This window comes from Cryptomeria japonica, chromosome 9 (genome assembly GCF_030272615.1).
Source record: "Cryptomeria japonica chromosome 9, Sugi_1.0, whole genome shotgun sequence".
Taxonomy (NCBI): Eukaryota; Viridiplantae; Streptophyta; class Pinopsida; order Cupressales; family Cupressaceae; genus Cryptomeria; species Cryptomeria japonica.
In genome coordinates this window covers 58,311,612-58,455,790 of record NC_081413.1, presented here as the reverse complement: position 1 = coordinate 58,455,790, position 144,179 = coordinate 58,311,612, and the positions used below count along the sequence as shown (strand labels likewise).

The window sequence follows — 144,179 nt, the reverse complement described above, 5'->3', positions numbered from 1 at the left end:
GTTTGTGCTTCTGTGGGTGAATACATTATTAGCTATTTGGTTTGCATGTTTGTTAACCGGTTTGTCTGTTAAACTGTTTTACCGATTTACTGCTAATGTTGCAAAGTGTTTAAATGCAAGGATTTTTGGCATACTAATTCACCCCCCCCTCTTAGTATTCATCATATATATATATATATATATATATTGTCCAATCAATCAAAAATGTCACTAGCACCCATTCAAGTTTACCCTCACCTACATTGGATATTGCCTCTTGGCAAAACTAGTTCTATAGTATGGTCATTCCATTATTTGGGTGTTAAATTCATAATGCATGACACCATAATTATAACCTAGCCTAACTCTTTCAGATTAATGTATGCTTCTTTGATTATTTCTTCTTCTTCTTCTATGAAAGGCAATGTTCCAACATAAATACATGAATATCAACTCATAATCTACAAGCAATAACAAGTTATTGTAAGAATATTGATACCAGTTTGAGATTTTATACAGAAAAATAGTTATGTTGAAAAATACTTCAAACTGTGAAATTAGTTAGCATTTATGACCTTTATATTTATTAAACAAGTTATTGTGCCTTCATAAATTTGTGCACACTTTTCCAGTATATTATAGGGAAAAATCATAACACCATGTTTCCCTTGTGCCTCGAAGGTGATAAGTTCATTGATCATGGAATTTACCACAATCTTACCGTAGTATCTCAATAGCATCCTTCTATTTTAAGCTTGATGTTCACTAATTAATTCTTTGACAAAATCCATAAAATGAGGTTGGACATCATAATTCATTTCATTTTCATGCTCTATTCAATTGCTAGTAACTTTTGCACCAATATCTAGATGTGATACCAAAGTTAAATCTATTTCATATAAGCAATGATAAAAATTAGATCCTTCTAAGTATAACTAAGGTTTTCACATGTCTTACAGTTCCCTAAAAATAATTTCAATTAATTAATTTGAACCCTTTCTAAGTGCCATAATAAATACTTTTCACCAACATTTCAGCATACTTTTCTCAATGATATTTGGTAATGTAACTAGAACTTGTATCAAAAGGAGGTGCAATCTTTAGGTCAATAGTAAAAAATAATTTGACTAATGTCACAATCTTCTTGATCTTTTATGGACTAGCTAGGACTGAAACAAAAGACCTTCTTGATCTTTTATGGGCTAGCTCATCTTTGGTCCAAGTTTGTCTTATTGCCAACATCATATAGAACTAGACTAGAGATCTTTGGTCTAAGTTTGACTTATTATCAATACATTGACATAAAGTTAATAAATTATAGATACAAAATACAAAATACAAAATAAAATATATTTTATCTCATATTCTAACAATATAGAATGAAACAATAGACATGCTAGTGAGAACAAGACTATTTGATTTGTCAAAGAAATAGAGTTTACATGAGCTTGTATAAAATATACACTTCCAAGTAACCCCCACTCAACCCCAAATGCATAGAAAATGGCGTTCATTCAACTCAAGAATTTCATTGTTTTTATATCTTCCAAGGAGTTCCAATGGTTTCTAGAATGCCAACTAAATACTGAAGTTGTCGCCCAAAAAATTTTGAAGTTGTAATAAGAAAGCTAACCGCAAAATTCAAAGGTATTGTATGGGTGATGATTGAAGTGTCATATGTATTGATATCTTCATAACTCCATGCAATAAAATCAGGGAAGTATCTCATGTTCCTCAGTATTCCTTCTTTCTCTTGCGGGGTGCAAGATTTGCCTATGAATACATTCTTGATTTGTTCTTCATTACCCAAGTTAATGGCCTCACAAGCATTTCCTTCCACATTGTGAATTTTGATTGCTTGTAATTTATCTAGGTCAAATATTCTTTCCAACTCTATCATACCCTTTGGAATAGTGTTTGTTTTCAAATTCAGGATTCCTTCTGGATCAAACTTAGCACCTTGCGCATCTTCTTCGTCAATGATTTGGGTTAAGAAGACATTTGTATTGGTCAAAAAGTCCAATATATGATTGTCCTCTTCAAATAATTGAAAATTTGTAATATTATATGGAACTAAAGGTATTGGGGTCAGTTCTACTATAAAACTTATTCAATCCTTCCATTGCAAGTGAAGCTAATGAGCTGGCAACTTGAGCAAGGGAATTACCTACTTGATTCTGGTATCTGTACACTGATTTGATGTTGAAAGCATCAAATCTCTCTATAAGATCCCACACTTGATTGTGGTATCTTATTAACCTCTTATCATGACACACATATTGTTTCTTTATTTGCCTTATGACAATTTTTGAATCTCCAAACACATGTAATATTCTTGATTTCTTCTTGATAGTGAGCAATAACCCGTGAATCAATGACTCATATTTGGCAACATTATTTGTACAGGAAAATTGCAATCTATGGGCAGCCAAATATGTTTCTCCTGAGGCATTGATTCTCTCAAAACCAACTCCGGATCCTTGTTTTGATTTTGAACCATCAAATCTCAAAGTCCATGCTTGATCTTAATCTTTCTTTTCTTCTTCTTTTTGTGAAAGTGGAATTTCATTATTGCTCTCCTTTGATCAGTTGGATGCAATGTCTTCTTCGGATGAACTATCAATCTCTGGAATTCCAATCTATTCTAATGTTGTAGCCGCAGGAATCTTTTTGTAAACTTTCTCCAATGCAATTTTGCACATGGCACGTGAAAGTTCTGAATGGAAGGCATTATGTATCCTACACCAATTCGGCAATAGAAGATCTTGGATGCAAGTGGAACCTCCAAACTCGATTCCTTGTTGAATGTTCTTCTGGACAAAGCTTCTAAAATTCTTGAACATCCCTTCATTATTTGTATCAGGATCACTTTCAACAATGGCCTTAGTTGACTCTGTGATTTCTTGTGCATTATATTCTTCTTCAGGACCTTGTAGCATTAGGACTTCTTCAACTTTGGGCTTGTATATTCCTAGATCTGTCTCAAGGAATAAAATTTCATTGTCTTCACCATATTTTGTTATCATCAAATTCAATCTAGGAGTACTATAAATTTTGATTTGGTTGGGAACTCCTCTCCATGGTAGCCACATGTGAGAAAAATTTGTTGATACATAGCAATTCAATTTGCAGGACCAATCTCTACTTAGGAGAATTATGTAGGTATCAGGGATCTCCACTACTGAAATATCAATGAAATGTTGGACTCTAGGGTTTGCTTCCAAATGCATGTGGATATTATTGAGCTCTCCTACTACTGCAACTTTTGTTTTGTCTAGTTGGGTCACCTTTTTTAGTAGTAGGCATAGGGGTTATACCAATCTTCTGGAAAATAGCCAATGGCATTGCATTGCTTGATGCTCCCGAATCATACAAACAATTATGTAGGAGTTTCCCAAAAATTCTTATTGAAAGCAAGAATGGTGTTGGCTCATCTTTCCCTTGGTATAAAACTATGGATTTTTCTTTCTACTCTTGTTGACTTATATCTCACTCATGTCAAGATTGTTGTTCCCTTTTGAACTCCCTTCTTCAACAATGTTTTATTGCTTTGATGTTTTTTCTTTATTTGAATTCTTTTTGGTAGTAGTTTCTTTCCTTGGGATAGTCTCATTCGAAGAAGGCTTTTCTTCTACTTACAGGGTCTCTGAATTCCTCTTATTGTCTCTTTTGAGCAAAGTCTTTCCTTCTAACATATCTTCTTTATTTGGCAAGAAGGATGAAACTTGAACCATGCATTCTTCAGTATCTGGTTGTTTGTCTTCATTTACTTCTTCTTGAATTACATTTATATTGGCTTGGGGAGCATTGGTTGTTCCTCTTCAAGTATTGGAAGTATTCTGACTATTTGATCTTGTTGTTGTGGCATCACTCAAGCTATTGATCAACGTTTCCCTAATTTTTGGAACCTTCATCAACTCAAATAGTGACAAGATAACTTTGACCTTTGTGAACTCCTCAAGCACGTATAAGTTGGGTTTCTTTATTTCATCATTGGGAGGAGAAGGAATGTTCCCCTATCTATATTGTGGTGCATCTTGTGGATAGCTTGGAATATTGTTGGTACTAGGATCTGGTGAAGTTGAGAAATTGTTCAGAGGAATCGATGTTGTCAGTGGATCTTGATTTTTATGATTCCTCTAATATACTTTTGTTTCTGTATTGCACGATGATTGTTGTAATGTATGCACTTCTTTTATGCCTTCAACTAGGACATTGTTTAGAGGTAGGAAGATATATTATGATTCTTCAATAGGTCCATTTGCAGAAGCAGGCAGAAATGGAGAACCTGGTGATGCCATTGGAGCTTTGGGATATTGATTGTCTGAGCATGTTGATATAGGCTTATAGATTTCAACAACTAAGGCTTCATCATATCGTGTTGTAGGAACTATTTCATATCTAGTTGTTGGAGGATTTTCAAGTGATGTGTGTTGTGAATTTCTTGTTGAAATATTTCTGCGGTTATCTTGAATTAAAGGCATTGGAGCTCCGAGTGTTGATTTGTATTATGCAATATACACCAAGTAGATAATGTTTCCTCTGCCAAGAACACTTTATCAGTTGGACAATTGTCTTAATTTTTCAAGCTAGGTGGATTATCGAGTAGTGAAACTACATTACCATTGTTAGGATTTGTATTACATGTTCTTCTTTGATATCCTTGATTGTTGCTTCGAAAACCTTGATTGTTCCCTCCTTGTTGACTTGGATTATTTAGTTAATAACTTTGATTACTTCTTTTCATTCTCTGCAATTGATTATTTTGATTTCTAAAATAGGTTACTTCAGTTGACAACTTCTTAACTTGTTCAATCAGTTTCTTCATTTCATCTTTTTCCTCCTGTCTTTTAGTGGATGTTGATGCATTTTGCACATAAACTGGATGCATTGGTGGAGCTTAAGAAAGTGAAACTCCTAGGTGACTTGTACCAATTGATTGGACGATTGCATGCTAGGGTACATTGCTTGTGGAATTGGATTCAGGACTAGAGTTTGATGCATCTAGGCCTGACCTATAGATTGTATTTGATTAGGTATCGTAGTAGGTCCCACATGAAGTAATGGTCTAGTGATGTTTTTCCCCATGTTCTTGCTCACTTCGATAGCTTTTGTATATGTTGCATTCAAATCGTTTGTGTAGGGAAGATTCTCATGAACATGGAAGTCAAATGATCTAAGGCACCATAATAAATTTCCCTTGTATCTGTGATGAGATATGGATGTCGTAACATCGTGTAACCTCTGTGGAACTGATTGTTAAAAGAAGTGATAGGCTCATGTTCTCTCATTTTGATCTCCATAAATTGTCTATACAACTCAGCAAGTGTTATTGGAATGCCAAACTTCACAATGAATGTGTCCTTCTCATGTCCCATGTTCTAATTGATCTTGTAGGTAGGTGTATGAACCATAAGTGCTTCCTCTCCTAGTGAATATGGAAAGAGTCTACAGGCTACATCTCCATATTCAATTTTCATGTTGCGTAGGAGGTCTTCAAACATCTTGATGTGATATTTTGTTGTATGATTGAACTAATTTGCATTGAACTTAGGGCATAAGTTTTCCAGATTTTTCAGCATCTCATGATACACTGCAAATTCCAGTGGGGATAGATTGTTGAGAAACCACATGAAGAGGAGGAGGTTTCTTGACATCTTACTCCCTACTCCTTGTGAACTTGATTGGGTAGATGACTGAGAGCTTGCTTGTGATGTTTATTAGGAGCTTGATGAAGTGGAATGAGAACTTGTTGAGGTAGAACTTGCTTGACTTACTGATTATGTGACTGCTTGAATACTTCTTTGAATTGAAACTGGGACTTTCTCCTAGGGTGATGGAGTTTGAGATGAATTGGTCTAATCAGTTGAACTAATTTGATCTTGTATTCTCAATATATGTTCCCTTGATGTTTCCCCTTTCTTCACGCGTTTTGGTCTTGAAGTAAACTGCAATTCGGTTGGCTCCTTCTCTCTTGGGGTTGACCTTAATATCCTTTGATGCTTCTCGGATGAGAAAGATCCTATGTGCTCCAGCGTGAAGTGATTGTTGTTTCAAACTCATTGTGGGTTTTGTTAATTGAAAAGTGCCCTTGTTGTAGCTCTTTGAATTCTTTCAGCCTTTGCTTCTTCTCTATCTAATAAGATTCAAATTCTAGTGTATTCTTCTTCACTCCATCTGACTCTCCAAGCTAGGTCATTCAATCCCGAGAGAATGTCTTCTTGTACATTACCTAATTCCAAATCTGGTTGTACTACTACATCCAATCCTCTATGTGGCCATACCATTGAAAATGATGACCCCTAAATTGATCTTGTTCTTGAATGACTTATCTGGGAGCAACTCGATCTTGCAATCTTTGGGCTACCAATTCTCTCTCAATTTGAGTGTCGATTATGTTTGTTATCTCCTCTTATTCATCCAACACAAAAGTGACTCCAATGTATTGTGGTGCACTTGTTTTCACTTCCCAATCAAGATTATTTAAATTGGATATGATATATTTTTCATCTCCTAAGCCTGGTTGCTTGAATTCTCCTTCTCTAACAGGTTTACCTCTTCTAGTAGGAGCAAGAAGCACCATTTTGATTCATATTCAAGCCACCAAATTTTGATTTGATTTTAATTTCTTCTTTGTTGATTGGTATCTACTGGATTCTCGATATTTCTTGTTCTAGGAATGATGATGACTGGAGGCAAATTTCCTTGTTTCTCTTCTTTATCAATTACTTCTCTCACTTGTCAGAATTCAGCGTGACTTATTTGGTTTCTCCAAGCAAGAGTGTTCAAATGTGAGATGATATCTTGTTGTTCACCTAAAATGAGATACTCTTTAGGCAATACCATACTGCATCATGATTTACAAGAAATATTTTCCCTTTAACAGAGTGAGCCCTCCTTCTAGTGCCATTTTTTTTTATATGTTGCTCAGGCATACCATGAGTATCTTATCCTCTCTTGAACAAAATCTCTTGGATGTTGAAGATTTATCTTAAGGATCACCCAAAAAGAATCCAAGGTTCATATATGTAGGATCACTATGTGTGGATAAGCTTAGTTGGTTGTTGTGATTGTTGTTTCATCAAGGGGCATTTATGGTTTGAAAAGATCTCATGAAGTGATTGGCAGATGGAATGCAATGGTATTTTCTCCTAAAACTACTAAATAATTACCCAAAAAAAAAAGCAAAAGGATGAGGGTTAAGAGATATTCTAAGCTATTCTAAAATGAATGGATGAAGAAATAACACTAGTGAAACTCAACTAGTTATAGCTTCGCCATACACAAACAACTTTACTAGAACTAGTGAAATCTTCTAAGGATGTTTAGACATTTTCAAATCACTGCTAACCATAGACACAATCAATTGAATGCATGTCAATGATTAAGCAATAATCAAACTTAACACTTTCAAATGTTCCAATTGACCACCCAAGGCTCGCTTACAATCAGCAAGAAAGCTCGTGGTATGGAGAACGAACTTCACAATATATCAAATGCAACATTCCATCATCTAATCTAACCACTAAAACTAACATAAAAGATTGAATTGAGATAAAAAAAGAACCATGCAATAAGCTTCATATATTGAGCAAAAACACCATAACTTCAATGTTTCATTGATCCAAAATCCAAACAATAACAATTCTTTGAATCTTTCTCTTGTCAATATTATAGCACTATTACCCTCTCTTCTACTCTATTGATATTACTACTACTATCATTACTTATTCTTATTATTAACCATTACAAATGAAATGAGTGGAGCTTATATAGGAATCCCAATTACAATGAAGGACCGAGATCGAATGAAGATCAAGGGCCAGGATCTTGCCACCTAAACCCTAATTTTGGTTTAATACAAATGAAAACCCTGTTAAGATAATCATCACCATGAATCAACCAATAAGAAGACGTGCTAACATGGAAATCAAGGAAGCATCCTCCAATAGGAAAATGAAATGCCAAGTGGACTCATAACAAACTTTCTTCTAGGATTTTATTTCCTTTCTCCTTTTCCTTTTTGACATATTCAATGAATTTGGATGTCATGCTTTCAACTTCAGAAATTGGAATGTCAGGTATATTCTTCATATGTTCTTCCAGGTGGATTACTTCATCAAAGGCTACTAGAAGTATGACCTCCCATCCATGCTCAAGCTCTTTTGTCTTATCAATAAGGAACATAGTGGCATGCATAAGATCTAACTATTTTTCTATAATCGATCCACCTTCTCCCTGAAAGATAACTTTTATCCTTCCCTTCGATTCATGAATGTCCACATCTGTTTCAATTTTTCGCCCTTTTGTCAAGAATGATGCATATCACCTCTATTATCTTGTCATGACTAGGATGAATAGTATCTTCGACTTGACTACATTTGTTACTCACATCTTCAAAAAGGAGTTTCTTCATTTGAATCAAGGTCGACCATTGTAACATATTAGGAGTTGATTATTTTCTAATTACCCCTTCTTGTGTCAGTATCTGTCTAGGTGCTTTTCTTATTGCTTGCAATACTGGAATGGTGGCGTCCTTAGTATGAGTGAAGGCATCAACTGTCACCATGAGGTTATGAACTATTTTAAGGACTAAAATGGCTCTACCAAGTATTTTCATCATATTTCTTACAAACTCATTAGCCATTGTGAAGGATTTGTTGATCCATGCCTCTAGAAGTTATGTTGAGTTCTTCATTTTCTCCATGTGATCAGCTGACTCTGTGCGAAGCAAGGGAGGTGGTGTGGTTGTCATACTTTGATGTGTCAATGGTTGATGAAATTATTGAACATAGTTCCTCCATGCATTCACCTCCTTTTCTAGCCTTTTGTTCTTCTTTATTTCGACTTTTAGCTTCTCATTGACTGCCTTGGCTGAGTCGGTTACTTCCTCCATGGCTTCCTCGGAAGTGAGTGGACCTAAGTCAAATATCTCCAAATTATATTCTTCTACCATAATTTCATCTTCATATTTATCTACCGTTGGAGTGGCAATCTGTATCTTTCTGGATCCTGCATCATCTCTTATTATTTTAGACATCTTTGGAGCTTTCCTTCTCTCGATGACTTCTTGAGGTCCATTTAGAAGACTTTCTAAATCAAATGCTTGTTCTTCTTCTTCCTCAATGACTTCTTCGTTAAGCCTCTCTTTGAGCCATTTAGGGATAGAAGATCTTCCTTCTATTACTTGTACTTCTTCGAGCAATAGTTCATTCTTGGGAGGGTAAGTTGCTTCATTATTATCTCCTTGTTCCTCATCATCACAAATCTGAATATGAAGGGCTAGATTTGATGATTCTTGCGGCATTTTTCCTTGATGTTGCCTATCATTCTTGTCATTTTTTATTGTAGACTCTATTGATTCATCTACTTAGTGGACCATGCCTTCATCTATCCTTTGATCTTTACCTGGATTTTCCTTTTCATGTCTAGAAGAAGCACTAGGAGGTTGATTAGAATTTATCTTTTGTTTCTTCTTGGAAGTCTCCTTCTTTCTATCTTCATTCTTTCTTTGAACTTTTGGAGTGATATGTGTTCTCACTGATACTTTCCCTTTCTTCTTCTTATGTCCTTGTCTCCAAATTTAATGTCATTGTCACATCTCGCTCCTTCAATTTCTGATGTTGAATATCTACCCATCTTCTTGTGCAAGTTAAAACTTGATTCATCAATTCTCTCAAACCTATGACTTCCTTCTCATTCCAATCAATCTTTACTTATTTATGTTCATTCTCATAGGTAGATTGAATATATCGGCCACTATCATGTGCTTGATCAGCCACTCTATAGATCTTGCATTTCCTGATGAGGTCAAGAGGCAGTCGGGAGTGCATCTTCTTCTTTATCTCGAAGTCATCTTTTGCATTCATCCAAAAATCTTCTAATTGAAACACATGATTATGCTTTCTTCCATCCATTTCTTCTACATTTCCATAGGGATCAAAGTTATCTCTAGATGCAAATGGTGTAAACAAAAAGAGAGATAACTCTAGCTCGGGACTTTCAGCTATTAGAAAGGAAGGGCAAACTTTGATTGAATTCTCAAGTAAAATGGAATTAGTGATAACAGCTTGGTTGGCATTGATTTGTCATTGATGTCAACTAGTATTGCAGGAAGGCTATCGGTAGAGGTATGTCATCCGGTATAAAGAAGAATGTACCAGTATGGTGGAAGATAAGTAGTTATTGAGACTATAATTGACTTCACCAGTATGAGGTGGGATACATGTGTGTGATAACAAGTTGAGTGATAATCGGTAGAACTTGAACCGGTTTGGAGGATTGGGTGCTTGTTTATGATGAAGAGGCAGAATGTTAAAATGATCACAAACCACCAGAGGTGAAGATGTTCTACCGGTGTAGCATGCACTACTAGTTAATAGGAGGTGAAGGTCTCACTGGTAAAGGTTGGTGCCGATATGAGTTGTTGGATTTTCAAGTGTAAACTGACCTTGAGTCAATGAGCTGAGTGTATGACCGTTGTGATGTCATATGGAGCTGAGGTGGCAAGCATGCAGAGGTCAGTGAAGTTTCTATCGACATGGTTATTGAAACAGCTAAGTCAACATTAATGAAACAGCCACAAATCACGAGATGGTAACTGACTAATGCAGCTCGAGGAAGAAAGAATGACAGAGAAAATTAGGGAATAGTTGGCGTCTGGATCGAAGCAAAGAAAGTAAACTGCAAGATGACCTCGAGAAGGAAACAGCTAGACTATAAATGTGTCGACAGATTTCAAGGCAATCATGGACAAGATTTCTATCTATAGCAAGTATGCATTAGATTTTGGAAAACGTGTACAGATGCATTCTTCGAGTATAGGTGATTGATCCAAGGAAGATTGGATCGGATCTCATGTAGATTTAGTCGAGTGAAGGAAACCCTAACTGCCGTAGGTTTGAATTGATTCTTGGCGGGAAAGCTGAAGTTTAAATATGATGACTTGAGACTGTGATTGTTGTTGTTGCAGAGTGAAGGCAAGTGTGAAATTTTTGTCTGAGAGCCGAAGATAACAACACTTGAAGTGTTTATGAGTGAAGATTGTATCGGTAAGGAGAAGCAGGGTAAACCGGTGTAAGGAACAAACCGATGGAATGAGCATAGAACATAGAGGTGACAAGTTAGAAAAAGTGGTATCTGATAAAGAGTGATCAAGTGGGAGTTGGGGAGTGAAGACATTGTGAGAAGGGACTTAGAAAAGTGATCAGCAAAGCCAATTTGCAGAGTGGGTGGAGAGAATACAGACCATTAAGGTTGAAACCGGCAGAGCAGAATATTGTAAGGTTGCAAAACTTCATTTGCAATAGTGATTTCATTTGTATAGCTGAGTTTTATATTGTTTTTAGTAAGTTGGAGCTTAGTGCAGGGATTGTATCTCCTTTAGGTTGTAGACTATAATTGTGCAGGGGTTGGTGCTCCTTTGAGTTGGTGCTCATTAATCAGGGGTTGGTGCTCATTGGGTTGGTGCCCTAAATATTGTAATCACGGATTCCTTGTGAGGTTGGATTGGAGCAGAAGATCTCCAACAACTATTCTCACTAAGGTTTTTCCCACTTTGGGTTTTCATCGTATATATCTAGTGTTCTGTGATGCTTTCTTGTGCATGTGTTATGTTAATATTTTAGCAAGTTCTTTCTTACACCCTGTTCACACTGTTTGAGCTATCGGTTAGCACTCAGTTTGTTTTATATATATTACTAGTTCTCCCAGTTGAAGAAAAAGTATTTAAATCACTGATTCACCCCCCTCTCAATGATCCATTGTGTCCAACAATTGGTATAAAAACTAGGTTACCCTATTTAGTCAAAAGTGTTCTCTAGCTTGGGTAGATCCTGTCAAGCGTTCACAATGGCAAGAAATGAATCTGCCTCCTCAAAAGCCCCTATGTTTGACAGTGTCAACTATGCATTTTGGAGTAGAAAAATGGAAACCTATTTGTCCTCTCTAGGTTGTGATGTATGAATGTCGGTTCTGAATGAGTATACAGCCCCTAATAATCCTCTATTGATCCAGAGGCTAAGAAGGAATATGAGAACAATGCTAAAACTAAAAATGCCATTCTTAGTGGGATGTCTGATAATTAATTTGTTAAAGTTATGCACTGCTCTTCTACCAAGGAAACTTGGGATAAGTTGCAGAAGATATTTGAAGGTGATGTTAAAGTCAAGGAAGCCAAGTTGCAAACATTAAGAGCACAGCTTGAGGGTTTGAAGATGAGAGATGGAGAGAAGATTGTTGACTATCTCCAAAGGGTTGATGAAACAACAAACATCATTAGAGGGATTGGAGAAGAAATAAAAGATGAAGTGGTAGTGAAGAAAGTACTTAGATCTCTTGCATCTAAGTATGTATGATACAAAGGTCTCAGCAATAGAAGAAGCAAAAGATCTGAAAGTCTTTAAAATAGATGAGTTGTATGGCTCCCTAACTGCTTATGAGATGAGGACTGTCAGTATTGATGTTGTAAAGAAAGAGGCTACATTCAAGACATCAAGAAAAGGAAAAGAAGAATCTTCTCATGATGTAACTGGTGAAGATTCTAATGACATCATGGAAAACTTTGTCAAAAGACTCAAGACAATTTCAGGTAAATGCAAAGGCAAGTTGCCTTTGAAATATTTCAACTGTGGAAAGATTGGACATTTTGCTATTGAATGTCCTTATGCTGATAAGAATGAAGATGATCAATCAAGTGGTAGCAGATCATATAGTAAGGATAGGAAGAAGAATGTCTACCAGAATGGTAGAAGAGGCTATCGGAAGCAGAGCAGACTTTACACACATGAGAATGATACCACAGATGAGGAAAGTGTCTTAGATTATTGTTGCAATGGAGATGAAGTCAGAGAAAACCATTTCATGGCTCAAGAGGTTTTGGTACCTGAAGAAGCAAAAGAGGAAGAGAAAGAAGGAGAAGTGGATCTTGAAGCAGAGCTCATTAATGCCTTAGATGAGCTAAAGAAAACATGAAGAGATTTGAAGAAGGTAAAAAGGGTTGCAGCTGAAGAACAAGAGCTGTTGGAGAAATCTCTTAAAGAGTCCAAGAAAACTATTGCAGATCTAAAACTTCAGTTAGAAGAGGCCAAGAGGATATGTGAAGTTACTAGTACTGGTCTAAGTGAAAAGGAAAAGGAACATCAGAATCTGGAAGCAAAAATAGTGAAACTCCAGAAAGACTTACAGAAAAGTCAAGAAGAAATAGAAAATGAGAAGCAAATATGAAGGCAGCATTGAATCCCTGGACAAGATGTTGAGAAAATAGAAGCAATCCAAAGATATCGGTGGTTTGGGTTTTCAAGAAGGTCAAAGTTCAAACAACAAAGACACGTCTGATAAGGAGATACATTTCATTTCTTCAAATGAGAGTGAACAAAAGAAGACATTCATGGTAAACAAGGATACCGGCAAGAAGACATATGCAGATGCTGCTAGAAACCGCCATACAAACCAGTATACTCAATCAATAAACTAGAGACCATACTCAATGTACCCATATGAAGATCCAAGGAGAAATGCAAGTATTGATCATGAAGGATTCACAAGAGTTGGCAGCATGAAAGCAAGACCCTCAGTGAGGCAGTCGTTTGCAGGTTCAAGACAACCTAACCGTTATGTTCCAAATTTTCATGGTTATTGTCACCGGTGTAATAAGTTTGGTCATAGAATGGAAGATTGTAGGAAAATGAATGTCAACCCTAGTTTTGAGAGTAGAAACTTATTTGCTGCATTACAAAGTAAAAATGTCACATGCTATAACTGCAATGAGCTTGGTCACAAGAGTTATGAATGTAGGAATAATATGCAAATGTCATAAAAGAAAGCTCTGAGTACATCCTACAATACTAATGTGAAATGTTCTGTGTCAAAATTTTGGTCACATAGCAAGGTATTGTCAGCTAAGAACTGACAAGAAAAATAAAAGTGTACCGGATGAGAAGTTAGAAACAAAACCGGGACACAAAGTGACAAAAGAGGAAAAGAAAGAATAGAAATCGGTTTGGGTAGAGAAAGAGAAAAACAAGACAAAGTCCAACCTGATCGTGCAGACTACCCTACATGCTGAAAGAAGGAATTTATGGGTAGTTGATAGTGGTTTCTCAAATCACATGATCGAAGATAAGAAAAAGTTTATCAATTTTGATGATTGGAATGGTGGTTCAGTCCGGTTTGGTGACAACTCCTTCATCAAGATCAAAGGTCGAGGTACACTAAATATTGATGGCAAGCTCAAGGCTCATGATGTGTACTATGTGGAAGGACTGAAGCATAACCTACTGAGTGTAAGTCAGATGTGTGACAAAGGGTATAATTTTTCATTTGATTCTACCAGTTGTCAAATAAGAAAGAAGAGTACCAATCAGGTGGTATTAGAAGGAAAGAGAACAGAGCGTAATGTCTACAATCTGAAGAAATGCTATGAGTCCCAATGCATGATGGGATAGGTTGATGAAAGCTAGTTGTGGTACCAGAGATTGGGCCATTTGAATTTTGATAATATGGTTAAGATAATCAAGAATCGGTGTGTGAAAAACATACCTTAGATCATAAAACCAGCAAGCACATTTTGTGATGAATGTGTCAGAGGTAAGCAGGCAAAGGTCATCTTTAAAACAAAAGAATATAACACCTCAAGACCTTTGGAGTTGATACATACAGACTTATGTGGGCCAACAAGGACAAGAGAATTGGTCGGAGAAAGGTATTTCATGTTATTCATAGATGACTACTCAAGAATGACTTGGGTAACCTTCCTGCATGATAACTCTCAAGCATTTGAGAGATTCAAGATTTTCAGGAAGATGGTAGAAAATGAAAGTGGATATCAGTTAAAATGCTTAAGATCAGACCGAGGTAGAGAATTTTCCTCAAATGAGTTTGTTGACTACTATGAAAGACATGGAATCTAAAGACAGTATTCAACTACAAGGACACCTCATCAAAATGGGGTGGTAGAGAGGAAAATGGGACAATGAAGGAGATTGCCAGGATTATGTTGAATGAGGCCAATATATCAGACATGTATTGGAAAGAAACAGTTCATACTACTATCTACACATTAAACCGGGTACAGTGAAGAGTGAACAGTAGAATGACTCCAGTTATGGTGTGGAAGGAAACCATCACTCAAGCATTTCAGAGTGTTTGAAAGTAAGTGTTTCATCGGGAGAGATGTTGTTGTATTAGGAAATTTTGATTCTCAGAGTGATGAAGGAATCTTCTTGGGATACTCAACCAACAGTAAAGCCTATAAATGCTACAGAAAGAGATTGAGAAGGGTGGTTGAGAGTGTAAATGTGAGAATAGATGAAGACTCACATAGAGGAAAATCTGCACCAGCACCTTACATTGATGAATCTGATATTGAATATGAAAAACAATATAACAATGGACCGGTAGAAGATGCACCAAACAAGATCCCCAACTGGTATGTGCAAAAGAATCATCTAGAAGAATAGATCATAGGAGATAGGAATGAAGGTATGCAGACCAGAAAGAGATTAGCCAAGGAAAGTGAGCAGGTAAATTTCTATCTCATGACTGAAGTAGAGCCCAAAACTTTTGATGATGCTTGCAAAAGTGAGAAGTGGGTAGATGCCATGGATGAAGAATTGGAACAAATTGAGAAGAATCAGACTTGGGAACTTTTTCCTAGACCAACAAACAACAATGTCATAGGTACCAAGTGGGTCTACCAGAACAAGATTAATGAAGAAGGTAAGATAGTCTGGCATAAAGCAAGGTTAGTTTGCAAAGGGTATGCTCAACTGGAAGGTATTGATTTTGAATAAATATTTGCACCGGTTGCTAGGTTACAAGCAATAAGAATGTTTTTAGCTTTCACGGCCTACAAGGGATATAAAGTGTATCAGATGGATGTAAAATCTGTTTTTCTCAATGGTAATCTTGAAGAAGAGTTGTATATGGAATAGCTGGAAGGGTACTTGTTGCATGAAGATGAGAGTTTTGTATGGCTATTAAAGAAAGCCTTGTATGGTTTGAAGCAGGCTCCCAGAGCATGGTATTCCCGGTTAGACAAATATTTGAAGGAGCAAGGATTCCAGAAAGGGAATGCAGACAGCAACTTGCAAGTCAACGTAAATGGAGATCATATGATTATAGTTGTTGTATATGTGGATGATATTATCTTTGGTGGAGACAAGGACATCATGTGCAAATAATTTAGAGATCAGATGAAGACAAAATTTGAGATGTCCATGTTGGGTGAGTTGTCCTATTTTCTTGGTTTGCAGATCTCACGGCAAGAGAAAGGAATTTTCATCTCCCAAACCAAGTATGCTAAAGACATATTGAATAAATTTCAAATGGAGGACAGCAAACCGGTAAGTACTCCCATGGTAATCGGTTGTAAGTTGAGCAAACTAGATGAGTCACCGAAAGTTGAGAAATACTTGTATAGGTCTATGATCGGTAGTTTGTTATATTTAACGGCATCTAGACTGGATATTGTATGAGTTGTTTTCATGGTAGAAAGATTCCAAGCTGATCCTAAATAGTCTCACCTAAATGCAGTCAGAAGGATCTTCAGATACCTAGAAGGAACTATCAGCTATGGCCTATGGTATCCAAAGAAAGGAGACTTTGCTTTGCAAGCTTATACTAATGTAGATTGCACAGGAAGTATAGATGACCGGAAAACTACAAGTGCAGGTGCTTTCTACTTAGAAGACAGGTTAGTATCATGGCACAATAAGAAGCAAGATGCAGTGCCATTGTCTACTGCTGAGGCAGAGTATATAATAGCTACTACATGTTGTTCACAGGTTCTATGGATGAAGCAGACATTGAAAGACATACAGGTTGAGATCATGGATCCTATTCCAATCCAGTGTGATAACTAAAGTGCAATCAACATCTCCAAGAATCCAGTAATGCACTCAAGAACAAAACACATTGCAATTAAGTATCACTTCTTGAGGGAGAAGGTAACAAAGAAAGAGGTCATAGTAGAATATGATCCCACATGAGAGAAGATTGCTGACATATTTACCAAGCCACTTCCTTTGGGCACATTTGAGTACCTGAGACAAAAGATAGGAGTTGTCCCACCATCTGGCAGCACTTAAATGCATAATAGGATGCATGATTTAGGGGGAATCAACCATTGTTACAATCTTATAACTCTTGAATCATGAAACATGGACACAGGGGGAGAGTGTGTCTTAACCGGATGCAATCATGGAGAGTTTATTGGTGTCAGACTATGGTGCCCTTTGCCATTGTTGTCAAAGGGGGAGAGAAACCGGAAAATAAAATGTTGACTTCAATGCCAAAGGGGGAGATTGTTGGCATCAAGTTGTCATTGATGTTAACCAATATTGCAGTCAAGCTAGCGGTAGAGGTATGTCATCCGGTATAAAGAAGAATATACTGGTATGGTCGAAGACAAGTAGTTATTGAGACTATCATTGACTTCACCGGTCTGAGGTGAGATGCATGTGTTTGATAACAAGTTGAGTGATAATCGGTAGAGCTTGAACCGGTTTGGAGGATTGGCTACCTGTTTATGATGAAGAGGCAGAATGTTAAAATGATCACAAACTACCAAAGGTGAAGATGTGCTACCGGTGCAGCATGCACTACCGGTTAGCAAGAGGTGAAGGTCTCACCGATAAAGGCTTGTGCCGGTATGAGTGTGTTGGATTTTCAAGTGTAAACCAACCTTGTGTCGATGAGCTAAGTGTATGAGCATTGTGATGCCATATGGAGCTAAGGTGGCAAGCATGCAGAGGTCGGTGAAGTTTCCATCGACATGGTTATCGAAACAGCTAAGTCGACATTAATGAAACAGCCACAAATCACATGATGGTAACTGACGGATGCGGCTTGAGGAAGAAAGAATGATAGAGAAAAATTAGGGAATAGTTGGCCCCTGGATCAAAGCAAAGAAAGTAAACTGCAAGCTGACCTCGAGAAGGAAACAGCTAGACTATAAATGTGTCGACAGATTTCAAGGCAGAAAATCATGGACAAGATTACTATCTATAGAAAGTATGCATTGGATTTTAGAAAATACGTACAGATGCAGTCCTTGAGTACAGTTGATTGTTCCAAGGTAGATTGGATCGGATCTCATGCAAATTTGGTTGAGTGAAGGAAACCCTAACCGCCCTAGGTTTGAATTGATTCTTGGCGGGAAAGTTGAAGTTTAAATATGATGACTTGAGACTATGATTGTTGTTGTTGCAGAGTGAAGGCAAGTGTGAAATTGTTGTCTGAGAGCCGAAGAAAAAAACACTTGAAGTGTTAATGAGTGAAGACTATACCACTAAGGAGAAGTGGGGTAAACCGATGTAAGGAAAAAACTGGTGGAGTTAGCATAGAATACAGAGGTGACAAGCCAACAAAAGCGATATCTGATAAAGAGTGATCAAGTGTGAGTTGAGGAGTGAAGATATTGTGAGGGGACTTAGAAAAGTGATCAGCAAAGCCAAGTTGCAGAGTGGGTGGAGAGAATACAAACCAGTAAAGTTGAAACCGGCAGAGTAAAATATTGTAAGGTTGCAAAACTACATTTGCAATAGTGATTTCCTTTGTGTAACTGAGTTTTATATTGTTTTTACTAAGCTAGAGATTAGTGCAGGCATTGTATCTCCTTTAGGTTGTAGCCTATAAATTATGTAGGGGTTGGTGCTCCTTTGAGTTGGTGCTCATAAATCAGGGGTTGGTGCTCCTTGGGTTGGTGCCCTAAATATTGTAATCACAGATTGCTTGTGAGGCTAGATTAGAGTAGAAGATCTCCAGCAGCTATTCTCACCGAGGTTTTTCCCACTTTAGGTTTTCCTTGTATATATATGGTGTTGTGTGATTCTTTCTTGTGCATTTGTTATGTTAATGCTTTAGCAAGTTCTTTCTTACACCTAGTTCGCACTGTTTGAGCTATCGGTTAGCACTTAGTTTGTTTTATATATATTACCGGTATCTCTTAGTTGAAGAAAAAGTGTTTATATCACTGATCACCCCCCTCTCAGTGATCCATTATGTCCAACAAGCTCCATGTTTTTACCTCAAGGATCTAGTACATGCTAGCAATTGTCTTGCCACTTCGAGAAGTACCATCTTGTCTGTGGGATAACGTGCCAACATATAACGAGGAGAAGGATATCCTTGAATCCTTATATATGTGAATTTGGTAAATTGAATAAACCATGCACCATATTGTTTGACAAGTTATTGTGCCTCTAGAGACAATCTTTGATGGATCCCACCTTGTAGAGTCCTAGTGATGTGCCTCATGAAAGTATTATTTATCCATTGTGTGGGTGGTTCAATATTTCATAAGAATCAAAAACCCTTATCTCTCTGGGCCCTTTTCCAACTCAGCCTCAATGTGGTAGCCTGACATATTCATATCTCATTGCTAGAGAATATATGATGTATGAGCTCATGTGGAATGACTTGGTGGGAATCAACCTTCTCAATTGTATATTTAGGCAATTACTAATGATTCTTGACCAATTAATCATCCCTTTCCCTTGAATAATTATTTGAATGAAAAATAACATCCATTTGTCAAAACAAAAGGCTTGAGGGGCACCTACAACTCAGCCAAGCAAGGTGATTAAATCCATAAACTCTTCTTGAAAGTCAATCCTGTGTGGCCCATTAAGTATCTTGTTCAAGCAAGGTCTACTCTTTTGCAACTAATCCCTATTGATGATTGATAGGAATGCATCAAGATCAACTTTATAAATCGATTTGGCTCCTTCTAGGATTCTATAGATCATATCCCTATGTTCCGGTAGATGGAAGGCTTAACTTATGTCCATTTCTGATAAGTAGGCAAGGATGGTTCCATCCTCGGCCATAATTGTTCTTGATTGTGAATCATAGAGCTTAGCGCACTCGATCATCAATTCATGACATCTAACTGCAGGAGGGAAGTCGGTTGCCTTGATGATGCCACTCTCTATTATCCTCTTGGATATAGGTGATGTTTTTCCAATGTATGGTGCCTCACAAAACATCTTCACATTGAAATTCCCAAGGTTTGTGTCTCCAATGTTGCTCCACCGAGACGTAATATTGGTCTCCAAGTCATCACTCTTTTGATCTTCTTTGATGAGGGTCTTCCTTGAGGATGATACATTTGTCTTAGGCGCTACCATGGTTTACCTATGAGAGATGCTTAAGTTAGAGTCTTGGTGAATTATTAATGCATTGAAAGTTAAGAATTAAACCTTGCATCTAAAATATAAAATCAATTACTATATGCATTAAGAGGGTCTAATTGGCTTTAACAATATCGTTACAAATCCTAAACCAAACCTTCTCTTGACCTTATATTTGTCTAAATGATGAACTTACCTCTTATTTGAGAACTTTAACCTCAAAATGTGATTAATGGTGTGACTGCTAATGCTCAAGAATTTGTTGTCTCTTTAGTTTTTACTGCTCAACTTAATTTTGCTTTCCAAAATGCTTGAATTCACCCTTGATGTTGTTGCTTCTTTGGTGAAATCGCCTTACTAATGATTGAATTATTCTTCTCCAATATACTTCATTGTCTTGAACTTGAAATTCACTGACAGTTGGAGAAGTTTCCTTAACCTGCTTACAAAATTCACTAATGGCAAAAAGACAATGTTTTGTTTTGATGTTAAAATGATCTTATGAGCTCCTTTATATATGTGGCCTAGGGTAGATACATGTCTTTTAGGATACAAGGCCAACTTGATTAAGTGAAACTAAAAATGTAAATTGTTTTTTTTCATGTTGGTCGACTTGGTAAAGCTTACTCTCCCTTTCATCAATTCAATTTTTTGATTTACTTTGGGCACCAAAATGTTTTCCTTGTGTAATTTTGCTTTGAACTTTATGCAAGGTACATTTAATTCGGTCTAGATGTAATGATTTCACTCTATGTCCTTGCTAGGGACAAGACCTATATGTCAAATTCGCTCTTTGTCCTTCCCAAGGACAAGAGCTAAAATAAAGTTCTCTCATCGTCCTATGAGAGGACAAGACTCCTAAGATGAAATTCATCCTTTGTCCTTTGAGAGTACAAGATATAAATGAAATTTTCTCTCTCTGCCCTTTCCAAGGACAGGGCCTATGTGAAAATTCACTTGTTGACCTTTGCAAGGTACGCTCTTACCAATTCACTTTGTGTCTTTTAGGATACAAGGTCAAGACTGTTAATCCTATGACGATCCGGTTAATACTAAGAGGAGGGTGAATCAGTATTAAGACCAATTGTTAATTTAAACCCAAAATCAAACTATTCTCATATCTGAACCCTTTTAATAGATATCTCAACTTCTTTAATCATATTTGCTTAGCACATTAATCAAATCATTTATCTCAACAATCAATACTTTCACCACTAAAGCAATAATATCAACTTGATCATTTAGCAACTCATTAACCTAATCAATCAAATCAAATACTTTCTCAAAGAAATTCTTATCAGTATCGGTAACCTCTGATAAACTTCTGATAAAACATCATAACCGTTGTCTCAGAAATAATGCTTGAAATGAAACTTAACCAAGAACATCACATGAAAAACATTCCACACATGAACACCATAATTTTTGGACGTGGAAACCCAAATAGGGAAAAACCACAGTGAGATTTGGTACCTACAAGTATTTGTACTATTTATAAGTATTCCTTGTTAGGAGCTTACAATACGCCCAGTTAGGAGCAGGCCCTGTTAGGAGTCACCCGGTTAGGGGATTTGCCTAGTATCTCGGTTAGGAGCTTGATGACCTGTTAGGATCAAGCTCGTGAGAGGATTTAATACTTTTTTGAAAGCTTCCCTATTAGGGGACTTAAATGTTTAATTCTTGTTAGGACCTACCCGATTAAGGGATTTAACCTCCTACAACTATTAGGGAACAACAGTAAGAAAATGATATGTTTACTTGCACTTCTATGCTTGCTTGATCAAATCTAGTTATACACAACACTCTGAAACTCTCAGAAAGATCTCACATTTCACTTGGATGGCTTAACAATTTCTCTAAGACTACCGACACAATAAACATCAACTGTGTCATCCTAAATAGCCATCTCAACTAGGTCGGCCACAAAACCCTAATTACATCATGAATTTACAATTCAAATCATAAGAGATCATCACATATCGATATACAAATTATTAAAACAAATTACAATGCAATATCAACCATTGATTGATTGTAACCCATCACAAAAATCCAATCTGTACCAAAGTCAAACCCTCAAAACACTCTACTAAGTATTTCATTGATTCCCAAGAAATTCTTCCTTGAATCATGCCAAAACAATAATTAAATCTTTCATGTGGATTGTGTCATGTTACAAAATTCATGAAGACTCACCATCAATCACCGTCATAATAGAAATCATTACCGGTTTGATGATTTCTTCACCAGTCCTTAAACCCTACTAAAACCTTAGCAAAACTTCATCAGAAATTTCAAACATGTCTTTCGGTAATCATCACAAGTTTCGGTTCCAGTCAGATACACCTTTCCATGATACAAGTTTACTATCCAAACCAAAAATCACCAATCATCACCGACCGTCTGATACAATCAAAACAATTCAGCTTTGCCAGTTAAAGTCCTATTTCACAGACTTTAAGTCTCTGGTAGTAAACCCTGTCATCCGGTAAACCAAATAACTTAGATGAAAAACCAAACATCAGGAACATTATTTTTCCATCAATGACAACACAAATAACTGTTCATGTCATCTATTCATAGAATCTCAATCTCTTCATCACAAATAGAACTCTATCCTTTACTGGTGCAATCATCCAACTTCAACTGCATCACCTCATTTTTATCAGTTATGCCAAATACCAACAAAGACAAGTAGTTCACTCCATGTCCTTTCCAAGGACAAGCCCTTTAATGATCAAATTCACTCCATGACCGTCTTAAGGACAAGATTCATATGGCAGTTCGCTATGTGTCCTTGGCAAGGACAAGACCTATGTTGTAAATTTCACTCTCTAACCTCCCTAAGGACAAGCTCAAAATGATCAAGTTTGCTCTATGATATATTAAACGACAAGGCGTTAGACAAAGTTCACTTTTAAACTCATATTCTCGTTTGCTCAACCATCAGCAAAGACAAGGCATGCAATTCTCTCTAGAACCTCAACAAGGACAAGACTATAAATAATTTCACCCAATGTCCTTTGGATGGACAGGACCTATGAAGTAGTTTTCTCTCTAAGACCTCGCTAAGGACAAGCTTCAAAAGGTTAATTCGCTCTATGTCCTTGATGAGGACAAGCCCTAAAACAAATCGATCCAAGACACATTCTAAGGACAAGGTCTAAAAGATGCATTCATTCCAAGTTGATACAAGATTCATGATTAAGTGAAAAAGCTCGCTCCATGTCCTTGATGAGGATTTTGCTCTATGTCCTTAGTAAGGGCAAGCTCCAAATGATCAAGTTTTCTCATCGTTCTTTCCAAGGACAAGGCCAAGATGTGAGAATTTCGTTCACTGTCCCTGGTAAGGACAAGGTCAAAATATGAAAAAATCGCTCATTGTCCCCTCCAAGGACAGGACCTATATGACAAGATTTGGCAGTTCGCCTTATGACTTTTTCAAGGACATGAAACTCACCATTTCCTTTCGCATCATCTTAGATTTTCCAACCTCTCCATATGAAAGCATCATCAATTCAGTCCCCTAAGAACATCTCTATAAGAAATTTGCTCTGTAACCTTTGGAAGGATGGGACCTAAAACAAAAGTCTCACTCTAGGGCCTAAGTAAGGTACGGTTCAAGGCGTTTAAGTGAATTTCGGTTCAATGACAACTTTTGATGAAAGGTTGGTTCTCAAATTGGGGAAATTTAGGTGACCTTATGACTAACTCTTGACTTGACTCTTTCACCTAACTTTGCATTACTTTCTCAATCTTCTAATCCTGATGTTTGAGAATCTATTCTACTCCAATCACTAGAAAAGAGCATAGAGAGAGACTACTCCTAGAGAAGGCGAGACCTAAAAAAAAGGGGGGGTCCCCATCTTGATGGAGCAATGTGTGATGTGGTCACAACAAGATGCAGAGGATATTGTTTAACAATGTATTGTTCACCCTCTTTACACTACATGTGTAACTCAGACTTGTGTTTGCAATCCTAATGAATTACTTTTCCAGTATAGAATGGGGAAAAGAATTGAAGAAGTGAAAGAAAGAATTGTAGACACCTAAAATGGGCACAACTAATTAAATGGATTTTATTCATTTTATCATCATTAAATCGGCTATTTATTAAATTAAGATTTAATTAATATCCATATTCTTCTAATCGCCTATTAATTAAGATTTAATTAATATACCCTTGTTCTATCTAAGCCATTTAATTAAATACCCCCCCCCCCCCTCTAGCCATTTTAATTAAAATTCACATTTAATTATAAAAATCAATTTATTCCCTTTCCCATTTTAATTAAATCTACATTTAATTAAAATCTCCTTTACATCTAAAATAAATTGAAATTTGTTTGTAAATCCCCCCCCACTTGCAAAATCCTACAAATGCAAGTTGCATCCTCTTTTGGCTAAACTAAATCTTTTTAATTTACTAAAATTCCTATTTTCCCTCACCCACTTGCCAAATCCTACATTTCCCACTTGCCCTCCTAATTTCTTCTAGAATGTCTCTAATTCTCCATTAATTAGCCTAATTCTCCTCATCATGTCCAATCCCTAAATTTGGGGAGTCACTTCCCCAAATTTGGAGAAAGTCTTCAAAATGCATTTAAGACCTCCTTTCAACAAGGTAACTTCTTGAATACCCCCAAATTTGTAAGGCTCTTGCAAATTTGTCCCCTAGACCACTAGTGGTTTTCTTCTTGAAGCAAGTTAGCCTCAAAATTCTTCAAAAGGAATTTAATGCCTCTTACAAGCCCACACCCCTAGCCCATGATGGTTGTCCACTTGACCATCTTTTATCCTTGCACAAGAGTTTACCTCTTGGACAATAGCCTGCTTCCTTGGATAAAAGAATTATCCAATGATGTCACCCTTGAAACCTTCCCTAGATGCTCAATTAGCATCTAATGTTTTCTTAGCATCTCTCAATCCCTCTCAAGATGACATTTGTCAACTTGGGACTGGATTGAATCCCTCACATGGATTGATAACTTTCAATCCTAGCCCTTGTTGAGATTACTCAATCTCAACCATCCATTTCTCTATTTTCTCTATAAATAGAACTCATTTCTTCAATCTAAGGATCCATCCACTTCTATTGCATACAATCTGTAGTCTAATTGTGTTGTGCAGGTTATCAAGGAGCTAAATCCCCATCACCAAACATGTAGGCCATTTTAATTGCATTATAGCTTAGTTTTTTTAAATACATGTTAGAATATCTTGCTAGCTTAATTCATATCATTTTCATAGCATTCTCATATCACATCCTCATATTAGCCTAATTAGTTCACTTAATCTTTCAATTTGGAACTCATTTCATATCTTCATATTGCATCTTGCATCTTTATCCATCATCTCATCTTAGCTAGGATCTTAGTTGTAGTCATTTTGATCCTAGAATCATCATTCATAACTCATTCTCTAGGTTGTCATCTTGAGGATCAAGTGCTCTTCCAAGTGAGGGCCACCTTGAATCTTAGATATCTTTAGAGATAGAGGAGTGTGGGATGGGCTTAGCAATCTTGAGATTTCTTGGACTAACAATTAGATTAGTTTGCATTTTCGATTTCTTGATTTCACTAACTTAATGTCTCATGTGTGTGTGTGATTTGTGTTTTCTTGTAGGTTCATGCATCACCCACATTTTAACCACACATTAATTGGCGCCCACCGTGGGGCAAGACCCCTAAAATCCAATCTTTCTAACAATTTTCCGCAGGTTCACGTAAGTGCATACGAGGGTTCCTGTTTTTTCGTACATGAACTTATCATTTGTTGTATGGGCCTGTGAAGAAACTCGTACAATTTTATGGTGAAAACAAAGAGTTGTTTTCTGTTTCATTTTGTCTTCTGTCTCCTTTCTAAACTTGTACGAGCTAATATTTGATCTCGCACGAGCTAACTTTTTTCTCATACGAGTAAAAAATTTTGTCGTATGGGATTATAGGAATTGTCATACGAGTAGGTGAGAAACCTCGTACGAGTTTATGCTTTAACAAAGGATATTTGTACCCGAGATTTGAAATTAGGCTTGAAGAAGCCTACCATCTGATTTTTTATTTTTCTAACATGTTTTCTGGCAGGTCTAACAATTTGATGCAAGATTGAAGGAGTTAAAGTAGGATTTAAATTTAATTTTTCTAGATTTTTCAAAGTTGGCTAAAATTAACTCATTTTCTTTTCAAGCTAAAAATAATCTCATTATGTTTCAATTGGTGAAAGAATCTAATATTTCAATTTAGGGGTTTAAAAGGAATCAAAATTGCAAGGTTAAAAAGAACAACTTCATATTTTCTTCTTGCAAGTTAGGTTCGCACTTCAATTTTGGGGTTATAAAAAGAACAACAACAATCTTTATTTTCTTGCAAAGGCTAAAAAATTCACAATCAATACTTGTTTGCAAGATTAAAAAGAACAATCCACATTTCGTTTTGCAAAGCGATTTCCATCTCAAAGCAACGTGCATTATTTTAAGTTGACCGGGATTTTATTTCCTATATTAAACAAACAAATTGCTTTGTGGGACTAAAAATAACACCATTCTTGTTGGAGCAACATCTCCAAAATAGGTCTTAGTCAATCATTGATTTGAAAGGATAAAAAGAACATTGCTTGTCTTGTCTCGAAAGTGGAAGGTATATGCTCTCCCCTTATTTGGGTGACCAAAAACCCAAACCACTCTTTTATGCTTTCTTTTACTTCAAGCAATTAAATTCTATAGAAGGTTTTCCCTCCCGAGTTTCTATTAAGGTCGATGAGAGGGGAACAACCTAAGTGGGAAACGGATTGATCGCCAAGTGTTCCAACACACTAGAATCAAATGTGGAGGCTAATGAAAATCCCCTCCAACAGTTTTTCTCAATGATTAGCCTTCCCTTAGTATCTTTAAGATACGTAAAGCCTTTGTTCTAAAGGTTGGGAGGCCTCCTGGGGGAGTTTATCACTAAAGACCGAACGGAAGCATGATTACAAACCATAGCAATAGAGACTTTGAGTCGAGTCAGATGCCAAACATTGGCAATATCATAGTGCAAGGGTGGGGAAGAATTTGCCTCCAAGATTACTCACCATATATCTCCCAAGATAACTACTCAATTGTGAAGCAATTCACTTTAGGTTAACTTTTGGCAAAAGGAAAAAAAACGAGCGGCATCTAGGGGGTGACAAGGTTGTTTGAGCTAATGGAGTATCAAGACTAGTGGGCTATGATATTGTCAATGACCTTTGAATAAAGAGTCTATCGGATGTGTCTCTTGTTGTAAATCAAACCAGTGCAAACATTGGGGATTTAAAAACATCCTCACAAAAACATACACTCAATGTTTAGCATAGGGATAATCATTGTTTTCATGTGTGCTATTTCTTCTTGTCACAAATGTTAAAGCATCTTGCAAATCAACCAATACAACAATCAGTTCAAAACAAACAGCAAAGAGAAACCTTAGAGAAAAGAGAATTTCCAACTCCAACTAAGCACCTTTAGAAAGAGGTATCAAATCTTCAACTATCTTGAGATAAGATTTCATCCAACAAAATTAAAGAATATCCAATAGAGTGATCAAGATTTCCATCATCCAACGATCTTATCAACATCAATACCTAGTTAGGTTCTCAAATTGTCAAATTAAGTTTCTATATCAAGAAACTTGACTCATATCATTTGACACACTTTGTCATAGAGGCGAATCAAAACTAAACCTCTACTTGACAAGTAAACTTGAGTTTCCAAAACAAAGTATCCATATCCAACATCAACATCAACATTGATCATTTTGTATGACCACTCCCCATATTTTGAGAAGAAGAAGTCTTCATCAAAAGACTAAGTTGAAGAAGAGACAACCTAGTTCTAAGGCACTTATCAAGAGGAATAAATGTCTCTATATCAACAGTCAACTCTTGAAATCACATTGTGCATTCTTGCATCATATGTGGTTGTATATCCAAGAAAAAACGAATGAATTTGACAAAGAGCCTTTGAGAAGTTGGGCTTACATTCAGAAAGCAGCATTCAACCAACGCCTTAATAGTGGAGGAAGGATTAACCCTGCTTTGTTTCCAAAGTTTCTTATCACTTACAATGAGGCTCGACCTGAGACACCAACTCCACCAAGAACGCCAATAGAAGAAGAATAATTCACTACGGTATAGATATATTAATGTTCTCTATCACTCGATCTCTGAAAAATAAAAAGAAGGAATCACAACTTGAATCAAGTATGAGTCGTAGACTGTCCAATCCTTTTGATGAATATGCAAATATGGGAGAAACAGATATCACCGACAAACTTCTCCAAGAATGTCAAGAGAACGTGGCTTTCTAAAAACTTGTAGAAAAACTTATAGAAGCAGATAAGGAAAAATATCTACTCATGCTAACTAGCAAAGGAGTCAATATTCTTGAGGATTTCGACAGAGAAAACTTAAGGAATATAGATGAAAGAATTTCAAGAACAAGAGCGACAAACTATTCTTTTCAAGAACAACGGAGATAAGAAGAGACACGTGATCAAGAAAACATACGCAACCAAGATCACACCCATGAACAAGACAACACTCACGAACAAGACAATACCCGCAATTGGGACAATCTTAATGAATGAGGGGAAGCTCCCCATCGAAGGACAAATGCACCCATAGCTTCTCTTACACAACAACTCCAAACACTTCAAAGACAAATGCAGGACATGCAACAAGGAACCACGGTACGATATTCATTAGACGAAATTTGTCATTATCCTTTTGATAGGAGATTGAACATGGTACCTTTTCCCCCAAATTAAGATATACCAAAGTATGACAAGTACGATGGTAAGAGTGATCCCCGTGATCACATTCAGGAATTTTGTACCATGAGCTTAACATTTTCTCACAATGACACATACTTAATGAGGTTATTCCCAAGAATTTTGGGAGGGCAAACAATGGAGTGGTTGTCAAAACTCACACCTCCCATCAGATCATTTGATGAGTTAGTGAGCAAGTTCATAACACAATATTCCTATAACATCCAACATGCAAACACCATGTTGGATGTGTGTAACACGAAACAAAATAATGATGAAACATTCATGGTGTTTCTACAACGATGGAGGTGCATGGCCTCAAGGTACCCATGAGATGTGCCTAAAAAAGAAAAGATGGAAATCTTCATAGACAATATAAATAGTGAGATGAGTTATCAACTCAAACTACAATGTATACCATCTTTTGCAAAATTAATAGAAAATGGTATCCAAGTAGAGGAAGCTTCCATCAAGAAAGGAACATTGAAGTTCTTTAAGGAAGGTGTTGATTCATCAAACAATAACACCTTTAACAGTCAAAACAATAACACCTTTAACAATCAAAACAATAGAAACAATTCAGACAAGTCCAAATTTTGGACAAGGAACAAAAATATTGTTAATGATGGGGAAATCGATGCCAACAATGTATAGTCTAAACAAACAGTGTTGACTTTATCAAGCAACCCACCATCCAATAATGATCAAAAAAGTGTTAATCAAGGCACTAACACTTATCAACGAAATACCAACCAAGGAGCTTCAACATCAAACAACAACAAGAATTACCAAGGCGACAACAACAACAACAAGGGAAAAACACAAACCAAAGAGGCAACACTAATACTTTCTCCTATCAATGAATATACACGCCATTAGGACAAACCTTGGAATCAACAGTTTGAGAGTTATTGGCAAATAACATCATCATATTGCCAGCCACAAGAAACTTTGAGCCCCAAGTCAAACCACTATGGTGGAATGACTCACATTGTTGTGATTATGATCGAATCAAGGGGCATAATACAAATGATTGCATGAGTTTGAAGAACATAGTTCAAGATATGATAGACAAGGGCGCCTTAACGGTCGATGATCATAAAACCAATGGTGACCATGAAGCTTTCAAAATCCTCTTCCCAATTACGACAAGAGAGGAGCGTCAACATCCAACAATACCAAAGGGGCTGGTATTAATCACATATAAGAAACCTCCATCAATCACATATTGGCATATGACAGTCAAGTGAATGCATAAAAATAAAAGATAAACAAGAATATGTGTCGATAAATGTGACAACAAGAGCGCAGAAATATGTTTTGAAAGGGAACACATCAACATCAACAACTCTCCCCAAGACCCAATATAACTTGGTTGACCAACTACAGAGAACACCGGCTCAGATATCTATACTTGAGTTACTCAAACTTTCACCAAAACACAAGGATATTTTGGAGAAAGCTCTTATCGAAACAAGCGTTCCAAATAATCTAGATATTAATCGATTCCAAGCCATGGTGGCCCATATGACGGTACTACACGATATCTTTTTCTGAACATGATTATGTCTCCTTGAATCATCCGCTAATACCCCACTACATATCGAGGTCTTAGTCTATAAACATCGAGTAAAAAGAGTATTAATAGATGGAGGAGTTGCTCTCAATATCTATACTCTAAAACTTATTCGTGCATTGGGCTTCTCTGAGAAGGCTATTGATCCCAAAAATAAAATCACTATCAAAGCCTATGATGATGAAGAGAATTCATCTGAAGGAACTATAATACTATCGATTCAAGTAGGTCTTGTACAAAGAGATACCATGTGCCAAGTCTTGGACATAGACTTGACATACATTATACTATTGGGTCGTCTATGGCTCCATGAAATGCAAGCGGTGCCTTCCATGTACCATCAATGTATCAAGTTCCCCTACAATGGATAGGAAATTTCAATATCTGTAGATAATAACCCTTTTCAGTATTGCAACGCTATGGCAGCAGCTCAAGATAGCCTAGTTCCACACAACAAGGAGGCCCAAGATTCCTCAGCATCCAACCATCAAGAAGAACTCAAGTCCCTATCCATGAACTTCAAGCAAAAGATGAAAATAAAGGACCAATGCATTAGGGAATACTCTTTTGAAGCCTTGTGTCTATCTAAATTGAAAACGTCGCCAAGGTCTTATGGACAACCTTCCACATCAAGACATTAGGAAACACAACCCCTCACAAAATTTGATGGTAAATTTATCCAAATGGACACACTGGCTAAAGAATCAGAAGATAAAGACATCCTTAGTTGGCTATATGGAGATGAGGAAGAAATCAGAGATGCTACCATAGAAGTGGTCATACCAACAGAACAATATGGCAATGGGCTCCGGATCATGCAACGAATAGGATACAAAGGAAAAGGACCTATTGGCAAGTGTCAAGAAGGCATCACAGAACCCATACAACCCCGTTCACAATTTGCAAAAGACAAAACAGGACTTGGATATGGCCAACATATTCCGCCTATGTAGAAACAAACTCATCATCAAAAACCTCAGTGGAGAGAAAAGAAAAAATATAATGAAAACTCATGGCAAAAAGCACTACACCAAGAAGCAGAAAAGACAAGGAAGGAGTAAAAGCATCAAGAAGACGAGAAACGACAAGAAGAATTCACTATCGAAAGGGAGGAAGCTTCTTATAAGAAAATACATCATGTACAAGAACCTGATCAAACCAAGGTTGAGACACAACCTAAAGAAATTGATATTCACAGAAAGGAAACAGTATATGAACAAATTCAAAGATTACAAGCAAGCACTGATCCCGAATCAAAACAAGCTACTAAAATTGTGTCAATTATCAATGATCTTTTCTCACCATACAATATACCTGTTAGATTCAACGAGATAACCTGGGACAGTGATTCTGAAACTGATTTCAATGAATATGAGTGAAATAGTTCTTCTGATGTTACTGAAGATATTGAGGTGGATACAATCCACGCATACACACCCATTTCTTACGAGGGACAAGGCTCAAGATCTCGATCGTTTAAATTCAGACCATAACATATCTACGAGGCTAGTGAGAACGAGCAGCGACAATGCAAACAAGGCAATATCGAGGAAAGTATCATTGAAGACCTCGAGAATATCGTAGAACTCATCGATATCCCAAACACCTATGACAATGTCTCCTTCATGACACTTACAGCAGCTGATCTTAACCCACCAAATGACTCCCTACCGCTCATATATCCCGATCTCATAGAGTGGGAAGAACTCGAACATCATGATATACCAATATTCCCAAATGATGAATCAATTGTCTAATACATGTGCTCACTCAGCCCAGAAACATGCTCCACGAGTGAACAACATAATGATATCTGCAATCAGGAGAGTGCCAAGTCTCTCAATCACAAAAATGAAATAAAAGATGGATCTAATGGTGAAACCCATTTAATGGCAGTATTAGATAGCAAAAAAAATAAAAATAAAGGACGTATCTGAAAGTGAAAACCTTTTTGAAGCACCTAAAGATGGGAGAATTGACACTCTTCCCGAACATTATCAGGAAAGGTCACCAATCTTGATTGAGCCAACTCAATGAAAAAATATCAGCACCGAAGCAACAGTCAAAACCATAGATCTGGCAGAATCACTCACAGAAAAAGAACAACCAGATTTGATCAAATTCTTCAAGGAGAAGCAAATCATTTTTTCTTGGTCTTATGCAGTCATGTCAGGGGTAGATCCGAATCTAATCATGCATCACTTATCCATCGCTCATAGAGCTAAACCTGTCAAGCAGAAATTAAGGAAGATGAATCCACATGTGGCATTATTGGTCAAAGCATAACTAAAGAGGTTATTAGATGTCAGATTCATCCGACCTATAGACTATGTTGAGTGGATTTCAAACATTGTACCAATTTCTAAACCCGACAAAAGTATCAGAATATGCAAAGACTTAGGGATGTCAACAAAGCATGTCTGAAGGATGACTTTCCTTTGCCAAGCATCAACGCTATTGTGGATCTAACAGCGGGGAACACAATGTTATCATTAATGGATGGCTTCTTTGGCTATAACCAAATCAAGAGAGCCCCAACGGATCAAGATAAAACTCCATTCACCTATCCATGGAGAACACATTGTTGGAATGTCATGCCTTTTGGCTTGAAAAATGTTGGTGCAGCTTATCAAAGAGTCGTGACAACAATATTCCACGACATAATGCATACTTTCATGGAGGATTATGTGGACGATTTGTTGGCTAAATCATTCACCTGAGAAGAACACCTAGGCAGACTAGATAAAATCTTTCAACGACTGGAGCAATTCACAGTCAGATTAAACCCTAAGAAGTGTCTTTAGGATCACATCTGACAAACCATTAGGCTACATTGTATCAGAAAAGGGCATCGAAGTAGATCCATCAAAGGTTTAGGCTATCATGGAGATGCCACCTCCTAAAAACATTAGCCAGCTACGATCTCTGCAGAGCAGGTTACAATTCATCAGACAATTCATCGCTGAGTTGGCAGATAAATGTCTTCCATTCAATCATCTGCTTCATAAGAATATACCCTTCAGATGGCAAGACTATTAGGATTCCCAAAGATACTAAGAGGGGGGGTGAATTAGTATCTTGTCAGTTTACAGATTTTCTGATCTTATTTAACAAATTGCATTCTAAAACAGTGTACCGGTAAGCAAGAATTAATGCAGTAAATATGAACAATAAGCACAACATAAAAAGCACACCATAACACAAGATTTTTAATGAGGAAACCCGGTGTGGGAAAAAACTCAGTGGGATTTGTGACCCACAATATTCACTCACTGGCCAATGAATGGATATTACTTACAATAGGGGCCTGCACATGCAGGAAGGCCAACTGCCTAAAGCTCACTGCTTAATTACAAAAGGAAGTCCCACTAACTTACAAAATGGATTATGCAAATCTAATATAATGTACTGCTTTGGTTCAGCATCTGCTATGTCAGTTTCAATACTAGTTTAAGCTCATACAATAACCATAAACCTTACTCCAAAATCTGCCTTAATATTCGCATATTACTTCTGCAATAATCTTCCCATGTCCACATCTATAATGATCTACAAGATCTCATACTTATATATGAGTCTTATTACAATTCGCCTTGTCGGCTTACAAAAGATATTACAAATAAATACAAAATGCAATAAACAAAATCTTGTCGGCCAGGGTGTCGGTAATCATCTTTGTCGTTGTCAGTAAACTATCTGTCGGTGTAGAGTCTGTCATAGGATTGCAAGGTTGCCATCAATGACAATACCTACAATTTCTCATTGGAGTGTGCAGTGCCAACAATCTCCCACTTTGGCATTGATGGCAACACCCATGAGAAAAATCCAAAACTATGTGCTCCCCCTGAGCAGATGATCTCTTTTGTCCATTATTTTTCTCATCTCTACTACTCCCCCTTTGGCATCAATGACAAAGTTTGTCAAAAATGTCAATTGAGTGTAGTTCTCAGCTAGAACCCTGTAACCGGTTGGTTACAATCTGAAAAAGTTTTGCTAGTACAAAATTTAGGCTCTCAGTGAACCTTTCACTATCCTTCAATGTTGCTTCAATCCTTTGTATTGTACCGATGAGTATGTGCATTTGTTCTTCCGATGTCTTTAGTCCTGGAACAAGTGCCTCTGAAATATCTTTTCTCAAAGAGATGAGGATGTCAAGTTTCGGACCAAGTCTGCATTTCAGTTCCTTAGCCTTGAACTTTATTCTTTCCTTCTCTTTTTCAATTTTTTCAATTTTCTCCTCAAAACCTACTATCTCCTATTCTATAATCAATATGGGTTATGATGAACCGATGGTGTGCAGAATCATTCAACCAGTTCAAACAATATATGATGAATCCACTAGTTTTGGTACCACCAATAGCGGGCAAGCCACTCACTCTCTATATGTCAACAACAAAAGTATCATTGAAGGCACTGCTAGTACAAGAAGATCCATAGCATGCAAAGAAAGTGTTGTCTATTAAATCAGCAGTACTTTGAATGGATATGAAATCAATTATACATTCATCGAAAAGGCTTTCTTAGCAGTGGTGTTTGCCTCTCAAAAGTCCCGCCACTATATGTTAGCCCACACAATTAAGCTGGTAGAAAAAATTGATCCACTCAAGTATCTACTCAGCAAGACAGCTCTCACATGAAAATTAGCTAAATGGGTCATGATTTGAAGTGAGTTTGATATTCAATACACAGAACGACGAGCTATCAAAGGATAGGTAATTGCAGATCAACTGGCAAAAGCACCATTACCAGACCAACACCCAATACAAGTGGAATTTCCAGATATGGATGTGCTCACTATCACACCCAAGCAATGAACCCTATACTTTGATGGATCCTATACACAACATGGATCGGGTGTCGGCATCATGTCTGTCACTCCAGCGAGGCACACAATTCCAAGATCTTATAGACTAATGTTTTCATGCACCAATAACATTACTGAATATGAAGCTCTAATTACCGGAATCAAGGTGGTTGTAGAATGCAGAATCACAGAATTATATGTTTATGGGGATTCTCAATTAGTTATCAACCAGATCGATGATCACTATTAGACGAAAGATGATAAGCTAATGCCTTACAAATGAATGGTGGATGACTTCAAAAAATACTTTGTGCACATCACCTTTGAGTAGATTCCAAGATTGGACAACAAAGTTGTTGATGCAATGGCCACTATTGCCTCACTTCTACAAATTCCAGATAAACAAAATCGGTATGAATTCATGGTGGAGCAATTATTTTCCCCAGCTTATGACAATTTTGCATCCCAAGTCATCTATGCCCTAACCAGTTCTGATTCCCCTCTATACGGGAAGACTTATGACTATCTCATTAACAATACTCTCCCACCCGACTTATCTCGCAACCAAAAACGAAGCTTCATCCGACAAGCCACCCGCTATACCTTAACTGCTAACACACTTTACAGCCGAGGTCTAGATGGTACTCTTCTTCGATGCCTCGATCGTAACGAATCTGACTCTACCTTACATGAGCTTCACGAAGGTATTTGTGGTAAGAATTCAAGTGGTCCTAATCTCTCCAAAAAACTTCTAAAAATGGGATATTATTGGCTGACAATGGAAAGAGAGTCCTATCAATTTGCTAAGAAATGTCCTAAATGTCAAATTCATGGTAACCTCATACATGCACCAGCACAAGAGCTACAACCATTCACCACATCTTGGCCTTTCTGTCAATGGGGACTTGATCTGGTAGCAAAGGTTCATCCTTCCTCTTCAAATGGGCATAAGTTCATTATCACCGTCACAGAGTACTTCACCAAGTGGATCATGACCACCATGACTAGAAAGCAGATCTCATCATTCATCCTCAACTCTCATTTGCAGATATGGCATTCTCAATTCCATCATCACAGATAACAGACGTCCTTTCAAGAATCAAGATGTACGAGAGTTATGTGAATGATTCAAAATCCAACGTCGCTTTTCCACACCATACTACCCATAGTGGAATGGCCAAACAAAATCATCAAACAAAACAATCCTGAAAATTCTCAAGAAAACAATAAATGATGTTGGCAAGGATTGGCATGTACAACTCAATCTGGCACTTTGGGCCTAAAGAACGAGTATCCACACACCTACAGGGGCTACACCATATTCATTGGTGTATGGTTCAGAGCAATCCTACCTCTTAAGGTAGAAATCTCATCTCTCCAAGTATCTTTAAAGGGTCTCATTCCAGATGAGGAATATCAAGTAAACAGGTTGCATGAACTAGAGCTTCTTGATGAAAAATGACGTGCCTATGACCATCTCAAGGCATATCAGCAAAGAATGTGTAGAATTAGTAATCACAAAGTCATCCCAAAGGGCTTTCAAAGTTGGTGATATCGTCCTAAAAGAAAATCCTAGAAATTAACAAGATCGAGAAAAGAAGGGGAAGTTTGAACCTAATTGGTTGGGACCCTTTGTTATCATATCAGCCTATGGATCAGGCTCATGTCAGTTATCAAATTCAGAAGGGGATGTGCTCGACGAACCAACCAACATCATCCATCTGAAGAAATTCTACACTTGAATCGTCCAATGCACGGATCAAGCAAAAAAATCAAAAAAGTATCAAAAAACGTCACTAGGGTGAAAACCTAGCAATCAGACACCTTGTGACAAAAAAAAAATACAAAAAATATGAAAAAATCAAAAGTACAATAAGAACAAATGGTGAAAACTTGGCAACAAACGCCACTTGTGAGAGAACAACTCTTCTATCTATTAATACTTGCATCCTATCTTTGATCCATCTTATTTAAACCAATAGCCATCGCAAAACACTTATACACACAGTATCAATCCCGAACATACTTAGCATAGTCACTATCCTTGATCATTTGATCAGTTATCTGCGTCACATCCCAACATGGCTTGGTGATCAATTCTACATATCCATATCGAGTAGTATCTAGAGTGGGGGCAAGTTTGTGACCTCGCTAGGGGCATTTCGCCTTAAGGGTTTTTTCGACATCAAAACAAACACGTAACAAAACAACTAGGATCAGAACAACCAACAATTGACAACAGTAGTGCAAGAAGGCTAGATATCATGGAATAAAACTGATTGGAATTGAATAGATCTATTTGCAAGATGTTTTACTTCACAAGAATACATTTCCAATAGCATACATGCTTACTTATCATTGTTAATTTTTGCTTATCATATCTCCTAAGTGACTCAAAGATGTCTCAACGACTAGAGAAGCAAGGAAGGAATGTGATGTTTTATTTGTTTGCTATCTGTGAGTGAAATCTTTTACCATGCAAATTTGTCCTACGAAGCAATCAGGTGGCATATCGTTGAGGACATTTCGGATTTGTATGGGACAAAGGTTAACTCTTGTTTGTTTACGCAAGAAAAACTCAGGTTATCTTGGTTCAGTTATACCTCGACACTTGTATCATCTTGCAATATCAAAACTCATGTAAGTTATACTCGGGTCATTATGGTTCAAGTATACCATGATGCTTGTATCAACTTTCAACAAATCAAGGCCCGATGATGAAAACAAAGGAAGCACTGGCACTTTGATCACAACAGATGGCAACATTTAGAACGAGAATGCATATTAAGCTTTGCACTAGTTGCATTATCATATCATGTTAAAGATTGCATTAGGTGCATTAACATTATCATTTTAATATGCATTTAGATTGCATTATCATATCATTGCATTTAATTGCATATCATTAATCATGGCAATTAGTTGCATAACTTCATCATCTAGTCACATTCATCATTGCATCCATCACATGCATATCTATCGCATCATCATGGAAACTTTCTTCACTTTCATATCTTCATCATTCTTCTAAAAATCATTTCTTATATAGGATGTATCTTTCTTGAGACCAGACAATTTGATCATGTCTTATACAAGATATATCATTCCTGAAACCAAACGTTTTGATCATCTTTGTCTTATACAGAAGTTGTTATCCCTAAAACCAAACTTGATCTCAATTTTATCAATCCATTACATCTGATCCATTCTATCATGTCTTTATACAGGATGCATCTTTCTTGAAATCAGACGTTTTGGTCAAGTCTTATATAGGATATGTCGTTCCTGAAACCAGACGCTTTGATCATCTTTGTCTTATACAGGAGGTGTCATTCCTAAAACCATACTTGACTTCAATCTTATCAAATATGATCAATCATATCATTATCCCCATACATGAGCATATCATATTGACAACATGTAGAATGTTAGATCACATTATTAGAAACATCTGCATTCATCAAATCCAACCATCATTTGCATATCACCTTCTAAACATATAGTATCATTACAAACATCATATAAGCATATAAATCAATCCAAGTTCCATATCAAAAATCAATCAATCCAAGTTCCATATCGAAAATCAATCAATCCAAATTTCATATCAAAAACCAATCAATCCAAGTTTCATATTGAAATCAATCAATCCAAGTTCCATATCGAAAATCAGTCAATCGGGACCCATATCGAATCAAAACCCATATCAAATCAGAACTCATATCGACAATCAAGTTTGACCCATATCGACCTTTGGAACATATCAACACTTGAACCATATTGACAATCAGGATTCATAACAATGCGACCTCGGCGGACGTGTGGGGCATGTACGCGCTATGCCCACATTAGTCTTCCTCATTTATTCAATATTCCTTTTAAAATTTATCACCAGATAAATATCAAAAAAATCAACAATTCAAATCATCCAACTTTCGAAAATCGTCCTACATCACGCCACTGCCCCAAAAATCATAATTTTTTTCAATTTATCTCCCAAAGGGACATATCAACATCAATTCTTCATATCTGAGGCATCATGTCGACAATTATGACAACAGCATCATATCGTAAAATTTTAGCAAAAATTAAACGTTTTCTTTGAATCAACATGTGGTCACACTTTAACTCAAAGAAGGGCAAAATGTAGACATCTAAAACTGGCACAATTAATTAAATAGATTTTATTCATTTAATCATCATTAAATCACCTATTATTCAAATTAAGATTTAATTAATATCCCTATCTTCTAATCGCCTATTAATTAAATTAAGATTTAATTAATATACCCTTCTTCTATCTAAGCCATCTTGATCCTAGAATTATCATTCATAACTCGTTCTCTCGGTTGCCATCTTGAAGATCAAATGCTCTTCCAAGTGAAGGCCACCTTGAATCTTAGAGATCTTTAGAGATAGAGGAACATGGGACGGACTTAGCAATCTTAAGATTTTTAGGACTAACAATTAGATTATTTTACATTTTCGATTTCTTGATTTCACTAAGGTAATGTCTCGTGTGTGTGATTTGTGTTTTCTTGCAGGTGGAGGCATCACCCACAGTTTAACCACACAAGAATAAAATCCATTACGGAAGATGGAGAGTAGCTCAAGCTTTTCCGTGATTTAGTGTCGTCTCACTCTCAAGTACAGCCATCAAGCATTGCAGCGGGGAGAGAAGCGTGGAAGGGAGAAATAGTGTTCTGCCTATCTATTCACACCCTGTGGCCATTGAGCCCAAGCTTCAAAATCTCATATCCTTGAGCCAACTGCCCCAGTTATTGTTGTGGTGGGTATGGGCGGATCAGGAAAGACGTATCTTCTCCAACACGTTTTTGACAGAATCAAACAAACGTACGAGCATTCAATCTGGCTTTCCAAATCATAGTCGTATTCTGTTGAGAAATTACAAGCAGTTTTGGCGTCGCATATGGGAACTCTAAGGAATGATGTAAAAGATTTAATGAAAAAGCGGGCGGCGGAGATGATCCATGACAGCTTAAAAGGAAGAAAGTCGCTCATCGTGCTGGATGACGTCTGGAGGGCAGCCAAAGAAGATAAGATCATTGAGAAGCTTGGTCTTCCAATAGGCAATGATGGCCAATATAAAGTTGTGGTTACAACCAGAAACAAAGAGGTTGGCCAAAATCTTAAAGCTCGCATATATGAAATGGAGCTTTTATCCATGCAAGAGAGTTGGCAGCTGTTTTGTGCTTATGCCTTACCAGATTATGACAAAAATCTCCCGCCGTATCACCTTGAAGAGATAGCTCTTCAAGTTGAAAAGCGATGCGCGAGATTACCATTGGCTCTAAAGACAACAGGAGCTTCTCTCTCCGGTTGCACAGATATCAGAAAGTAGAGCTCTAGATCGCATCAACTAAAAGAGTCAGAGCTGAACCGACAGAAAGAGGTAGCCAGCTATCCCGACTATCGCATCTTAGAGATTCTTAGACTGAGTTATGACTGCTTGCCTGCAGCTCTTAAGCCCTGTTTTTCGTATTTCTCCTTCTTTCCTGAGGATGAGTTAATAGATTGCGGCTATCTCATAAATCTTTGGATAGCGGAAGGATTCATTCCCCAAGGAGAAGACCAGTGGAATGTTGCTTGGGATTATTTATATCAGTTGGCAAATTAGTGGAATGTTGCTTGGGATTATTTATATCAGTTGGCAAATTTGTGCTTACTTGAAATTCAGGATTTGACAATTGATATTCACTTCAAATATTGCAACCATGACTTGCTTCTTGATTTGGCCATAGATATATCTAAAGAAAATGGATGTATATATGCTATTGAAGATGTTTCCACATCTGTCGAAAGAATCTTACTGGCCAAAAATAGGATAGATGATACAGTCATCGCAAAGAGTAAGTCTTCTTGTCCCAGATCTCTTCGCACTCTATCATTGTATAAAAATCCCATTTAAAAAATTTAGGCAAACTTAGCCTTGTGAGATTCTTAAGGGTACTCGACTTGAGCCAAACTGAGATTTCTACATTGCCCTAATCTGTTGGAAAACTAAAACTACTACAACTTTTAAATTTATCACGGACAAATATTAAGGAGGTACCTATCTGTGTGAGACGTCTTAAGAGTCTTCTCTGGCTCGATCTATCCTCATGCCGACATCTGCAAAGATTGCCTGAGTGGATAAATGAATTGAAATGTCTCCAGCACCTCAATATAAAGGATTGCTATTATGAGTTGCGTAGTAGCTTGCAGAAGAGAATATCAGAGCTAGAGCGTCTGCAGGTACTCAGATCAAATGAGTTGAGGCTCTCTGTTGAAGAGGATGGTTTGTTAAAGTTGGATGATGTCACCAAATTAATCCACCTCGAAGAATTAAGCTTGATTATTAACCACAAAAAAGAGTTGAAGAGTATCCAAGATGGGGCTCTGGCTCCAAAACTGTACGAAACCTTTCGTACAGCGTGTTAGCGACAGGTTAGTCAATCACAGCCGTTAAATGCAAAATCGACAGTGTAAAACGTGTGTTAGTCAATCCGTACTGTCGTTTTGGAGCCAGAATAGACTCGTCCTCGAAGATGGAGTCCTTGCTCAACTACAAAAAATGTGTCATCTATAAATAAAAACTGATTTCTCTACACAATGTTATCTACCACAGATTATTACTGCCCTGCAGGATATGCAAACACTCAAAGCAGGGAAATTTGCCGTGCCGAGTTGGGTATGTATATCGAGAAATCTGAGGACACTCACGTTAGGGCATTCTGAATGTAGCAGTTATCCAGCATTAAAAACAATGCCTAACTTGGTAGAGTTGACACTAGTGACTAATAAGAGTTGCAGACAAGTACCAAAGGCATTTGGAAAATCATCCGGGTTTCATATGCTGCGCTATCTAGTTATATCGGACTTCCCTCTTTTGGAGGAGTGGCCGGATTTGGAGGATGGGTCGATGATCTTGCTGGAGTTATCTATTTTAGAGTGGTGTCCCAAATTGAAGAAAATTCCAGAAGGATTGGAACGGTTGGGAAGGCTAAGAGAGTTCAGCTACGTAGGGACAGGAAACGATGATGAATTTAGACAGAAATTGAGGTAAGGCAGGGAGGTTTGGAATAAAATCAAAGCTGAAAATCTGCATGTGCGCATCATTGACCCTATTGTTTAGTTATTAGTACAAAGTCCATGGTTATTAATTCTATTTCATTGTGTTCTGCAAACTATAACCACCGTAAATATTTCTTCCTCTGACTCATGTACGACGTGTCTTTGGTCTTCTCCATTATTTTCATCTCTCAACTCCTCCATTAAAGACCAGCGCCAGAAAGGCAACGGCGTGTTGTGTGCTGCCCAGAGTTTTCGTTCTTTGATTAACGCAAACACAAAGTTTCAAGATAAGACTTCGAATTCTAATGTTTTAAGTTGTTTTAAAAGATTCTCAAGCAGCTTCGGTCTGGTTTAGTTGGGCTACTTATCTCCACTCTCACTATTAGTAATAAAGGATTAAAGATGGCAGGTGCAGTGGCACAAGGTGTATACAATTAAATGAAATTATAAAATAGAAATCGAAATGTTTATTTTGTATTCTTTTAAGATTTTTGTGTTGTAGTTTGTTTGAAATTTTTAGTTTAAAAAAATAAAAAATAAAAATTTGCTCAAAAGAGTCATACATATAATCATGAACAAAAGAAATTTAACTAGATATTCTATTGGAGAGCCTTAGAAAACCTTACATGATATATTGTATTATGTTTAAATTCTATTTATACATGCTTACATAAATCTTCTAAACAAACTTCTTTTTATACATCCTAATATAGTAGCAATATCTATTCTATGTATGTTAATTGTACCTTATATCTATAAACTGTAACTTAAGAGATGTGACATAGGTTAGATATGATCTTGAGATTAATGTCTCCCAATGTCTTTTACGTAGATATATTTAAGATATCTATGCTAGCAAATATTGGATTATCTGCCAGTACTTAGATATCTATTCCACTATATATTGTCCTAGAGTAGACTCTCCTGTCACCAAAAGGAGCAGTAGTCTAACACAATTTAATCAAATACAACCATTCCAACAAAACATGTCGCCTTCATAAAAGTTTTTGCCTGCACAGAAAGGTAATTGTCAATATGACACTGAATCCACACAAAATGTAAGAATGTCATAAACAACGCAATCGTTGTCATTCTGCCAGACTCCAACATTCTTATATGTGCTGCAAATCATCCCCAAGAAAATTCATCTTTCCTAACTTTACACAAGTAAAACTAAATACAAGGGCAATCTTCACAAATATTTTGCATGGCGAGAAAAAGACATGGAGAAAAGCATGAATTGTCTCCATATGATACCTTGATACCTTGCAATCAAGTCCAAACCGAATCAACTTCCTCTAGAAGGAAGGAAAAAGGTGAAAATGCAAAAATAACTATGTAAGGAATAGCTCTCCCAATAGTGTATGAAAGCCACATCCTTTTCACTGCAGACTATTTGCACAAGCAAATGATGCTATTGTACTTTCCTAGATTCATTCTTGTCTTTGGATTTACCAATAAGCTTTGAAGTTCTGAAAACTGCATCATCTTTGATAAAACTCCACCAAATGTATGTCAAGGGAACAGTGGTAGCATGCCATGCAGCATGAGCATCAATATATCCCCATACCGGGGGGAAATCATAAATCTCAAGAAGCATAGCCAGTCCTCCCACAATGACTACTGTCAACACCTTATACCGTGCCCGGTGGGAAGAAACAGATGCCCAGATTGCCCACATCAGAAGTTGCAGCACCCCCATTATGACACAGACTTTCATGTTCAAACCTGCAAAATACAAAAATAGAAAGTAAACAAGCATTGACCCAAACTATGCTTCATCTATTTGTGCAATCCATTTTTACATTCATATTGACAACTAAAACAAGCCAGCAAGCATCAGAGTAAACATAAGTGCACATATCGTATTGAACAAAATTATCAGGCTTCCGATCTTATATTTTGATGGCTTAGATGGATCTTTTCCATCAAAACTTTACTCTTAGACAACAAACTCATATAGCTCTTTTTTTCATTGAAAATTTTGATGTTATCGAAATGGCTGATGGAGATTACTTGAGTCTCTCCTGCTGTGACCTGAATATTTGTTTTGCTCTGAGCTAAAAGAAAATGACAAAAAATCATGAGGTGAAATGACAAAAAATCATGAGGTGATAAGGGAATCCTTACACATGCATTGTTTAAAAACTCATGACTGCAAAATCTCCGCAGACCCAAATTTGACTGAGAGTTAGCAACTTGGCAAAGACTTGCCAAAACTTAGCAAAATTTCTGAACAAAATTATAATAAGAAATATGCATAAAGCTGAATTTAGGGAGCTGATGATGTTTCTCAATTATTCATAAATACAAAAGGTAAGTCAATAAACATTTTTGTGTCATATGATCATAAATTAAAAATCCAGATTAATATTTTTTACAAAAAGTAAGTAAAACAGTCATGCCCCCTCTATGATATTACAATCACCATCGAACAAAATCTGGAAATTATTTTACAATTAGTAAGACTTCTCAATTTCCTCTTTCCCCGACGCTAATCATGATGCAGCACCAATCCGTGATTCCTACAACAGGCCGCATTGAATAAAGACTTCTAAATATGTTTATCGAATTACAATTACCTATACAGATTGTCCCTCTTCCTTTGTGTACAACGATCACATACTTAGTGAAAACAGTAAGTTAATGCATAATTAATATTATTAAAAAGACCAGTTGGTTGGCATAAGACAAAGGGATGGGACATCAAGGTTAAGGAAACTCAAAAGATAAGTGATTAGTTATAAAGAGCAGCAAAAAACAAGGGTCGTACCTCCAACAAACAGTTGCAACCGAAGGAAGAGACATGACTTCTCATCACCAAGGGAGAAATACAAATAGCCATTCCAGCATCCAAGAAGAAGACCAAATGAATCAGATTTGGCTTTACATAAGATATTGAAATAGCCAGCAGTTTGATCCAATACTGTAGTGTGGTATGAGTTCTCTATATATGGCATAGTGAACATATATATATATATATATATATGCACACTGTCATTAATAATGCATTGCTGTTTAGATTAACATAGCATAGTAAATTTTAATTGTAGCTGTTCATTACTGTTTCGTGATATGCTGTGGTATTTGTCTGTTTATTATATGTAGAATACATGCATAATACTGGAATTCTTTATATGTTCTAAATGATTATTAAAGTCACCCATGGTAGAGGAAATGAGGGATTACAAGAGGGGTATGGCAATGGGGTGCTCTTCTAGGCGCACCACCTCATGGTGGTGACCAAATAGTCCCATGAGGCCAAGGGGGTACAAAGGGTACTGCCTTTGGGCTTTAGAAGAGATGGGCTTCCAGGGCACCCTGTTGTGAATACATCTCATCCCTCTATCATGATAATTAACACACCAAGTAGTTTAATCATAGGAAGTGGGAAATAGATGGCATGATGAGGGAGAGTGGTTGTGGGACACCTCAATGGCTACACCACCTCCTATGGATGGCATGGGCCACATAAGGCCAAGAGGGATGGTATATCTGTTCTTGAGCACAGGGTAGAGGATCCAGGACACCCTATCTAAGTCACCTTATCCTAGCTCTCCTATAGTTGAGCTTCCCCAAACATACTTAAGATATCTTATGATTAAATTTATATTTCTGCTATATGCTTAATGATTCCTAATTAAGAACTGTTTTATGAATTATTAATGTTGATGTGTCTTTCGTACATGACCAAACACAGAATAAAATACCTAAAGGTACCTTATCCTCTCTTGAACAAAGTTCCCGACTGCTCAAGATCTCGCTGAAGGATCAATCAGGGTAACTCCAAGGTTTTGTTATGTAGGATCTCTACGTGTGGATAAGCTCTCTGTGGTATGATGTGATTTTGCTGGAATCACAAGGGGACTTACACTTGATGACTGAACGTCTAATTTGCTTTGAATATTGCTGGAACACAGGATTTCACTAGTCTAGATTTTGAAAAAAAAGGAAAAGGATCTAATTCTGACACTAAAAATGTAGGAGCAATGAATAACCTTTGATGAAATTCTAACTAAGTCTTGTTTTGACATACCAGGACCATCTCCACAAGGTTATGCGATCTTCGGAGGAAAGCTTTATGATGTTCATATCATCGCTACAGGCATAGACACCATCAGGCTGATGCATATCAGTGAAGAAGCGACAATTGAAGTTAAGCTTAAGCTGAATGATTCTAGTTGACTACACAAGGCAAGTTTGCAATCAACAAACTGCTAGTAGTATGGATATACGAATTTCACCATCAATCAAACACATTTCTTCCACTCATCTAATAACATGAAATCAAATCTGAGAAGTATAGAGACCATGCAAATTGTTGAATCGACCCATAGATTTCACCATTTCTTCAATGAAGTTTTACAAGTCTTTTACAACAACATCTTGGCAACAATCTTTGCCTTCTCTTCCTATTCTACTCTAACTGTTATTCTATTTGCTATTAATCATTAGCTATTCTAACCTCTATGAACTAACTATTAACCTTCTAACTACTGACTAACTATCAGCCTTTACAAATGAGGAGCCAGGACTTATATAGCGCCCACAATACAATTCAATGGCTCAGATCAATTTGAAATCAATGGCCGAGATCTTACAATGAAAACCCTAATTAGGGTTTGTTACAACAAACTCAATTCTGGCCAATGAAATAATTGCATTATTTGGACACATGTCTTCTTTGGAATATTCGACCAATGGATAACCGAGGTAGGTACATCGAAGTTTGTGCCATCTTTGATGAGTCAGGTACATTGAATCTGGACATGCTGAGGTGGACCAATCCGACTGGAGGAGTGACGACTGGGATGCCACCTTGTCTGACACTTGCAACTTGGTAGATATTCAATCTGAAACTGTCTGCCTCTTCAACGAAACCCTTGCTTTAACCTCCTTTGTCTTCAATGTGCAGGATGGATGGTGTACCTTTCCTTGGAACGTTGGACTGGAAGATGTCATCCTTGATGATGCTGGACTGGAGAAGGTCGTCCTTGTTGATGCTGGACTGGAGAAGGTCGTCCTTGTCTTGGCCTGGTCTTCTTTCAACTACAAGACAAACCAAAATATGATTAAGGACACATAATAAATTCATTTCAACATAGTATTTTACACCTTAAATCATCAACAAGAAGACATCAAAATGAAGTTTGTTCAAGATTCATTCCAGGGACAGGCTCTATAAGAATTTCGCTCTGGACCCTCTGGAAGGGTCAAGAGCGAAATTAGCATTCCTGGCTCAAATTGTTCTCACTTTGCAACCGTACTTGCTTAGATACATGCCCAAGGATGCCCTCATTCTCAACCAACACCAATCTTGATGCAAATTTGGGGCAAAACAGAGGTTTTTAAGAATTTCGCTTTGGACCCTTTGGAAGGGTCAGGAGCGAAATTCACCTTTTAGGACAAAATCTATCATGTTTCCACTCCAAAATACCTTCCAAGGCAAGCACACACTAGTTTTCCTTCCTCCAGAGCCCAGGGATCCACGCCTTGACCTCTATCATGAGCAATTTGAGTGAAATTGGGAATTTCGCTCTGGACCCTCTGGAAGGGTCAAGAGCGAAATTCCTGTTTTAGGCTTATTCCTCCATCTTCTTCACTTTCAATTTATCTAGCAAGGCTTAAATAACCTCCCTCCAGTCTTTTCATGCCTTAGGAATCAAAATCCTATCTTGACACAAAGGGGAAATAGTGATTTTGATGAATTTCGCTCTAGACCCTTTGGGTCTTTTCATGCCTTAGGAATCAAAATCCTATCTTGACACAAAGGGGAAATAGTGATTTTGATGAATTTCGCTCTAGACCCTTTGGAAGGGTCAGGAGCGAAATTCACTTTTTGCTTGCCCATTCACACCCAATTTGACTTTCTTCACTTCATTTCATCTGGATTCCCTCACATGGAATCCACTTCCCAACTTGGCAACATTGGTTTGATCTCCACAAGGCCCAAAAAGTCAAATTCGCTCAAAAAACTAGCCAGGGACAGGACCTATCTAGAATTTCGCTCTGGACCCTTTGGAAGGGTCAGGAGCGAAATTCCAATTTTAGCTCAAAACTTGCATCTTTGGTGATCAAACATCTTTCCAAGGCATTCCAAATAGCTTCTCTTACCCTAGTCTAAGCCTGACTTAGCACAAAATTTGGAGAAAAGGATGGTTTTAGTGTTTTTCGCTCTAGACCCTTTGGAAGGGTCAAGAGCGAATTTCTTGTTTTGAGCTCATTTCCTCATATTTGATGACTTCAATTCACCTCCAAGACTAAGGACACATTGCCTCACTCCTATCTAGGCCATAAAAAATCAAAATTTTAATTTGTCTTGCAAAGAAAGTAGGTGATCCTAGGATTTTCGCTCTGGACCCTTTGGAAGGGTCAGGAGCGAAATCCTTGGTTTGGGCTAATTTCCATCATTTTTCAATATCAAATAACTTCAAAAGGCAAGAACATGTCTCCTCGCACCCATCCAAGCCATGAAAACCTAACATTTGACTAGACTTGCAAGGAAAAAAGGTGATTTTAAGATTGTCGCTCTGGACCCTCTGGAAGGGTCAAGAGCGAATTTCTTCCTCTAGCCCAAAATCATCATTTTCGGAGACAAAAATCCATTCAAGGGCAATCTCAAGGGCTTCTATCATCTTTGTCTAGGCCTGGCTTGGCACAAATGTGAGAGGAATAGGTGGATTTTAGAATTTCGCTCTGGACCCTCTGGAAGGGTCAGGAGCGAATTTCTTAATTTAGACTTATTCTTCCATCATTTCAAGTTGAATTCACCTCAAAAGGCTAGAAACCACTTCCCCTCTCACATCCAACCCAAGTTTGACCTGATTTTGCAAGGGAAAATAGGTGGCTGAAGAATTTTCGCCCTGGACCCTTTGGAAGGGTCAGGAGCGATTTTCATCATTTGGCTCAATTCCTTCAATCTTGATAATCATTGGCAATTTGGAGTCATTCCTAAGGCCTTCTTTAATCATGATCCACACTAGTTTTGGCATGAAACTAAGGAAAAAGATAGGTTTTGCACAATTTCGCCCTGGACCCTCTGGAAGGGTCAGGAGCGAATTTCCCTTTCTAGCCCAAAATCATAATTTTTTGAGACAACAATCAATTCAAGGACAATCTCAAGGGCATCCCTCACCTTGGTCTAGGCATGGCTTGGTACAAATTTTGGAGAAAATGATGGGTTTTAGGATTTTCGCTCTGGACCCTTTAGAAGGGTCAAGAGCGAAAATCTTGTTTTAGGCTTATTCCTCCATCATTTCAACTTGAATCCACCTTAAAAGGCAAGAAAACACTTCTCCTCACCCATCCAAGCTACAAAAACCCAATTTTGACTTGACTTTGCTAGGAAAATAAGGGATTTTAGGGATTTCGCTCTGGACCCTTTGGAAGGGTCAAGAGCGAATTTCCTATTTTGAGCTTGTTTTGACTACTCCATTACCTCAATCCAATATTCAAAGGCAAGAACGCATCAAAATCCTTCTAACCACGCCATAAAACTCAAGAATTTGACCATCTCCAAGAAGAAAATATGAGTTTCCAAGAATTTCGCTCTGGACCCTTTGGAAGGGTCAGGAGCGAAATTCACCCTCTTGGCTAAAATCCTTCATTTTTCAATGCTTTCAAACATTTCCAAAGGCCAAACATGTCCATTCTTCCTTTCAAGATACCTTGTAAATCAAAATTTGGTCAAACAAGGAAGGGAATGAGGTCTAAGAAGATTTTCGCTCTGGACCCTTTGGAAGGGTCAGGAGCGAAAATCATGATTTGGGCTTGTTTGTTCAATTTTCAAACTTTCAATCTCATTTGGGAGCAAACATAGATCATTCTTCATCTAAGGAGCAAGGTTTCAAGCTAAAACAAGGGAGCAAATGAAGTATATAATGAATTTCGCTCTGGACCCTTTGGAAGGGTCAAGAGTGAAATTCATCTCCTAGGCAAAAACTTGATTTTCTAAAGCATCCCACTCCCTCTCAGGGCAAGAACATACTAATTCCTCCTTCATCATGCCAACGCCTAGCCAAAACAAGGAAGAAAACAAGAGATATAAGGATTTTCGCTCTGGACCCTTTGGAAGGGTCAGGAGCGAAAATCATGTTTTGACCTTGATTCTTGATTTTTCAAACTCTAATCTTCCTTGGGAGGCAATCATAGACTACTTTCCTTTCATTTCCACCTTGGTCCTGACTTTGGCTAAAAGAAAAATGAGTGATTTCAAGAATTTCGCTCTAGACCCTTTGGAAGGGTCAGGAGCGAAATTCCTAATCTTGGCCAAAATCCCTCACATTTTCACATCCCATCACCTCAAAACTAGAACGTTGGTCTAAACAAGGGAAAAAATGAGGTTTTCAAGAATTTCGCTCTGGACCCTTTGGAAGGGTCAGGAGCGAAATTCGCTTTGGACCCTTTGGAAGGGTCAGGAGCGAATTTTGACATTTTGGTCTCTCCGTCAGGATCATTTTATGGAATATAACATTTAAGTATAAGAAAGAAGAAAGACTTATACTTTAAGTTATATTCCATATATACTGTCAGGATGTTTGAGAGTGGTTTCAGACCTCCAGGAGTTATATTGCAAAATCTAGTTTTAAGAGGATTCTTCAGTTTTCCAGACAGCCAAATTTCAGGATCAGGACATTCCAGACTTAGCCAAATTTCAGGGCATTTGAAGATCTGGATGACATTCCAGACTTCATCCCTCACCAACTTGACCTAGCTTGGACCTTCAAGAATGATACTCACTCACCAAGCAAGACACAATTAGCAACAAGATCAAAACCAGGCCCTAAGGAAGACTTTCAAAGAAACCTTAATTCTGGGGCCCCAAAGACTCAACCTAGCTCAAGCAAAGCCTGCTATCCAGGTGATCCCCCTAGCGACACTCGAAAAGCAAAGGCTAACAGACAAAACTCTAAAACCTAGAAAGCAAAACCCCACAAAGCGAAAAAAGTAGGGGTCCCCATTTGCAATGGGACAATGTGTGAATACGTCACAACAGTACACCACCTCCTATGGATGGCACGGGCCACATAAGGCCAAGAGGGATGGTATATCTGCTCTTGGGCCCAGGGTAGAGGATCCAGGACACCCTATCTAAGTCACCTTATCCTAGCTCTCCTATAGTTGAGCTTCCCCAAACATACTTAAGATATCTTATGATTAAATTGATATTTCTGCTATATGCTTAATGATTCCTAATTAAGAACTGTTTTATGAATTATTGTTGTAAATGGTTCCTAACCTGTTCTGCAGTGTTTCAATCAGGTGAAAGATATCCCTAACCCTGCTCTTGCTCATTTAGGAATTGTTATTTAGGGCTAAATTAGGGCATTCACAAATAGGGGCATTACAATAACTTCTACACGACTTTGCAGGTGCCCTCCAAGTGGATGGTAATGATTCTATTTGAGAAAGAATATCTTCCTTAGGCATACTATGGAGTATGGACATCTGTATCCAATGAAGCCCAAGCTGACACCTTGACCTTGCCTTCATCCTCTTCATCTACCACACATTCTGCTGCTTGTCTCTCAATATCAGCAATCCCATCCACAGAAAGAGGGGCTACACACCTTCAGTGATCCAGAAGGAAATGTGAAAAATGAAGTGATTTGATGCATTTCTGGCCATGGACTGTTACTGTGAATCAGCTAGGTGAGTTTTTTAGTCAAATGTGATGTCCCCTTTCAGGATTTACCATAATTCAGCCCTGGGACATCAATTTTAAACTGAAATAAGAATTGTAATATACTAATTAACATAACTTAATTCAAACTTAATATATTTCATTATAATGTTGAATTTAAAATTTAAGAATAATTTAGAGAGTACAACTTATCTTGGTAGATTCCTTTAGTTTGTGCTGATCCTAAATATGGTAATATGTCAACTCAAAATCCAATCATAAATGTGGCTATGACTTCTCCAACCTTTTTGCTCTACAGCATTGTGTCGTATATTCTTCCCTTACGAGTTGTGACACTATAATCAGTAATGAAGTATTGTGTCTTTTCCTAAATTTCACCATCTTATATAAACATTAACATAATCACATCTCTGACTAATCGTGGCTTTTTAGTAAAGGTAAGAGACTTGTATTAGTTTGATAAACTGAATCTCTTTACTATCAGTAACACTATTTCTGCTATATCTGATATTAGTTGTGCTAGGTGATCTGGATATTCAATCTGACGCTGGCCTTCATCAGATTTAATATTAGAGAATATGCTGTGAATGTCTTTCTATCGCCTGGAGTGATTTATTGTTATTTCTGATTTACACTTGAGTATGACCAAGTATATATGTATGATGCTAATTTCTCCCAACGATGAATTCTTGTTTTCCCATGTCCAGTTCTATATCCACTTTCTGATGTATACAATTTGCCTAGTTATATCTTGCTGGGTGAAAGGTTTGCAACATTTGGATACGGAAGAGACATATCCCTTCCAACCACTCCTCTTCATAACAAAGATCTAACTTAATCGCATCCTTTCTTTGGTTAACGAGATAGTTGGTTTACGTCATTTTTCACAATTATCCCCTCAAGTTGTTCTGAATCTTTTTACTGCTATAGATATTAATTGTTCCTTCTTTAGATAGATCGAGGCTAGTTACACCTTGTCTTTGCATTGAATGATTCTCTATTCCATATTTTCAAAGGGCTCATGGTGTGGTTCGTATTTCAATTTAAACAACGTTCCACAGGGACGCGTCCCCCCCTTTTTGGCCACATCTCAAGGGGACAGGGACGCAACGTCTCCCGCCGTCCCACCACCACCACCAAAGCGCCATCGAAGACGAGGAAATGTCTCCGCATCTTCCAAGGAGACATGGAGACGTCCTCAAGTCACCTTGGGAGACGTCTCCAGAAGACGTGCAAGTGTTTCTCTAGGGGGCAGGGAAACGCCCAGACATCTCCCATCGCCCCACACCAGATGCAGATTTTAAAATTAAAATTTAGAAAAAATAAAGTTACATTTTTGGAGGTTTGGGGATAACCCTAATACAACGTGGGCCCCACCCTTTCCCCCAAAACAACACAAAACCATGTTTTTTGTTGATTTCACTCTCATTTTGAAAGACTGATTTTTTTTCCAACAACTAAAGAGGAGGAAAAACTTGTAGAAGACTGATTAAAGGAGTGAGAAAAGTGATTGCAAGTGTGATAGGAGTGAGAAGAAGCAAGAAGAAAAAGAGGAAGAAGATTCTACTGCATTTTGGAGAGATTTTTCAAGCACAATGTAAGGTTTTTCTAGTTTTTTTTGGTTTTATTTTCTAATTTTCAATGTCATTTTTGGTTCTTTGTTTGTTGAGCTTTAAACTAAGCTGATTTTATTTTTATTTTTTATTTTGTCAAATGCAGTGTCAATTTCACAATGAGCTCCCAAGGCATGAATGAGGATGAGATGGAAATCCATTCTCATGGTGAGAATGATTCAAAATTTGAACCTGAAAATGAGGAGGGTGACCATGGGGCTGATCCTAGAGCCCAATCTAGTTCTATGGCGAATGCACCAGACAATTACAGGTTGCCCTTTAGAGTTGTTGGCACCATATGCTAGGGGTCATTTTGATCCTAAGTCTCCTCTCAAACAGTTTGCTTCAAGAATATCAGTACAAGGCACATCACATTCAGGTGTGGAAACAAGGAAGTGGAAGTGCAACATTTGTGACACTGAATAGTTTGGTAGCATCAGTAGGGTGAATGCACACTTTCTTTTTTGACAAGAAAAGATGTGAGACATTGTAAGTTTTTGGAGGAAGCTAAAAATATAAAGTACAGAATTGAGTTTAACAGGCTTTGGGGGGTTCCAGATGACACAAATATTTCAATGCCTACTCTTTGTCTGCTAGGGCAGCCCTTCAACACAACCAGAATCCGCCACATACTTCTCATGCTTCGTAGACGAGAGGAATGATGTTTGGATCTCCATCCACTTCCACTTCTAGTGCCGCTAGGGCAGGGAAACATAGGTTGCAGACACCACAGAGTAACCCCATTGCTGATATGTTTAATGTGCAGCTATGAGATGAGATAGATGAATCCATTGGCAAGTTCTTCTTTGACAATGGCATTCCATTTCATGTTACACGGTCTCCTTATTATAGAGAGATGATATATTTCTACTTATGAATGTTTTGTGTTTGATTGCAATGTTCTCCTGAGATCAATTGTTTTGTATGATTAAGTTCTCGCGTTTGTGGTTTCAGTACCGAACCCATCTTTACATAGTTAAATATGTTAGTTTTTAGCAATCAGATTAGCAGTATAGAACAGAAAACCAAACTAAAAATAAAGCACACACATAACACGCTTATACCCTGGGAAAACCTCCCTCTTGGAGGTGAAAAACCCAGCTACAATATCTCAGATCTTAATATTAACAAGGGTAGAAAATTGGTTACAACTTAGCCCAGCTAGGGCACGAATCTGAATATCAAATAAGCACACTTATCTGATGTCCTGATCAGATCTGAATATGACTGAATCCTTCAGAATATTATGTGCAGATCCTGAGTGAAGTTTGCTCAAGAAGACATTTGTTGATCATGTAGACAAGTTCGCCACTTCAAGGAGATATTCGTTGATCATGTAGCAGAGAGATATATTGATTGATGTGTAGGTTCTATTTGTGACTTCAAGTCACTTCTTATTTATATGCCTCAAACTCCTTTACCACCTAGGTCGGCCTTGGCACCAAATTGCATTTACAATTTACATATTAAATGGGTCATGCCCCATAACACTTACATGACACATAAGTTGTACGCCGAAATAGGGCCAGATAAATATAAAGCCGAATTGCTAAGGCCAAAGGCCAAAGGCCACTTAGCAATTAAGTGAACTAGGTCAGCCCAAGCAAGGGATCCGACCTAGCTATAAATCAACAAAATAGTTGCAACACTAAAGTATGTACGTAAAAGATGTATGTATGTATATTATAGTTAAGCCACCAGCCACAGCACCCCCACCATCCCCATATTTTGTTCCACACTCCCCCCATCCTCAAAACCCATCCCCCCATTCCAAAACATTATGGAACGTTTAACCTCTAAACTCCATGTAGAGGTCCTCCATGACTACACAATCCTCTAGCACCACCATTTGAGTTGATTGAGAGTGTCAAAACCCACTTCTTGCACCTTAGTATCACCCCCACTATCAGCTGTCAACTTCATTTAGTTCCTAAACACTTTTGCAGCCTCTACTGCACCCCTCTAATGCATCATCCTACCTTCTTGCAATGTCCTTTTGGGCAGTGTTGTGACCTTTTCACACATCGCCCCATTGCAAATGGGGAACCCCACTTTTGCTTTTTAGGATAGATGTTTTGTCTAGGTTATCTTACTTTGGCAGTAGTTTCCTAGTTTTAGCCTTTGCTAGTGAGGGAGAAATGCCATGTCAAAATGCAAAAGGTTGCTGAAGTCGCAAGGAAGTGGTCTTAAGTGTCAAGTCGCTTTAACGTGTCAACTTGTCCTCTTGAGGTCAATTTTCCACTTTGCCTTACAAATTTTGAGCAAAAATGATGAAAATGTTGCGGATTAATGTGAGTTTTGTGTGAAAAAACTAGAAGTCCCTATCGAAGTGATTTTTCCACTCCTAGGAGGTGAAATGAACCCAAAAATGCACACAGTCCCAATGGAATTCAATTTTCCACCCTTGAAAACATACGAAAATTCATGAAGTCCCGATGGAAATAGAATTTCCACTGCATAAATTAGCGAAATTGGGTAAGTGTGAACTTAAAAAGCATGAAAATCCATTAGTACCGCTGGAGGTTGTTTTTCCCTTCCATTTAAAGCACCAAGTTACCTATTTTGAGTTTGGGACATGTGTTTGGAATGTTTAGTCCTGATGAGGATCGTGTTTCCACTTGGAAAGAAAAGTTTATAAGGCAAAAAAAAATACATTAGTGCTGATGACCCATGTTTTTCCACTCCTGGGACTTAGTTAATAAAAGAATGAAGGTGCCCAAGTGGAAAGTCTCGATGACCCTAGATTTTCCACTCAAAACAGAGCAATGAGTTTATAAGGACAAAGAGTCTCAATGGAGGTCAGATTTCCACTCCAGAGACTTAGCTTACAAGCAGGTAAAGTGAATGGAATGTAGAGAGTTCCGATGACCTTGGATTTTCCACCTTAAAGGCAAAAGTCCCTATGGACTTCAATTTTCCACTTAAGGCAATGTTTTGTCCCACGTGCATCACAATGTTGTAGGAAGTGGATGAAAAGTGAATAAAGTTGCAAGTGGGTGAATGAGCAAAGGTAATACAAGTGCATATTAGTCCCTATGGCCACCAAATCTCCACTTAGGGACAAATCAAGCAAATTTCCAAGGACTGAATTAGTCCCTACAAGGATCAATTTTGCACTTGGAGAGAGTAAATGATTAAGACGATGCAAAAAAAGATAGCGAAGTGGAGTCCTAATGACTATCGATTTTCCACTGAACATAAATCAAGTGAATTTTATAGGAAATAAAAAATCCTAATGGGGTTCGAATCTCCACCACGAGGCAAACTGCAAATTTTAACAAGGACAAGGTATACTAATGGTAGTCAATTTTCCACTACGTCAAAATGTGATTAAATAAACATGAAATGTCAAGGAATATCAGTCCCAATGAGGGTCGAATCTCCACCCAATGGACTTAGCTTGCAAAGGAAATAAAAAGTGATGAAACAATCAATTCCTATAAGTTTCAAATCTCCCCTTTGGGTGAAATTACAAGGTAAGGACTAAATTCGTTGAGGAAAAGAGTACCTATGGGCGACAATTTTCCACCATAGCATTTGGTGGATAAAAACAAAGGCAACCAATTCAGAAAGAATGTCAAAACAGTCCCAGTGCAAATCAATTTTCCACCAAGTGACATTTCAAGGGACTTTTGTCCCACATGCATTCTCGAGTGGGTCATGATAGAGGAAATGAGAATAAGTGCAAATGAAATAAATGAAACAAAACATAAGTTTAAGCAAGTTTGACAAGTCGGCTGGAAATGGAGAAGAAAAGCCACCTTTGGAGAGACAGCTCATCGACATATAAATAGAAGAAGATAAAACATGACCAGCACCTCAACTCAAACGCGATTCAGGCAGCGATAATTACCAGCAGAGGAACAGCAAAGAAATCGGAGCTCCAAATCGTACTAAAGGCTGATCCAAGATCAAAGCCTTCACTGCCTTGCTAAGCGAATTTCCAGCTGAGAACATCCAGATTTGGAACAATTGCTATCCACGATTTGGTCATGATCTCAAACTAGCATCATCATTTCCAGACTTAGATATTCATTTCCAGATTTAGGAGGACTCTAAAACTTGTTTGATGAGGTGTTGATATTGTTTTTATTTATATTTTTATGCTTCTTGATTCCAAATGTTTCGTTTTTTAGGTTCAATGCAAGAATGAAAGGTGAAAGGAGGACTTAACCTCATAAAGTAATCAAGCAGATCCAAGGAAGGAATTCATCAGGCCAAGGGAGTCCCACAATGAGGACTTCTGAGACATCAGATCTAGAGCGAATGGGGGATCCAAAAACTCATTCTCATCATCAACTTAGGCTCATTCACAGAAATTTATGGGACAGACCTGGGAAACACCATTTGACAGACAGATATACGATTTATATCAGATTTTTGAAATAAATCATATGCAGAACTAGAAGAGCTTGAGAATCTGATTTCAAAATCGGATTGAACAAATTGGTGGATTTGACTTAAGGGAAGGGTTTTCTAACACTAAGGGGTGCATTTCCAGAAAATGTATCATTCCCAGACTTGGAAGGTTTAATGCAAGGAATGAAAGAACAATGAAGAGTAAAGAGGTGAAACAAAAAAAATTCCTGTCTAGAGATCAATGTATGACTCAAGGTGGAATACTGCACAAGAACGAAATTACCAAGTATGAGATAAAATGCGAACTTGATCTGGGAAGAAAGATAGTTTTAAAAGAGTTGATCAAATCTACAATACAAGCTGAGATGGTATCCCAGTCACCATTCATCCAATCAAAAGGATACCAAGTCAGCATTCATTCAAGGATGGAATGAATGCATTGACATCAATGAAAGAGCAAAGTCTAGTAAAGTCTCACCAAGTCATTCGCTACTTCTTACATTCTTAGGATTAGACTAGCTTCCTAAACCCTTCCTCCTTTTGTCCTTTGTTTTTTCAATTCAAGTTAGTTTAGGAGAGAAAGCATCACAAGATTGCAATATCAGATAATCAAGTTCCAGCAACGTCCAAGTATCCAAGCATTCATGTGCAACGTAAGTCCCACTTGTGATTCCAGCAATATCACATCAAAGCATTGAGCTTATCCATACATCAATCTGACATTTCAGAACCTTCGAGTCTTACAATTTATCATAGTTTAGCATTTGGGAAGATTTTGTTCAAAAAAGGATAAGATAGCTTGGTATTTTATCTTCTCAAGTCTAAAATCTCACATTGCACATGTAATATCCATCATTTCCTAATTTTGTAAAGCAGAAGACTTAAATAAATTTCCAAAATGAAATGAAAGTTGGTGCCCAGGAAACCTTGAGGGCCATAAGTAAAGTGTACCACCAAGCATGCAGCCAATCAGATGTAATCAAGAAATCGCTTGGCCAAAGAATCCAAGGAAAAGAATGATTTTGGAGACAATCAAGAAAGCTACCTGTTGATGTGTTTTTTACGCACATGCAAACACAAAATAAAATACCATAAGTATCTTATCCTCTCTTGAACAAAATCTCTCGGATGCTGAAGATTAGCTTAAGGATCATTCAAGACGACTCCAAGGTTCATGAATGTAGGGTCACTACGTGTGGATAAGCTTAGTTGGTTTGAATGCCTAAATGCTTGATTTGTTGGAACTTGATGATCTGATATTTCAATTGGGCGATGCTCTTTGTCCTAGACTAACTTGAATTGAAAAAATGGCAAAAGACGAAGGGTTGAGAGAATCTATTATAATCCTAAGAATGTAAGAAATGAGTGAATGATTAGATGGACTCCTACAGAGCGAGGTCTCACCATCAAAATGAACAATTTGACACAAGCTCAGTGCAATCTTCTAAGGACGCTTCAAAGATGTTTGAATCAATACCATCAAACATTGATCACCATTCAAGTTAATGCATAAACGAGTGTAGAACGATTCGAAGTTAAGCTTATATCATTCCAGTTGACCACACAAGGCACGCTCACAATCAGTAAGAGGCTAGTGGTATAGACTAAAGGATTCCACACAAGTACAGTCAACAAATTCCTTCATTCAGTCTAACTATTTACCATTTAACATGAAGATCCAACAAGAGACCATGCATATTGCAAGAAACAACACATTTCACCATAACTTCATTGAAAAATGAAGTTTATTTACAATTTTGGGCAACAATCTTTTGCCTTCTCCTCCTACTCTACTCTAATTGCTATTTTATTCACTATTCTTTTGCTACTGACTATTCTACTAACTACTAACTATTGACTATTGCTATTAGCTATTCACTATTAACTATTAACTATTAGCTATCAACTATTCCTCCTTTACAAATGAAGAGCTTGAGCCTTTTATAGTGCTCTTAATACAATTCAACGGCTCAGATCAATTTTGAGATCAATGGCCGAGATTTCACAATGAAAACCCTAATTAGGGTTTGTTACAACAAACTAAATTCAGCCAATAAAATAATTACATTCAAAAAAAGTGGACCAATAGAAATCAAGGGTAGGTATCTCGGAGTTTGTGCCATCACTTGGGTGAGTCTGGTACATTGAACTTGGATGTGTTGATGTGGACTTCATTGATTGGAGGAATGGTGATTGGAACGCCATCTGGGATGCCACTTCACTCTTGACTTTTTATACTTGAGTTAATTCACCATGAAGTAATATCTCTTGATACTCAACATTATCTAGCTTCAGCGATGATGACGATGATCTTTTAACTTTGATTAACTCTTCTAAAACTATCTGCTCTTGAAGTTCCTAGAATGAACTTTTGATGTCATCTTTGCATCTCTCCTTCGGAATTCCTTCTCTTGTGACTTTCTTTCATGTTGATAATGTTGTAGATCATGTCTTCGCGCAAGTGAATGCTTCTTGTTTGATCCCCTTATTTCGTTCTTCATTTCCTGCAAAACAAACAAGCAAGTATCAAATACACTTGATATATAAGCTTAATAAGAGCATATAAAGAGAATTCGCCCTCATGAAGGGACACTTGAAGTTGCTTTTTGCTCGTGAAGAGGAGCTCTTGGAGTGTACTCTCAAGCCTCCGCTCATCAAGTTTGCCTTGCTTCTCATAAAATGATCTTTGAATTCTCATCTTTCATCCTTTCAACTTAAAATGATTCTTTGCAAACTTCAAAGGTAGTAATCATGTAATGAATCTTGAACCTTCGCCTTCAACTAAGTGTTGAAATTATAGCTAACTTCAGATTACATGTAATTATAGCTTGCTATGAATATTGGGCAAGACCTATATAATGTAACTTGTGGATAGGGCAAGACCTATATAATGTAACTTGTGGATAGGACAAGACCTATTGAATGTAACTTGTATTAAAACGTGTTGGAGCTGACCTATATTAAAATCACTTGTAACGTGAGGGCTATTTCAGTTTTGGCGCCAACCTTAAAGCATTGAATTGTAATTAAATATGTTCTTCATGCAAGCCGACTTGGGAGAATTAAAAGGCTAAGTCTCCTATATATACAAGGCTATCAATCATTGTATGATACAACACACTCAAGCGAATTACTTCTCTAATCTGCAAGTCATCCAAGTATTCAGTGAATCCTTCTAAGAGATCAGCGATTTCTTCTTGAAGACAGCAACCATCATCTAGAAGACAGTGAACACCACTGAGTAACTGCGAACTGGTTTCAAGTGGCAGCAGTCATCATTTGAAGATCAGCGAACTATTCTTGAAGGCTGTGAACACCATTCCAGGATCAGCAAACTTCATCCCTGGGACAACAACTTTTGTATTGCAGAAAAGTTCATCATTTCAGCATGCCCTAGGTTAGAAGTATAACTGTGATTAGGTTGCTGTTAAAGAGTGAAGCTCATTGTAAATTAAATTGGTGTTGCCCAATAAAGATCTGAGATTAGTGGCTGGGTTTTTCACCTCCAAGAGGAAGGTTTTCCCAAGGTATCTGTGTATTTTGTGTTTGTTCTTCATTGCAGTCTGATTTTTGTTGTTTATTGTTTAATCTGATTGCTAAAATCAACACTAAGAACACATGAAGTGGAGTTCACTTACTTGAATTTTTCTTTTGAGACTCAATTTGTGGAATTCACTCATCTTTCAAATTGTGAAGTTTGCTCTTGTCTTAATTCTTGAAGTTCATTTATATCCCAATATCCCTTGATTTGTAAAGTTGGAATTTTCCATTGAAGCCCCCCTAGGAAGCTTGCTTGTCTCAAACATGAAGTTAAAATTTGCTCATGAAGCTTGATTCATGAAGTTGACATTCGGTCTCCTTCTTGATCTCATGAAGTTCATTATTAGTGGTTCGCTCCATTTTGCTCAAACATGAAGTAAAGAATTTCATTTGAAACTTGCTGCTGTTGAAGTTATCAACTTCGCTCGTCAACACCAATTCATGAAGTGTAGCAACTTTGCTCTCCTTGCTCAATACATGAAGTTATAAGATTGCTCGAAATCAGTAGCTTGTGAAATGAAAACTTCGTTCTAAATCATGAGTGTGTGAAGTAACAACTTCGCTCCAAATTGGTGAAACATGAAGTTGATTTGATTATCTCTTCTATTTATATCCAACTTCATTCACAAATCACTCTACTTAACAAGATCATGAACTTCGCTCCTCTTCCTAAACACATGAAGTAGCAATTTCGCTCCAAACTTTCAACTCATGAAGTTACTATGTCGCTCTTAGTTGCTTGAACCCAAAGTTCACTCCTTTCTTCTTAAAGTTGAAGTTGTAAGATCGTTCTATTTCGCTCCTCAATGGAATCATGAAGTTCATTTGATATTATATCTTCATTAGGCGATTATCTTTTCTTATTCAATGTTGCTCATGCTTATGGAATTCGCTCTCCTTAGTGAAAACATGAAGTTCGCTCATCTTTCCTCCAACATGAAGTTAAAACTTCGCTTACTTCTTTCAACTCATGAACTTTGTACTTCGCTCTCTCTCTTTGTGCATGAATTATTTCGCTCACCTCTTCTAATGCATGAAGTAAGTATTTCACTCACCTCTTCTAATGCATGAAGTAAGCATTTCGCTCATATTCTTTCATACACGAAGTTGGTGAAATCACTCACCTTCTCTTGACCATGAAGTTGGAAATTTCGCTCCAAAATGTAAACTTGTAAAGAGGGCAACTTCGCTCCACATAGGTGAAACATGAAGTTCGCTCCTATAGGCTCAAAGGTGAAGTTTGCTCCAAAGTGCTCAAAGGTGAAGTTCACTTCAAAGTCCTTCAACATGAAGTTCGCTCCTAAGTGCCCCAACATGAAGTTCGCTCCAAAATGCTCAAAGGTGAAGTTCGCTACAAAGTGCTTGAACATGAAGTTCGCTCCAAAGTCCTTCAACATGAAAATCGCTCCTAAGTGCCCCAACATGAAGTTCGCTCCAAAGTGCTCAAAGGTGAAGTTTGCTCCAAACTCTCAACTCATGAAGTTCGCTCTTCTCCTCTTGAAGTCGAAGTTCGCTCTTCTCCTCTTGAAGTCAAAGTTCGCTCCTCTCCTCTCCAACATGAAGTTGTTTGACAAGTTAGTCTCTCCGTCAGGATTCATATATGGAATATAACATTTAAGTATAAGTTCTTATACTTTAAGTTATATTCCATAAATATTGTCAGGATGTTTGAGAGTGGTTTCGGACCTCCAGGAGTTATAATGCAAAATCTAGTTTTTGGAGGATTCTTCAATTTTCTAGACTTGGTCAAATTTCAAGACATTTCAAGATCAGGATGACATTCCAAACTTAGCCAAATTTCAGGACATTTGAGGATCAGGATTAGGATAACATTCCAAACTTCTTAAGGCAAATTCGCTCTGACCTTGATGTTAGGGATGGGACCTAGGACATTATGCATTCAACCAAGGTTTGATTTAGCAACTTGAAGCATGACCAAGTAGTACACAAAAACCCTAGGAATGATCTAAATAACCCCTAATCACTCAATTGACCTAACCTCTTGAGGAGATCCACCTGGCTTGATGACCTTTGAGAAACTCAATCCCTTCAATGTAAAGGCTAAGACACTAAAATGACCAACAACAAAACTAGAAGAGCTAACCCTAGAAAGCAAAAAGTGGGGGTCCCCATTTGCAATGGGGCGATGTGTGAATACCTCACAACACCACCCAGATCACCAATCAATCCTAAGGGATAGAGTGGGTAAGGCCTTATAAAATCCTAGAAAGATGAGAACTAAAGGTTGAGAGAGCAAAGAAATTCTATATGGGAGATTTGTGCTAAAAGTGAGCCGAGAAAAGCAAGTTCATGGAAGGAATTGCCAAGATATGCTAGCAAGCAAGATATATTGTGTTCCTAAAATTGGTGACATGCCTAAATCTATTTGTTGTCTGGTTAAATTATGTTAAGAGTCATTGTGTCTAGTGTGCATGGTCATGTGTATGTATGAATATATTATGTTCCTAGAATTGGTGGCATACCTAAATCTATTTGTAGTCTGGTTAAATTATGTTAAGAGTCATTGTGTCTAGTGTGCATGGTCAAGCGTATGTAAGGACTAGTAATTTGTGGTGTCAAGACCATGACATGAATTGTGTGTGTTGAACTAGCATAATATCCTCTATATGTTGGCCTAGTGCCATGTTCATATATTATATGGTTTAAATGTGTGAATTGATGGAGCCTTTGAGAAGGAAGACTCTATGGTGAAAGGTGTTTATCGATCAAGAGGCCTTGATGGGAATGGTTTAGCTGACCATAATGGAGAGCCAAGTTATACAACTACTTGTAATGCAGTTGGATGAAGTCATCTACGGTTTAGCCAAAAGGGACCACTTATGGTGTAGCCAAGGGAGGTGTCATGCTATGAACCATAGTTACAAGCCTCAGACTCGGCAAGCTGATTTTTTACTCGAACTCAGCCTCAGTGCCCAGACTCGGCTGAGACTGGACAAATGAAAAACCCAAGAAATTCAAAGATTTTTAACAATTTTAAACTTCTTTCATGCATTTTTTAATAAATTAACATTAAAGACAATAATCTCATCAAATAGAAGCATATACACAAGTTTACATTGATCACATAAGTATAAATGCAAATTTTAGGCTTGCGTTGAAAGAAATAAGCTAAACTAAATAACACATTAGAAATATAGATAGTGTCAAATGTCTACAATATACATAGAATATGAAATCTGTTAATGCATTAGTAGCTTCTGCAAGATAAGACTTCTCTAACCCGTTAATCTCCTTTATTCTGTTATGGTTTATTCATCTATGCTATTAAATTATCTGATTTATGCTTTCCGAACTGTTTATCAGATTGTAACATTGATCATGATTATGATATTGGCATTGGATAAAGATGGATTAGATCGACGACTTGCTTAACATAGTTAAGCATCGATCTAAATGCTATCAGGCTAATAACCCAATAGCATATTAATGTCGATTCATTTATTCATCTATGCTATTAAATTATCTGATTTATGCTTTCCGAACTGTTTATCAGATTGTAACATTGATCATGATTATGATATTGGCATTGGATAAAGATGGATTAGATCGACGACTTGCTTAACATAGTTAAGCGTCGATCTAAATGCTATCAGGCTAATAACCCAATAGCATATTAATGTCGATTCATTTATGAATCGGCATTAATATGCTATCGAGGTATTAACCCGATAGCATATGTAATGCTATTTGTTATCGGGTTTAGTTCATACCAATAAACATTTATAATCGGGCCATTAACAAAGCATCATAACTAACACCGTTTCAACCGAGTGTTTAAGTATTAAATGTTAGTTACCAAACATAACCGAAATCGGGATGTGCAATATGGAAAGACACCGATCAATAGGTGCCTTGATCGGTCATGTCTGACCGGTCAAGACATCTATTGACCGGTCTTCTAAAACATATAAAGCCCGACATGAATCATTTGGAGAAGACATATAAAAAATATTAATGATCTCTCTCCTTCAGCCTGCAACAAAACAATCAGATTATCAGACAATATAATCATATAAAATTCTCACATATATAATTTCTTCTTTTATTGCAATTGAATAAATCTTTACATGGTATCAGAGCCAGGTTAATCGAATCTGAGGCTATTCAATTTCTGAATAATTCAAGAATAATATTATATATTACATCACATTTCCAAAATGGCCAGCGCTATTAGATTCGAAGATAGACTCGGAGGTAGCGATGATTTCTCAGCTTGGAAGTTTAGAATCAAAATGATTTTGAGAGAAAACAAAGTTGATTCATATGTTCAAACTGAAAGTGCAGCACCCGAGAATGAACCCGACAAAACAACATGGATTGAGGGAAATGAAAAGGCTATTAAAATAATAGTTGATGGGGTAAGAAACAACATAATGCCCATCATAAAGGGAAGATGACTTCGAGAACTATGTCCTCTACTCAACACTCACAAGCCATACAACAAACAAGTCTAACTCATGGGTGATCGACAGTGGTTCATCCAGACACATTACCGGTTTTAGAGAAGTGCTAGACTCCATGATAGAGGAGAATGATGAGGAAGTGACCATCGGAGATGATTCCTCACATCCAGTCAGAGGAATTGGAACCTGCATCATCAAATTAAAGACAGGCATGTCATTGCAACTTGAACGAGTACTATATGTCCTCGGCATCAAAAGAAATCTAGTCTCCATATCAGCACTAGAGGATAATGGATACAGAGTGACCTTCATGGAAAACAAGGTGTTGGCTTGGCCAAGAAATTCTACCATCAAGAAAGCTAAAGTCATTGGACAAAGACAAAGCTATTTGTATGAGCTATGCACAAAGCCCAACTTAGCATTAATTCATGAAGCCACAAATGCAAATGAGGTGTGGCATAAAAGACTAGGCCACCTGAATTATAGGGCTTTATCATCTATGGGAAATCTTGTCACAGGTCTACCTAAGTTGAAGCAATATCATTCAGAGGCGTGCAAGGGATGTGCCCTAGGTAAAAATACCAAGGGTGCCTTCCAAAATAGTACTAGGAAGACAAGCAAAATATTAGAATTAGTTCATTCTGATGTATGTGGACCTATGTCCGAACCCTCTCTAGGGGGATTTTTGTATTATGTAATATTTGTTGATGACTACTCTAGGAAAACTTGGATCTACTTTCTGAAATGTAAAGAATCAGAAGAGATCCTTAATTGGATAAACATTTATAATCGGGCCATTAACAAAGCATCATAACTAACACCGTTTCAATCGAGTGTTTAAGTATTAAATGTTAGTTACCAAACATAACCGAAATCGGGATGTGCAATATGGAAAGACATCGATCAATAGGTGCCTTGATCGGTCATGTCTAAAAGAGACCGATCAAGACATCTATTGACCGGTCTTCTAAAACATATAAAGCCCGACATGAATCATTTGGAGAAGACATATAAAAAATATTAATGATCTCTCTCCTTCAGCCTGCAACAAAACAATCAGATTATCAGACAATATAATCATATAAAATTCTCACATACATAATTTGTTCTTTTATTGCAATTGAATAAATCTTTACAAAATCCATGTTATCAAAAGTTCAAAACATATATCAACATAAAAGCTAGAGCCTAGAGGCTAGAAGTCTAAAGCTTAGAGGAGCCAATATCAGTGATCGCTCGACTCCATAATTCGAGGCCCAATGCTCACATGCACACTACCACAGACCACTACTTCCAGATCCAGGAAATGGAGGCCGAGAATTTGAAGAAGCCTCTCCACCAATGGCTGCCATTGCTTCCATTTGCTTCCTTTTTAATTCTTTTTTCTCTTTAAATTCCTCTAATTGAGCTTTGCACTTCATGTATAGGCTCAAGGGGTGTTTTTTTGCATGGGTTTGCATAATGGCATTCTATTTCTGCAATGTGATATTTCAACCGTTTAATACCTCCCCCATTATATTTTGTTTTGCAATAAATACATGTTACTTCTCCACTTTTTGATATGGGTATGCCATGTTTCCAAGCCTTATCTTGTCTAACTGGGACACCACTTCCACTACCGATAGGCTGAGACATTATGCTGCAATATATCATAAATGAAAACAATCAGTATAATGTCTCTTATTCTTAAAACCTAAAAATAAATAATAGAAAGAGAAAACAAAACTAGGGTTTCAACTTTCATATTTTTTCCATCAATAAAAAATATAATAAAAACAAAAAAAATGGAAATATGAAAGTAAGAAAATCAAAAAAATAACCAAAAAAATGGCACTTACCCCTATAAATTTGCTTGAAAACCTCTTCCAAATCCTTCTTTAACACCTTCAAATGCTTGAATGCAAGCTACAAACTTGCACAACCAATCAACAATCCTTGTGTCCTCTTCAATCTATATGTTGGTCTTCTCTTCAATGCCTCGATTTTTTGCTCAAAACTCTCTTTCTCTCTCCTCCTTGTGCTTGCAAACAACAAAAATGACTTTTTAGGGTGTGGAAGAAAACATATTACCCTTTTATTTCATTTAAAACTATGACATTTTTTTTTGACTTATTTTTTTTAACTGGGCAGCAAAGTCTGACCCACGGGACTCGGCAAGTCTGTCGAGTTTGACAGACACGGCGAGTCTACCAAAACTCAACCAGACTCGACCGAGGCCGAGTCCAAAGGCTGCGGGCCTCGGCGAGGACGACTAACCTTTGGACTCTTCGAGTCTTGTAACTCTACTATGAACAAAAAGAAGCTTCCTTGGTCATGAGAGCTTGGGCCCATTAGCGAGTGTAGCCTCCCGAATTGTTAAAGTGCACTTGAGTTTGGATGTGTCTTATGTATGCATGTGTGTGAATATTATGTGTGCACCTAGTTAAGTTGAGGCTTGATCTCATGTAATTGGAATTGCTTCCATTAGACTTGGATTGGCAAAAGAACACACATTAGCCAAGGGGACCCACTATAGAAAAGGAGAAAAGGAGTAAAGGAGTGCCAATGGCCCATTATAGTTATATAGAGGGCTGATGCAGTCCTCTCCCCTACCAATATAGCCCCTGCTATCAAACCTCTTGAATTCCTCAAGCCACCTAGCATCTCATCAATACTATGAGGGGACCCCATTATGAAGGTGACCAAGTGGAAAGTAGACTTGAGACTTGGGGTTGGCCTCCAAGCAAAATCCTCTCCATTTTGGAGTAAAATGCATACTACTTGTTGTTGCAATCTAAGAGTTATATTTAACTCCAGTTGTGATAAAAATAGAAGATTATATCTACGAATTTATGGCATTGAAAATGAATATGTATAGTACATGAATAAGCTCTTTCTTACTATGGGTTAGTATGATTGTGCATGAAAAGAAGAGAAATGTTGAAACTCTACTAGTGTCATAAAAGATGCACAACAAAAAGTGATGTAATTTTGTGGTTCAAGAAGAATGATTTTCAAATTCTTGTTCAATTGCAAAAGGCAATAGCAAAAGCTCTCATAATGAACAAGTTTTTAAAAATCATGTCAATTGATGTGATGTTTAGACCATGAGAGTCTTGATTGGTCCAAGTTCAATTCATTGAATAAAGTTTGTCATTAGAATTAAGATCACATGTGAGATAACAATGGACATGGAATTGATTCCAATTCCTTGTGTACTATTAGATTACATGTCTTATTTATGACTCAACTGTTTAATGGATATTGGCAAAGATAATGCTCATCGCTCCATGTTTTGGTATCCCTGATCTAGAGTGAACGATGTTCATTAAGTGCTAAGTTAATAATACTACTTGTTTGGAACTTGATTTAGAGTATATGAGCAATATCTTAAGCCTAAAGAACTAATCTAGGATCTTGAAACGCTAAGGCCATGCAAATTTGAGAATTTCCCTAAGATCTACAACCTCATGAATTGGGACTGAAGCTTGAATCATATTTAAACTTGAATATCTTACTCAAGTTGTCATGTCTAGGAACCAATCGAATCTTTTACCTATTAAGTGATTCTCATGTCCTTTCACAAGGAAGTAACCTAACTAATTGTGCCTTGAAACTGATTTCCCTCTAAGCACTTGATGTTGCTTCTATTTAATCACGAAGTCAAGGACCTAGCCTTCAATATGTCTCTTGACATCGGATCTTTTAGACTAATTTCGCCCATTGAAGGCAACAACTAAGCCTCTATCCCTTTTCTAATTGATTCTCACCTTTGCATCCTTGTTCCCAACCCCATGACAAATTCCATGACCTAGTGCTCGATATTTCATGTTTTGAGTTCCTTGTTTATGTTTTTAAGTTTGCAAGACTTGATATTGGCAAGGAGAGTTGTGGCCATTGATTTCATTTTGATCCAATGGCTTGCACATTCACAAACCTTGTTAGTGCCCTCTAGCAGTCTTAGTGTGTGCTAGCCATCCAATTTCCACTTAATCCTACGGTTTACACAACTCCCAAGAAATCCCTCCAAATATGTCAAAGCTCTCATGTGCCATTGTCAGCTAAGTCCCACTTGAAACTATGGTGGCCTCCTTCTCTTGTTTGTTCACTATGCATGCACATTAGCACTACCCCATCAGCAAAGGCTACTATTTACCCATGAAACCTTTGACTACATATTGGACTCATCAATTGTATGTCAACATAGTTACATGAAGTCCTTTTCTTATCATCGTAGAGGTAAATCTCTCGAGTTACTTTTGATTCAAAACCTATGGCAAGTAACTTGCCGGAAAAACTTGCTGGTAGTAAACTGCACATTTCCAAATAAATGTAGACTGAAATAAGGAAATTTTTTATGTAATAACTTTTTATTAATAGTGAAACCTGATGTTCATATAAACTTATAGGTTGAACTCATTTTTTGGTCTATGATATGTATTAAACTCTGATTTTGATTTATATTACATATGATGAAAATTAGTAATATGTTCTACAAAATTGGTACGTGTCTCTTTGAAGAATATTTTATTTTATTCATGTATTTTCAAATGTTCAATAAATTTGCCGAGTTATTGCCACAGTTTACCCTAAGTTTTGACCTGATCCTAAGTTATTAAATATTTTGGGCCTGCCGAGCGATTGCTGAATCCCAAGTGGTGGCAGGACCTCATCTTTTTGTTCTATTAAGTATTGACTTCTAGAGAATCAAGGATGATAATTTAAAGTAAGCCTAGAGCTACATTGTTTTGTGATACATGTTGCAGGCTAAATTCCGAGCCATGAGCTATGGTTAAGGATGTTAACTGCTGAAAGTTGAGGAGCGAACTTATGGCCCTATGCTTCTAGAAAGTTTCAATGCAACAACCACAATGGATTTTGAAAGGACACTCAAATGTATGAGCTCAAACATCTTGAAGTTAATGATTAAGAACCAAACCCATGGGTTCTTAATTTGATTTACCAAATTAATCGTGTAGCAAAGCTTAATGTATCATGGTTGAGCTCACTACTTATATGATGTGATGACCTTATAAGAGAATCAAGGATGATAATTTAAAGTAAGCCTAGAGCTACATTGTTTTGTGATACATGTTGCAGGCTAAATTCCGAGCCATGAGCTATGGTTAAGGATGTTAACTGCTGAAAGTTGAGGAGCGAACTTATGGCCCTATGCTTCTAGCAAGTTTCAATGCAACAACCACAATGGATTTTGAAAGGACACTCAAATGTATGAGCTCAAACATCTTGAAAATAATGATTAAGAACCAAACCCATGGGTTCTTAATTTGATTTACCAAATTAATCGTGTAGCAAAGCTTAATGTATCATGGTTGAGCTCACTACTTATATGATGTGATGACCTTATATGTTGCAAAAATGTTTGAGAGTCGTTGATGAGATCTTTGCCAAATAACCTTCACACCTCTCATGAGACTGTTTGTTTGTATGAGATCAATGTACTCAGTGTTTGCTATCTTGAGTGTCTGAACCACTCAAAAGTTAATATGAATAGAAAAGAGCTCTTGTGTTAATATCTAAGCATCACAGTAAAGAGTTAAATTTACTTGTAGTTATGGAAAGGGAATCAATAGCTTTCAGTAACTTACCCAACATGTAAAAGAGAAAGGAAGAAAGTAGAGTTGTTCATTCCAAATGTCGAAAGCAAAAGGGGAAACAAGGGCAAATAACCATAAACAAACCTTTAAGCTGTAAACAGGGCATGTAGGTAGATACTAGATAGTTGTGTGTGGGTGGGTAATCAGCAGAAAACTACTATTGGATTTATTTTAATGTTTTTGTCTCAGTTGGAACCAGTAATTTCTCAGGCAACTCATATTTTTCTTTTATACAATCTAGAAATATTATTTAGAATAGTGATGAAGTTCTGCATCGACATTTTATTTAACTTTGGTATTGGCTCAGATTTGTTCACGTGCAATAAATCCTTTCCAGTAAATTTCAGCATTTTAAAATTTACAGGAGAATCTAAAAGACACATAATCAAAGTCCAGATGTAGTCAGATTCACCTCTGGAATTTAACTCTAATGGCATATTTTGAGACATAGATGTTAAGAATTACACTAGAGTCCACTGAATAGATCTCACTACATAGATTCTGATTTCAGCTTTTCTAATTTAGTTTTCTCTCCATAGATTCTGTATCCAAAAGTTGAATTTCTGAAAGTTTTTTTCAAAATTCAGCTGCAAATCTCAAAATATTAGTAGTTTCCACTTTTGGGTCCATAACATCTTTTTGAAAATGAAAGACAATATACTTAAAAATGCCAAGAAAATGGTATAAAAGATCTAGACTGAATGAAAAAAGGAGTATGGTAGATCTAAACTGAAGGAAGTGAGCTCACCATAATCAAGTTCATAAAAGTTAAGGTATAAGATGTGAGTGGTGACAAAGGCTATCAATGGAGCAGCCACCATGACTCGAGCAGCCTCATCCTTAACATCAAAGGTTCGAAGAATTGCAACAATAAGTGAAAAGCCCATTAGAGCCACAGCTGACGAGTAGTCAAGTTTTTCTGTCAGCTCCACATCCCTGATTCAAATGAAATAAATGTGTACATTAAGGTTATATTTTCAGAAAAATAGTTAAAATAAAAGCCAATTACTAACAAAGCATTATATATCATACTATACCAATGAAGCTCACAGAATACCTTTAAAGGAATGTTTGTAATAAAGACCAAAAACTAGCCTTATTGCTTTAACTGATTTCAGAGTGATACCAACAAACAAAATAAACTTTTTGATTTACCTGCTGTGAAAAACAGCACTCCAAAACCATGCATTCATGGATAAAATGCCATATATATTCCACAGTCCTGTAAACTCATAGTATGTACTTCTGTTATGAGGCCTCAACGGTAGTTTATAATATACAAGGATCACAAATGAAAGCCATCCATGAAACTGCACTGCAAGATTAAGAGCAGAAAATGCCACTGACACAGGTTCCTGCACAGATTAAAAGTTGATTGATTACATCTACAATCAATTCACTTTTGATTATATAATTATAAGTTAGTTCATATGATAACACACATTTGAGTCAGATACTCTGAAGGGTAATCCCACCACAGAAACCAATTCCTCCAGAGGTAAAATGCAGTCTATATCCAATCAGTTAATAGAGATTAAAAATGTGTATCTTCTCATAGAATACAGTATTCTGTCTAAATGTTTCAATTCATACATCTTCATCACCAAAATTGCAAGTACATTTCAGAGGCCAAAGAACTCATACTGCCTACTTCTGTTTTGAGACTCCAAAGGTGGTTTCTACTACACAACGATCAAGAATGAAAGTCATCAATGAATCTAAATTGCGAGATTAAATGAATAAATTGTCAATATCACAAGTTGTTGCACAAAAAAATAAGTTTACGTCCAACTAGATCTAGTTTATTCTTTTATAGTAACCACTGGAATCATATTTTTGCCACAAAATCACACTACAAAAAGCAATTTATCCACAAATGAATCAGTCCACATTTGATCAGCTAATAGTGAAAAATGTATGCATAACTTTGCTAAGATTACAATATTCTACTACAAGTTTCAAATCACGTATTTGGATTACACATACCTGAAAGCCAAATACTCGCTTGAAGGGCCATTTTCCATGATATTTTACAGGTTTCTGTCCAAGAATATCCCTTTCCGACTCCCTTTTAACCATGCAATGGTAGCGACAGTCAATCCTACAGTCCCATTCTTTCCAACGCAAGTAAAGGGGTTCTTGCATAAACCAGGCACCTTCTATTGATGCACCATTCACAGGAAGCTTGCATGATGAAAAGCAGGTTTCTTCAACACAACCATTCTTTTCACAGTTCTCAACACATGTCCTGCAGTTGTCAAACCAAGAATGTAATAAAGAAATGGGAAAAGCACATAAACTTTAAATATTGAAAAGAAGGGCATAGGTAAAACTTGAAGACCAAGGAAATTTCAACCCTAAGCAGCATAGACCGACATATTTCAATGCGTGCAAAAATATTTAAATATTTGTTGATCCAATGTAAAAGTAGGCTTGTGAGTGCGTTGTGTCCATTTAGTGCTAAAATATAAGGTGCCATATAACTTTTCAAATTTTTTAATTCATTAAAACCGATTTTAAGAAAAGGGCACTTTGAAGACCTAGTAAAAATGAACAGATGCAAAAAATCCAAATGAAAAGTTAAAACCACTATATGCATCAACCTCACCATTCATTTCCTCAATCTTGTGGTTCATTAAAAAACTTCTTGCTGCATGTCTCTTCCGGCACATATGTTTTCTTCCCTGATCTCAGAGTGCATGTTTAAATTATCACCATCATATTTACACCTTTAAGATTTCTAAACGTAAACATTTTGACATGCATATGGGAGTCAATGATACTTTATTATCCTTTATTTCCAATGTTTTTTGGCCTACCTTCCAGACCACTCTTCAAGGATTTAGAACAAGGGATGGTTATGTAGTTTGCTCTCTATTTTAGTAAATACTAATAACTATTAGAATATTAAAATAATGTTAATTTTAGTATTAATGCTCAATAGTGTATATTCTATTTTAGAAAGATCTTCTACGATCTTCTCAGGAGTTTCTTATTAGAAACTTGCTATTCTTGTAAATACTCTTGTATTATTTATGAGCGTCTTGCTCATTCTGTAAATCAATCAATTCTTTGAAATCCATTGCGTGTCTCGCACTGTTTTATGGTATCAGAGCCTAAATAAAGAATTTGTGAATTCTTTTCCAAGATTTTTCGGGCCTCTTAGTTTTGCTGCAGATTTTCGAAAAAAACATTTCAAAAGTCCGTTTTGGACTGTCTTTATGCCGTGTAACGGGATTCTTCGTGTTTGCGTCTGTCTGGCGAGGGTTTTCAGCATTTTTCGGCGCGGTACAGACCCGCCATTTTTTCTGCAACCTGCAACTTGGTCAAACCCGCGTTTTTTGACTTTCGGCTAGGGTTTTGATCCTCCAGATTCAGTCGAAAAAAATTTCTGAGTATAGATTCGTGGTGGGTTTTTCGAGATCTCAACTGGGTCGTCATCAGAATTTTTGGGTGCCTCGATTTTCGAGCCAGCAGATCCAGATTCCTTTTGGGTTTTTCGCAAGGATTTCTGGGTTGTCTTTGGATTTTTCTAGGTCAGCCGGAAATTTTTTCTTGAAATTCGTGCCAGCCGTACTTCATTTTTTGAAGTCTGTACCTGCATCTACCTCTGTTTCTGCAGTGGGATTCAAAAATTTTAGATTCTGTGCCGACGCCTCTTCTCAGTTTTTTTTTTTCGTTTTCAGTGCATTGTGAAACGTGCAAATGGCTTCTCTAACCAACCTGATGTTAGAAGGCAGTCAACACTTTAATGGCAACAATTACAACATCTGGAAACAGCGTATGTTGATCATTTTCGAATATAGGCATCTTGACCAGCTTGTTTTGGGAAAAGAGCTCAATCCTGGTACACCTGGTGCAGATCAAGATAAGTTTGATGAACGCAATCGGGAGGCAGTTATGCATCTCAAACTCTCTGTGACTGATGATCAGTTACCACAAATTCCTTCCGGCAAGACAGCTTCCGACATCTGGAAGCATCTAAAGGAATTGCATGAGACATCCGACAAGAGCCGAGCATTCTTTCTGAAGAATCAGCTGTTCTCCATCATGATGGACGAACGCATGTCCTTACAGGAACGCTTCACAAGGATCAAGGACATTCGAGATCAGCTCGAAGCTATTGATCGGACTATGGAGGAAGAAGACATGGTAGTAATCACTCTGAAAAGTCCTCCAAAATCGTATGAACACTTCATTGAGACCCTCAATATTACTTCAACTAATGTTGACCTGAAGTTTTCAGAATTGTGCACCAAACTTCTGCAGCAGGATCGCTGGAAACAACAGTTTGGTAGTAGTACTACGTCAGCCTCCTCGGAAAATGCCTTTACAACCAAATCCTTTCACAAGGATAAAGGCAAATTTCAGTCCTCTCAGCCTTTTCAGCAGAAAGGCTCTTGTCAGGCACAGGATGATGCTAAGAAGAAGAATGTGCAGTGCAATTACTGTCACAAGTACGGCCACATGAAGAAAGATTGCCGTCAGAGGCTCGCTTCTGAACAAAAGAAGCAGGGAGGGTCACACTAGAAGGCGCATGTTGTTGAATATTCCGAGCAGAAGGAGTCTGCCTTTTATGCCTTTATGGCTAAGAGGTCTTCAAATCATGCCAGGTCTTCTGCTTGGTACATCGACTCTGGTGCGTCACGTCACTTTTCTCATCGGCGTGACTGGTTTACAGACTTCTCATCTTTCAGTGATTCCGTTGTATTCGGCGGAGGTGAGGAGTATACAGTTGTTGGCAGAGGCATTGTTCAGATATAGTTTGGTGGCAGGAATCTCATCTTCCTGAATGTGTACAATGTTCCTAGTATGGAACTTAGTCTGCTCTCTGTCAGTCAGATTATGAGGAATTCTCCTCAGCTAGATGTGGTGTTCAGTGCTCACAAGTGCTCCATCATTGATCGGGAGAGTCTTACCGTTGCTGTTGTTCTAGAGGATCATGGCCTATATAGGCTTCTTGACACTGGTGATTCTCCTGAAGTGGCTCTGGCAGCTCGTGTTTCCCCTCTCAGCACTTCGTGGCATCAGAGATATGGACATCTCAACATTCAGTATCTCTCTCAGCTATCTCGGGAGGGACTTGTTTCAGGGTTACTTGATATTCAGACTCAGCATCTTGGAGTCTGTGGCGCCTGTCAAGCTGGCAAACAGCATCGGACTTCATTCACACATGGAGAGTCTTGGTGCGCATCTAAGGTACTTCAATTACTTCATGTTGATATTTGTGGTCCTTGAATACATCTTCTGTTACTGGTTGCAAATGCTTTTTGCTTATTGGAGATGATTTTAGTAGAAAGATGTGGGTGTACTTTCTTAAACACAAATCAGATGTATTTAGTATCTTTCAGAAGTTTAAGTCCTTAGTTGAAAAAGAGTCTGGATGTAGCATCGTTACTCTTAGGACAGATAACGGGGGGGAATTTTGTTCTTCTGAATTCTCCAACTTTTGTGATCCAACTTCTGTGATACCCATGGCATCAAACACCAGTTGACTACACCCTACACTCCTCAGCAAAACAGTGTTCTCGAGCGTCGCAATCGTACGGTTGTTGAGATGGCTCGCTCAATGTTACAACACAGGAGTGTTCCGAATAAGTATTGGGCTGAAGCAATGTTTACTATAGTCTACCTCCTTAATTGTTCCCCTACTCAGGTTGTTAAAGGGAAGACTCCAAAAGAGGTTTGGTCTAGTCGGAAGCCTAAGATCAACCACCTGAAGGTTTTTGGCTCTGTTGCCTATGTTTGGATTTCAGATGCTAAGCGCTCCAAGTTGGATTCCAAAAGTCAGAAACTCATGATGATAGGATACAGTGATCACCATAAGGCCTACAGACTGGTAGATATAGACACTGAACGTCTTATCTTCAGTCGTGATGTTGTATTTGATGAAGACAGAGGATTCTTTCAGTCCCCTTCATCTGAGCAGTGTTTTGAGGATCAGCCTCACAGTGTTCTTCTTCCATTAGGTTCACCTGATGGGTGGGATGATGCAGAATCCATTTTCGATGATGCACTACCTGAGTTCCCTCCGAAGAATAATCCTCCTCCTGCTGCTCCTGTTCCTGATCCTGAGCCTCTTCTAGCTCCTCCAGATGTTAGCACTTCTACTCTCCGGCCTAAATGGTGGGCCAAGACCATTGGTGATCTCAGGGATACTGAGCTCATTGAGGGTAGAACCTCCCGTAATAAGAGCAAACAGCAGCATACAGTCAATTTTGCTCTCATGGCTAACATACACAATGTTTTTGAGCCTCAGACATATTCAAAGGCTAAAGGTATACCTGAGTGGGAACAAACTATGGAAGCTGAGTTCCAGAGTCTTCAGAAGAATCACACTTGGGCCCTTTCTAATCTTCCTTTAGGGAAGAAGCCCATTAGCTGCAAATGGGTGTACAAAGTAAAATACAAAGCTGATGGAACCCTAGACAAGTATAAGGCTCGTCTTGTTGCTCGTGGGTTCTCACAGAAAGAAGGCATTGACTACGAGGAGACTTTTGCTCCTATAGCCAAAATGAGTACCATACGGCTCGTTCTTGCCTTGGCAGCCCAGTTCAGTTGGAAAGTCCATCAAATGGACGTCAAGAGTGCTTTTTTGAATGGTGACTTACAGGAAGAAGTCTACATGACGCAACCCCCAGAATTCAAGGTTGCTGGTCAACAACAGAAGGTACATGAAAATTGATAAGTACTTGACATATCATAGTTTTCAGCAGAGTCCATCTGATGCAAACCTGTATATCAAGCATACTAGTAATGATGTTCTGTTTGTGGTTGTCTATGTGGATGACTTAATCATTACTGGCAGTTCAGCACATTTGATCACTGGGATCAAACAGGATTTGTGCCGCACCTTTGATATTACAGATTTGGGACTTCTACATTACTATTTAGGAGTTGAAGTCTGGCAGACTGAGAACAGTATCTTTCTCTCTCAATCCAAGTATGCCAGAAGTCTTGTGGACAGGTTCAAAATGTAGGATTGCAAACCTGCCTCTACTCCTATGGAACCCGGGCTCAAACTTTCAGCTCAGTCATCTTCACCAGTTGTGGATGAATCTTTGTTCAGGCAACTAGTGGGCAGCCTCATCTATCTTACTGCCACTAGACCTAACATCAGTCTTGCAGTGAGCTACATTTCATGCTTCATGACAGCTCCCAAGGCTGATCATTGGATAGCAGCGAAGCGTGTGCTGCGTTATGTGAGTGGCACTCCTGATTATGGACTTCTGTACACTCCGAGTTCTGATCCTACACTCAGTGGTTACACAGATTCTGACTGGGCAAGTTCGGTTGATGACTGTAAATCTACAACAAGGTATGTGTTTAGTTTGGGATCTGGTGCTATCACATGGACTAGTAAAAAGCAGCAGGCAGTGGCTCTCTCCTCGACAAAAGCAGAGTATCAAGGAGCAGTTAAGGCATCTTGTGAGGCAGTTTGGCTTCGACGAATGCTTGCGGATATGCATGTCTCCCAGGCAAGTCCAACTCCCTTGTTCTGTGATAATCAGGGAGTGCTCAAACTCGCCAAGAATCCAGTCTTCCATGAAAGAACCAAGCATGTGGAAACTCATTGTCACTATATTCGACAGCTGGTTGAAGATGGATCTATCCAGTTGTTGTATGTTCCTACCTCGGAGCAGCCAGCAGACATCTTCACCAAGCCCCTTGGTCCTAATAAATTTGTAAAATTCAGGGGGTCTATAGGTGTAGTTAATAGATTGAGCATTAAGGGAGGGTATTAGAATATTAAAATAATGTTAATTTTAGTATTAATGCTCAATAGTGTATATTCTATTTTAGAAAGATCTTCTACAATCTTCTCAGCAGTTTCTTACTAGAAACTTGCTATTCTTGTAAATACTCTTGTATTATTTATGAGCATCTTGCTCATTCTGTAAATCAAACAAATCTTTGAAATCCATTGCGTGTCTCGCACTGTTATAATATAGGATGCCAAATCAGCCACTCTATAGTAATAATTTACATCCATCTTATTTTGATTAAGCTTTTGTACGATAACTCTCTACATCCAACCATCATCCTTACTGATATTATTATTATCCTCTTGAATTCAATTGGTTCTCTTAGTCGATGTTTCCCATAGTGATCTTCCTTGGCCAATATCTTAGCCTTGTTAAGGTAAATTCAATGTTTAGTCACAAGTGAATGTTCTACTAAAGCTGATTTCTCAACCCTATAACGCCTAAGATCCCCACAATGTTTCTTATCCTAGTATGGATAGATTTTCAGTTTTCCAGTTTCACCAACGCATGGTCTTCGACATGAGAATTCCATCATGTAGATACCACTATTTAACTTAGGGTCTAAAAGCTCTTTAATTAATCAATGTTTCTTCTTCAAGGCATTCATAGGAAAGAAGATATTTTCATATACTTTTCTTTTCAGGATCTTATAAATTTTGTCTGTAATGCTATTTTATCAACGGTTAGAAGCTGAGGAGAAGCCCTGATTGTATGTTAAATGCTTTATTACAGGATGCAAAAGATCTCTGAGTCCTCTTTAGCAAGTTTAACGGCTCTGATGGGTTGAGATATAGGAAAAATGTGACAAGTTCCACAGCCAACATCTAAGAGAGGTGAATTGTAAAGGTTATGATTAAGACCTTGATTTGGCCAGTATATGGAGGCCTTAATTCATGAATTACATTGTCAATGATTTTCAGATTGCAGCATGATTGGTTTCATCCAGGACCTTTCTATGAAGCATCTAGAGAATATGATTCTTCTGAGTAATCTCTAGGTGCCATCCCTAACAATCTTCCACAATGGCTTAGATCACCGTGCCTAAATGATTTAGATTTTTATGACATTTTTCAGTGTGGGCCCCACTATAATTAGGGTACCAATTTTGTAGTTGTAAGACATAATGACTAGAAACTTCTGACTTTTGTAAGAATGCCTTAATCATGCAAGTGGTGAACTTGGATAATGATATTATGCCAAAAGAACCATGTCTTATTTTGTTATGAAGGGTCTGTGGTCAACAAATGGATAAAATGAGAATATTAGCATGCAGATTTCTGGATTAGGCAATGTGACCATTTTTCTTCTCTTGCTTACTCATACTAATGATGGATCATGGAGTGTGATCCAAAACCTCGATGAAGAAAAAACTCTGGATATCTAATCCAGAAATCTGCATGCTAACATTATGGGCTGTAAAAAAAATTGTCTTTAACATGAGAATATGTCAAATCAAAGGGCCTTTGACTTGTTTTATTGTCTATGGATTATTTGCTTAAGCTCTTTTGTGATTGAATCAGTTTGTTGTGTTGTACAATCTAGCAAAATATTAAGTCTCGTTTGGCAAAATCGTTATAATTCCAGTATACAGATTGGAAAAAAATACTATGTTACATTAAAAACTTATTATTGTGGAGTAGGCAATGGAAGGAACTTGGTAATAGTGGTCTTTGTGAGACGGCAACATATCAAAATATGTGTATTATGAGGAAAGATGACATAACAGAAAGTTGGGATGCTTGTAAACTCTGGATTGAGAACGTGAAGTATTTAACTTTTGACAAAGAGCAATCCTCCATCTCCATGGTTGCAGGTTACAAGCCCTAAAAATTCTGCCCACTCTTCCCTGCCAATTCCTGCTACTACTCTTCTGCAAACCACAACTTGCCACTATCCCATCCTACTCAGACTGTAACAAACCTACATTCTACCCAGAAAAGGGGAATTGTAAAGGTATGTGATTGGATTTTTCATGGTAAAAAGAAATGATAAGTGAATGGAGAAAAAATGAAAGATAAGTTCATTGGCATGACAAATGAGAACAGAAGTACTAACAGAGAAAGGAATGGTGTGTGAATGAATGTGTGTGTACCCTGTTTCTGATGCAGACAAACACACCGATTGCAAATGGGGACCCCCACTTTTCACTTGCTAGCTTAGTCGTTTTTGGCTTAGTTTTGTTTTAGCTTGGCAGTAATTTTGATCTTAGCCTTTATTTGTGAGGAGGGTAGTGATGTATTGTCAGTATGGGAGAGAACGTTGATAAATCCTTGTTGAGTCAATCACCTTCGAGTGCAAGATGGGTAGGTCGAGATAGGAATTCCAAGTCTAGGATAGGGATCGGGCATACATTCCACCATCTAACCTAGAAAAGTTCCTTGCTTGAGATTGCGAATGTGCAATTGTTCCAAGGAATGAAAATCAAATTTATCCAAATTCACGACCAAGGGTGTGATCAAGTCAGGAATTCAAGTTTCGAGTCTGGAATCCATGAATGAACGTCAAGACAAAGAATTGAGGGCAAAAATTCACGAAGTTGTAAAAAATTATCAAAATTGTCAAAATTGCAAAAATGTTGCAAAATGTCGTCAAGACAGATTGTCAAGAAAATTAAGATTTTGGAAATGTGAAGTGTTGAAAACTAATGAAACATCTAATGATGTGATGTCTTGACAAGGTTGGATTTTTCAACCATGACAGGAGAGGAAAATCAAGAAAATTTTGTGAAAATCCATGGACAAGAGTGCAATTTTCAATTGTAATCTTTGTTTGAGACATCGAAGTCAAGTTTGGGATGTTGAAATCCAGAAATTGAAATGCAAAGTCCTTGTTGAAATGTGGAAATTCATAGTTTATATGCTAAAATCCTTAATTGAGTAAGGATTTCCAAGGCTTAGGTTCAAATTGTAATGTCCCCATTCTGTCACCCCAGGAATACAATTTTGTTAAGTCTCTTAAAGAGACAAAATTGTAAGAGAATGCTAGACTATAACTAAATACAACAGCATGAAATAGAAACAATAACAATAATCCACGATCATATAAAACCTGATGGTCAACATCTTAATAAAATCAATTATTCACGATATCCACAGAGGAATAAAGATTACAGAATGAGGCCATTAAGTTCACGAGCTACGAGTACGATTGAGATATCATTTCCGGCAAACTTGTCCAACGGCGATGACTAAAGGAAGACCAGTCAATAATGCCATGATCAATTGTGTATGGTGTTTTTAACCATGATAAAATATGTGGTTTAATCGATAATTATCATGTTAATGAGATGGAGTATTGATAATGAAAGGCCATAAGACACGACCTTTGGTAAAGTGACTTCTTATCCAAATATAAGAAGGGAGTTCACACTCCCTCGAGGAATCATCGAATACATATCGTCTCTTCTCCTCCCATCCTTGGGATACACTCCGTTTAGAGCCAACAGCCTATCGGTTTTACCAGCACAAGTACGAACAACATATAACAGAGACGGTATCGAAGGATTGCACAATTCAGATATGTACTAGATACAACAACTATCACTGATAACCAGACACAACATTAATTGTTTCAAGCTATTACTTACCACTGCATAATATCTTTAATGCAACTGATTTCGCAGTATTTCTATAAGCAATAGACATCAACTGCATGTTGCCATTGTAAATCAGAGAAGAGCATTAACAATCTATTACTACATGGGGTAGAATTCACCATTCATAGTGTATAGACCCATTACAAGTCAGACATTACTCTTGCCATATAAAACATATTGTATGCATCATAACCGTATATCAGACATTACAATTATCAGATAACTGTCATGTTGCATGTATTTTTCCATTGAGTACTTATTCTGGAGGTCACACATATATTCATTTACCTCCCACTACTTGCTTAATTCACATTAATTTGACATAGTAAGAAGGGGAGATTGAAGTAATAGTCTCCACATTTCTTCTTAGTCCAATCGGGTACATTACACAAATTCCTTCGTTGAGTATGGAAATTCACAAAATTTATTTAAAATCCTTAGTTCAAGTGTGGGATTCCTAATATAAAGTGCAAAATCCAGGTTTAAAGCTTGGATTTCATCAAAAATCCAAGGCATGAGCTTGGAAAATCCTTGTCAATACCTCAACTGCATTTGCAGATCTTTCATAACATTGAATTTTACACACTAAGTCCTTGGTCAACACGAAAATCCGCCCGCCCTTGTCCATGATCAGTTTGCATTTGCGCCCTTTATTGTCCTTGCTTAACATGAAATTGCACCCTCTCACTAAATTCCTTGACAACCTTTCATTTGCGCCTCTAACTTGCAAATTCCCAGAAAACGTTTCATTTGTGCCCACTTATCCCTCACAACTCATGTTTTATGCCTAGTAGTTCTGAACTATCTTGCTCTAGCACTCAAGTGTCGTGGATAACCCTCAAAACAAGCTCAAGTGTCCATAAATACATGAAAAATGAACTCATCTTGTCCATGACCACTACTAAATCCTGCCTAGGAAGGGTATACGGTGAGATAGCCGACTTAACGTGAAGACATTTAAATTTGAAATACAAGAACCCTTGTTTAGGTCGGCTCCATTAAGATGCATATATATGAGAGGTCCAAGAAATTCCTGTCAACAATTTAAAACATTAGAAACAGATGAATTAGGAGCAAAATCAGACTGACTGAAAAAGCTGAATTCGCAATGAATGAATTGCACAAGTTTGTTAGAGAAAGGGAGCGCTCAACCTTACCTTTATACCTCTTCAAGGAAGGTAACATTCATAAATCCTTGCTGGTTGACTTGGGGAAAATTTGAAAGTTTAAAGGGCAAGAATAAGGATTTCAAGACAGCTGACTTGACGGGAGTTAGTTCAAATTTAAAATAAACATGAATCATTGCCTAGGTTGTCCTCATTAAGGAGTGTAATTCCTAAGTGTGGAGCGCTATAAATGAAAGATTAAGAGCATAGTTGAAAATCTTGCCTGAAACTCGCCAGACTTGCAAGTACTCAAGAGCCCTAGTTGGCCATGAGTCACTCACGGAAAAACTCGAGAACTAGTTTTACGAAAAAAACGCGGTGAGTTTTATTGCATTAAGTTGCAAAAAGTCGTAGTGAGTGGTATAAAAAATCGGCACCAAAAATGAAACGAAATTTTAAGTTTAAGAAAACCTAACTTTTTTATCACATATTGTTTGACTTTGTTTGCACAATGGGAGGATATTTCTGCAACACGACAGGAGGATATTTTTGCGACGCAAAAAGGGCTCAACTACAGGCAAAAAACCAAACCAGTATAGCATGATGGCAAGCTAAAAAGCCCCGACCAGTAGCACGACGGACGACCAGCGTAATGTCCCCTACTATGTTTCGATCAATTTTAACCATAATTAATCTATTTTCAAAATACTTATGACTTAAACTAACTTGATTAAGAGTCAAGACTCCCTTAACATGAATCATATCTGGAATGTTCTTTCTTTCTTTAGTCAATCAAGTACTTGTTATCTTACCATACTAAATAGTTAATCTTATTCTGATTTATTTATAGATAATTACATATTTACTTATTACTATTTATATGAATTATTACTAATTTCTGAAGGTTCTGAAGGTATTATATTAGCATTTATTATTATCAATATCTATATTTACAATCGTTATATTATTCCTTACTTTGATTTTAGTATATGTATACATAAATAAATAAGTAAATTAAGTAATATTACCACCTATTATATTAATTACTAATACTTCTACTTAAACATTACTTGTTAGTAGTATGTTTGGTGGCTGGTAATGGCAGACAGATCTGACATGTGTCAGATCTGGTCTGCCACTGCATATGGAATTAAGGATGACTGTCGTAGTTTATACTAATATTACCATTGCATTAAAACATCATCAGACTTCATATATTAAACGTACGTATTAAGCACATCACCATGCAAAGCCCCAAGAAAAAGGATGCTACTGCGTGTAACTTAATCATGGTTCTCATCTGATATGATCCATCGTCTGACCTCCTTTTATGAGTACAGCTATACGATAATTCCCCATCTATAAGATGGTTGCCGATAACATATCCCTCCAGGGATAGCTCACCATCCTTCCCTTATAACAACCAAGTAGGTGTGAAACGAAGGGTCATGCTCCTTCCATTTATATTCCTTTCAATGATTGACTTAATCAAATCGAACTTAAAAATTATTTACTAATAATCCTTATTGACTAATTAATGTTGGCATTAACTAAACGATATACTAATTGTAGCCAATTAGCCTTCTTATTATTTGTTGTCTTCATGCTAATTGATCCCTAACCTTCTTTAAGATCGAAGTCTGAATATCATGAATTGCTGTCTGATGAATTCTTAATATCGTGCCTCTTTATAACCGTTAACAATTAGTGGATGGTTAACATCTTTGTTTTAATCGATATTGCAATAGTTAGCGTTCTTAAATTGATATTATTAATCTTGTACAAGTCATTGTGCCTAAATCTGGATCATTCACTTATCGCTGATTAAGGGAATCGTGGTTCCTTAGAAAATGTTGACCAGTATTCCCCCGATAGTCCCCTTTCATTTTTGAATCGCTGGAATGATGGATCGTTGCTTGTCTATGTTATCAATGCGTGGCACTAGTTAATGCTTAACTTATCTATGGTTGCCAATCTACATGTCTTCCTCGATCAACTAAAGGATTATTGATAACTTATATTAATCGTTGTTGTATTGATACCTTATGAACCGTTAAATAAACAAATACGAACCCCAATCTTATTTTTGGCGCTGCTTGTTTGGGTGATGTTGATATCAACTTTATACAAATTAATTCTGTATGGTGGCTGATATTAATCATATAACATTAATTTATTTTTATTTGAATATTTCAAGAATATTATTATTATTTAAATAAATATTAATTAAATAATTATAAATAAATAATTTTTCGAATAATCATTCACTCATAAATATATTAGGTAATAATATAATTGTTTCATTTAGGGAATAAGGTGGGGACATCACAACCAGGACCACTACGGCAGGCCAAAAACTCAAGATTAAGCTTTTCATAAATTTGTTTTGATAGTTTTGAATCATAAGAGTAAATCATTTTTAGTGATTAAGTGAGAAATTGTATATGATACATAAATGAGTTGTAAATAAGTTTTGAAAAATTGTGGTTAAGTGAGAAACGTATATGATACATTATTCTTATATAGAAGATGTCCATTTTTGGGAATAAAAAGCACATAAGCTACCTTTTAAAAGCTACATTGAATTAATAAGATTATAAGAGTACATAAAAATGCTGTCAGTGGAAGCAAACTAAGTTCATTATTGACAACCTCTAATCATTGTTTCAATTCTGGAAATCTTCTTTTATGTGCTGCAAACATATTTTGTGTATTTTTATTAATTTTCAAATCTATACCAGCAATTTTAAGAACCCCAAAATCATTATACTAAGTTACTAACAGATTTGAACACAAACCAAGTGTATAATATCAATCTTTTGGTCAATGGCAACTGTAGTGGATGGCTGTGCTTCAATCCAGGTGCCATTCCCTGTTTCATAATCTTAAAGAATGTATACTCTCGAGTCTTTCAGCAATCATAAAACACATGTATTTCTGGCCTGACAAAAATGTTAATTCCTTCTGACAATCTGGAGACAGAAAGGGGGACCAGTTTCAAGACAACAAAAAAAAATTGCGAGTTAAAAATAAGGATGTTCACATTCAAAATCATTGCAGTGGAACCTATCTAATGAAGAAAAACCTAGAATCTGATTTACAGGAACAGCAAAGATTTCTCACAAGGAAATGAAAAAAAATTGAATATCAAATTGAGTAGTTAACAGCTTTAGGCACAAAGACATTCATAATAAAAGAAGAACTAATGCCATTGCTTCTATCAGCCACATTCTGATATCATGTTCAATCAAATCTATCCTAGTACTTTTGCTAACCACAATTTAGTATTCTAGGACGAAAAATTAAAAAATTCTATAAAATTGTATGATTAACTACTTTTTATGTTCTCTAATTTCTTATGTTGGCTCTCTCTTTTGCTAGGTTCGCTTCCTACTTTGCTGAAAGAAAATGGCTTCTTCAAGTAGACCTGGTGGTAGAAAGAGAGACACTTGTTGGAAACATGGGACACCAAGTCCACCATGAGATGTTATTTGTATCCATTGCACTAAGCCTATGAAAGGTGGCAACAATCGGCTCAAATATCACCTTGCAAAGATTGATTGCCGAGATATTACACCATGTAACAAATGTCCTAAAGAGGCTAGAAGAGATGCAATAGCAACACTTGAAGCATGTGATCAAAAGAAGGCAACAAAAAAGAGAACAGCAGAGGCAATGGCAGCCCCAAGGGCAGATTTGAGTTCTATAGGGTCACATGTAGATGTGGGGGTCTCTAGTTCTTCCCTTGGGCCACGGATATGAGGATCAAGAATTGTGGGCAGCCATATGGTAAACTATTTTGTTCCACGTAACACTCCTAGTGCACAACCTGGATTGCAAGGCACTGCATGGAATAAAGAATTGCACCATGAGCCAAAGTTGGCGTGTGCTAGATTTTGGTTCTACAACAATATTTTGTTCAATGTTGCGTCTAGTCCATATTGGGAGCAATTGGTCATTGTATTGACTATGGCAAGTAAGGGGTTCAAGGCCCCAAGTCCTTATGAGTTGAGTGGGCTGTTATTGCAAGATGAGGTCCAAAACACTCACTGATTAGTGGAAAAGCGAAGAAGAGTATTTGGGAAAAGAATGGCTGCACCACTCTATCCGATGGGTGGATGGATGGCAGGAATAGGAAACTCAACAACTTTCCAGTTGCTTCAAGGGGACAATTTTTTAGAATCAATTGTTGCCTCCAATGAAGTGAAGAATACAAAGACCTTGTGCAACATGTTGGATGAGGTGGTGATGGAAGTGGGAGTACAGAATGTCATCCAAGTTGTGACCAATATTACAGCTACATATGTGGCGGGCGGCAAACTTCTAATGACTAGGCATCCAATATTATTTTGGAGCCCTCGTGCTGCCCATTGTCTTGACCTGCTCTTGAGGACATAGGGAAACTAAGCTGAGTGACAAATGTGGTTAAAGATGGAAGCAATGTGGTTGAATCTTATGAGAGAGCACACGGATGATAAGGATCTCGTGCAATCAAGGGTCAAATGCTTTGCTACCAATTTCCTCACCTTGCAAAGTAGTCTAGCTACATTGCCCAACCTAAAGTGGATGTTTGTGCGTGAAAGATGGTTGGAGAGTCCTTATGCTAAGAAGCCTGAAGTAGAAGGTTGCGATTGCCAGTTTTTATGCTATTTTTGCCAAGATGGGGGCAGACATCATCAATGTAAGTTTTCAAACTTCAATTGATGATTTATTATTTAATTTTCTAATATTACAATCTGCTAGTTTTGTTAAAAAAATTATATCTAGGTGTCAAAACCATTGATGAGGGTGCTACGAATGGTGGATGGGGATCATAAACCCATGGGGTATCTATATGAGGCCATAGATAAGGCCAAAGAGGTGATTCGGCACTTATATGGGTCAAACAAGACCAAATATGAACCCTATGACGCATAATTGATCAAAGGTGGAACTGATAGCACCACCAACATATTAATGCGGCTACCTACCACTTGAATCTCGAGTTTTTCTTCTCCCCGACTTTCAAAGCATATGCAAAGGTGAAAGTTGGCCTCGACACATGCATTCGGAGATTAGTTGATGATGAGCACCTTTGAGACCTAATACTTGATGAGTTGCAGAGCTATACAAAGGCCAAAGGGCCATTGTTTTCTTCACCTAATTGTAAATGTAAGAGAGACACCCTATAATCAAGTTAAAAAGAACATATGTTTAATTTTATTTTACCATTTATTTCACTTTTTAAGTTTATTAAAATCTTTACAAGTCATAAATGACATTTTTTATACTTGCCAATTTGTGGTGGGAAGATCATGGTGCCACAGCACCTAATCTTCAAAATTTGCCATTCACATAATATCGCAGCCTTGTAGTGCTTCTAATTGTGAGTGCAACTGGAGTGTTTTTGAGGCCATTCAACCAAAAAGCGCAATAGGTTAACAACACTCGAATGACCTACCTATGTGCGTTACAACCTTCAATTGCATGAAAAGAAGGTGCGAGGGCAGGATTCACATGAAGCACTTGACTTGGATGATATTGATCCATATTCAACAAATATGATTGTTGCTCTTAATGATGTTGATGTTGATGTGGATCCATTCCTTACTGATGATCAGTTAAGGGAGTGGGAGAAGGCGGCAAAGGTATGGGATGCGGAAGTGGCAACAAGTGAGGAGGAAGAATGCGAGGTTGGTCGTGTAGTAGAGGCACCTGTTGAGGCACCTATCATTACAGATGAGGCACCTGTTGACCCACCTATTAAGGATGTTGCAACTACTTCAGCACCGCCCACCCAACAGCAACACTTTTTTGAGCTTTAGTTGTAGATGAAATTTATGATTTCTCATTTTCATTGATACCAAAACTTGAAATGTATTTAACTCAAACTTTGATTTATATATGATGGAAATCAGTATATGTTCTACAAATTCAGTGTATATGTGTGTCTTTTAAGAATATTTTAAGAAATTATATATTTTCAAATGTTCGATAACTTTGTCAAGTTATTGCTGAGATTTTTGGTGAGTCCCGAGTTTTTAAAAATTTTGGGCCAGCCAAGTCATTACCGAGTCCGAGTTTTTCAACTATGATTAAGACCACCATTTCTTCATTAAAACATCAACAATTTCATACATAGTCAAGCAAATTTATCAGACCTATGGAGATGCGAATTGCATCAGATTGAAGGAGAATTCCCAGAAGAGTTAAGAGCAGCAAGGGTGCAAATTTGTTAAGAAGATGGTGAATTTTCTAGCAGGTAAGGAGATATACACTCTGATTTAAGCAATTTCCTTAACCAAATTGACCATTTGCAAGCTTGAAAGTGCATTTTCCAAGTTGGCATATGATGAAGCGGTGACAAAGTATGTTGTCATTGATGTCAATATGTGCTCAAGCAGGTACACCGGTATGCACTGGTATGAAGATTGGAAACGGTTTTGGTCAACCGGGATGGAGTGGACCGATGTCGGGGTTCACTAAGTGTTACTACCAGTTGGTAGTCTATGTTCAATTTTAGGGTTTCTGATATGATCTGTGCGGTGCAACCGATTGTGTTTTGTGAACGTTAAGAATAAGGATCGAGATGCCACGTCAATTGTGTGCATGTGAAGGATTTCCTTGAGGATTTTGCGCACGAAGATCGAATGCATTGAATGCCTACCTCGAGAATGTGCGATTTTCTGAGCGGTGTATAAAGAGCACATGATGGGTTACCGTTCTCCAGATGCGGTGAAGATCGGACGATGCAGAGTGACTTGAGATCTGTTTAGATCGTTTCATTCTATGTAATGTGTTTGGACGGTTAGATTTGGACCGCTTGTAATTGTAAACCTAAAATACTTAGGGTTTAGGGTTTAAGTTACCGACCTAATTCTTGTCTATAAGGTCGATGAGTTTTGATATTGTTGTTGTTGGCTAATGTTGTTGTTGTGTCTGCATGTTGAGCTTCTTGCCAAACCAAAGTGTGAAACCTGCAGAGTGTGATTGCAGAGGAGAGGAGTTGAAAAGGATCTGCCTTAGCAAGTAGTGTTGTTATCAGATCAAAGCTTTACCTGTTGACTTCTAATCATTTCAACAGAAGGAAAATCCCTTGACCGGGTCGCTTTAATAGGCTTCTTGTAAATCCTCTAACCAGGTGACTCAAGTTCATTGAATTCTTTAAATCCTCTAGCGAGGTAACCTTTAACAGGGTATATAGCCATCCCTTAACCAGGTGATCTTTAACAGGATCGGTTCCTAGCAGAACCTTATAGTAAAGTTTTTAACCGGTCTAGGCTCCTAACAGAGCGAGCTTCAACAGAGTTCAAAACAAGTTGTGCATTTTTCATGTGATGATTGAGTATTCTTTGTTTAAGTGATTATGCATGCAAAGCTAATGGTTATGGTATTACCGATACAACACATGCATATGTATATGGGTGAAGTAGTTATCAAGTGTTGAATGATATTTGAAGTATTCAGATTTACTGGTTTAAGTTGTCTAAAGCATTTCTGTGTTTAACCGGTATTGCCATGGTTAAGTTCAGCAATGAAGACAACCGGTTATCATTGTTTTAACTTGATAAGTTGTGGAGAAGTTTTTGTATGTACTGATTCACCCCCCCCCCCCCTCTCTCTCAGTACCAGTTAGGGTATTTGTTGTTCATCATTATTCATCATTCCAGACCTAGATTATCATTTCCAAAATTCCTAAAGAGTAATTTCAGAATGAAAGAGGTGAAAACAAGGGGTTTTAGAAGGGTTTATGAGGTGAAATTTGAGAAACAATTGTTGAACAAACATTATCTTGAGTTTCCTTTTGGGGTTCTTTAATATGAATTAGGAATGCAAGAGGCTAAACTTTCATTGCCATGCCTTAATCCTGTTGCATTTCACTTAAGGGTTTGGGAATTAACATAAGCTTTGTATTCATTATCATAATCCAAGATATTTGCTATGTTTTCAGGTATAATTGCATGGAATCAAGACCGTGAAAAAGGATTCAACCACATGAAGAGGACTAGATCAAGAAATCAAGTTCGAGGAAAGAAAATGAAGCAACTTGAAAGTGGATTGCTCTACATGAAGAACTCGACAAAGCAAAGGACTTGACAACTTCAGCGATGCAACTACAACATGGAGAGGAACATCACAACATGAGAAAGATATCAAGACATTCAAGAGGTTCACAAGGAAGATTCTACAACGACGTGGACTCAATAAGATCAAGACAAAAGGACATCCAAGGAGAAGAATTCCAAACATGAAGAAGGATCACTATGAAGATCAAGAAGAACATTCAAGAAGATCAAGGCAAGACAACGTTCAAGAAACATCATGAAAGATTTAAAGGATAATGATCAAGATGATGCAATTTGGGAATATCAACCATCAGAATCAGTCAAAAGGCTAGATAAGTTGAGTATCAAGAGATATTGCTTGAAATGCAAGGACTCCTTTGTGATAAACAATGGGGTTTTATAGGATATACATGTTGAGGTGGCATCCACTCATCTCAACCAATCAAATCATGACAAGTCAACATGTCCAAGTCCATTGAACTTGGCTCATCCTATGAAGAAGACAAGTGAACAAGTGGAAGGCGTTAAATACAATGTAACATCTCAATTTTCTCATTGGTCCTTTTCCTAAAAGGATGTGCATTCAAAGTGCTGTAATTTTCTCATTGGAGGATATTAAATGTAAAGTGGTGGTTGTTGTAGCTACCCCAAATAGGGTTTGCTTTGAATTATCTTGGCCATCGATTTAGATCAATATGGGCTCTTCATTTGTAATTCGGATCTCTATATAGGGCTTGGCATTCTCATTTGTAAAGGTTAATAGTGAATAGTTAACAATTGATAGATAGAAGCAGCAAGTAGGAGGAGGAGATCAGAAATTGTTGCCAAGACTATACCAAAATAAGTACATGATTTCATTGAAGATAAGGTGGATCTTTGTATAAGTTTCAACATGTAGAATGGTTTCTACTTCTTAAGTTTTAGATTTTTGTACATGGAGTTGATTAGTTGATTGAAAGATCTTATTATTGATTAATGGTGAAGCCTATATGTTCATACCATTTCGAATTTGTTGATTGCAAATTGCAGTGCATGGTTAGTCTGAAATCATATTGAAAGCTTTGTTGAGAACACAATTATATTGAGAAGGGAGGAGAGTCGTAATGGGGGGCCGGTGGGATGGTGAATTAGTATAACATCAAACTTTTACTTTTTCAACTTAACAAAAAAAAGCACATAACTTAATCCCTGTTAGAATAATAATTCTATATACTGTTAATGATCAATTAGGTTGTTAGGCTTCATTAATGTCTATAGTTGTAGTTGTTAGGTGAACTAATATCTACAGTATTATGTTAATTCTATAAATGTAATCTTTTCTCTATTAATAAAAACAAGATATTTTACAAGTTCATTTTGCTAGCATGGTATTAGAGCTAGGGTAAGGTAAATTAATCGAAAATCCTGTCCTAACTAATATTTTCGAAATTTCTTCAAAACCCGTCTAGGGTTTTCTATGCCTAGCTCATGTGTTTGCTACATGGTGTCTGCCTTGGGAGTATTTTCTCCTACCCACGTCTATTTTCTGTCTGCCTACGCGATTTTTTGCACCCTCCTCGGACGTGATTTTCTGTCGCGTGATTTTTCTTAGCGACTGTGTGAGCCCACGTGAAATTTTTGGGCTTCCTGCGTCCGTTTTTTTCCGATGTCGTGATTCATTTCGCGTCGGTTATCTCTTCTTCCAAAGCCCGCACGACGTTTTTACGTCATTTTCTCCAGTGTGCATGACGTTTTTCTAGCATTTCACAATTTGTTTTTGTGTCTTTGCTCTTCACAGTGGCGGCCGTATTTTTCCAACGATTTTACGGGTGCCTAGGGTTTCAATTTACCCTCTATTTCCTACACCGAGGGTTCTTCGTTATTTCTTTTGTAACTACATATTTTGCCGCCTATGGTTTATATTAAACCCTAAGTTTATTCTGCGGCCAATATCAACATTCTTCTGGGTTTTCAAAAAAAAAAAAAAACATCTGTTATCTGGGTGTGCATGTGCGATGGCTAGAGTTTTTGCATCAAACCGATGGATTATTTTTATTGCTTCTTGCAAAAAAATTTCTACAATCGACTAGCGTTTTATTAAAATTCTATGATTTTTGGGTTGGCTCCAGTTTTAACCTACATGTACTTTGCGGGTTTTTCGAGAAGTTTTCTGGGTTGTCGTCAGATTTTTCTAGGTCTTTTGAAAAATTTCCGCTTTACAATTCGACTTGCAGAATTTGTTTCTTAAAACTCTTTGTTTTCATCTGCTGGTTTTCGTGCATTGGACTTTGTGCCTTCACCAGTTTAACCTCGAGGTACGTGATGGCATCTCTGACGAATATAATGCTTGAAATCAGCCAGAAGTTCAATGGCGGCAACTACAACACCTGGAAGCAACGTATGTTGACAATTTTTGAGTACCGATGTCTTGATGCAGTTGTTCTAGGCACGTCTCAACATCCAGACACTGCTAAAAAAGATCAAAACCAAAGGGATGAGTGCAACCAAGAAGGAGTCATGCTCATCAAACACTCTGTCACAGATGAGAAGCTACCTCAGGTACCGTTCGGCAAAATAGCGAAGGAGATATGGGATCATTTGAAGAGTCTTCATGAAACCTTTGACAAAAGCCGAGCGTTCTTCCTCAAGAATATGCTCTTCACGATCATGATGGATGAGAAAACATATCTTCAGGAGCATCTGACAAAGATCAAGGACATCCGCGACCAACTGGAAGCTATTGGTCGAAAAATGGAGGAAGAAGATATCGTGGTCATTACTCTGAAAAGTCTCCCATGCTCGTATGAGCATTTCATCGAAACACTCAATATCACTTCCACTAACGTCGATTTTAAGTTTCCTGATCTTTGTAACAAGCTTTTACAGCAAGATCGGTGGCGACAGCAATTTGGAAGTAGCACCAGTTCCACCTCCACCGAGCAAGCGTTCTCTGCCAAATCTTCTGCTAAGAACAAAGGGAAGGCTCAATCTTCTCAGCCAAAAGGCTCTGGTTCTTCTTAGGACAGCAAGAAGAAGAAGAACATTCAGTGCAATTATTGTCATAAGTTTGGTCACATGAAGGCCGAGTGTCGAATTCGATTGGCTTCTGAACAAAAGAAGCAGGGAGGGTCTCAACAGAAAGAAAATGTCGCCAAACACTCCGAACAAAAAAAATCTGCTTTCTATGCTTTTATGGCCAAGAGAACAACAGATCCAGTACACTCTTCTGCCTGGTATATTGATTCAAGAGCTTCGCGGCATTTTACTCATCATCGGGATTGGTTCACGAAATTTGAACCATTCTCAGATTCAGTAATCTTCGGAGGAGAAGAGTACACAGTTGCTGGTAAGGGCACTGTCCAGATTCACTCAGGAGGTAGAAATTTAATTTTTCTTGATGTCTACTATGTTCCCGGCATAGAACATAATCTCCTCTCTGTCAGTCAAATCATGAGACATTCTCCTCAATTAGATGTTGTCTTCAATTCATCCATCTGCAACATCGTTGATAGGGAGACTCGTACTACAATCGCTATGGGACTTGAAGATCATGGTTTGTACAAACTTGTTGATTCCGGCGATTCTCAGGAGCATGCTTTGGTTGCTAGGAGTACATCCATCAAAACACTTTGGCAGCAGCATTATGGGCACTTAAATGTGCACTATCTCTCTCAGTTATATCGGGAGAGTTTGGTTACTGGCTACCTGAGATCCAACCTCAAAATCATGGAGTTTGTGCAGCCTGTAAAGCTGGGAAGCAACATTGGACACCATTCTCGAATGGTGATTCTTGGCGAGCCTCCAAGGTCCTTCAGTTGGTTCACGCTGATGTATGTGGGCCAATGAATACACCTTTTGTTACTGGTTGCAGGTAATTCTTGATTTTTGTTGATGATTTCAGTTGGAAAATGTGGGTGTATTTTTTGTAAAAAAAATCAGATAAGGCCTTAGTTGAGAAAGAATCCGGTTCTCAGATTGTCACTCTAAGGTCAAATAATGGGGGGGAGTTTTGTTCCAATGACTTCTCTACATTTTGTGCTACATGTGGCATTAAACGCCAACTCACCACACCATACACCCCTCAGCAGAATGGTGTCGTTGAACGTAGGAATCGCACAATTACTGAAATGGCTCGTTCTATGATAGAGCATCGAAATGTTCCTAAGAAATACTGGGCTGAAGCAGTTTACACTGCAGTCTACCTTCTGAATCGGTCACCTACACATGTCGTCAAGAAGATGACTCTTGAAGAAGCTTGGTCAGGACGCAAGCCTAAAGTGGGCCATTTGAAAGTCTTCGGTTCTACGACTCATGTATGGATTCCAAACACCAAACGTGCTAAGCTAAATTCAAAGAGCCAAACACTTATGTTTACTTGTTACAGCGACAACCACAAGGCCTACAGCTTGATTGATGTAGAGACAAATCATCTCATTTTCAATCGTGATGTTGTGGTTGATGAGACTACTAGTCCACTCATGCCTCCTACTACTCCTAGTCCTGCAACTCCATCTATGCAGACTCCTGATGTTGGTGTTCATCTTCCTCTCGGTTCCCATGATGGGAGGGCTTCAGAGCATTCTAACTCTAAAGATGAGGAATCTACCGATCCAGCACCACCTGATTTTCCACAGGATTCGCATCCAAATGACTTTGTTCGAGAAACTCTAGGGGATGTTGTTCCTCCAATGCCAGATGTTGGTACTTCTACCCTCAGACCTAAGTGGTGGGCCAAGACTATCGGAGATCTTCATGATGATGAGCTTATTGAGGGCAGATCCGCTCACAGAAAGCTCAACCAGCAAAATACAGCCAACTTTGCACTTATGGCCAACATCCACAACATCCATGAGCCCCAAACGTATTTCGAGGCTAAAGGCATTCTTGAGTGGGAAAAGGCTATGAAGACAAAATACCATAGTCTTCTGAAGAATAACACTTGGGTTCTTTTTTATTTGCCTCATGGAAAGAAACCTATCAGCTGTAAATGGGTTTACAAAGTCAAGTATCATGCAGATGATACTTTGGATAAGTACAAGGCCAGATTGGTTGCTCGAGGTTTTACACAGCGGGAGGGCATTGACTACGAGGAAACTTTTGCTCCTACTACCAAGATGAGTACAATTCATCTTCTTCTCGCCATTGCAGCTCCGTTTGGATGGAAACTTCATCATTTGGATGTTAAGAGTGCATTCCTCAATGGTGACTGGCAGGAAGAAGTTTATATGACTCGACCTCCTGGCTTCAAGGTTCCTGGTAAGGAACATCAGGTTTGTCGATTGGTAAAAGCCCTCTATGGCCTGAAGCAAGCCCCTCGAGCTTGGTATTTCAAGATTGATCAGTATTTGGTTGAACATGGTTTTCAACGCAATCCCTCTAACACTAATTTGTACGTCAAACTTTCTGGTGATGGGATCCTTTTTCTTGTTGTCTACATGGATGACTTGATCAATACTAGAAATTCAAATCATTCGATTGCCGCAATCAAAGAAGACATGTGCCAAGCTTTTGACAGGAAAGATTTGGGGCTTCTTCATTATTGCTTAAGTGTTGAAGTCTAGCAGACTGATGACAGTATCTTTATTTCACAGTCCAAGTATGCCCGCAGTTTGCTGGATAAGTTTCGAATGCAAGATTGTAAACCTACTTCCACACCTATGGAGAAAGGGCTCAAGTTATCAGCCAAGTTTGATTCACCTGCAATAGATGAAACAAAATTCAGACAACTAATAGGCAGCCTTATCTACCTTACTGCCACTAGACCTGACATAAGTTTTGCTGTCAACTACATCTCTCACTTCATGACAGCTCCAAAAGCTGATCATAGGATTGCAGCGAAGCGAGTACTGCGATATGTTAAAGGCACTTCAAACTATGGCATTCTGTATAGCAGGTGCAACGATCCAAAGCTGATTGGTTATACTGACTCAGATTGGGCAGAATCAATAAATGACAAAAAATCCACTTCTAGGTACGTATTCAGTTTGGATAGAAGTAATAGGATGTGGCTCTTTCCTCAACCAAAGCCGAATACCGGGGAACAGCCAAGGCCGCATGTGAGGCACAGATTGGCTCCGGAGGATGCTCTCTGACATGCAGATGCCACAGACAAGTCCTTACCCCTTGTATACTGATAATCAAGGGGTGCTCAAACTAGCCAAAAATCCAGTCTCCCATGAACGTACCAAGCATGTCGAGCTTCATTGTCATTACATCCGCAAGCTGGTAGAAGACGGATCAGTTCAGTTGCAATATGTTCCGACAGCAGATTAGACTGCAGATATTCTCACCAAGTCTCTGAGCCCAGATAAATTTGTAAAATTCAAGGGGCAACTTGGTGTTTTTGACAGATTGACCATTAAGGGAGAGTGTTAGAATAATAATTCTATATACTGTTAATGGTCAATTAGGTTGTTAGGCTTCATTAATGTCTACAATTGTAGTCGGTAGGTGACTTAATTAATATCTACAGTATTATGTTACTTCTATAAATGTAATCTTTTCTTTGTTAATAAAAACAAGATATTTTACCAATTCATTTTGCTGAACAATCCCAAAGCATATTCATTTCATATAAACATTCACATGAAATTTAACTAACATGTAACACAAGTAGAACACATAATATATACGTGTAAACCCTTACAGGAGGAAACCACGGTAAAATAGCTTCAACCCACTAGAGGCACCAACCCCTCATTCTAATTCACAAGCACTTGCCCACTAGAAGCACCAACCCCTCATTCAAATTTTACACCTTTTAACAGATGATGAATGATCCTATTCTTCACAACTTATGCTGTACTTCTTTCTCTCAACTTGTTTTTAAACTCTTCTATAGAATGACAATAAGACTGCTACAAAAATCTCTTCACAATGAAGTTCTTTATACCACCTTTGATGTTGCTATAAATCTGGTCACAAGCCTACTACAAAGTGATCGCAATCTCTTCTTCATAATCTGCCTGTGAATTCCTTCTTGCTATAGGTTACTTATAGATCTATCACATTATGCTCACAATCACTTCATATAGATCATCAACAAATTTCTAATCTAACTCTTCTTAAATTTGAAAAGATCTTCACTTGACTCCCTTCTCTTCTCAAACTGGTGTATGTATTTGATTAGTCTTTCTCTTTATTGATTTGGATGGATATTTTAAATTGAGAGAGGTGCTTCAACCTTTGTTAGCACTCGGAGGTGATTTGGCACTGAATCGACTCAGTTTGAAGAAGATTTGAATTTATGGAATGAATCACCCCTGCCTCTAGTGCCAATATCCTTGCTTTGTTCGGATCTGAGGTCTGATTCCAGGTCATTCTCCACATCTTACATGGCAGTTGAGACCGTTTAAAGGTTGTTGGGTTGGTATAAGACATTGGATAACAATTTGGAGTGGTCACATTGAAGACATTTGATGTTTAGAGTGGGGGCAAACAGTCCCAGAAGTGACTGTAACTGTATGACATACCTGCGGCAATATTTCCACTGTTGTAGGTATGCTGACCTGCTCTAGTCCTTCTTCACTCATTATATGAGATATTTAACATTGAACATCTTATTATCATTTTGGTTTCGTGTATTGGCTTGTAATGATTTTTTCCAAAAAAAGAAAGTGTAACAGCGGTTATAAGGACACTGAAATTTAATAATAGTTCAATCAGCAGTGTGATTCTATCTTGCATTTTTATATTGTCATATCATATTGCCGAAAAAAAAAAAATTAGGGGAGGTTGTTACAATAAAGAAAACTAAAAAGAATTATAGAAGAAGATTTAGGGCTCTTCTTTGCAGCTTAAGTCTTCAGAGTCAACACTAGGGTTTTAAAGTGGTACTTCAGAATTTTTGAAAACAATTTTTTTTGCAGCTAAAGTTTTCTGAGAAGAGGATCTTCACACAATACCTAGCTTTGATATTAAAATAAACAAGCCAATGAATTGGCACATATCGTAAACATTGAAGTTGATCGTTCACAATGAAGATGTGATCAAATAACACAAATCCAAAATTCGCAGCAATGTCTTTGATCTAAATGATGTGAGAGCTCTAGTGTAAAGATATCAAGTCTACAAGGCCAAGAAGGCTCAAACGATAGTTAGCAGACTTGGTGAGTCACTAAGTACATTACTTAATAAAACTAATGTTCTCAGAGACCACGATGAAGTTTTTAGACATTTATATAATATAATTCTTTCTTGGTGATTCATTCCTAAAAAACAGCACATGACAGTAAAATTTAATTCCTTGGAACCTAGCTTACTATTGAGAGTGATCAGAGAAAATAGATAGCATGAATTAAATATTAAAATCCTTTTGGCTGCTCAATGGTCAAGGTATCAGTCTGACAGGAGATAGTTTTAATTTTCAAATGCAATTCTTTCTATATACTTAACATTACAAGGTAAAATCTCAACATTTAAACGCTGGGATTTACTATTGCCCAACAATCATAGCAGCAGACTCTTGAATTGTCCCCCATTATGAGATGTTAACCCCAGAACTATTTTGCTCTGTGGTGTACTTGCCTTCAGGAAAATCTATGGTATTGCGAGAATTTATTATAAATGAACAGTAAACTTAATCAAAAATAAGAATGCTCTTGTTCACACTCATAGTTGAAAGAAAAATATAACATCAATTATGAATATTATACTTGGAGGAATTTTATAAGAAACTTGCTGGGAACTTGGAAGCTTTGGAATATTCATCATTTATGTTCTGTAAATATGTCTATTGTCCTGCATGTTCAAATGAACAGCCTTTAATGATTTCCTTGTGCTTGAATAAGAAATTCTGATATTTTGCTCCCTAGACATCAGCCTTCTCAACTTGATGAAGAAAATCTATGCACCTATCCTTCAGAGGAAAAAGAGAAAGTATGGCAAAATCAATTAAATGAATATAGAAGTGAATACTTAATGTTTAACTTGGGTTCATCCAGTTATTCCTCTTTTTTTCTGCTTTTGACAATAGATTTTCATGGACATGATAATCAGTAAAAAATTACTTGGGATTTGGAGTTTGACACCCCTGCAGAGACCATTTTGTGCTCTTAAGCTTAATTAGGCGGACAAAAAGTAAATGTAACTTTTCAGGACAAATTGTACGCACATCATGATCAGCAGTTATTAATTGCTAAATTCCATTTAAATTTGCAATACGCTTCAGATGTTTCACCTGCTCTAAAGAATAAATCCTTCTTGAGGTATTAATAATACAAGTGAATGTACCAGTCACCCAAAGAGTATTATATTAATTTATCTATTCTTTGAAATTGGTGATTAACCTTGTGGGCAAACCTTAAAATATCTTGAACAGCAACATCATAGTTATAATCACTTTCTCTTGCACATTACTTGTGCTGCTCCATCCATGGAATTAGAGGAAGACAAAAACGAAATTCTCGGGTTTTCTCATCCTTCCTCCAGCTCTGCCAAATAGCATTTGTATTGTTTTGTTTGGTTATGGGTAAAGGGTCTCAATTTTGTATTACTGTGAGGCTGGTTGTAAAGAGGACCACATTAGTTTGTTGAAGGGGTTTCTCAATAGCCATTTAAAGGCGGATCTGTGTTTGGCATGTTAAGAAGGAGCAATAAAGTATTTTCTTGATGTTGATCTATGTGGAGAAGGGACATTTATCCATCTGTTTAAGGATTAAAATATTAGTTGGAGGCAAGATATGAAGTACCTGTAAAGAGGATCACTGTCACCAATGCTGGCATATGAAGGCGCCAGCAAGCTAAGGCTTGCAATGAGCATAAGCAACACCTGCCCTGTTTGATCCGTCATTCCTGGCACTCTGCAATTTCTCTTACCTGAAAACATTTTAAACTGTTGACATGAGCCCTCCATTTGGCCATTAACTTCAAATAAAAACACCTGATATCATGTTCTAAAAAAATTCTATTTTAAAGTAAGTTCATATAACTTGCAAAACAAAAATTCATTTAAAGTAATTCACTAACTTCATATAACTTGCAAAACAAAAATTCATTTAAAGTAATTAACTAACTTCATATAACCTGCACACCAATACAGCATATAACACAAGTGCATTTATGACCGTGAATACCCTCGATCAGAAAACCCAAACATATGTAAGAAGAAAATATCATACTGATGCTGCATGGATACTCGGGGACTTAACCCACAATAGTCAATAATAAGGCTTTTAACAAATTTAAAGACCATATTACAGGTATACAAGTGGAAATTGATGATGATATTACATATCTTGTCATAGGGACAAGATTTTCATGCCTTCAAATGATGTTATTAAACAACATAATGTTGTCATGTCCCCATTTGGGATTTGTCTTAATTTAGCCCTGAGACATCAAATTTAAAAATATAAAAGTGAGAGTTGTAATTAATAATTATAATTATATCAGAACTGAATATATTTCATTATAATATTTACTTTAAAATTCTATGAATAGGCCCAAGGGTAAAACTTATCTCTGATTTGTAAATAGATTTTGCTGATCATAAATCTCCCATGAAATCTGCTATAAATTCTTACAGTTCTTCATCTATTCTTATTTAGTTTTTACCCTTTTTTCCACAAAAAACGATGATTTGTAACTTCAGTTCTGAAAGGTTTGCTGATTTTTCCTCAAAATCGTGGTTTCAAGTTTTAGTAGAATAACCATTGCCATTATGTTGTAATTTTTTGCTTTATTTAGTTTTCTATTTTTAGAAGTGGTTGTTTCTTTTTAGAAACATCACCATTTGTAATCACCTATTTTAACGGCTCTCTGATTGAATAAATTCATCCAATTAATTTTTCATCTCTTGCAGCCTAGGATTAGAATAGGACTTCTCTAGGCCATTTCTCAGTATGCTGGAATTGATATTTTCAAAACAAATTTGGCTGGTTGAACTTGTCCATCATATGGCTTTATGACGAAAACCCTTGCAAGGAATATCCTCTACATTAATGAAAGATCTAACATGGAGGATTCATTGGTGATTTCACTCAAGAATCACAGCTGGGCTTTATTTTTTGGTTTGCATCTTCAGTTTCAGCATAGAGTTAAAAACAGTTTTGAGAGGGGACCAGTTAAGAAAGATTGGAGTTTAATTGCAGATTTATCACTCTTTGGCTTGGCAGCATCTTCTAGGCAAGCTGTGCAGCTCTATTCGAAGGTTTTGGAGCTGGACGTCCCTTCATTGAGAGTAATTGTTGCTGCTAAAGTGGCGCCTAGGGTTTATTTGTGGAGCATATTGCCAAACATGGCCAAAGGAGGCTTTCCCAAGGTGTGGCATCCAAATATGGAGTCTCATGTTTGCTCGTTGTATTGTTGTTTCAATATTGTAAACTTTGTATTTTTATGGGTCTGTTGGAAATAGCATTGTGATTTATTTCGATGATCTCAGTAGTTCATATTTTCATGATATATTGTACTTTCAGTTATGAAAATAATTCTGAAAATTATTGCTGAATGTGGGTACTTCTGAAAAGGATGTTTTAAAGAGTTATTTGCTTTGCTCACCTTCTTTAATGCAAACAAGTTTATTGCAAAAACTACTTCTGCATTTTCATATACTTATCTAAAACACATTCAAACCAGAAACAAAACAAAAAAAACAAGGATGTATGTTACATGTACATAGGTAAATCATCATCAATAAGTAAAATAGTGAGAATTTTTCTAGTTCACTTTATTGGTGTTTAAGTTTTTTGCTTCCATGACTTGTCTTTTATCCGTCATGGCAAATTAATATTTTCTTCTATAATTCTTTCCTACCCTTCAATTGTGATTTCTATATAGGAGAGAAAAATAAATGCACTTTGACAATAAAAGAATTTAAGTATAAAAAGTTAAATCGAACATTCCATGAAGATGCTTGGTGAACATGGCTGTATATTGTAAAAATGTGTCATTTCAATGCAATTCCAAACTATAGAGAAATAAATTCAATTCATATAATGCAAATAAACACTACGGAACCATAGTTTTATGTCACTAGCAATAAAAAAATTGTAGTTGGAAAAACAATGAAAACCATGAGGCTGAATGTCAAAGCTTATTTAGAGCATGGGTACACATTGCTTTTCCCTAACGGTATATAGACTCAACCCCATACTTAAAGAGGATAAAATTTTAACACCATAGTTTTACAACTCAATGAGTTGCCAAGTACTCACCAATATATTTTTACACCAAATTTCTCCATAGCAAACTCACAACTCACTACAGCCAAGTTTTTGTTGATTTTCTGCTAAGTCTCCATCAAGTTGCAGACACGTATTCAACGACTCTATGAGAATTACTCAGCCCTTGTGACAAACTAACTTTGGATGCATAAAAACAAGAAAAAATATGAAATTCACACTCACATGATTTTGGCCTTTTTTTAATTATGAAAATGGCATGTGCCCTAAAAGTCTATGTGATCTCAAAAGTCTTCATATGGGCATGGTTGCAGAGGCTCCAACCCTCAACCTTATCTGCACCACGACAAGGAATGTGCCAAGTGCACTGCCCCTTGACTCCACTAAAGGCACTACCCACCCCACCACCAAACTCATTTGATACATTTTGGCACTATATTTTGCATAAAAATTTTAAAAATTAAGAAACTTGAGTATTTTTCAAGTTGCCAAGTCAAAAAATGTTTGGCCAATTGACCCCAATTAAAACCTAAATTTTCAAGATGTGTTTTTGCCAAGGGCTTGTATTTGATCTCTAGCTTTTTCAATTTAGTCTACAGTTTTGTGAACTCATAGACAACCATCCTTATCCAAGCAACTTTCGAGTTTTGAATGATACCTTGGGCAACAAAGGGCTGGTTAGTTTTCAAAAACATTGCTCCATTTCCTAGTACTGGATTTGCTAGAATTGTCAACAAATAAATGATAATAGTTCATCAATAGAACTATGGAGGACGTGGAGGACGTAGAGCTAACTCAACAAGAGTAGGTTCTATCTTCTACACTTTGAGTTGAGCTTAGGCTCGATATTCCCAAGGGTATTAGCTTAGACTCGAGATGATATTCCTAAGGGTATACCTTAATAGTACTGAGATCACACAAAATTGACAATCACAATATAACGACAACCAAACCAAACTTATGGACCTGGCCCAAAGATAGTCATTAGATCAAGAACAGCTAGTTGCCTCAATAACTCCTATATAGCTGATAAAACCCACATAGAATGAATTCATATGAGGTTCACTGAAGACAAATCCTTGGATATATCATTGGGTTATGAGCGAATAGAAACAACTCATACTCCTAGTTTTCTTTAGAAGGTATGAGATTGGTAGGGTGTCCAAACTAGTGCCTATTCATTGGGCAACAAAGTCAAAGCATTGAGAAGAAAACAGACAAGAAAAGAAGAACATGCAGCTAAGCATTTACATATACACCAATCAACAGAATATGCTTAGTAACCCAAACACAATTGCATATATTCATGTATAAAATGAGGGAAATAGATATAATACTTAAAACATTTTCAGAATGTTATGTTCATCTTACCCAAAATTACACTCACACCAACAGATGCGGCTAAGGAAAATCTCTATCCACATCTAAGAAAATCTCCAAAATACATACAAAGTGCCATGGAGGCATTCCACAACAAAACCCTATCACGATACTAATCTTCTTATATTTCACAAGATTGTAAACCCTAACAAATTGGACTATGGTGTTAATGGATGCCCTACAATATTTATAGGTGTTTGGAGACCACACAACAAACCAACCTCCCAAAAAATGATAACTTTTTACCACATATACACATAGGTGCCAAAACTACAAACGATAACACTATAGCATTTTAGAATCTATGTCTTCAAAACAAATCCCGCCCGAAAATGGGCATTCCAAATCAAACATAACTTCTAGTAGCTGAGACAAACGACATCACTAATATTGATTGGTGGAGCAAGCAAAGAGAAAACATGTTATTGGGCCCCAAGAAACCCACAAAACATTTAAAATTTGACCATTGCCAAATCTAGAAATTGGTAATTAAAATCTTCAAACCCCCAACAAGAGGAGTTGTTGAGAGTCAAGTCGTGGCAAGAGACAAGAGCAAACTCAAAACTCCGATGAGAACATACTCATTGGAAGTTGGCCTTTGGGCCAGCCATTCACTACCAAACATTAAGCATCAAAGAAGAACACACCCATCACAAAAACCCCAACGATCAAAAAACCTCATCAAACATCAAGTGTTAGACAAGAACCACAACGCTTGTTAGAGGAACAAACAAAATACTAAAATTTGCCACCCACAACACTCAAACAAATTTAATCATATCATCAATGGTTGGAGGATAACATGGAACCTGTCGGGGGTTTTCCAAGAACCATGGGAAGCCCTAGCACAAACTCTTTGCTGCCTTCAAATTTTAACACCTCGCCAAAATCAATGATTGGTGAAACATAGGGAAACAAGAACTTATTTGAAGGTTCCAAGAACCACCAAAAGCTCTGAATCATCTTTACTTAACCAATTTTGCATGAAACTTTCACCAAACAAAAGTTGGAAGCCTCCAACAAGCTAATCCTCAAAATAACACTGTGAAATTTAGTATTATCTCGCACATTTTGCCCAAGTTGGCATCTTGAGCCCCTTCCAAAAACACAGTTAACAAAGGAGGTCCTCTGTAATGTCCCCACTTTGAAATAGAATTTAATAATAAATAATAACAAAATTTAAATATTAAAAATTAAAATTGAAATTAATCTTGATTTATTTAATAATTAAAATTAATCTACACTAATTGATTATATTATACACTAATTTAAATTAATATAAAAGTATTTATACTAACCAAGAAAAGTGAATATTAACAAAAGTAAATCAACTGCTAATTAAACAAAGCATGTAACCAATCCACCAAGGGTCACGACTTTGTGGAGGCAAGCATAGTTTGGAGGAGGACGTGACCCTCATTTAAGCCATATCTCTCCCCAAGGATCGGGGCTGCTGAAGGATTTAAAAAAGAGAGACAGCGATACTTCTCACAAGGAGATAGAAGGAAGGAATGGTCAAGTCTGCCAGCAAGGAAAAAAGACGGGAATCTATATTACCTGGCAGCCAGCGATCAGATCAGATCAGAATTGTTATTAAGTTACAAGCAACAACATCCTTGTTTGGGTGGTATGCTTGGGGATGTGCTTATTACATATGCTTAATATATAAAGCCTCACAATGTTTTTATCCACAATTTAATAGTAATATTAATATATATGAATATTAATATAAAATATTAATAGTAATATTTATAGAATGCAATATGTATGACAGTCATATTTAATATCATATATAGTGGCAGACCAGATCTGATGCATGTCAGATCTGTTTTTCCTTTACAGCCATTAGATAGACTAATAATTAGTGTTTAGGGAATGGTAGTGTTAATAATTTATATAATAGCCTTGGGTAATATTATCTGATTCATTTATTTATGTACATATATATAGATATAATGTTTGATCAGACAAATAACAATATTAGATTGTAAAATCAGTATAATAATGGAATTACTTTAAAATATTTCTGCCATTACTACCAGTAACTAAAGAGAGGTGATGGATTTGTTTCTAAGAGGGGCAGTCTAAATCTAGTCAATAGGTTGTTTCCCAAGAAAGGGTGGGGATCAGCAACCCGAGAACCTTGAGGACAGGGTCCAAAATGGGGTAAGGGCTTGGATCTGTAAACTTTGAGGGAAGCCTATTGAAATTGGTATCAAAGCGCTTGGCAACATGATCATTCTCTTCCTCTTAGACTGGAGTAATGCAAGGGTTAAATGTCATAATTGTTGAAGTTAATCATCTTAAATTAATTAATGAACAATTTACTTATCAATCAATCAAATCAATAGAATATGGAATAACACACATTTGATTATTTTTGCTGAGCCAGTTTCTTATTTTAACTAATCTAAGTCATATTGAAATAATGATTAATTATGATTAAGCAGGGGGCATTACATCCTAAGAACTACATTGGAGGACAACCATGGTTCGAAAACAATGAGAAATTCCCAACAAGAACTTCATCGAAAAACTGCTAAGGCACAAAGGAAGATATCAATGCTCAGCAATAGGGAAAGAACTAGGAATCTAATCTGGAAACAGTCAAGATTAACTAGGAATCCGTCAGTGGTTCTGATGGTTCTTAGAACTATCATCAATGTCAACAAAGATTCCTAGAACAACGACAAACTCTAACCAGTCATAACTTCTACAGATCAACTCCAAACTTCCCACAATTTAAAACACAAATACCTATTAAAGCATTTTACAAGATTGAAGGCTCAAATCAAACCCAAACTTAGTCAATTTTTTAATATTTGAGTTTTGGGCTATTAGCTAGGGGAAAGGGTGTTGGCCCAAGATTTGTCGTTGCGCCAAAAGATCCACCTATTAACACCTGATACAAACACCAAAGATAAACAAACCACAAGAGGTGGTTAAGCCATGTCACGAATCCTCGATGGCGATGCTAAACAACCAATGGGACAAAGGAACCAACCTTCCAACAATCCTCCTCCAGCACGACCGAGGGATTTGAACCCATGACCAAAGCTCTGATACAACTTGTTGGCCCAAGGTTTGTTGTTGCGCCAAAGGATCAACCTGTTAACGCCCAATACAAACACTAGAGATAAACAAAACACAGGAGGTGGTTAAACCATGTCACAAATCCTCGAGAGCAGCGTTGAATAACCAAGGGGACAAAGGCAAAAGACCACATGGTAACCCTAAAGTCTTATACCATAGTAGTTATTTACAAGGGACTAGGAATTGGGTACGTAAAGGGAAGGGACTCAAGCCAAAAAAGGGGGGTGATAGGATTGAGTCCCAACAAAGCTCAAAAATCTCATCATTGTTGGCTTCCACCACCCTACTTATCATGTTGAGAGTATAACACTCAAGTTCGATTCTTGTATGATGCTTAGCTGCTTCATCCTTCCCTAAGCAATTTGTGCACATAAGTTACTGTTTCATCAATCTCTTCCTTGTTCAATTCCCCACTTTCACTATCAATGGTAATCTCATTGTTATGCCACAGTTATTATTTTTTTAATAGAGCTTTTCGTGAAGTGTTTGGCCAACAAGACTATCAATATTTGTACCAATAGACCATTCAATATCACCTGCAAGTGTGTTTTTACTCATTTTTTGTATTACAGTGTTTTTTTGAACAATTATTAAACCTATTCATGAAGTTGTATCAATCCATCTTTTAACTATATTCTACTAATCCCCAAAATTCTAAATTTTCCTCAAACTTAAACCACGCCCCTAGGCCCAAGATCACGGCTCACCATGCCATAAATCTATAAATGGCACTTATACAAGGAACAACCCAACATCGTTTAATATATTTAAGACCTTAAGCTATTTAAAATCGGTTTTGAATGACTGACAGTTAATCTGGGCTTTGACCCTGTGCCTCTCTGTCTAGCACACAGGTAAGGCGTGCTGAGATTAAATCAAATTCCTTTTGACTACTCTATAAATGCCAAAAAAATTCCCAGGCGTTGCGAAAAACTAAATAGAATAAAAGAATGTTTCAAGTTTATCAAAGGCTGATTCGTTATTCCTATTCAAAGATGCTAGAAGTTTAAAACCAATAAGAAAACTTCCTATATCTGAAACGTATCATCGTTCTACAGGGCGCGGGATCTAGATCTGTTCTACAGGCTCAAATTCGTGCATTTATGTACTTCTTTTTATTTTCCTGTGCTATGCTCTTATAAAAAATAAATTAAAAAAGATATTTCATCCAAACAAGAAGCCACTATAGGTTTTAACTGGTGATCAGTTTAAAAGATAAAATAAAACAAAAAACCGGTTTTAAACAGCAACCTAAATAGAACAACGGTGTACCTCAGCTTTGGCCGCCCCTTTGTTTAGCAGTCTCTCTGTAAAAATTGAAATAAGCCTTCCTAATTCGCCCTCCCTATCCCTAGATACGCCTGAGGCTTAGTCCAGGTACTTCAAACGTGGAACAACTAACAAAAAACCTCTCCTAAATAGAACAACGGTGTACCTCAGCTTTGGCCGCCCCTTTGTTTAGCAGTCTCTCTGTAAAAATTGAAATAAGCCTTCCTAATTCGCCCTCCCTATCCCTAGATACGCCTGAGGCTTAGTCCAGGTACTTCAAACGTGGAACAACTAACAAAAAACCTCTCTCTCTCTCTCTCTCTCTCTCTCTCTCTCTCTCTCTCTCTCTCTCTCTACGCCTGCAAACTTAATTAAATAGAAGATACCCGGAACAGCACAAAAATGATTAATAAAGATTTCGGGCATGGCGTTGTTCTATGGAGGGCCCGTCAAATTTTGACGGACGACCTTTCCTGTCAAAAATTATTACCGATTGAAAGATACTCTTCAAATGTTAGATAGCACTCTTATTTAGGGAAAAAGGTATCTAATATATATAAATACAAAAAGATAAAGACAGCAAACCCTAAAAATTGAAGCCATAGAATTTCAAACCGTTGCATGGCTGCACAGATTATAACATAATCATTTTAGAATTAAAAAACACAATAAAAAAATCGATCTGGTTGCATACAGACTCCAAACCATAAAACTCACTGAAACCATGGCAAGTAACATACCTCAAGATTCCGCACAAATTGTTTCGTGCTGTGAACAATGCCAATGAGAAAAACTGGGCAGAATTTGGAGGAAAATTTTACGAAACCCTAACATAGCAGATATTTTTAAAATTAGACAAACCAAAACCAGTCTCACTATAGTTGCTGCTAAAAGCGGATTTAAAATAATCTGGGTTTTAGGGCTCTACCAAAATCTGATTTGATTTGATGATCTAGGTATCAAAATTTTGCCTCCCTTCAAACAAAAATATTAAATGCAAATATGTTTTGAGATGGAGACAATTGAGCTGGGTGATGCAAGATTACTGCCTGTATTCTGTGGATAAAAAATTATCCCACTTCTTGTTTTCAAAGCTTACTCGAAGCTCAGTCAGTCTCACTTTATCAGCGTTGTACAACCATGGGGCTCATTAAATTCGTCAGATATGGCATAAATTCATATGTGATGTGAAATAGTGAATAAAAAACAGGGGAGTTAAAGATGGTTTAACGGTGTCCAGAAATGGTTTCTGGAGCAATGTGACACAGGTATTCAGGCGTGAGATATGTATTCGGGTCAGCCGTCCGAGCCCAAGTTCACCAAGGAAGCCTATCGGCTAATAAAAATTGTGAAATAAGTATTTTGGAGAATTTTTTAATGTAATAGCATATTGATAAACGGTTAAAAAAATTGTGAAGTTTGGTACATGATATGATTCTTATTTATCTTTCATTTTTTATTTATTTAATTTTATTATATTTAATTGTATATATTCATTAATGTGTTTGGAAATTATAATTTTAGTTTTGAGGTTCATTTTCAAATGAATGTTTCATATATTAATATTACTATTAAATTATGGATAAAAACATTGTGAGGCTTCATATATTAAGCATATGTAATAAGCACATCCCCATGCATACCACCCAAACAAGGATGTTGTTGCTTGTAACTTAATAACAATTTTGATCTGATATGATCGTTGGCTGCCAGGTAATATAGATTCCCGTCTTTTTTCCTTGCTGGCAGACTTGACCACTCCTTCCTTCTATCTCCTCGTGAGAAGTATCGTTGTCTCTCTTTTTTAAATCCTCCAGCAACCCCGATCCTTGGGGAGAGATGTGGCTTAAATGAGGGTCAGGTCCTCCTCCAAACTATGCTTGCCTCCACAAAGTCGTGACCCTTGGTGGATCGGTTACATGGTTTGTTTAATTAGCAGTTGATTTACTTTTGTTAATTTTCACTTTTGTTGGTTAGTACGAATACTTTCATATTAATTTAAATTAGTGTATAATATAATCAATTAGTGTAGATTAATTTTAATTATTAAATAAATCAAGATTAATTTCAATTTTAATTTTTAAAATTTAAATTTTATTATTATTTATTATTAAATTCTATTTCAAAGTGGGGACATTACACAAGACCTCCTTTGTTAACTGTGTTTTTTTGGAAGGGGCTCAAGATGTCAACTTGGGCAAAATGTGCGAGATATACTAAATTTCATAGTTTTATTTTGAGGATTAGCTTGTTGGAGGCTTCCAACTTTTGTTTGGTGAAAGTTTCATGCAAAATTGGTTAAGTAAAGATGATTCAGAGCTTTTGGTGGTTCTTGAAACCTTTGAATAAGTTCTTGTTTCCCTATGTTTCACCAATCATTGATTTTGGCGAGGTGTTAAAATTTGAAGGCAACAAAGAGTTTGTGTTAGGGCTTCCCATGGTTCTTGGAAAACGCTCGACGGGTTCCATGTTATCCTCCAACCATTGACAATATGGTTAAATTTGTTTGAGTGTTGTGAGTGGTAAATTTTAGTATTTTGTTTGTTCCTCTAACAAGCATTGTGGTTCTTGTCTAACACTTGATGTCTGATGAGGTTTTTTGATCGTTGGGGTTTTTGTGATGGGTGTGTTCTTCTTTGATGCTTAATGTTTGGTAGTGAATGCCTGGCCCAAAGGCCAACTTCCAATGAGTATGTTCTCATCAGAGTTTTGATTTTTCTCGTCTCTTGTCTCGTGCAAAATTGGTTAAATAAATATGATTCAGAGCTTTTGGTGGTCCCTGGAACCTTCGAATAAGTTCTTGTTTCCCTGTGACATTAAATTATTATGATAAAAAATGAAAGGGTTCGGAATAAAATAAGACATGAATCAAACATTTTGGCATTTTCTGTAATGATTAATGCATTATAATGTGATAGAAATCATGAAAATGATACCAGAAATACATCATTCATCAATAAATTAGAAATCCATCATTGATCATGAAAATGATTAACAGAAATGCATCAGGTGTGTACGTATGTATTTGCATAACGTGTGTATGAAAATTAAAAAATCATTACAACGAAACCCTCAACAGAAATGATGAAAAAAATCACCGAACGTGAAGCAAGAAGGGGCATAAATTCATCATTGAACATGAAAATTGAAGGCTGAATGATGCACAACCGTTACTTGGTGGTTCGCAGTGGAGAAAATGTGAGCGGAGGGTTTGTGAAGGATGAGAGCCAACGCAGGCGAGCGAAATAATCCCTAAAATGGCTCAACGAATGTTTTTTAACTGTGTCGACGTGGTCCCAAAAGTGTGTTTATAATGGGTTAAAATTATTTTTTATTTTATAAAAGCATTTTTAATATGTTTTTTGGGGGGTTTTTTTTTTTATTATGTTTTGGTGGGTTGGCGATCCACTAGGGGAAGAGCACCAATAAATAACATAGTTCCAATAACCTTCACCTTATTGTCATGTTGACCCCCCAATAGTCGTCATAGTGAAAACACCATTAATAAATTTGTTTTGTACCAATAATCGATCATTTTTTGTAATTTATTGGCCCATTTGTGCACAACTATTGGAACATTTGTCTCATTTGTGTACCACTATTGGAATATTTGTGCACCACTATTGGGACATTTGTCAACAAGTACTAGCGATTTTGAGTTGATGGTTACTGGAACATCTTTAGTTAGGTATCACACGACACTTTGAAATGTGTACTTTTTGACCTTTGTGCGCATAACTGATTCCACAGCGTGCATCGTTACTACCCAGAAGCCAGATCAATAGCTATAAGCAGTTAAGTCGCATATGAAGACAACTAAAAAAAAAATCAAAACCCGATGTACCGTTTAGGATCTGTGGGTGCGCAAAGTTAGCTATGACGGCTATTGGTGCTCTTCACCTATTGGTGCAAAGGAGCTCTTGTATGGGTGGGCAATTTGAAATGATCACTTTTTTACCTTTCGGCACATAATGATTGCCACAACGTGGATCGTCACTACCTAGAAGTCAGATCAATAGTTATAAGCAGTTAAGTCATATACGGAGACAACCAAAAAAAAAAATGAAATCATACGTACGGTTTGAGAGTTCTATGTGTGCAAAGTTAGCTATGTCCACTACTGGTACCCTTCCCCTATTTACTTCATGTTTCAAAATTATAATTTTAACATTGAGGTTCATTTCAAATAGTTCAAGATTGACCTAGATCAATCTCAAAGTGTGTGTGAATAAAGCCAAAATTCAAATCTAAACTTTTGTGCCCCTTTTACTAGTTGTTATGGTCAAACTTAATGCATGATTTTTATGTCATGTTATTTAAAGACATTAGATGTGTCATTAATTCATATACTAGCATACCTCTATTTTTTTAAAAAATGTAAAATATGTTGAGAGATATCTTATAATGGAAGAGCCTTGTCCCCTTTAAAATAAATGTTCTCCTTGCACACATAATAACTTAATTTAATTAGCAAAAAAGGATTTTATAAATTTCAATTGAATTCATTCACATATTCAAATATAAATTAAACATATATTTGTTTTCCACACTTGCTTTACTATGAACTTAAGTAGTTTGTGGCATGGAGCCCACACGGATGATAACTTGCAACTTCCAAAAAAATATTATAATCATTATTTATGGAGTGGAAAATAGGATCCACTTGTCTAATTATGTAAAATAGGAATCAAACCCATTTACCACCTTAATACATTAGGGAGAATGAAGTTCAATTGGCTCAACCTCAAACCTATTGGAAAGGGATGTGCATAAATTGACTTTCACTCACCTTGTTTTAGTTGAATTGGACTTCATATTGATTTGAAAATTATGTGAACTAGCGCCAATGATGCAAAAATTGAGAGAAATTAGCATGCACAAAGAGTTTCAAAACAAATATGCAAACACTGAGCACAAATATGAAAATGGGAAACAAAAAGGATCATGTGCCTAAAATTTGAGCTTGGAAGTATAGGATTATGGGGCTAGGTGACCCAATCCTGAAGGTGTCAAATTTAGATATCGAAAATAGTTTTGAGATCAAAATGTCACTGAGAATGTTCTCCTGAAATTTCATCCAAAAAGTGTCTAACATTGTTCATCGATTGCTAGTGTCCAAAGTTTTCTAGTTCTTCAAAATTTAATTCAATTCATCTCAGAAATCTACACTTTCCAAATCTATATTCCTTCTCTTCATAACATGTCATCTGCACATACAAGAGAAGAAAAATGGAGTTAGATTGATAGGGATTTGCCTAAGTCAAACACCATGTCTGAATTAACCCTTAATGAAATAAATGGAAGGAAAGCTCTGAAGTAAAATGTTGGATCCACAATATTATACCTCAAGATTGATGTTGTTGTTGATGATGATGATGCAATGCTCCTTGAATAAGACTCGCAAATGTCAATGTAATAACATAAAATGACAAGGCGTAAAAGAATCAGTCATGAAAACACACTTACATGAAGATTGTTGCAACTTGATAATCTATTGTTTTAGATCTGAAGAATGTTTTCTCCTGAATGATGTAAGATATGGTGGGACGAAACAATAATGATATGATAGATATGTTATGAAAATAAACTAGAAAGACGCCCTTACATATGGTTCCCAATGTATTTCATAAATTAGGCTGACCTTCGACAATCATAATATATTAGAAACAAGAATCAACTAGCAAGAAACAATACACTGACATAATTAAAAATGGTCCCATTCTAGGGGAATATGGAGCCTAGTGTCCTATTCCAATAGGGCAAGGGCATGTAGTGACCTAGTTAACTGAGAAAGGGGTGAATCAAATGTGGCATAGGTGTACTTAGGCTGGAGATAGAGACCTGGATCACCATATGATCACATGACAACAATTTTGTAGTGTAGAACTAGAAATAGGCTTGGAAAAGGGCTAGGAGGAGACACACTAAGGCAAGGGCACAAAAAGGGGTGAAAAATTGTAATAGTTTACAGTTTATGACACTACATTTAGCTCCCACTTTAGTAGGAGCATGGACTTATGCTCATACTCACAATAAAGGGGAGAGAGAGAGAGAGAGAGAGAGAGAGAGAGAGAGAGAGAGAGAGAGAGAGAGAGAGAGAGAGAGAGAGAGAGAGAGAGAGAGAGAGATGAGCAACCGAGAGAAAGATTACAAAGAGATAAAATGCCACTAAATATGAGGGAACAAGCCCCTAAGCTTAAGATATTAACTCACACAATCACATACAAGGACACAAAACAAAGAAAAACAAAGTTAAAAGCCGAACAAAATGGTTAAAAAGGAAAGCAAAGGAAAACAAAAAGACACGCTAAAAAGGGGGTTAGTACTAAAAACAAAGGCTCCAAGTCAACTAGTTGAAGAGACCTTGATAATCAAAATGTCTCAACCTCTAATATCATTCTTGGAATGCTATTGTAAGAGAACAAACGGTCTTATGGAAAGAGAAAGATCATGCATCAATTGATGAGACAAGAAACCATGATTCGACAACTATAAAGGTGCGTTATGATATGGGTTCACGAGAGAGAGAGAGAGAGAGAGAGAGAGAGAGAGAGAGATGGATTCCACTTGCTAGCAAGTTCGTTATTCTAGGTGATCCATTGAGAAGAATGAATTCCATTGGATAATAAAGTGTGTTATGTTGTGTGATCAGTGTGAAAAGCAAAGAGTTTCAAATCGGTGTAGCAAGGTGTGTTATTCTAGTTGACTCATCTTGAGGAAAAAATATTACCAAACAAAACTCATTATTTGCAAGGCAATATACTACAAAATGGGTGTTGTAGTGATGCCAAGAAAAGGATTACCAAATAAAAACACGTTGTTTTAAGGAAATCCTACTATAAAATGGGTGCTCCAATGACAACAAGACAAGGATAATTAAACAAAACATGTTGTTTGTAAGGAAATCCTAATGTAAAATGGGTGTTGCGACAACACCAAGACAAGGATTACCAAATAAAACTTGTTGTTTGTAAGGAAATCCTATTGGAAAATGGGTGTTGTAGTGACACCAAGATAAGGAGCAGGGAGGCCACACATATGCCCCCCTTAAGATGTCAACATAGTCCTATGTTGATATCTTAAGAGATATAAAATATAACAAGGATAAACACCTTCATCGCTGATGATATATCCTTTAAACAACAATGCACATACAATTTAAGATACAAAGAGCACACAACTCTTTTAACAAAGGAATAGATGGTTGTAAGAGGATATCTTGCATCATGTGAAAGGATCCTTTTGAGAGATATACAAGGTTAAAAAAGGAGGAAGAGATATTTGTCCAAAGGCATCTAGCCCAGAGAGGGGATCTTTAATAAAAATAACATCTTCAACCAAGGAGGAGGGAAAGAGATGGAGGATACACACCTTCCCTATTGCTAGGGAAAGGAATTATTGATGAAAGATAACACACTTTCACACCAAGGAGAGATCATTTATAAGAATAGACACTTTCAAGCAAAGAAGGGGTCCTAATCAAGGATATACACCTCCAAGCAAGGTTTAAATCCTCATGAAGGACAAACGATTCTATGCAAGTCTAAAGAATATCCTTACTCAGCAAAGGAAAAGTGAATCCTTAGAAAAGAGAGAGAAAATATGAAAAAATATTCTTGCCCCCCAAGTGCAGAGACAAGAATGACAAGGCTATTATGTTGCTATCCAAGTATTATTGCATGTAAAATTGTATCACCATGAATGACAAAGAGCCCACAAAAATGGAAAGCTACTAGTGTCACATAATGAGGAGCAACATAATAAGGCCTATGGAGTGCTAAGGCACTACTTGATCAACAAAAAATATTTTAATATCATTTGATATGGGAATTAAAGCCCCGTTAACAAGTTCTTTAACATGTTGAAATCCTTGGCAATCGGAGAGAGATTGATTATACACACAATGATGGATACAAAAACTATCACCAACACTTGGTTTAGAGCTAGCTCTATTTTTTTGAAGAGGAAGAGTGATCTTTTTCTCACTTATAAGTTAGAGGAAAATTATTTCTACTAGCTTTAAACAAGTATCAACGTAGATAGGATGTGTTGCTTGTGGGTAGGAGGACTAGGTTTTGGTAAAAGATAGGTAAAGAAGGGGGAGGAAACCTTGTTGTCTAGTGCATTGTGTGAGAGGTTCTATAGGAAATTTGATTAATTTTTCCATCTTCCCAAGACCTTTTCTTCTCTATGCTTATTTATAAATCATGTCATAGCCAATATCATAATGTTTGCAATTGCAAAAAGGAAGGACTTTCATTATGGACCTCATTGAATTTTGTTATGCAAGTGTACATTGAAGGGTCAAAGGCATTAATAGATGAGGGGGAGGGGGTGCATCATTATAGGGAGATTCTTATTTCTATCATCATTATTCATGTCCACTTTGTTGGGTTGGGAAAAAGTATTCTCATCATCTAAAGCTTCATCTTTAGTCAATGTTATATTAGGTGATATATCATGAAGGAAATGTATAACATCATATTGTCTTAAACTATGTTGATGGCTAAGATAAGCTCTAAGATAAGCTCTAAGATAAGTTCTTTTTAACAACATGAAATGTGTATGAAATATTTAACAATTTATTTAAATGTAGGAAACATCTTTGAAACCCTCATGATGCAATACATTAAAATGATATGAATGGATGCAAGCAACATGAGTGAAAAAAGTCACTATCCAACATATGGTTTCGACAAATACAGCTAATAAACAATGTAATCACATGTGAAATGGCAAACCAATCAGACTTTGTAAATTCCATAGTGAAAAATTAGATCTAAAAATACCCAATTAGTAATATGCAAAATGTTAGAAGTGTCAGTTCACCAAAATGTTTATGGTGTTGAAAATGGGATACACTAGTTTGTTGGTATTATGGATGTGTTGAATTGGTTTTGTCATTGATGTCAACACTTATCAACACTTATCCTTGTGGAGATCTTTGGTTATGTTCACCAGCAAGTTCAGTGACTTATGCACAATCACCTGTATACCACTCACCGACAAGTTATATTGTTCACCGGCACTGAGGATGACTCGTTATCATCTGGAGATCACTTGGTTATGTCATAGATATGGTTTGGACACTTGGTTTTGGTATTTTGGTTATTAGTCTAATCGGGTTGACATATTTGTTGTTACCGGCAAATTGGTCTAGGTTATGGACCGACATGCATTATCTATTCCAGATCAGCACAACACGTTATGGAGATGATTTAATCAATTGGATATTGTTGTAATTGTATCGAGTTGGCATGATGCATCACATCTCGACTTATCTGTAATTGATTTAATTATAATATTCTTAATTAGCAGACCTACACATTGGGTCTTAGGTTTTGGTATATATGTAAGATCTCATTTGTGAGATGATGAAAAAGGAAGTAATAGAATAGAGAGATGGTATATGGTTATGGTATTGTAACATGGTATGTGTGAATATTGAAGATCATATGAGCAAACCATAGAGAAAGTTCAAAGAAGGTTTGAAGGTAATTATCAGAGCTTAACCAGTACTGAATCCAGCATTGGAGATGCTACTTTGAGCAGTACATTATCATTGGATTTAATCATCCAATTGTAGTCAGTGTGACTCTTATTTTGTGATTAAGCAGTGAGTTCTAGGTGGTTGGCCTTTCTGCATATGCAGACCCCATTTGTATATACATACTATCTGCAGTAGTATCATCTAATTGTGGGTAAGGTTTCCCACCATGGTTTTTCTCCTTATAGGGTTTCCACGTACAAATCTTTGTGTTATGTGTTGTGGATGTTGTTTCTCTTTCTATTATATGCATTGAGTTTCACCGGTATTAATATTAACTGTTAATCTGACAACCGACATTAAGTTTGGTTTACCGATATTAAGTATCAAGTTTGATTAAGTTATATTTGGGTTGAAATTAATTGACAACTGACTCACCCCCCCCCCCTCTCTATTGTCTCTGGGTCCTAACAATTGATATCAGAGCTAAGTCCTCTTTTTTCAAAAGTTTAACAACTTGAGGAGATTCTATGGCAACTAACTTTTTCAAGAAGGACAGTCTGAAACTTGATGGAACTAACTATGGAATATGGAAGATTAGAATGGAGACACATCTGAATTACATTGGAAAAGACATATGGGATGTTAAAAAGAATGGCTATGTTGTTCCTACACTGAATCAACCTAATCCACCAACATTGGGTAAGGATCAAGAGAATGATTGCAAAGCAAGAGAAGCACTCTTGAGTGCCTTGTCAGATCAGCGAATCATGGGATTATCAAACCAATCTACTACTAAAGCTATTTGGGATAAATTGGAGACATTGAATGAAGGAGATACCACTGTCAAAATTGTAAAATTGGAATGCTTCCGAGTCAGGTATGAAAATCTGAAAATGGAAGAAGATGAAAGAATTTTTGCTTCTATGGAAAGGGTTAATGAAATTGTTTTGGGAATACAATGTTGTGGAGGTTCCTTAAGTGAAGATGAAATTGTTTCTAAAGTTTTGAGAGCATTGCCACCGACATACAAAATGGAAGTAATTGCTATTAATGAGTTGAGAACAATGCCTAATACATCAGTATCTAGAGATACCTTGGTTGGAAAACTTTCAACATTTGAGCTTGAAGAATTTGGTCCTATTGCTACAATTAAGACAAATTTAGCCTTCAAAGCATCATCATCATCATCATCATCATCATCATCATCATCTAATAAATCTGATTGGAAAGCACTTTATGCAAGAGAACTTGAAGATATCAGGAGGGAAAATGAAAAACTGGAAGAACTTGAAGCACTATTTGCAAGGAAAATGCCAAAAGGTCCTATTAAAAGTAAGTATGAAGGTAAAGCACCATTTAAATGTTTTAACTACAATAAAGTTGGTCATATGGCATCTAGATGTCCTGATAGACATGCTAGATTAAGAGAAGAAGCTAAAAGAACATATAAGCCTAACCCTGAATATCAGAGATATAGATTTAAGAAGAATGGAGACAAATCATGTTACTATGCTGATGAAGGAGTTACTGATGATTGTGATGAAGAACCGATAGATAATGGATGAGCTTTTGTTGAAATAAAAGAAGATCACCGACACCTATTGTTCCACCGGTAAAGCAGGCACTGGCAACTAAAATTAAAGAAAATGATGAATGGATTATAGATTCTGGATGTTCACATCATATGACTGGTGATAAAAGTAAATTCTTATCTTTTCAGGAATACAATGGAGGTCTAATAAGATTTGGGGATGACAAAGCTTGTTTGATCAGAGGAAAAGGCACTATATCTTTTGATGGTAAGCACAATACTGACAACGTTTATTATGTTGAAGGTTTGAAGCATAATCTTTTGAGTGTTGGTCAATTAGTTGAAAAGGGATTTCAGTTACAATTCAAGAATGGCAAATGCAAAATCATGAATAGAACTGGTTTGGAGATTGCAACCGGTAATCAGACTAGAGGTAATATCTTTCATTTGAATAACAATTTAAAGACATGCTTGATTGCACATATTGATGAAAGTTGGTTATGGCATAAAAGACTCTGTCATGTGAATTTTGATTGCATTATAAAGATCAGTTCATCTAAGGCAGTAAGGGATTTACCTAAGATTATAAAACCTCATAATCCGATATGTAAGGAATGTCAAATGGGAAAGCAAATTAGAATAACTTTTAAGAGTATTTATGAGAAATCCAATAATGTTCTTGATTAATTCATACTCACTTGTGTGGTCCAGCAAGAACAAGAAGTCTACGGGGAGATAAATACTTTATGCTAATCATTCATGATTATTCTAGAATGTGTTGGGTTACTTTTCTCAGGGAGAAATCAGAAGCTTTTGGGAAATTCAAATTATTCAAGGCAATGGTAGAGAATGAAACCGTTAAGAAAATCAAATGTTTAAGATCAGATCAAGGAGGTGAATCTACATCTAAGGAGTTTAATACATTTTGTGAAGTGAATGGGATTAGAAGACAACTATCAGCACCCCAGACACCTCAGCAAAATGGAGTTGTGGAAAGGAAGAACATAACTATTCTGGATGCAACTAGAAGCATGATATCAGAAGCAAATCTACCTCATGTGTATTGGAGAGAAGCAGTGAATACAATGGTTTACACTTTCAACGGAGTTCACATCAAAGGTGAAACCGGTAAGACACCTTATGAATTATGGTTTGGTAATACTCCTACTCTTAAATACTTCAGAATATTTGGAAGCAAATGTTACATTAGGAGAGATGAGTATATTGGTAAATTTGATCCTAGAAGTGATGAAGGAATATTTCTTGGTTATTCATCTAAGAGCAAAGCATATAGATGTTTTAATAAAAGATTGCAAAAAATCATTGAGAGTGCAAATGTGAAGATAGATGAACACTTTAGAGGAAATTCAAGGTCTGTGGATTCTGAACTGGCAGTTGAGATGATCACAAATGAACCTATACAGAGTGCACCGATACAAAATGTGGATCCAGTCACACTGGCATCATCAGAGAATTCCACAGTGACTGAAGAACAACAACAAGTGAACACACCCAGGTATGTAAGACTGAATCACTCTAAAAGTCAGATAATTGGGAATAAGTATCAAGGAGTTATGACAAGAGGAAGACTGGCAAATGAAGAGGTATGTTTAATTTCTCAAATTGAACTAGCATATGTTATAGAGGCATGTGAAGATAAACATTGGATTAAAGCTATGGAAGATGAATTAAAACAAATTGAAAAGAACAATACATGGACATTAGTTCCCCGACCTAAAGATAAAAATGTAATTGGAACTAAATGGGTATTCAGAAATAAACTTAATGAATATGGTAAGGTAATCAGAAACAAAGCAAGATTAGTATGTAAAGGATATTCATAGAAAGAGGGAATTGACTACAATGAAACCTTTGCACTGGTAGCTAGAATTCAGGCAGTCAGATTATTTCTTGCATTTGCAACACACAAGAACTATAAAGTATATCAAATGGATGTAAAATGTGCATTTTTGAATGGTGATCTTGAAGAGGAAGTTTACATTGAACAACCTGATGGATTTTCATTGACAAATGATAAAGATACGGTTTATAGATTAAGGAAAGCTTTATATGGATTGAAGCAAGCTCCTAGAGCTTGGTATGCTAGATTGGACAAATATCTTTTAAAGATTGGTTACACTAAAGGTAATGCTGATAGCAACTTATATTTCAAAGTGACTAATGAAGACATCTTGGTTATTGAAGTTTTTGTTGATGACATCATTTTTGGAGGAGAAGATGGATTGTGTAAAGACTTTGCTAATAAAATGCAGGAATAATTTGAAATGTCTATGATTGGGGAGATAAAATTCTTTTTAGGATTGTAGATTTCACAGACTGATAAAGGTATATTCATATGTCAAACAAAGTACTTGAAGGAACTACTGAAGAAATTTGGTATGGAAAACTCTAAACCGGTAAGTACTCATATGACTACAACTGATAAATTGACATTAAAGGATGATTCAACTCATGTTAATCCGACAAGATACAAATATATGATTGGAGGTTTACTGTATTTGACACAAACAAGACCTAATATAATGAATGTAGTATGTATTGTTTCAAGATTTTAGAGTAATCTTCGAGAAAATCATGAATCAACAGTGAAAAGGATTTTTCGGTATCTACAAGGCACAACAAATCTTGGTCTATGGTATCCTAAAGATGAAAATTTTGATTTATGTGCATACACCGATACAAATTGGGCTGGAGATGTAGATGATAGAAAAAGAACCACCGACGAGGCATTCTTTCTTGGTAGTAGATTGATTTCATGGTTGAGCAAGAAACTAAGTTGTACATCATTATCAACAACAAAATCAGAATATGTTGCAACAACAACTAATTGTACTCAGGTATTATGGATTAAGCAAATGTTGAAAGACATCAAGGTAAAATGCAAAGAACCTGTAATCATTTACTATGATAATTCAACAACAATTGATATATCTAAGAATCTGATATTTCACTCTAAAACTAAACATGTTTCTATCAAATATAATTATCTGAAAGAGAATGATGAAGCAAAATAAGTGAGATTGGTTTATGTGAATACTAAAGAGCAGATTGTAGATATCTTTACTAAGCCTTTGCCTAAGGAAACTTTTGAATATCTCAGAGAGCAGCTTGGGGTTATACCCTCACCGGTAGAGACTTAGACAGCTGATGATTGGCATCAAACCGACAAAATTTATAGAGAAACCTTTTTCCGGCTTTGATGGAGGAGAGCTACTTCTCAGGGGGAGAAGTTGGTTATAACAATTGGTTATTGTAATTGGTTGTATGAATTGGTTGTATCTGGTATTTATATTGCTTTGGAATTTGATGTCAAAGGGGGAGAGATATCTATGGAAAACCATACATTATCCTTTGGGGAGAGATTACTTATTGGGGGAGTGATATATACTCTCTACATTTGTATTTTGATTTCTGGTATTGATCTATTCTGGAAATTGTTGGTTTTTGGTTTTTGGCATTTTGTTTTGGCACTTAGATGTTTTTCCATCTTATGTTGCCATCAATGCCAAAGGGGGAGATAGTTGGTATTATGGATGTGTTGAATTGGTTTTGTCATTGATGTCAACACTTATCAACACTTATCCTTCTGGAGATCTTTGGTTATATTCACCGGCAAGTTCAGTGACTTACGCACAGTCACTGGTATACCACTCACCGGCAGGTTATATTGTTCACCAACACTGAGGATGACTTGTTATCATCTAGAGATCACTTGGTTATATCGTAGACATGGTTTGGACACTTGGTTTTGGTATTTTGGTTATTGGTCTAATCGGGTTGACATATTTGTTGTTACAGACAAATTGGTCTAGGTTATGGACCGACATGCATTATCTATTCCAGATCAACACGATGTGTTATGGAGATGATTTAATCAATTGGATATTGTTGTAATTGTATCAAGATGGAATGATGTATTGCATCTTGACTTATCTGTAATTGATTTAATTGTAATATTCTTAATTAGTCGACCTACACATTTGGTCTTAGGTTTTGGTATATATGTAAGATCTCATTTGTGAGATGATGAAAAAGGAAGTAATAGAACATAGAGACGGTATATGGTTATGGTATTGTAACATGGTATGTGTGAATATTGAAGATCATATGAGCAGACCATAGAGAAGGTTCAAAGAAGGTTTGAAGGTAATTATCAGAGCTTAACCGGTACTGAATCCAACATTGGAGATGCTACTTTGATTAGTGCATTATCATTGGATTTAATCATCCAATTGTAGTTAGTGTGACTCCTATTTTGTGATTGAATAGTGAGCTCTAGGCGGTTGGCCTTTCTGCATGTGTAAACCCCATTTGTATACACATACTATCTGCAGTAGTATCATCTAATTGTGGGTAAGGTTTCCCATCGTGGGTTTTCCCCTTATAGGGTTTCCATGTACAAATCTTTGTGTTATGTGTTGTGGATGTTGTTTCTCTTTTTGTTATATGCATTGAGTTTCATCGGTATTAATATTAACTGCTAATCTGCCAACTGGCATTAAGTATCAAGTTTGATTAAGTTATATTTGGGTTGAAATTAATCGACAACTGATTCACCCCCCCCCCCCCCCCCCCCACCACCCTCTCAGTTGCCTCTGGGTCCTAACATAGTCTAATTATGTAAATCATGAGTCAAACACATTTACCATCTCAATACATTAAGGAGAATGAAGTTCAATAGGCTCAACCTCAAACCTATTCGAAAGGGTTGGGCACAAACTGAATTTAACTCACCTTGTTTTGAAATGGATTCGATATTGATTTGAAAATGATGTGAAATTGGGTCAATGATGCAAAAATTAAGAGAAACTAGCTTTCACAAAGAGTTTCAAAACAAATATGTAAACATTAAGTACAAATTTTTAAATGGGAAACAAAGAGGAACCTGTGCCCAAATTTTGAGCTCATAAGTGTTGGACTATGGGGCTAGGTAACCTAGTCCTGAAGGTGTCAAGTTTAAATATCAATCATAATCTTCTTCTAAAATTTTGTCAAGAAAGTGTCAGACACTATTTGTCAATTGCCAATCTCCAAGGTTTTCTAGTTCTTCAAAATCTGATTCAATTGGTCTCAGCTTATACATTTTGGATTTATATTTCTTCTCTTCGTAACCTGCCACCTATATGTTAAATATCCCAGACAACTAAGAGGGGGGGAGGGGGGCAAATCAATTGCCAATTAAATTTATTTTACTTTACCCACATAAACAAATATGGTAAACTAATCTCAAAGTACTTAACCATAAGTAGATATAAACATGAAAGAACACATACTCAAGAACACCATATATGTAGTGGAAAACCCAGGAAGGGAAAAACAACAAAGAATGTTAGTTATCGATATGAAAACACTTGTTAGGGTGATACCAATTAAGATAACTTTTACAAAGATGGCTCACGACCAGAATGCTCACTGCAGGTGGGTTCACTACCCGACTAAAATTGCTAGAAAGAGGACTCACTTCCTAGAAGAAGATAGAAAAAATCCACCACTGAGGCACAATTGCCACATGACTAAAATGTTGGAAGAAACCTTAGGCTCCTGCCACCGGTACCAAACAACATCATCTCACAACCATACTGATCAATCACTTCGCATCAACAAGGATAGATCTTCCTTTTCAACCAACTTCTTTCTATGTCTTTCTATATATTTCTCATTACAATCATACTTTATTTATATCGGTCTCTAAAATAGAATTTTCCAAGTCAGCCAAGAAGATAATAAAACACAAATTGAAATGGGTCTTCACTAAGGATTCTTGTGTTTAGGAATGAGAAATGGACCACATCACAACACATTATTCACTAAGACAATATGTTATCCAAACACTACAATCATCGTAGCAAATGATAGAGCATATAGGGTCAACCAAACCCAAAATGATCACATCCAAAACCACAACTTCGGAGCACACCAACACGTGCCAAATCAGAATAGAAAAGATAAACACATGAATAATATAAATATAAAATCTCATCAACAGAACTGTAAATGCAGAGAAATGCGAAGCTCTATAAACTCTGCCAAAAAAAAACATCATCACTACATATACTTTTAGAGCACAACTTTTAGACCTCCAAAACATAAGAATAACATCTCAAGGCAATATCCAACGATATACTTAGGCTCATAGGGGTGAATCAAAGGTGGCATAGGTGTACTTAGGCTCAGGACAAAGACTTAGATTACCATGTGATCATATGACAATAGTTTTATAGTGCAAAGCTAGAAATGGGTTTGAAAAAGAGCTAGGAGGAGACACAGTAAGGCAAGGGAACAAAAAGGAATGCAAAATTGTAAGGGGTTACAATTTACAACACTACAACCACCAAATTGCCAACACCACAAACTTGGAAGTTTTAACCTAGATTTTCAAATAAAATAATTCTACATTTTAAATCGAGATGTGGATAGGGATTATGAATGGCTACAAAATTTTGACAAATTCAATAGTTTATTATACATGTCGCTAGATGATGAGAATATTAGGGTGGGTGATATTCCAGTTTTGAAAATTTTATAAACCATTGTCAAACTTTTCAACATGACTCTTCATGGATTTGAAATAAACATAAAATAAAGCTTAAACTCTACATGTTGAAACTAAAATACTAAAAGATTTTCTACAAATTTTGAACTTGATTTAAAAACAACAAAGAAACTTCTAAAACTAGACATGTGATTTCAAAACAAATCATAATTAATTTGAATTTTAATAAAACCATGACCCAGGTTTTCTCTAGTTGGTTTGATCTATGACAATAGGTGTTCACATGTAAACCTCCTTTTCAAACTATATATACTCAAGTCAGCATCTTGTATCATATCGCAGATGAAAAATTGAATGCGTACCCTACACCTCCTCCACCGCTCATAGAATAGAGAACCCAAAGAAGAATAAATGGTTCAGACAATCTAAAAATTGAGATTTTTCATTCATAGTTGAAGAATAAAGCATGAAAAGGATCAATGGTTAATTTCTTATGATTCTTCCAACACTTGAGGAACTCCATGAAATGCATTTTCATTTAACATTTCAATGCAAAAATTCAACCATAAGATCTACTCTAGAGACTTACATTATTAATCATGGAATAGAAAAAGGCTTAAAATCTTGAGAATAAGTATGAAACAATTGAAATTGTAAATACCTCCCAACATTTTTGTGACCACATTCCTGATAACAGACTCATTTTTGTATGCTAATTTTGAATCCATCACACAAATATTTGCTTCTTGATTCAATGATCTTTTTAGTACTATGGTCTAAATCTAGACGATGATCCCAGTTTCCAATGAAACTATAGAAATTTTTTGTACCCCTCTTAGGAATTATCATGTAATTCCTTGATCAAATGATTCCTTCAAAAAAAAAAAAAAGATGAAAACCAAACCAATAAAATAAACTATATTTCACAATTATAGCCAATGTAATAAAGATTCTCCTAAACATTGGAACCTAATCAAACAATGCAATTTTTATCTCCAAAGGATATTGTAGTTCAAATAGAATGTATGAGAGCCCTCTAATATTAATTCTCACACACCAACCCTTTCATTCACATCCATTTCACATGCCATCAATTAATGCAGATAGGTAGCAAATCAAAGCTCGTGTAGTTTTTATTTACATGTATCCCTTGTTGACACTATAGATGTCTCTTGGCATGACAAACAAAGGGAGAAAATTGATACAAAATGCTTTGATTTATGATTACACTAAAGAATCACATATGCATCATCATCATCATACAATCCAACTACATGTTTCAAATAAAGTCTTATATATCATGCATCGTCATGTATCTAGACTATCAAAAGGATTTGGCCTAGAAGAACACAAATGCCTATCAAGACAAAAAAATATTAATGGTGTCCCAGTGAATCTATTCATCAATTGAATCAATGAACTCCTATATTTTGTCCCTAAACACCATCTTAATAGGTTAGATATCAAGAAGTTCAGAGAACAAAGATTTCCAAACATGCATTTTAACGAATGACTATTGTGTGGTATATATCAAATCTCCATAATGATTGAGAACAAACTTGTAATGATCAAATTTGGACCACAAACTTTTTCAAGATAGTTGTAGAGATTAACTATTAATTTACCATTTACCATAACACTAGTTAACTATTTTTACCATTTACCATAAACTTAGTTAATCATTAACTATTAATTTACCATTTACTATAACATTAGTTAATTATTATTATTATATTTTATCACATCATTTATCATTAATTAATTAATAATTTATTATCATTTATCATTTAATAATTAATAGCGAATCATTTATCATATCATATACTATTTATTAGTTATGTATTACTATTTTCCATTATCCATTTATCCATTGTTTAAATTATATTTATTATTTTAATTAATGAGAGCTAATTATCTATTTTCAATAGACATGTATAATTTTCATTTCTCACATCACAAGTAACTTTGTGATCTAATTAGAAACTTCTTTTTCTCATTTATCCATTTAATAAATTAAACAATTCATTATTATCTTCCTAGGAGTTCAAAATCAAAAAAATAAAAATTCTCAATCGAGTTTTTTTTTTTTTTTAGATAAGTGTTATCAATTATAAGGATAGCGCCCTATATTGATAATAAAAAGTATTACATATGCATCGGACCCCCAAAAAGGATATGGCCCATACCAGAAAAACAAAAAACAACCATCAACCAATCAAAGGCCAAAGACGCTACATAAGCCTCAGAATAGTCGCAATACGAGCCCCCAAAGTCGCCACCTTTTCAATGTTGTTGTCTGACAGCCAATCCAGATCTTCATTCATCATCCTACGAAATGGATCCATTTCGCCAGTGGAGACCCCTGCACGAAAAACATCCCATGCATTGCCCATAAAATTCACCTTCTTTGTCCGCAACTCTGCCGCAACAACATGGTTCTCGTCTTCAGAATAAAACATCCACATCCGAGAGGAAGCACATAGGATTGAAGAACAGACCCAAGATGCTCACCTATTCTTCTTCCAGCTCCATTACGGTGTTGCCTACTACGTTGGCATCCACATCCCTGACAAACCCACCCATTTTCTCAATGCATGCCTCCTTGGAAGGAAGAATGTCCACTAGCAAGCAAAGAATGATCTTGTAAATGAAACCATCGCACCAGTGCCTTTCTTCATTGAGTGCGTCCTCAACAATCGCAACAATCACTGCTTGCCCTTCGACATCAATGTCAAACAGTCGGTCATATTGCTCTACCAAAGACTCATCATGACACATACAACTCAGTCCAAAGTGATTAACCATGATTTTGAAATAACTGTGAAGAAAGCATCCTAACAAATCCGGTCTTTGCACGAAATTACTAAACTGAAAACTGCTCTGCGAATCCTCCAAACATCCTAAAATAGTCGATCAGGAAACAATATCGAGGTTTCCGCTCGAACGAAATCCAAGCAAATCTGCCTCTGTTGTCTAAGAAAAGAAAGGAGAGCACTGTATAAAGTGCATGTCATCACACACACCACATGATGAAACCCTCGAACTCAACTAATCTCCTAATCATGCAAAGACAAGGAAATTGGATCTACCCAATCCCTGACCTAGGGATTGATGATTTCTCCCGAATCAAGATCTGCAGTAGAGCGTCCGAAATCTCATCTGCCAAAGACAACTATCTGGAACATGAACTGAATATTCCCATGTTGGCCAAGCAATCCGCTGCTGAGTTGCCTTCTTGGTATGAGTGTGTGAAAGTACATTCAGAGATGAGCCCTGTAAGGTGTTGAATCCTAGGGATCCAACAATCTAGCTTCCAGTCCGTGAATCGCTAATTGGATATGCCATAGAAGATAACCTGTGAATCGCCTTCAATCATAACCTTGTGAACCCCATTCTCCACACACCATTCAAGACCTACCTCGAGTGTTGATACTTCGACAATGTTGTTGGTAGATACACCCATCGGACCATATTTAGCTCCCACCCGATCGCCAGATTCATCACAGATAATTTCCCCAAAACCAGACTCACTCGGATTCCCTCTGCAAGCCCCATTGAAATTCATTTTCAAACACCCAGAGGGAGGAGGAGTCCACTTAATATTTTTTCTACAGGATTTCGAGTTAGAGAATTTGTAGTCGTTGTTCTTCGACAATAGCCAAATGTTTTCCATAGCCATATCCCATTTAGTACATGATTTATAAGTTCTACCAAGAATTTTGACATTAACCACTTCTTCGATGGCATGTTTGATCTTTAGAATGAGGACATCAACTTCCATAACCTCATCATTAAAAATACGATAGTTTCTCTCCTTCCAAAGGTGCCATGTCAGCATGGATGGACTCACAACCCAAAGAATGCCCCATTTGGAAGACTTTGCCTTATTTGGCCAAGAGCAGAGAAAGTCTTTTAGTGACTGATTCTTGACCAGATGACACTGCAAACAATCAAGAAGCCAATCCCAACATCGCTTCGCGTAGGGGCACCAAAAAAGTAGATGCTCGACCGTCTCTCCATCCTTTTTACATAATGTGCACACGTTGGGTCCGAAGATGCCAATCAATTTTAGTCTCTCCCCTGTAAGAATACGTCCATGCAACGCGATCCACAAAAAAGCACCCGCCTTAGGTAGAATGCTTTTATGCCAACACAATGCCCTGGGCCAATCAATATCTTTCTCTTGGTGTCTTTGTAATTCGTATCCCAGTTGCACTTTATACATTCCTGATTTGGCCGCACACCACAACAAATTGTCATCTTCATAATTGAAGTGGATCTTTTTCTTACTGCATAGCAATTCATCCAATTTCTTCCAATTTTCCTGATTCCATTCGCCCACCACTTTGAAGACTATCAGGGCGGTAGAGCTAGGAACGTGTTGCATATAGTCTGCAACAAAGGGGCTGATTGTAGCTTCCACCTGATTGAACCCAATCTTGGTCCTCGAAAGCCTCAGCCAAGGGAGTGTCTCTATTCCACGAGTCTCAAAAAACCTTGCCTTTTTGTCATTGCCAATTTTCCAAGTCAAAGGCTTCGTAATGATTCTCCTACTTTCTCAAATAAATTGCAAGACAGGGGATCCTCCATCTGAGTTTGCTAATGTGAAGATTCTTTCCAGATCTGTAGAGTCGAGATATTTTCTGGATAAAATTTTACACCAAATTTTTTTAGGGTGCATGTACATTTTCCATGCCAGCTTGGCACCAAGTGCCAAATTGTGCAAATTCATTTTCCTCATACCAGCCCCTCCCTCATCTTTGATTAAGCAAGTTGTATCCTAGTTAATCAAAGGGATTTTCTTCTTGTCTTTGGACCCTTCCCACGAGAATTTTTTGAGTAATCCATCAAGATCATTTGCTGCTTTGGAGGATAATCTGAAACATGACATATAATAAATAGGTACAACTGACAATACTGACTTGATCATTTGTATCCTTCTAGCCTTTGTAAGCCATTTGTTTTTCCACATTGCCGCTTTGGTGTGACATTTGTTGATCACCTCCTCCCAAAGATTGTTTTGGAATCTCCCTATAGACAATTGCACTCCAAGATATTTGATGGGGAACTCACCAATCTGAAAACCCAAAATGTTTGCAATCTTCAATTCGGTTCTCTTGCTAGTATTGATGAAGTAGACCACAGACTTAGTTTTGTTCATGCTTTGTCCTGAGCCAACCTCATATTCCTCCAAGATGGCTTTGATTGTCTTTGCTTCCCTCTCTGAGGCTTCTCCAAAAAGAATAGTGTCATCAGTGAATTGTGAATGAGATATAGGATATAGATCTTCATGGATTCAAACGCCCCTCCAGCTACCCAAAACCACTAACTTTTTAATATTTCTACCAAGAGCTTCTGCCTTCAGAACAAACAAGAAGGGTGACAAGGGATCTCCTTGTCTTGACCTATTAGTGGCATGAAAAAAACCGCACACCAAGCCATTAACAATGATCGAGTAGCATATGGAAGAAACATAATGTTTGATACAATTTAGCCAACCTCCCTCAAAACTAAATTGCTCTAGAATAGAAAATAAAACAGTCCAAATTACCCGGTCATAAGCTTTGCTAACATCTAGCTTCACAATCATTCCATGCTTCGTGTCTCTACTCGTGGTATGAATGATCTTTGTCGCACTGACAATACTGTCTGCAATCTCCCTCCCTGGTGTGAAGCCATCTTGTTCAGGTGAGATCAATTTGTCCAGAATAATCTTTAATCTATTTACCATTGCCTTGGATATGATTTTGTATAGAGAATTGCACAATGAGATTGGTCTGTAATCGGCCATGGTCTCACAAGTCTGCTTTTTGGGAATTAATGCAATCATGGTGTTGTTGATGTTTTTGACAAACTTACCTTTCTTGCAGATCATTCTCAATCGAGTTGACTCTATAGTTAGTTTAGTTAACTCCAAATCTATGATCTTATCTTAATCAATTCATTTGATTTTTCTACTTTATGCTCACATGAATTTTACATCGCAAGTACTTATACAAGTTTACTCTGCCAAAATTTTACCAAGATTCCATAGTGTCATGCTGCTGAGTTGCATCCACATCCATTCATGAGCAAGTCACTATAAAAAAAACTATTGAACACACTATAGGACTAAAAGGGGGGTGAATCAATCCAAATCAATTCTTTTCAAATCTAAATAACTATTATTATTCGATTGTAATTGCAAAGCATCAAAATACAAAGAACATTCAACACATGAACACCAAATTTACGATAGTGAGAATCACACTCACAATAATAAAATTGATTACACAATTTTAGGCTCATTGGCAATGAGAAATATACACCTGATGGACTTGCAATGCTAAGGAACACAACCTTAGGAAAAGATACAAAGAGACTTGCTTAACTGAGATGCACTATCTTAGGGCAATATACAAAAGTCTAGCAACAAACTCATTTTCCATCGGTAGATAAGAGAAATAGCTAAAACTAAAATGAGTAGGATCTCCTGAACATGAGATTGACCTTGAACCTTGGTGTTAAGCAAACAATATCATGGCAAGAATATTTGATCACAAATATTGTCTTTGATCGCTATCACTCTGAAGATATTACTATCAAGGTACTTCTCAACTAATTTTTGCACATCATCAACACAAATACTATTTGAATATTATTCTCAACTACTTCATAATGATTCATACGCATTCCACACCTCAACACACACAACCATACATTATTATATACAAAGTTCTCAACAAAACCTTCAATTAGGTCGACCAAGACATAATAAGCAATATTACAAAAATTAGATCATTTGGACCTAAAACAATCACACGACATAAAGCGGACCCAAACACATCATAATACATTTATTCAAGTAGATACCAATGAACCACACACAATACCACAATCTCCAACATTAGCGCCAAATGGAACATGTATAAAGATAATGAAACACATCGATCGGTTGACCCTCGGCCCTAAAACATCTTCCAATGCAAATTACTAAGTGTGGATTACCACATGCCATGGTGAGATCCATATCAACAATATAACTCATCCTCCAAAGTATATCTGAACCAGAAGAGCATAATCTGAACAAGATAGATCAACCAAAACAACTAAGACTCAACACAATAGAGCATGTTGAGCACATACCAACATAACTAATGTGTGAAACAAGACAAACACTTAAAATTTTAATTGGAATACTAGACAAACCAAATGAACATGTCCTCCAAACCACAACCCTTTAATACACATATGCAGAAGCCACCAGGAAATTCTTGAACTAGTCTAACAGGCAGCCTTACTGTTAGAGAACAACAACTAACCTCATCATCTAAGCAATCAGAGGACCTACACACCAAATAATACATCATTCACAAAACATAAACATTATATCCAAATCTACACATCATGATCTTCATGATTCAGAAGGATGCAAAACATTCTTTCACTGGAGCATCAAATACTATTTCATACATATTGAAACTTCCCATGTTATAACCTTCTGAAATCAACTAATGTATGCAAAACATCAATACTAGGCAACACAATAACAACTAAACATATATCATTAGACCATATATGCTACTAAACATCTGCAACTTTCATCAATTGTTGTCCAGCATAGTACTACACTGTGTCTAGATCTCTTCTGAACAAACAAGTCAAATAAGTTTGGCATTGATTACAACACATCATAATTCAAGTTTCCAACAATCTTCCCCTTTGTAATTTATGGAAACACTTATACCACCAATACTAAAAATCTCTCCTTTTTGACATCAAGGACAAGGGGCAATTACTAACTTTCCTTCTCGACAACACCCCCCTATCAAAGATAGTTTTAATGCTAGAAAAATACATCCATTACTATTCCCCCTGAGAGCATCCACCACATCAGTCCAAGAGATGAAAGATACACCTTCAATATCCCCTTGGAAAGATGTACCACCTTACTAAATTTAGTGAGAGAGGGGAGGGGAAATAACCCATAACTTTTGTCTCAAGTATACAAAGGTATCTTTTGCCAAAGCCTTAGTAAAGATATTTTCAATCTATTTCTTTGTAGGTACATACTCCAATATGACTTTTTTTTCTACAACCTTCTCTCTCAATAAGTGATGTTGAATTGAAATTTGTTTCGTTCTTGAATGCATTACCAAATTCTTTTAGATGTTTATAGCACTAACACTGTCACACATAATGGGAATTGCCTCATCATACATTACTCTGATATCTCTAAGTGTTTGCTTCATCCACATGATTTGAGTACAACAATATGTTGACGCAATGTATTTTTCTTCTACTAGATAATGACATTGAATCCCACTTTTTACTTAACCAAGAGACCAATTTATCTCCCAAGAAAAATGCATCAAGCCGCTTGTACTTTTCCTATCATCAACACATTCGACCCAATCAACATTAATTTCTTCCTTCAACATGAAATCACCATTCTTTTTATACCATAGACCAAAATCTAGAGTGCCTTTCAAGTATCTAAAAATCTTCTTTACTGCTTGATCATGAGTTTGCTTTGAGTTAGCCTAAAATCTTGCAAAAAAATAGATAGCTTGCATAATATTTGGTCTAGACACAGTCAGATACAATAGTCCTCCAATCATAGATATGTACTTCTTCTGATCAACATCCAAAGATTAGTCATCCTTGCTTAACCTACATCTAGTAGCCAAGGGAGCTGCAACCAGTTTACTATTTTCCATCCCAAACTTCTTTAACATCTCTTGGACATACTTGGCTCGAGAAATGAAGATTCCATCTTCTGACTGTGCGACTTGCAGACCAAGGAAAAATGATAACTCGCCAATCATTGACATTTTAAATTCCTTCTAAATTTCTTCTGTAAACTTTTTACATAAATCATCATCTCCTCCAAATATAATATCATTGAAACATATATGTAATAATAATAAACAACTTATCATCTTCAATTTTGAAATAAAGATTGCTTTCCATAGTGCATGTTGGTTCCCAAATCAACAGATCCTAATTCCTAGAGAAAAAGCCACTAACTCGTGTACAGACTCAGGATTGGATTTGGCCAATGAACAAGATTCAACATGGAAGCTGCAATCTTCTACTATTCAGACTCTGTAGAACCTAGGTGGGTCTTCCTATTGCAATATCGTCAATACTTTAGCCTTATGCTCACCAATATTGCACTATATAGCAGATGCTTTCAATGAAAATATACCAAGGAAAAGTATAATATACTACAAATTTTGTCTTCAACCCTAGCTTTTGTTACTCTTGCTTGCATTAAAAGATGGCTCTAATCTATTTCTATTCCTAATATAGAAGAACAGGAGAATATTGGAGTGTTATACTGTCGACAGAGCAGAACCAATGGACTTGATCTTCGTGTTGATTTACTTGAGGAGTTTGCACATATTCAACATCTTGGACTATATTATGTTTTACATTTGCTAGAGGTTACGACCAACAGGGCCTTGATTACAGCGTTGATAGAGCGATGGCATTTTGAGATGTGTTCCTTCCATCTTCCTACTGGTGAGGCATCTATTACCTTAGAGGATGTATGGCGTATATTGTGCATTCCTATTCACGGTGAGAGAGTTGTCTACGATCATGACAATGGCGTTGCTGGATTGTGTGCCCTTTTTTAGTGTGAGATGTAGGACTTACAGATCAGTGGTCATTATGATATCCCTTGGGCCCGATTAGACTATGATGATCTGACTATCATATTATGCAGTATTGTAGGTGGTTTGTTGATGCTTGATAGACAAGGTCATGGATTTCTAGTTGGATGGGACAGAGTGCTCCATGATATGATTGTTCATCGTCGAGTATATGCTTGGGGTCCATGTCTGTTAGCCATGGTTTATTATCAGATGCATGACATTGTATACTTGGGATACCGATCTATCAATTGTGGTGTGACATTGCTCCAAACTTGGGCGTGGGAGCACATTTCTATCTCTAGACCTGTGATTCGTGTTGACTTGCAGCCTGGTGAGCCTTATGCATATAGATACACAACTGGTATTAGACACAGGGGTTCGGGTAACACCTTGTACTGATGATATCAACTTGATATTTTCCAGCATTTCATTTGGAGACCATATTTAGATTGCCCCGGTTGGGCAGATGATGCACAACACTTGCCTTTTTGTAGATATCAGAGATATCTTATTGGGAGGACATTTGAGAGTTAGAGGATCATTGAGATGTCTCTTCCAGGACGGGTACTTCTATAGTTTGGGGAGGTATAGGTGACACCTATTGTTACATCATATTTTTCTCATGTTTCCCATAATGTTTCTAATTTGGGTGGATTCATACAACCACAGGTTGCTGCTGCCGAGTTTGATGCTCTTCAGGCATTACCTTGGGGTTAGAGGGAAGGTACAACAGATCCAGGGTCTATTCCAGAGTATGATGCATGGTGGGCTAGACATAGGCCTATTCCACTGACTGATCCGACTATTTCGATTACAGCACAACATATATGACATCCTAGACATCGACCGAGGATTGACATGGGGGAGAGGGTTGGAGGTGACAGGGGAGAGGAGTGGTGCAGGAGCACCTTCACAATTTTGGCTTGTTTAATCCTGATGGGATCATGAATTGAATAAAGGACTATTGTAAGAGTCCAAGTGTGTGTTTTAGGTTTCATTATGGTTTAGGTTTATCTTAGAGTGGTTTACCAAAGGTTTCACAAGTTTTCTTTCCAGTTTTGGCCCATAGTGCCTTGTAAGCCAAAAATGGCATTATAGTGAAAATGTGTTAAAAACCTTGTAACAAGCCTAGAAAGGAATTGGAGTAGGTGTATTTATTGATTTGACACCATCTCAAATGATTAGGTGGAAGATATTTGTCTTGTAGGTCAAAAATGCACTAAGAGTAAAAAATTGCTAATGTTGTCAAGCAACATTTTGACAAAAAGTGAGAAAAGTTGTAAAATCACTCTACAAGGTAGTTATAGATTCCATAATGGTTGAAATGGTTTTATTGTGCCTATATAAGGACACTTCAAACATTGTAAATAGCTTGGCTTTGTATTAGCAAGAGGAAATTAATGAAATATGACTGTTTTTCATGTTTTTTAAGCTTAATCTGTTGTAACGGTTCGTACAGAGAAATATTTCCATACTTTTCTTTCATGAGAGTTTGTGTCATGGTTTTATGAAGGTTTTTCATTCTTTGTGTTATGGTTTTTACTATGTTTTGGTTTATCAAAAAAAATCTTTTAGTTTTTGCCAGTTCGCTGCCCTGAACTAGGGTTTTGAAGAAAATGGGTTGAAACACTTAGCCTCCATGGGTAACCAATCAAAAATGAACCTTGGAGACCAAGTTGGACCTTTTTACATATTGCATTTTAAGTTTTTGCTGTCAGTTGTGATGGAAAAGGTGAATTTGAGCACTTATTAGGCAGGTTGTCTAACTTGGCTAATATTCTTCCTTAATGCTCAAAATTTGGATTCTAAAGCACCAAGTGTTGAAACAAACATGGATAGAGGTCTGCACCTTCCCTAGAAGCATTTTGAAGGGATTGGAGCACTAAACGTTACTCATTTTGCATTGTTATGTGTCACTGTTTGTGAGGGGTAACGAATTCCTTGTTTTGGCAAATAAAATGGTTTTTGGCATCAAGATTATCTTTGAAGCTTTCCATGCATGGAGACTTTACCTTATTTGTTCAATGCAGTATTAACTTTATTTTTTGAAGGTCTATTCATGCTATGGTGCAGGCATTTGGAAGTCTTAACCCTCTATTGTGCAGAAATGACAATGAAAACTCAGAAAAACAGTGATCTTGATAGTGTTTTTGTTCTTTTTTAGTTTGTTTGCCAAGTGTTTGGCATAATGCTTGGTTGTTAGTGGTAGGGAAGGCATTGGTATGTTTTGGCAGAGGATTATCAATAGTGTGGAGGCTTGAACTAAGCTTAGGAGTGAGATACTATGGTGTAAGAACTAAAACCCTCACCAAACCCTACATTTAAGCCTAAAATTGAGGGCAGTCTCAAAACCCACCTCATAGAACCTAAGACCTAGAAAATCATCGAGTTCTTGCATTTTTATAAACATACAAATCAAATCCCAAGGTGGTATTGGCCATCGTTGAACAAAATGAGCAAAATACTCCAAATTAGGCCTACTCGGCTAGTAGCCCTTTTTAGCCATGTTTTGCAAAACGTGTGAACCCGATTGGTGCAAGGGTGAATGGTCTTGAAGAACCATTGGAATCCATTTGAAAACACTCAAGGAAACCTCCTAACACCTCAGTATGATTAGAGTTTCTATATTTGGGGTTTAGACCTATAGTAAGGGTTTGAGCAAGTGTATGAACAAATGATAGGAAGAGCTCAAGGAGGAAGTTTTGGGTTGAGTGAAGCTTGTGAACATTGAAAGTGGGCCTTATCAAGAAAACCAAAACCTTTCCTCTCTCATTTGAAGGAGTCTCTTAACAAGAAGATTATACTTAGCTTTAATTGGTCCTCCTGTGGGTTTCTCCCTATCAAGGAGGGAGGAGGAGGAGAGGAGAGTGGAGGAGCTGAGGGAGGAGATGAGGACGTAGACATTGGTGGAGACATCGAGTCTATGAGCAATGAAGATGACGATGATTCTTCAGAGTTATCGAGCAGTGAGGACGAGGATGACGATGATATGCCAGAGCTAGAGGATGTGCATGCTGCAGAGGGGGGATGAGGATAGGTTGGTGATAGGGATGATGATGATCCACAGATTATCAGAGTGTGGATTCAGAGTCTAGAGGATGAGGTTGCTAGACAAGATGTTGAGCGAGAGGCATACTGTAGAGACTACAGTTCACTAGAGACTGAGAGGGATCATCTCTAGAGGGAGAGAGATGAGGTTGTGAGACGGTTGTAGATGATTCAGACTGCTTATGATCATCATTTTGCTCTAGGTACTGATGCATGCAAACATTCTGATAGACTTTATTACGCTGCACAGGAGGCTTTTTATTATCGATAGCTCTACTATGACATTATTCCTGAGGGACAAAGAGCTCCTAGCTTTAGTGCGATTAGAGGTCATTGAATGTATTCCATGATAACATTCAACACACAACACCAAATTTTCTTAATGTTGGAAGCATCATAATAACCCCCCGTTGGTTTACCAATTTTTTCCCTCTCCTTCTCCTTACGTGGAAAAAGCTTAGCTGCATTATTAGAAACTTTCAAATCTCTAAAAAAATGAGAACTGAGTGGGGCATACCTATTATAGTTGCTACGAGGCCCGCATCCAATTTAAACCTCACACCATGGATTTAAAAGACCCGTTTCTCCAGTTTTCAGTAATTTTAGAGACTGCAAGATTAACCCTACCTTTATCATAATTGACCAGCTTCTCCATGAAATTTGTCATGAACCCTTTTTCTAGCTTAGTCCATACCTTTGGCATTTCCTTCCATCTGGAGATATTGTCTGGTTCCTCCCTCCTTAGATCCCCTCCCATATTCAAGTTCAAAATACCAACTCTGTTCTTCTGCAATTTCGGAGCTTCCTTCTCGTTGTCTCTTGAAATTTTGAAAATGTTAACCCACAAAGTGTGCGGAGGATTAATATCTTTGATTAGGATTCTGCCACTTTGCCAAGTAATCATAACCTTTCTATAAATGTATAGATTACTCATTACAACTATCATAATTGTTTGTGCGGTCCCTCTTTCCCCATGAATCTATCATTTCTTAGAAGATCTTTAATATTAAAATTAATATTATCTTCCCCGTACCAAATGCTTTGAACTTCGGAATTAACGCCTAGGTTTGCCAGGCCATCTGCAACCAAATTTTTTTCTCTAAAGGCATGTTCAATTATAATAACGCTAGCAATAATTTCTCTAGCTTTAAAAATTATGTTTTCTATAGACCACTATGGCTCGGTTTCCCCCTTCAGGCACTTGATAATATTTAGCGAGTCTCCCTCCAGCCATAAGTTACAATGATTTAGATTCTTAGCAATAATCAAAGTATTCAAAGTTGCAGATGCTTCTGCATAATGACTAGTTTGTCTACCGAGGGGGCCAACGACTGCCACAAGGCAACTTCCAGCAAAATTCCTGACAATGCCCCCATAACCAGCTTTACTCAGATTCCCCTTCAACGCCGCATCAAAGTTGGCCTTTATCCATCCCTGAGATGGAAAGCACCACACCAGACCATCCCTACCCTTCTCCTTACTAGATTTGATAATAGAAAGGTTCCATCTATCATTAAAGTCTTCTTTAGCCGCTAAACCATGATCAGTTCCATTTAAACATTCAAATATACCTTTATAGATTTTATCCACCACAACTTTAGGGCTAGCACTTTTATCCCTAAAAATCATATTGTTGTGCTCCTTCCAGATGTTCTAGATAACATTAGGGAGAGTAAGTTTCCATAGCTCAACATTCTTAGGGTTGGAATTAGGACAATACCATTGCTGCCAGGACTCCCCCAGAGAGTTCAGGAAAACCCAGCTCAACTTCCACCTACTAAAAATAATTTTCCAAATTTCCTGGTTGAAAGTACACTGGTAGAGAATGTGACAAGAAGACTCCTCTTCCCTGCAACAAAGAGAACACCTATTAGGAAAACCAAATCCACGCTTTTGGAGGTTGTCAAGAGTCAGCACCTATTAACTTTAGGAATTAACTTCTTATTCCACACTTTAGCCCAAATAGGAATCTCTTCCAGAACTTTGTTGTGGATAGCCATAGCCAAAGACACAGAGTAATTCCCATCCAAGGTCTCCCTCCAATCAAACTATCCTCCTTATTGTCCCTCAAAATTTTAGAAGAAAGCAAAATCTCAATAAACTTTAATCCCGGGCATTGCTGGCTGAACTCAGTCCATTTCCCATTTCTCCAATAGTCTCTAACCAAACCACCATACCTATTTTTGAACCAATCTTTCCAATATTTAAGGATTGGAATATCCTCCAAAGGTTTATCCAGAAGCCATCTGTCTTCCCAAAATCTGATAATTCTTCCATTCCCCAATTTCCACATTCTTCCAGTGGCAGCCCAACTTTTAGCTGTTTGAACTGCATTCCAAATTGCAGAACCTTCAGCAGTAAAAGAGTTATCCAAAAATTCTTCCTCAGAAGGTTGCATATAAAGATATTTATTTTTTCATATTAAATTCCATTCTCTTTCCTCCCCTTTCATTCTCCAGATTTATTTTTCTAACAAGGTATTATTCATAGAACTAATATTCCTTAAACCCAACCCCCTAGAAGCCTTAGGAGAACAAATTTTATTCCAAGCAATAAGGGGAATTCTATTCTTGTCTTCCACTCCCGACGAAAGAAACTTTTTTGGGATTCTTTCAATTGCCTCCGCAAACTTTCTAGGGATTTTAAACAGACTAAGGGCATAAATAGGCAAGTTTTCGAGAGTAGCTTTAAGCAGCGTAACCTTGCCTGCTTGACTAAGGATAGCTCCTTTCCAACCAACCAATTTAGAGTTGAATCTGCCAGCCAACTTCATCCATAAATTATTCGAAGGCTTAATACAAAGGGGAAGCCCCAAGTAAGTAGAGGGAAACTCAACAATTTTACATCCAAGAATTCTTTCAATCCTTAATTGTCTTTGAACAAGGGTATTGATGAAGAACAACGAGCTCTTATCCCAATTAATTTTTTGGCCAGAAGAAGATTCATAAATATCCATAACATTCTTCATATTTCTTGCTTCCTTAATAGTTGCTTCCCCCATAGTAATCAAATCATCAACGAACTATTCATGAGTACAAGTTACATTGTAAGATGAAGGTTTCAAGCCTTTGAGATTACCTTCTTCCACATTTTTAATAATAAATCTACCCAAACTTTTAGCTAAAATAGTAAACAAGATAGGGGAAATGGGATCCCCCTGTCTTAGACCTCTAGTGCTTTTGAAGAAACTGGGAGGGGATCCATTAACAATAACAACAGAGGAGGAAGTTTCCATCAATTGAGAGCAGAGCTGAATAAATTTTTCCCCAAACCCAAAAGCTTTCATAATTCTGAAAAGAAATTGCCAATCCACTCTATCATAGGCTTTAGACATATCTAGCTTAAAAAAAAAACCATGATTTTTAGCAGTTGTTAGAGAGTGAATATTTTCATGAACTGAAATAATGGAATCCAGAATTTGTCTACCAGAGACGAAACCATTTTGCTAAGATGAAATAATTCTGGGAAGAATATCTAGCATTCTAGAAGTAAGAACCTTAGACAAAATCTTGTAAATAGAATTAAAAAGACTAATAGGTCTAAACTTATTAAGAGAGTCAGCTCCTAAAATCTTTGGAATTAGAACAATGAAGGTCACATTCAGTTCTTTTAAAAGCCTTCTAGAACCAAAGAATTCTTTAACTCCATTACATATATTAGTCTCCACAATGTGCCAAAAGGATTGGAAGAAGAACATTGGAAATCCATCCGAACCAAGAGACTTATCTCCCTGAAAAGAAAACACCGCCTTTTTGATTTCCTGAATAGAAGGCATTCAAGAGAGATTTTTGTTGTCATCCTCATTCAAGGTGGGAGGGATAGCCTGCAAAAGAAGGTTTTGATTATTGAAATATATATCATCCACTTCTCCTAGGAGATTGCTAAAAAAATCCAGAGCTTCCTTTCTTATGCGATTTTCATTCGATAAAATCCCCCTATTACAGGATAACCTGGAAATCCTGTTAACCGCCCTGTGCTTTAGAGTAGTTAAGTGAAAAAACCAAGTATTTTTATCACCTTCCTTCAAATACAAAGCTCTTGATCTTTGTCTCCAAAATGTCTCTTCATTAAAAATA

At 36.9% G+C, this 144,179-nt stretch overlaps 2 protein-coding genes across 5 annotated transcripts; one reads left to right on the top strand and one right to left on the bottom strand.

Moving 5' to 3' along the window:
- Positions 1 to 40,207: 40,207 nt before the first annotated feature.
- LOC131033511 (disease resistance RPP13-like protein 4) lies at positions 40,208 to 40,639 on the top strand. The gene has a single exon (XM_057964741.2). The coding sequence runs from the start codon at positions 40,208 to 40,210 to the stop codon at positions 40,637 to 40,639; it is 432 nt and encodes a 143-aa protein (XP_057820724.2).
- A 2,686-nt stretch (positions 40,640 to 43,325) lies between these two features.
- LOC131033516 (uncharacterized) lies at positions 43,326 to 111,222 on the bottom strand. Of its 4 annotated transcripts, none has more exons than XM_057964748.2 (7): positions 110,808 to 111,222; positions 110,620 to 110,706; positions 101,708 to 101,834; positions 73,514 to 73,775; positions 72,683 to 72,882; positions 72,276 to 72,463; positions 43,326 to 44,079 (listed from the first exon to the last, which is right to left on the bottom strand). In XM_057964748.2, the coding sequence occupies exons 3-7, from the start codon at positions 101,806 to 101,808 to the stop codon at positions 43,766 to 43,768; spliced, it is 1,065 nt and encodes a 354-aa protein (XP_057820731.2). In that variant the 5' UTR covers positions 101,809 to 101,834; positions 110,620 to 110,706; positions 110,808 to 111,222; the 3' UTR covers positions 43,326 to 43,765. The 4 variants fall into 4 exon arrangements, with proteins under 4 accessions (XP_057820731.2, XP_057820732.2, XP_057820733.2 ...); XM_057964751.2 differs by lacking the exon at positions 43,326 to 44,079 and adding an exon at positions 44,218 to 44,411; XM_057964749.2 differs by lacking the exon at positions 110,808 to 111,222 and having other exon boundaries at positions 110,620 to 110,799.
- Positions 111,223 to 144,179: the final 32,957 nt, after the last annotated feature.

What these genes read in the sequence shown, in the direction of transcription:
- LOC131033511 (XM_057964741.2), top strand. Translation starts at nt 40,208, where the DNA reads ATGGGAACTCTAAGGAATGATGTAAAAGATTTAATGAAAAAGCGGGCG.
- LOC131033516 (XM_057964748.2), bottom strand. Translation starts at nt 101,808, where the DNA reads ATGACGGATCAAACAGGGCAGGTGTTGCTTATGCTCATTGCAAGCCTT. An exon ending in AGCGAGTATTTGGCTTTCAG is followed by an intron (nt 72,883 to 73,513) that starts GTATGTGTAATC and finishes TAATCTGTGCAG; the next exon opens with GAACCTGTGTCAGTGGCATT. An exon ending in CTTTTATGAACTTGATTATG is followed by an intron (nt 44,080 to 72,275) that starts GTGAGCTCACTT and finishes TGTATTTTGCAG; the next exon opens with GTTTGAACATGAAAGTCTGT.